The sequence below is a fragment of the Maniola jurtina genome, chromosome 16 (assembly GCF_905333055.1).
Source record: "Maniola jurtina chromosome 16, ilManJurt1.1, whole genome shotgun sequence".
Taxonomy (NCBI): domain Eukaryota; kingdom Metazoa; phylum Arthropoda; class Insecta; order Lepidoptera; family Nymphalidae; genus Maniola; species Maniola jurtina.
This window is the reverse complement of record NC_060044.1, coordinates 5,937,328-6,054,714: the sequence shown is the minus strand read 5'-3', so window position 1 is coordinate 6,054,714 and position 117,387 is coordinate 5,937,328. Positions and strand designations below refer to the sequence as shown.

The 117,387-nt window shown below is 35.9% G+C and overlaps 2 protein-coding genes, 2 long non-coding RNA genes and 4 other non-coding genes across 8 annotated transcripts; 7 read left to right on the top strand and 1 right to left on the bottom strand.

Moving 5' to 3' along the window:
• The first annotated feature begins 18,295 nt into the window (after positions 1–18,295).
• Positions 18,296–18,367, top strand: Trnam-cau. The gene has a single exon. It is a non-coding gene; the product is annotated as a tRNA-Met (tRNA).
• A 484-nt stretch (positions 18,368–18,851) lies between these two features.
• Trnam-cau lies at positions 18,852–18,923 on the top strand. The gene has a single exon. It is a non-coding gene; the product is annotated as a tRNA-Met (tRNA).
• A 189-nt stretch (positions 18,924–19,112) lies between these two features.
• Positions 19,113–19,184, top strand: Trnam-cau. Its single transcript has one exon. It is a non-coding gene; the product is annotated as a tRNA-Met (tRNA).
• A 4,384-nt stretch (positions 19,185–23,568) lies between these two features.
• Positions 23,569–23,640, top strand: Trnam-cau. The gene has a single exon. It is a non-coding gene; the product is annotated as a tRNA-Met (tRNA).
• Positions 23,641–52,105: 28,465 nt separating this feature from the next.
• LOC123873014 lies at positions 52,106–53,658 on the top strand. Its single transcript, XM_045917657.1, has one exon. The coding sequence runs from the start codon at positions 52,335–52,337 to the stop codon at positions 53,646–53,648; it is 1,314 nt and encodes a 437-aa protein (XP_045773613.1). The 5' UTR covers positions 52,106–52,334; the 3' UTR covers positions 53,649–53,658.
• Positions 53,659–57,491: 3,833 nt separating this feature from the next.
• On the top strand, positions 57,492–59,190 carry LOC123873015. The gene is made up of 2 exons (XM_045917659.1): positions 57,492–58,060; positions 58,241–59,190. Exons 1-2 carry the CDS (start codon positions 57,546–57,548, stop codon positions 59,025–59,027), a joined length of 1,302 nt encoding a protein of 433 aa, XP_045773615.1. The 5' UTR covers positions 57,492–57,545; the 3' UTR covers positions 59,028–59,190.
• A 15,375-nt stretch (positions 59,191–74,565) lies between these two features.
• LOC123873149 lies at positions 74,566–91,814 on the bottom strand. The gene is made up of 3 exons (XR_006797612.1): positions 91,804–91,814; positions 84,631–84,636; positions 74,566–74,756 (listed from the first exon to the last, which is right to left on the bottom strand). It is a non-coding gene; the product is annotated as an uncharacterized LOC123873149 (long non-coding RNA).
• On the top strand, positions 90,025–113,924 carry LOC123873150. Its single transcript, XR_006797613.1, has 3 exons — positions 90,025–90,151; positions 96,610–96,615; positions 113,913–113,924. It is a non-coding gene; the product is annotated as an uncharacterized LOC123873150 (long non-coding RNA).
• Positions 113,925–117,387: the final 3,463 nt, after the last annotated feature.

The window sequence follows — 117,387 nt, the reverse complement described above, 5'->3', positions numbered from 1 at the left end:
GTTTAGACTGTCAGTTCCGCCCCCCGTCACCGTCGGGGGTTGGTCGTCCCCCGCACCTCACCACCCCTCTTGCAGAAATCGAGACAGCACGAAATTTTCAAGATTTCTGGGTGTAATTTCTGGTTTTCGTAGTTCCAACATAATTATAACAATATAAAATATATAACGATAATTTTTTTACTGCATGATATTCATTAAATTTTCTAGGTCTGTGGTTTTTCCAAATTTCATTAAATTGCTTCGTTGTCTAGAAAAACGAGCACAAAGTTGGGCCTTTTTTTAAAGAAAAATACAAATCTTTGAACCCCTGTAATTTTAAAACTACATATTTTTAGAAAAATCTAAAACACCACAGACACAGATATTAGTTTCTAGACTATGTCTGCAAAATTTCATGGACTTTGGTTGCTTAATATTCAAATGAAATGGGAACTACGATTGTATGGAGTAAGTGACGGAGAGAGCTCTGTTAAAGATTGTGTACAACCAAATTAGTATCATCATAATCTTAAAATTTTTCAAGACTACTTAAAAACCTTCTTATTAACTGCCATGTTCTTCCCCAAACAATGGTTCTGTCTATTCACTTCGCTGCATACAAAGAAAAATATATTAAACCAGCTAACTACACTCATGGTCGTAATTTTTTCGTCGTTGCTTTTACTCGATGCTAACGCAGCTAGTAAGTAGTCTTTAAAGTTTCTGCTATAGTGAAGGAGCTGGTGGTAGATTTTTGTAAATGATTAGTTTCTGTGGCAGAAGTTGATGATAGTGAAGTTTTGAATTCAAAAACGAATTAGATCAACTTCTATTCTTAGATATAGAAAATAAAGAAGGATTTTTTACACAAAATACTTTTGAATCGTCAAACGAATCAACTACCTACCACTGGATTCGAAATGATCTTTCTACCGAAAAGGACCACTGTGTTATTTATTAAATATTTACCCGAACCTGGGACTTCTTTCACGACTAGTGTAGACATGACTTACAAAATCTCCTCTGTTTTAGTACTGCGTTCAAGAACTTCTCGAAAAATATAACCACGGAATTGAGAAGACTCGACTCGAAGACATTCGATTTGACCATGCTCCAGCCTCCAGCCTTTGGACTCCAGGTTCAAAACTCGCTCAAAGCTGTTACAATGATGAACTTGTTATATTAAGGTCAAGTATCCACTGGCAAGTTTTTTTAGCTAGCTAAACTGTTACTGTCAGTTTCTGCAAGTTTTTCCATTAAATGCATCTCCCGTAATTTCTTGCGTGAGTGTAACTTACCAGAGTTCACTTCTGCAAGAAAACTTGGCAATGGCCAGTACCACTAACCGTATACTTAGTAGGAACCCATACCGGGTTTAATAAAAACTGCCAAGCCCCTTCCAAGTTAGTCCGTTTATCATCATTTACCATCAGGTGATATTGCAATCAAGGGCTATGTAATGGAATAAAATAAAATAAATTTAAATTATTACTACCTGATGCCCGCGACTTTGTCCGTGTGGATTTACGTTTTTCAAAATCCCGCGGGAACTCTTTGATTTCCAGAATAAAAAGTAGCCTATGTAAAAGTATCCAGCGTATAATCTATCTCCATTCCAAATTTCAGCCAAATCCGTCTAGTGGTTTTTGCGTGAAAGAGTAACAAACATACACACACATACACACAAACTTTCGCCCTTATAATATTAGTGTGAAGTGTGATGCTGAAATTGCCACCAGTTCTTCAGCTACATGTTGCGAACGAACCCTCCAACTACTAATTAACTTCCTTGTTTCTTCTATCGTACTCCACTCGGACACTTTAGTTAAAGTGTAGCTCAGATACAGATATTTTTAATAGAGCATCTCCTTGTTTCCTGTTTTTCAGATTATATCTATTGTTTAAACTTGTTTTTGCCCTCGAATTCGCTTGCTTTTAAATAAAGTTGGTCAGTTAAAGTTTATGGTATTTCTTAATATAAAAAAGTAAAACAATATTAACAATATTTATTATTAAACAATTACTAATAAATTCTATAAAATATACTTAAATCTAAATAAAAACTTAATTAGACTTTATATAAAATATATTTTTATTGAATTCTATAAATAACTCAATATTTACAAACATTTTTATTTACTTACACCTACTAAGTTAAAACTAAAAATAATAATAATAAAATTAGAAACGAAAATGAATTAAATGTTTGTTAGGAATTGAAATTTAATGAACTTACCTAATAATGTTAAATTACCAAAACTTATTATTATATTTTTTTTTATTATTAATTATTATTATTATGCTTTCGAACTTCCAATTGCAAAAAACGAACAGCTAAAATAAAATAAATAGAACTTGTAAATTTTCATAAGTAATGATTTTGATAAATTTTGGTAAGATATAAATATACCTAGTGGCTTTCACTTGCTATAACGGTGATCATGGTGAGGAAACCTGTATGCCTCAGAAAGGAGTGTTAAGTCTGCCAATACGCACTTAAGACCAGCGTGGTAGACTATGGCCAAACCCAGCCTTCCCATTCCGTCGGTGATGCGATGAGATCTGTGCTCAGTAGTGAGCTGTCGCTGGGTTGATGATGATGCTAATGTTGGTGATATTATTCGATTTTTACTAAAAATATCATTTTTTTCAACCTAGGTCTACGTAACGTGTAAATACCAAACGAGTTTGGGTTTAAAGAAAACTGCCATATCCCTTCCAGGTTAACCATACTTACATCACTAACCACCACGTGAGATTGCAGTCAAAGGCTTACTTTTATCTGAATAAAAAAATCTTCAACAAAACATAGTTAGCAGTCCACTTAAACTACAATACAATTTTCTAGTAACCCTGTAGGATTAAGTATTTTAATCTCTTAAGAGGGCTCTCTCCGTCACTCGTTTCATACAATCGTAGTTCCAATTTCATTTGAATATTAAGCAACCAAAGTCCCTGAAATTTTGCAGACATATTCTAGACTCTAATATCTGTGTCTGTGGTGTTTTAGATTTTTCTAAAAATATGTAGTTTTAAAATTACAGAGGCTTAAAGATTTGTATGAAAATTTTTAAGACCGCGTAACTTTGAAACCGAATATTTTAACAGAAATCTGGAAAACCACAGACACAGATATTAGTTTCTAGAATATGTCTGCAAAATTTCATGGACTTTGGTTGTTTAATATTCAAATGAAATTGGAACTACGATTGTATGAAACGAGTGACGGAGAGAGCCCTGTTAACGTTAGTTCGCTCTCTTACTGCTAATTAGCTTGTCCTTTGGAACAAATTGCCTTTCTCAAATCCGATTGTTTTACATTTTTTATTACGGCTTGTTTGAGAGATAATTAGCCTGTTATTATGTTGGAGATGTTAAGAATTCTCTTCAAAGAAACAAAGAGAAAATTATTCAAGAATAAGTACTTTTATATGTCGTATATTAATAATTTATACTTACATAGTTGTATACGCTCATTTGAATATTATACTTACTTTACGCTTTACGTTTTATCGTAGACTGACGTATGGTAAAGCGATAAATCCTTAAAAATATTCAAATACATTTTAGCCCTTGTCTGCAATTCCACCTGGTGTTAAGTGATTACGCAGTTGAAGATGGAAGCGGGCTAACCTGGAAGTGATATGGCAGTTTTTATAAAACCCTCACCCCTATGGTTTCTACACGGCATCGTACCGGAACGCTTAATCGCTTTCCACACGGCTTTACCGGTAGGGTGGTAACTAGCCACGGCCGAAGCCTCCCACTAGACCAGACCAGAGATTTAGAAATTATGAAATTCCTAACCCCTGTCGGGAATCGAACCCGGGACCTCACACTAATAATAGCACAGCGCTTAACGCTGCGCCAGGGAGGCCTACAACGTGCATCGACCCTTTGTTCTACTAATTACCTTCTTTGTTTCTTCTATCCTACTCCACTCGGGCACGGTAATATTATGAATAATAATATTACCGTGACTCGAGATTTGTACCCGAAGGTTACCAACGGGACCCTATATCACTGCCTCCGCTGTCCGTCCGTCCGTCCGTCTGTCCTTCAGTGTATCTCATGAACCGTAATCGCTGTTGAAATGTTCACAAAATCTATTCTATTGCCGCTATAACGACAAATAATAATAATTATAAAATGGTCGCCATGAAAAAAAAGTGATGAAAAGAATCTCTTGTACCTACGATGGTAGGGAACCCTTCGTTTACGAGTCCGACTCGCACTTGAGCAATTTTATTCAGATTAGGTAGATTCAATATTCATCAATATTGCAATATTGATTGCACTATAAATCCGAGGGTATTATGTTTGTTGGTTTGTCGTCTAATTACACCGCAACTAAGCAAGGGATTGACGTGATTTTTTTTAGGATACAGTTACAATATAAGCTAAGCACAAAGATAGACCTAACGTATTTAAAAACTCTAAGTCACAGATGAAGTCACGGGCATCAGCAAGCATTTAATAAATCTTTGAATGACATAATATATTCTGGAATATTAGTTTAATCAGTATAGCGTATCACAATATGGCCGTTTCACGTCACCAAGGCATGTCACCCGCGCGTGATCAATTTGTGATCGGCAGTGACCCCCATGATGAGAATATAATAATGGTCCATATAGGTATGTACCTACGTAGTGCCGCTTCCAGTATAGATTTTCAATCTTTGGTTTCCACAATATTTTATTTAAACAAGATAAAGTTCAAAACTAAAACCCGACTTAAATGCTGAAAGATTATAATAAAATTGTTAGCTGTCGCTTGGTAGATTTTAATGTTTTAGTTAGTACATTCACATTCATGAACTCAGAATTTTCTTCTCTTTCCACTCGATACACCAAAAAAAATTTTTTTGGAGACCCCCACTTTTTGATGTAACACTAGCTGATGCCCGCTACTTCGTTCGCGTAGATGTAGGTTTTTAAAAATTCCGTGGGAACTCTTTAATTTTCCGGGATAAAAAGTAGCCTATGTGCTAATCCAGATGAAGAAAATAGGTACGTGTCGGCTTTTGGTGAGCAAATAATATGGCGTTCTCATCCTTGCGCTAGAGACAGAATAAAGATAATAGAAAATGACAAATACAGTCAAAAAATCTCATGACAAGGATTCTCAACAGCATCCCTGTCTGGAATCGTCATCATAATAATGCATACTTTCGTTTATTTCTTCAGTCTCGGCGTTTTTATTTTACTCGTTCTTTCAACTATGCAGGCACAGACGTCTGAAATGACAGAAGCTGCAAAAAGCTAATCATAATGTGTAGGTTTTTCATATACTGTAGTATGACTGCGTTTTAATTAGTATGCTACGTATAGAACGTATTTAGGCTGAAGTACCCACAAAAGTCACTTTTTTTGTGATGATTGTCTGCGTTTCCTTTGTAAGTTTTGGTATTGTATTTTGAGCCAACTTTCGACAAAGCATAGAGCCTTCTCATGGCTTAAAGCTTAAACAGATTTTGAAGTCATTGCCCTATGTGATTTTTTGGTTAAATTGATAATTGTAGTGCACTAACCTTTCCGTGTGTGGGCACTTTAGTTATTTTATTTTTTATTTAACTAAAAAGAAAAAGCTACTTGCTTGTAAAATTCTCCTTTATCATCGTCATTATCGTCAACCGATAGACGTCCACCGCTGGACAAGGATCTCTTGTAGGGACTTTTACGGCTACGGTCTTACATCTATACGCTACCGCGCCGCCGCGCCAGCACCCAGCGGCTTGATATCGTCTGACCACCATGGGTGGGGAGGGGGATCTTTCTGCGCTTTCCGGTGCATGGTTGCCATTCAAGCACCTTGGAATCCCAACATATATCAATTTTTCGATCTTACGTACCCTGCCCATTGCCATTTCAGCTTCGCAAGTCGCAACTCACTGAGCTATGTCGCTTACTCCGGTCTTATGGCGGATGGATCTCCTCATTGCTGATTTGATCACGTAGACAAATTCCTATAAAAATATAAGTTAAGTAATTTAATTAACATTTTGTTTTATATCCAAAGGTACGACTAAACAAGTGTAAATTAAAAATTTATAACACCCCCGACAAGTGAAGGTTACAGTAACTAGAAAAGAGCTGATAACTTTCAAACGGCTGAACCGATTTTCTTGGATTATAGCTAAGAACACTCTCGATCAAGCCACCTTTCAAACAAAAAAAAACTAAATTAAAATCGGTTCATTAGTTTAGGCGCTACGGTGCCACAGACAGATACACAGATACACAGACACACAGTTACACAGATACATAGATACACACGTCAAACTTATAACACCCCTCTTTTTGGGTCGGGAGTTAAAAAACATAACTAACTACTGTTAATAAAATACTGAACAAAATAGGGGCAAAACAATTAATATAATATTTTTACGGCACAATAATAATAATTTACCCAAGTATTATCTATTTTATTTTACTCTGTACATTAAACGTACAGCTGAAAAGATGGAACCGTAACACTAAGGGAAGGACACAGCCATCTCCTTATTTAACATTTTTTATACCATTATTGTTTTACTGGGATGACTTTTGCATTTTTTATGCGCATAGTTAAAACAAAACAGGTTGTCTTTGGTTTTTAGTCGTTCGCCTTGAGAAAAGGTCTGCTTGTATTATGCCTTTTTGCAAAACGTATACAATAGTTAAAGCTTAGTTTTGCGAACGTCCCGTTAACCAACGGGAGCTTTTCTATTTGCAATTTTTTACAGTGCTTTTTTGCAATTTGTTTCGCTTCTTAAGTGAAACTTTGTTCTATTGTTAACAATGTTTGTATTTATTGGCAAATAAAACAGAGTTAACTAAACTATTAACATTGCCAAGCTTGTAAAGTTTCCAAATTGTTTTGTTGTTTTTGCATTTAGAGATAACAGAAACTAATGCATTTTACATGGTTTTTTAAAGCACCATTGTCGTGGTAATATTCGTAGATAAGTTGTGCCGTTTAAAAGGATGACTATAAAAATGGCAATTTGCATTTTAAAATTCTGCAATTACAAATGCAAATAGATAACTTCAACTGAATGTGTTACAAAAGCAGATGTGTCTATCATATTATTATATCGGATATTATATTATTTTGTACTTGAGGATGCCCGCGACTTCGTTCGCGTGGATTTAGGTTTTAAAGATCCCGTGGGAACTGTTTGATTTTCCGGTATAAAAAGTTGCCTATGTCAATTACAGGGACGCAAGTTACTTCGGTACCTTTCATACAAATCGGTTAAGCGTATGGGTCTTTAGGAATCCCGTGGGAACTCTTTGATTTTCCGGGATAAAAAATAGCCCATGTCTGTCCCCGGAATATAAGCTGACCCTGTACCAAATTTCGCCAAAATCGGTTATATTGTTGGGCCGTGAAAAGGTAGCGTGAAAGGGACAGGCAGACAGACAGACACACTTTCGCATTTATAATTTTAGTATGGATGATAGGATAATATTGTTATTCTGTGCCAGTGAAATAATTTAGGTGCTATTGTTAAATAGTACATAGAAAAATCATGAAGTTATAATATTAAAACTGTCTATATTAAGAATCAACAAGAAACAAAAACTAATTACATACCTATTCATTAAAAATTCCTTTTTCATTTACAACATGCTTTGAAATAAAACTATGTACCTAGTACCTAACATTACCTACATAGACACAATACAGGTCAGTATTCACAACCGTAAAAATGAACTTCTCATGTTCCGAACTTTACGGAGTTTCACCGCCAACTTACCATTGTTTGAAGATATAAGAGTTTCTGGTACAAAGGCGATGAGCGCGCGTCGTTACTTCGATTAGAACTTTGCTAGTCTGGTCTGGATAAGTTTGACCAGCTTCGCCAAGAAGTTCTCTATCATCCTATTTTCAAACCTATGCCGAAGAAATAGAGTGGAATATTGCTTGCTATGTGTTGATGTATGTTTTTGTATCTAAACTTTAGTGGTACTAAAATGGCTTCAGTGTATTTAAAAAGTTTGTGAGATTTTTTACATGATACTGATAATTTAGTTTTAATGAAGAGGATAGTGTTGTATCCTTTTGTGCTTTCCTTATCGTTTTCTCATTTTATGGTAAATAGGTACTTATGGGTACCTGAGAAACAGATGTTAGGCCCTTCAGGCCTTTTTCTAATATACCCTAAAAATAATTAAGATAATTAAAATTAAATATAGGCATAAGCATGACCTATTTCAATACATATTTAGAATATTTTATAAGCTAGATCAGATATTCACAAATATAGGTAATAAATAACTGAAAAACGCACTACGCGAAAATAACTGAAAACTGAAATTACACAGGCACGCACACACATACACATACACACAAATAAATATTTACATTTAACGTGTTTAATTTTTTATGTCATGCTTTATGCATGTCTCAAAATATTTGAAATACCTAATAATAGAAAACTTTGAAGAAATTGCGGCCCAACTTTGTTAGCAAAGTTTGGTTAAGTTGTATTGACGATTAGGTAAAGGCTTATATAATACCAACACCGAACCCTGATCTCTAGGAAACAGTTTAAACTTCACTGGCCTTCCATAGTATAACTTGCCAGAGTATCCTTGGCTAACTTAAATGAGTTTCCTTTTATTACTCAAGACTGAACCTTAAAGGATCTTTGTGTTTATGATTCCGTTATAAGTTTAAAGAGATTGCAAGGAGCGTTGTTTTAATTTTTTTATTTGGATCCAAAGCGGTTCGCGTTCTTTGTAAAATTTTAACAAGTAGGTAGCTAAGTAGCTAACTTTCCTCTCGCAATAAAAATAAGTAAACCAAACTTTTTAAAGTTTAAGGTAAGTAATTACTTTTCTTACAATAGCGTACCTACCTAATACTTTACTTTATAGACTTTGCCTTAATTATCTAGAAATAGTTTATGTATGAAATAACATACCTACTTTTATATGCAAAATAGAATATTAGGGGCCGATTTTATAATCATAATATTGATGTCATGATCAGAGGTTACTATTGATGTATGTACCTAGTTATTTACTAATAGTAATAGCGCGTTTTGGATACGGCATGCCCGATGTTAGTAGGTAAATTATGTGACTTACATTTTCAATTTTTGAGTACTAAAAAATGAACTTTGTACTGATGGTATTTTAGTGTTTAATATTATCAGTTTAACCACAAAAAGGTACATTTTGTTGCGGTTATAATTAAACATCCATGTCTTTGATAAGTTTCCTAAGTTCTGGGACATATTCTATTCTAAAAGGAACTTGTTACTTCGCGAAAAAGAAAATAATGAACATTGGGTTTTTTGTTTCTGAATAAGTACATTGTTTGACTCATAAAACACATTACTTTGTAAGAAACTTAAGTTCTATACGTACTGTTACCTATCTTTACCTAAAGTGAAAGAAATAACTTTTGATGTGTTTTTTGAGAGATATTTTGAGAAAAGTTTTTCCATTAGGTAAATGATTAGGTAAGTACTTTGGTTACAAAATAAGTAAATATTATCTATAAAAAAATCAATGGTCTTAAAATGGCATGGCAAGGCTCTTAATATTGTGCGTACAGTCTTATAGTCATGTTAATCGTACGGAACCCTCTCCACGTGAGTTCTACTTGAACTTGCCCGGTTTTTTTCACTATATCTGCAATTTAGTATAAGCTTACATTAATGTAGTTCTAGTAGGCAAACGTATATTAATTTTACACTAATGGTGTATGTATTCCCATCACTTATATGAAATGATGTCCTAGGATTGCGTTGTCATATTTCCACAAAGCGCTCGTAATGCCTCACCCTCCAGTCGGACATAATGCGGAAATGCAATTTCCATAAATTTCACACACCGTGAGCATAGTCCCCAACCGAAAAGATGGGACGTGACCACGTGATTGTGACAAAGATTGTCATCTTTTGTGGGTACCCTTACTTCCTCCCGTTGCCAATCGCAAAGTCAGGTGTCACTTTTTACCCGACTACGGCAAAGCCGAAAGGAAGGGTTATGATTTTAGCAGTCTATGTATGTATGTATGGACCAAAACTGTTATTTCTTTAAATAATTTATCAATTAGATGAAGTACCCTGGCTTTGTTCAGGTAATTTTTTTAAAAATGCTTTCCTAGTGTGTGTTTCTTGTTATTTTGTTGAGTAGATTTAGATTTTTTGAAGATCCAGTTGGAAGTCAAATCTTAGTGGTGGATTATGTTACGTCTCTAGCTTTACTTTGAGTTGTGCGTTTATATAAGTTAGTCATCTTCTTTTCTTAAAGTATTAAATAGATTTTTTGGACCAGAAAAGCGGTACCAGCATTGATCAATTATTTTAGACCTGCCCTTACCAAATTTAACTTATCTATTAAAAGTATGCTCCTGATAATCAGCTCGGAGATTTTGTATAAGAAAGGCATTCCGAACGAGTGGTGGTCGATGCATTTGACGGTTCTTAGTACTTGTAAAAGTTTATCACACTAATATTATAAAGGCGAAAGTTTGTGTGTGTGTGTGTATGTTTGTTACTCCTTTACGCAAAAACTACTAGATGGATTTGGCTGAAATTTGAAATGGAGATAGATAATATCCTGGGTTAGCACATAGGCTAATTTTTATCCCGGAAAATCAAAGAGTTCCCACGGGATTTTGAAAACCTAAATCCATGCGGGCGAAGTCGCGGGCATCGGCTAGTTTGAATATAAATCTTTCTTTTTCTATTTCTATACCTAGATAATAATTACTGGACAGATAACACCAAACGAGTCACTGAAATTTCAACCAAATGATATTGAAGACAATAGAAGTCATTGATACAAACAGCACACTACCGTTCAAGAGATCTATGTCCGAACTCAAACGGTTGAAACGAAGATGATGAGTTACTTATTTACTTCCCTCTTAAATTCAGTTCGTAGGCATCCAGCTGATTGGCCATTTTGCTCCTTTCAACATAGGTTTACCAAAGAGCAATGAATTCGGCCTTAAACTGGGTCAGGCATTCTGTAGTTCCTTCCCAAACGCGGTTATTGGTCTTGTAACCACCGAAGCAAACCAATAACGACGACGGCAAGATAACATTTTCAATAAAATTAGGCACAAAATAGGTTTTGTGGAGAAATCGGTTGGAGGTGTTTGCATAATCATTTAACATGTTAGGTCTATGTTCGATGTTCGTTTGCTAAAAAGCGGCTAGCCCCAAAAGTGTTTTAATTATATTCATTTTAATTTTAAAATAAATTGTTTGCCAAAATGGAAATTGTGAAAACCTGATATTTCTAAAATATATGTTACGTAAACCGTTGTTGTCAAAGAGTATGCTATGTAGGACCAAAACTTAGGAGTATGAGTTTTTCTAAATTCTCACGTTTTTGGCGAAAACTGAAAAAAATATTTTTTGAGTTAAGTACTAGTTTTTTATTGTGACCAAACAATTTCATGTGCGCCGCACATAGTGCGTCGTTCACACGTTTCTGTGAGAGACCACTTGCTTATATTTGGGGCAGCTGAGGAAAATCAGGCCGTTTACCTATCGTATAATTTACAGGGCTACATTTGTTTCCATGAAGAAAATTTCTACCATCACTCCGCGAACACACACATTATTTTCATGGAAGCAACAAGGACGTGCGGTCGTAACAAACCAAATAAATTATAAAAAGAGATCTCGGGTGGGAGACAAGGCTTTCCTTGGGACAAGTCGTAAATTTAACGGTCGAAGAAATTCTTATTTCCCCGGCTTCCCGCGATCGTGTTAGCAAACTATCCCTGTTTATGACTAACAGTATCATTTTGGTGTTAACACAGTATTACTTTTTCTGCGAGTAAGCAGAGTTATTTTTTTTTACAGAGACCATGATTTAAACAAAATTTTTCATGTCAGACATAATTAACTTATTTTTCAGTTGTGACAAACTGAATTGGTGTGACTAATTCTATTGTACAGGTGCACCTGTAGTCATCTGGTGACAGAAAGATTGGCAAATTTTTTGGGTAAAGAATCAGTCTGGCTGTCCATCGTGGAAAATCAACAAATATTCTTGACATCCACGCGGGCATGATTTGTACAATAATTCGATAAGGTTGGTTTTTAAATTCTATTCAGTTTAAAAATTCAATTTAAAAAGCAGTCTGAGCAACTTTACATTATGAGTAATGAGCTAATATGAAGCAAAACTAATTAATAGAGCTAACGATGGCTATCAGGCATTTCCGATGGTAATCAAGACATAACAAAAATGTAAATGAGAGTCACGCCATGTTTTAGTGTTCACATTTTTTTAATTAAAATAAACTTATTATTTATTTAGCTTGCCATTTCAATCGATGATTAAACTAACCGTCGGAAATGTAACACTTAACTAGAATTTCATGATATTTATCATCATCCGATAGACATACATATACATGACTGGGCATAGGCCTCTTGTAGCAACTTCCACACGCCACGGCCTGAAACCAGCGGTTCTTTGCGACCAGTTTGATGTCGTCGCGTCGTCGTCGGTTCGAGTAGACGGAGAGGGTCCGTCTACTCGAACTCTCTTCGTTCGAGTAGAAGGGCAGTGGTAATGCTGCGATTTCTGGTGTAAGGACCTTGGAACCACATTGATGTAATCATCTTGGAACCACAACGTCTACCATAATAAATTAGAATCTGCAATTATCTAATATTAATAGGCAGGTACACCTATTGATATTACTCTAATATCGTTTAATATCTACTTTACTACCCATCATTTCACATTTTTAAATGCGAAAGTGTGTTTAATTGTTGGTTTTTCATTCAATCATACCGCAACGAAACAGGTGACAAGGCTTTTTAGCCCCCGACCCAAAAAGAGGGATGTTATAAGTTTGACGTGTGTATCCGTGAATCTGTGTATCTGTCTGTGGCATCGTAGCTCCTAAACTAATGAACCGATTTTAATTTTTTTTTTGCTTTAAAGGTGGCTTGATCGAGAGTGTTCTTAGCTATAATCCAAGAAAATCGGTTCAGCCGTTTGAAAGTTATCAGCTCTTTTCTAGTTATTACACATGTCGGGGCTGTTATAAATTTTTAATTTAAACTTGTTATTAGGAGAAGTTAAAGAGTTTCCACGGGACTTTTAAATATCTAAATTCACACGGACGAGTCGCGGGCATCAGTTGGTTTGAATATAAAGTAAAATATGCAAATGAACTCCAAATTGCGTGGAAACATAATACAACAGCCGTCAGCCGTCAAGTAGCGCAATTTTGTCCTGTTTATTTTCACAAGCGAGCTTACATGAAAGAAGCTTAGCACTTTGAAAATACTGCTCAGCGGGCCTTACTCGAGACCGGTTAAAGCTTAATCTCTTGTGTAACACCCTTAATTAACGTACTATTTCCCATTCGCCTCAGAAATTGCTCTATTGTATGAAATTTGTAACGTACTAAAATTCCTGGACCGCAACAGAGTTCTGGGGAATTATGAGTTTAATTTAATTAAGACATAACAGCACCTTTAATACCAATTAGTCACACAATCCGTGGTTTGGGCGTAGAGGGTAATTTGATATCGTAATGGGTTTACGTCGGATTTGTATGCCTCCTACTCCGGGCCGGCCAATCGCGTTCGAAAGCATTTCAACGTTGATGGCTTCACTGACTCATCATATTATACTAGTCACTTGTTGTGATTCTTACTTTACGACTATGCGATATCTATGTCATGTCCTTCAGCGCTACGATTAATTGGATAGTGTTTTCACAATATCTGCCAAGTATATAATATTATAATAAAGTTATGTGAGAGAGACGTAACTATTTAGAATTTTTGTATATACAATTTTTATGACTGGGTCTGAATCTTGTCTGAATTTTAGTACCGACTATACCATATCTTTCATCTGGCAATGCTTTTTGGCATTATTATTTAAGGCCAGTAAGTTTTACTCAGGTAAGTAGCTTACATGATTAACTTACGAAAAACTAATGTAAACACTCTTGTAAGTGTCATTTAAAAGTGGTTAATTAACTAAGTAAACTCCTTACGTAAGTAAAACTTAAGTACCTATAGGCCGCGGCCTTAGTATTACTTATTTATAATTTGTTATACTAGTAGTATAACAAATTATATAGTAGTATATATATATGTAATATATAGTAGTAGTTTGAGCTGTGCATTGATTAGATCAGTCAGCCAGTCAGTCAGCTTTTTCTGTTACATATATACATATGTCATATATCGGTATATAATAATACAATATTATTATCTCTATCGCGACTTTGGTAACGCATTGTATGGACAGTGCTTTAATCGAAAAAAAGGCACGAGAAAGCTTGTCGCACTAATTGGGCATTTGAAGCTCTTAGCCGGCAGAGTTTCCAGTTTTGCAAACACGTTGATTGCTGCTCATCAGCTTGACCTTGATTACAAAGTAATAAAAATGGACAAAAAAAGATAAATCTGTTGCATACAAAAAACGAAACGTTGTAAAGCTGATTTATTGTGAGATGAAACAAAAGAAGGGCCTACTGTCCGTCACGGCAGGCGTGCTAATAAGCTCCTTACGTCAGTTAACGCAGGACCCAGGACCAGTATTATTTTTCTAAAAGATAGCATTGCGGGAGTTTTCAATATAATTGCCCCGCTTCCTTCAAGACGCTGACAGCTCAAAGGGCACTTTGTGACGTGCTCATTGTCGGAACGCCCACGGTTTACCTTATTCAAAGATTTCGAAGTTTTTTTATTTAAATATTTGCGAGCCGGCAATAAGCAGCCTCTGTTTTGAGTATGAAATTTTAGCTCGAAGATTATATCGGGAATTATATTATCGTTCTTTTCAGAGGATATTTCATATTATTATTTTCCTAAAATATATCTATAACCCAAAATTTAAAAAAACCCCGACACAAAAACCTCTATAAGAAAACTAGAAAAGAGCTGATAACTTTCAAACGGCTGAACCGATTTTCTTCGATTATAGCTAAGAACACTCTCGATCAAGCCACCTTTCAAAAAAAAAAAAAAAAACTAAATTAAAATCTGTTCATTCGTTTAGGAGCTACGATGCCACAGACAGATACACAGATACACACGCCAAACTTATAACACCCCTCTTTTTGGGTCGGGAGTTAAAAAAAAGGTGAAACGTATTTTAATATGTGAAAATATTTTTCATTGAATAGAGAAGTATGTTTGCGTCACACCGGTAGAGCAGAGGCGCGGCAACTTTTTTGCATAGAACAATCCAAACTAAGCTTTATTGACTTTGGTATAGTTGCGCGAAAGTTCAGGCGAACACCGTACTTCCTGCAGGTTTTGCTCTCAGTAAACACGGTATGTCAACGTACCTACACGAAATTGAGTTTAATTTGTTATCAAAGATGCTCGACTCCACTCCATGCTGTCTGTGTGCATCGGCCCTAAGGTGTATCTTTATGAACCGAAAATTTAGGATAATCAGTATTAACCACAACCCACTTGCAGTAGGCGTCTTTAGGTCTCACGATAGAGACTTAAAGACGGTATTTGAAATGAAATAGAACTGAATTTGAATACAAAATGATGCCTTTTTGTTTGTTCTCTTTTTTATTACAGAAAAACACAGTTATAAACTAAATCTATCCAAACTTGTGTTTTACTTTGGCTAGCGTTTTATAACGTGATATTAAGGGATACCGTAATAATTCCTTTACGATACGCCGGTACGGTGTTTCAGTTCTCAAATATAAAATGCTCCAATGGCAATAAAACTAAATTGCAGCTGTAAAATATCGTAATTAATGTAACTAATACCAGTAATTGACTTCCATACAGAATACAGAATCGTAAAATGTTTCTTCTGACAATCATAATATCAATTTACCATTTAAATTAATTAGTCGGTTTTGTGTGTTGGCTAATAATTTATGAGCACAAACAAAGGTTGTATTCAGTTCGGGTTCAGAGATATTATCGGTTGTCTATATGCTCAAATTTCTAAAGAAATCGTTTGACAGAGCTAACAAAAAAAACCAAAAGTGAGACCATTCTTGGGTGTAACTTGATATTGCTCATTCGGTTGTTTTCCGGCTGTTTGGGTATAAGATTACAAGCAATTTATTTCAATATGGCAATTGAATTTACGAACAGCACTCAAACAGTTTTAAGGAGCGTATTTTATGGTTTTATGCATTTTGTTTTGTTTGCAGTCTCCTTCAACGGGAGTCAAATGATATTTCATATTTTTGAAACGTCCAAATATATGTTGTGTATTTTTATCTTGAGAATTTTAATTAAATATCTTACTTACTTTTTTAACCGACTTCAAAAAAAGGAGGTGGTTCTCACTTCGTCGGAATCTTTTTTTTTAACTTGAGAAATGTTCACCTAGGTTCTATTTTTTATATTACCTTACACACTGAAAATCTCTTTTCATAGTTAAGGCGGTTTCAGTGGTATAAAAATATTGTACTTACTTATATAATTTATCTGTCTAGACTTTGCTCTTAATATTAAAGACATAATGTAAGTACCTACGTGGAGTCCTTAAAAAGGGTACACCTGTTAGCTGAACAGTTTTTATAGCCGTATTAGATAATGTGTATTATTATCTACATGTCTACGAATCTTACTTTTAACATATTATCTAAACAGGTTTCATGGTCTCATTAATTTTTATTATTAAAGTACTAGATGACAAGTCCTGTGGAGACTTAATTCTTTAATTACTAATAATTACATTTTCAGGATAAAAAGTAGCTTATCTATGACACATTCACATCGACTCGTTTCTCCGTTACAATGTGATTGAAGGACAAACCAACAAAGGAACACACTTTCGCATTTATAACAGTAGTAATCAAGAGCCTTTTAACTTGTAAAAAAAATCATCAGCATCAAAGTCAAATCATTTATTCAAATTGGATACACTTTTTGATGTCAATTGATGAAATGTTATAATTAATTACATAAACTTAAAATAAACACTACCAGGGGTCTAAACGCTGCCAGATCTGAAAAGAGCCCATAACAAACTCAGGGTATTTTTTTATTATCATCAATCATCTTCATGAGTCATGACCAATCCATCGGGAGCTCACTATTGAGCATAGGTCTCCTCTTAGAATAAGAAAAGGAAAAAGTGCATAGGTTCAATTCAACTTTAAATTCAATTACATTTTTATCTAAACCATCCTTAACGTTTTTCTCCTCCGTTTCCTCGATTATCTATATCGTTACAATTATCGATGGCTTGCGGACGGCAGATTGCAATCTCCGTTGGGTTAGTTTAATCCACAGATTTATGGCCCCGACTACCACACTTTAATCCGTTCTGTAAGAAAAACTAAATTACTTCACTGAACTTTTGTAATACGATTTTGGATCCGGGTTTGCGACCTCTGGAAACCTGTTTCCGGGGATGAAACTTGTGAGATTTGGATTAGATAAGAACTGGGCAAGAAAAAACTTTATTATGGAGTTTGTTCAAAGATATTATAAGACTACAAATAGGCAAAGCTCATAGAATTTGTATTTTATAAAGTGAAGACAAAATCGTACGCTTGTGTGTGTCGTCTGACACATGCATATATTATATTGGTGCGGGCACGCGAGGTTTGCCCAGTTTTGCCAACTGCGGGCCTGTTTCAAAAAATGGCAGCTCGTTACCAGGGGTTACTTTCATTTGGTTTGATTCAATCCACACTAATATTATAAATGCGAAAGTGTGTCTATCTGTCTGTTTGTCTGCTAGCTTTTTACGGCCCAAGAGGTTAACCAATTTTGATGAAATTTGGCATAGAGTTAGTTTACATCACGGAGATTTTTATCCTGGGAAATTAAAGAGGGAACTCTTTGCATTAAAAAAAAAATCCACGCGGATGAAGTCGGGGGCATCATCTAGTACTCTTTATTGTACCAGTAAAGTGAAGTTAACTCCTAAAAAAATATCAGAAGCAGACTTTTTGCTTTTCATATGTATTAAAAGTGCAACTCTTAAAGTTTTTATGGTAAGGCTATAAAAATTAGCAAAGTGTTTTTGTTAAACTGATACTTATCATATTTTTACACACCTTAAATAATATTTTTATTGGCACGTGATAGCAGCTCAATAATTTATGCTACTGATAATATGATGCAATACTTTTGCAATACAAATGCGTCTATGTAGGCAATACTATTAGTTGTGGTTAAAGAATTTTTAGTTAGTTAGTTAGTTAGTAGTAATAACTTACTTTTCACTAACCATTGCTTTTGACAACACGCTTCTCACGCCTTCCTAAAGCTAACTGGAAGATATGGTTCTCACCATTTTTTTTGACTTGGGCTGTATAAAATGTGTATGTGAAAATAAATAGAAATTTTGTCGCCATTGGTAGTTTGAAGGGGTCTAATACAAGCAGAGTGGCGCAGTGGAAGCGTGCTGGGCCCATAACCCAGAGGTCCGTGGATCGAAACCACGCTCTGCTAATATCACAACTACTTTGCATTATTTTTACTTACTCTTTACTAAACATTCTTTTGACACGTCTCTCACGCCTTCCTAACTGGGAGCTAAGGTTATCACTTATCACCATCTTTTGTGACTTGGGCTGTATAATAATTTGAAAAGAAATAGAAATTTTGTCACTATTTGTAGTTTGAAAGGGTCTATCTAGTACAAGCAGAGTGGCGCAGTGGAAGCGTGCTGGGCCCATAACCCAGAGGTCCGTGGATCGCAACCATGCTCTGCTAGTATCATAACTATTTTGCATTATTTTTACTTACTTTTTTACATATCTATGCTTTTTACTAATCATTGCTTTTGACAACACGCCTCTCACGCCTTCCTAAAGTTAACTGGAAGATAAGGTTCTCATCATGTTTTGTGACTTTGGCTGTATGATAATTTGAAAAAAAAAAAAAAAAAAATAGAAATTTTGTTGCCATTGGTAGTTTGAAAGGGTCTAATACAAGCAGAGTGGCGCAGTGGAAGCGTGCTGGGCCCATAACCCAGAGGTCCGTGGATCGAAACCACGCTCTGCTAATATGACAACTATTTTGCATTATTTTTACTTACTTTTTATTAATCATTGCTTTTGACACGTCTCTCACGCCTTTCTAACTGGGAGCTAAGGTTATCACTTCTCACCATCTTTTGTGACTTGGGCTGTATAATAATGTGAAAAGAAATAGAAATTTTGTTGTTATTGGTAGTTTGAAAGGGTCTAGTACAAGCAGAGTGGCGCAGTGGAAGCGTGCTGGGCCCATAACCCAGAGGTCCGTGGATCGAAACCACGCTCTGCTAATACATATAATATTTTGTTCTATTTGGTATATTACATAAAGTTTATATCAGATTTTTATAATGCTTTTTTTGTTACTAAACCGAAAAATATTTATCTTTTTGAAACTAGAACTCCTACTAGGTATGTATTAAAAAAATAAACATCAAATAGGCATACATTCTCATTTCTCACCGCTTTGGGTTATAAAAGCACTAACAGGATTCATAAACTCAAGTCGGTAACAGTTTGCATTTCTACTTACTGTTAATTAACACAGCTTGCATTTATCCGGTATTAAACCTTCCCATTCTTCCTTCCTGCGTCGCTTCCTCAATTTTGAGGATCGTGGCTCCCCTTTGACGCAATCCTTGCTACGATGTTTTTCCATTGCACTCTGTTTTTTGCCGCATGGATTGCATCACAGATGGGTGTGTTGACCGCTTCTTTTATTTGGTCTGACCAACGTCTCGGGCTACGTCCGCGGGGTCTCTTTCCTTCGATCTTACCAGTGACCATGAGTTTTTCAATATTGCTGGCGTTCTTCCTTGCGATGTGACCGAAGTACTCAAGGGTCCTCCGCAGACAGATGTTAGCTAGCCTCATCTTTATCTTAAGTTTGTTAAGTATTGAGACGTTGGTTCGATGTTCAGTCCATGATATGTTGAGCATGCGTCGCCAACATCATTCTTCCCATTCTTATTGGAACACCTAATACCCGTTACTTCGTCAGCGGAGAGCTATGCAAACTTCTCGTTATGTTTTGTCTATTACCTATGCCCCGTGTAAAAATTCCACTTGAAGGACTATTTCTTTGATAGTCTGCAATTGAATTATTTTTTGCTAACTTGCCAAAATGCTTGCCCATTACGTATCATCAGCGTTTAATAAAGCGTCATATTAATTACTAGCGACCCGCCCCGGCTTCGCACGGGTGGACACTACCACGAAAAATCCTATCTATTTTCCGGGATAAAATATAGCCTATACGGATTCGGAAGAATCCCTCTAAGTAATGGTAAAAGAAATTTTGAAATCGGTCCAGTAGTTTTTGAGCCTATTCAATACAAACAATCAAATACAAAAATACAAAGGTTTCCTCTTTATAATATTAGTATAGATTACCACTACTCATATTATAATAAATGCAAAAGTGTGTTAGTTGGATTGTCCTCCAATCACGTCGCAACGGAGCAATGGATGGATGGGATTTTTTGGTTCCATGGTTAAAGACCTGGATATGGCATAGGCTACCTTTTTATCCCGGAAAATCAAAGAGTTCTTACGGGACTTTTAAAACATAAGTACACGCGGATGAAGCCGCGGGCATCAGCTAAGTAGTAAAAGACCATCACATAAAACTAAAAACCTCAGTTATAGAAAAGCTTTTGATCTATTTTGGGGGAAAAAATCATGGATTTGCTATAAAATTTTTGTTTGGTACTAAAAACTTCCTTTCATGTCTTACTAAGAAAAAAGATGGCTTGGATTCATATTTTTAGATATTTTACGAGAAACTAACTTGAAACTGTGTTTAGGCTCAAAACGATCTGTACTTTATTGCAGCCCAAGCACAATCAGTGAGAGAACATAGTATCTCACGGCTTTTTTATCGAAAAAAAACGGCCAAGTGCGAGTGGCTGTTGGGCGGGCGGACGGACAGACGGACGGACGGACAACAAAGTGATTCTATAAGGGTTCCGTTTTTCCTTTTGAGGTACGGAACCCTAAAAATAGTAGAAAATCAGCGGAAGAGATGTGTATACCGATTGCTCAAGTTGCTGATATAAAATCGAGACTCTTTATGAAAGTGATTATAAGTATTCTCTATGTATCTAAGTATTTTGTCTCAGATTTTTAAAACCGTTGTTATTTTCTAATTGGTATAATTAAAATGAAATTATATTTTAGAAACAAAAAGAAGAAGAAAGTAACATGGTATGTGTGTCCTTATTTTTTATCTTTAAGACCTGTAATATTGAAAAACGTAATAGTTGCAATGATATCTGAGAAACCACAGACATAGATATTAATTTGAAGAGCATTCTACAAAATTTAATTGAGTGTGTGTGTGTGTGAATTCTTAGTATTTACAGTTCAAATAAGAACAAAACTTCGTTGGTATGGGGCGCAGTCGAGAAACACTCCTCTTAAAAAAATTACACGTAAATCGCTCACAAGTCGCTACATGGAATATACAAACAAAATATTGGTTATTATTCATGATGTAGTGCAATTTGATTCCGACGTCGACAAGACCGCTTATGTTGCTAAATTGTGAATAAAATCGGCCATGATTTATTTGAGACGCCAAAATAATCGCACGTGTAATATTTTTGACGGGAAGTGAGTTGTGAAATGGAATCTGAGAATTATGCTTCCCTTTTTCAATGCAAAGAAGCTTTGATGCTTACGCTTTTGTGATAAATAAAATTGTGCAAACGAATTAAAATGTAAAGATTTTTGTATTATAATTGATTCCTGATTGTAAGTAACATGGATTCATCATCAACGACGCTTGACTTCCATTCTCGGATATAGGACACATATAGGTCTTCTTTAATGAGCGCCACCACACCCAGTTCTCATCCTTCCTCATCCAGCCAAAGTCCATCCCACACATCCATAATTAAGTCATCTAGTTATCGTAGAAAATCGATAAAGTTGGTCCCATTATATTCAGCAACAATATTGCCACAGAACATTGAAGACTTGATCCAAATGTTAACAGGCTAAACGATAAAATATATGAGTGCAATATAGACGCCAGTTTGCTTTGGTATAGATAAAGTTGGACTTGTTGGATAAAAATCAGTCTCAGATAAGAAATGGGCGTCTGCCTTACCTCACTCCTTTTGCTGTATAATATGTAAGATTTTCCTTGAATGTAGAAGAACTTGTGAGTCTGTATATGCTAAGCTACATAATATGTTCTCATATAGTCAGATTAAATATTTATACAGTCATACACACAGTCATAGTTTAGACAGTACAATGTTTATGAAATATATATTAATTGAGATAGAGTATCATATTACAAAGCTGAATATTAAATTCATTGTGTAAATTGGAGTTATTTATGCACTAATCAACAAATTAGATCACTCTATTTTATGAGTTAAATATTTTATGTGCATAAATATTGAAATAGCTTGTTAGATTCTGGTTTATGTTATAATTTGTAAATGTTGACCATAATTGGGGCTATGAAAACAGTTATTTATAGATAAATAATTTCGTTTCTAATTCGAACCGGTACCATATTATGGAACGCCCTTCCGGTATCGGTTTTCACCTCCACTTTCATTACCTTCAAGGCAAGCGAGCTCCATCTTACCCCTAGAAGCCTACCTGGGATGCTGAGGCACCCCAAAGCGTTACGTTTTCTTATTATTTCCGTTAGTACTTATTACACAGGATTGTGCGCTCACGTATTTTACTTTACTGTTACGCTCTTTTGATTAGTCCATCACACGGCTATAGAAGTTAATTCTTAGTGTTTAGATATTGTGTGCTCGCCGGTGGTGAGGGTGCTCAGGCACATGCACCTTGACATTATATTTCATAACTAGCTGACGCCCGCAACTTCGTCTGCGTGGATTCAGGTTTTTCAAAATTCCGTGGGAAACCTTTGAATTTTCGGGATGAAAAGTAGCCTATGTGCTAATCCAAGATATTATCTATCTACATTCCGAATTTCAGCCAAATCCGTCCAGTGGTTTTTGCGTGAAGGAGTAACAAACACACACACACACACACACACAAACTTTCGCCTTTGTAATATTTGGTTTCCACTGAAAATGCCGTCTTTTTAGGCCATCTCCTATCAATCGGCCATTCTGCTGGCTCACTTGACAAAAAGAAAATGCTTGAAAAAAAAGTAAAAGATAAGTTTAAACACACCCACTGAAGAAGAATTTAGAAGGAGACAAAGAAAGCTAATTGATCCTTTCACAAAAATAATTTCGGCATTGTTATTTGAATAACAAAAGGGTTGTTTGAAATAGAATATCAGTGGCAAATATAATTATGTACGAGGTAGCTTTTGTTTAAGGTCTATAGTAACTTTGTTATTATTTTGTACATCTGTCAATTTCATGGTCCAATGAGTCCTCAGAAATTGCGGCTGTTATCTACCGCAGATTGAATATTAAAAATATAATAAAACTTTCTTTAACAAGCTAGAGTTTTTCTAATGATAAAAAAATCGCAAAATCGACCACAGTTTTTTTTCCACATATTTTTTTTTACAGTTACGTTTGAAAATATAGATTTTCCGGGGCGCTTGAGGGGCACATTTTGTCAACAGATTGTTTTTTTGCACTGTAGTTTTGTTTCTCATAAAACTCTATTTTCTCATAAAAAATAAGTTTGATCTGGTAGGTAATTTGGCGAAAGTCTAGCACAAGCAGAGTGGCGCAGTGGAAGCGTGCTGGGCCCATAACCCAGAGGTCCGTGGATCGAAACCACGCTCTGCTAATATGACTTAATATTTTACTGTGATATTTTACTGCGCACTATTTAGTAATTTTGATACGGTTGTCAATAGTTGATAGTTTAAAGGTGTCTCCTAAAAGCAGAGTGGCGCAGTGGAAGCGTGCTGGGCCAATAACTTAGAGGTCCGTGGATCGGAACCAAGCTCTGTTATCACGTAGCAGGTACCTACCTCTTAAGTATTAACTAACTTTTTGCAATTTACCTACTGTAACAACACAATTTCTTGATTCAAAATATCGATTTAGGTTTCGAATCATTTTAGCCTTCTACTACCCGTATCACAAATACGAAAGCGAGTTTTTTGTTTGTTTGTCTTTCAATCAATCCATAAAAAAATCACGTTCGCGTTCATCCGTTCATTTTTTGCATCGATATAATATTAAAGTAGTTCAGACAAGGACTTACGTATGTAAGTAACCATACTTGTTACTTTTAATCCCTGAAAATTTTTAATAACGCGATTTTTAGTAAATGAAATTCGCGCGGACGAAGTCGCTCGCATTAGCTAGTAGCGTGGCCTTATATATTTTATTCATTGATTTTATTATTTTCAAAGCGGCGTTTTTGAAGATCAGAATTTAAACTACCTGGGATACCCGATAGCACCCATAGTCGGCATGTTTATCATTTCAAAGCAATAATGTTTACGACTCCCGTCTACATAGATACAATACGATTACACAACCAATTTCAACGAAGTAATAGAATCTAGTCTAAGCATATTTGCTCGACTTTGGCTTTTATTGTGTTTAAACCGATTCCTGCAATTCATTTTTTCCCGTCCCGCCCGTAAAGAGCGGCCACATTGCGCCAGGAAACCGTCATTATTGAAATGTCTGAGCTTGAGACCACCCGCGACACACAGATAAGTAGTTGAGAAAGCATTTTTTGCGGTAATCCGAATGCATACACACGAACACAAGAGATAAGCAGCTTTTAGATTGCTAATGCATGACTCATGCATTTTTATCAAGCTTCTTATGACCAAGATAGGTATATTTTTGATCACATTTTATTTTGTACTAGCTTGAAACAACAAGTTGTCGCGTGATTTTTTTTCCCTACATCAATATTATAACACTAAAAAAATTGGCAATCAGACTACCGGATTATCACCCGAAACAATATTTCAAGAATAAAATGTAGGCAAATTCCGATTGGAAATAATATTGTAATATGACAAAAATTTGGAAAAACTTACAACTAGACTTAGCAATCGCCTGTCGGTGACACGATTTTGAAGTTTTTACGTGCCAAGAAGTTTTAATTTTCAAAAGCGAATAAAGGCTTTGTAGTCGCAAGGTCCGTATGTTCGGTGGTTCGTTGGTGGGCGCAGACGAGACTATTCCAAATATTCTACAAATTGCAAGATTGTTCCAGCGACGCGACGCGACATCACGACGTCGGTTACGTCGATAGATCGATTCCCGGGAAAGTGGTTTACTCCGTAATTGCCTAAAAAGCCTTTTACAATCTTTGACGGAAATGTACCAAATAATGTTATGTATTGGGATCATACTAATATTACAAATGCGAAAGTATATCTGTCTGTCTGTCTGCTACGTTTTCACGGCTCAACTGCTGAACCGATTTTAATGAAATTTGGTACGGACTTGGGATACAACCCGGGGAAGGACATAGGCTACTTTTTATCCCGGAAAATCAAAGAGTTCCTATGGGATTTTAAAAAATCGAAATTAACGCGTAATCCTCTAGTAAATGATAAATAAATAGTCATTTATTTAAGGCAATTTGGACCTATTCGAAACATAAACCTAAATAAATAGAAATGTACAATTGTTTCAAAACAATGAAATGAGAATAATAAAATAATAAACTTAAATAAAATTACAATTAAAATTTCAATGAAATTGAAATGATTTTAAGATGATTATTATGTTTTTGGTAATTTGTTTTGCAGCTTGTCAAACTGTAAAGGCCGATTCACACCAAGCACGTACACGTGACCACGCGCGTAGTGACGCCCGTGAATCCATAGACATGACAGCACGCATTACGTCTACGCGAACGTTCACGTCACGCAAGCGGTATGTCATATCTCATACAGTTCCATACATAACAACGTCATGATACGCGCTACGTCTACGCTTACGTGCTGCATACGCGTTTGGTGTGTCCCAGCTTTAAGCTAAGAATATTAATTACTTGATTATACCCGGGACATCGTGTGGGTGGATTTATCCTCAAACTCTTTGATTTTTCCGGGATAAAAAGTAGCTTAAGTAGCCTAGTAGTAGTGATGAAATAATGTGTAAAAAATTAAATTTTATGCCTAGGAAGTTAGATATCCTTCTTAGGTATGTTTTTAAAATATTTTTTGAAAATCTCGCTAGAAAATGAATAAAATGATTAAATTAATATTTACAGCACCATATTATAATAACAGTTTGCTAAGGGTCGATTTATACTAGCAGCGAATCGAAGCGAATATCTAAAATTTAGCATAGCATATTGACCTCTATCTCCAAATACAAAGCACCAATTTAAACGAGAAATAAAATGAAATAAAATCTGGACAAAAAGTTTGTGTTTTACGTGGTACAGATAGAAAGCAATATTAGGCTATGTGAATTCGATGCTAGTATAAATCAACCCTAACTACGTAAAATATCGTAATATCGACGCGAGAATACGTAAGTAAATAATATTATGAAAAGCAAACCTATTTTATGGCCGAATATTTAACCACACCGGATTCGTAACAAATTAAGTTTTAGTTTATGAAAAATCCACTCTGATTTTATCACAAAAGTTTACTTTTTAATAAAAGCGTAATAGTAAAATTACTGAATAACTAGCGTTAGAACATCGTTAGGGCTCAAAATTAAAAATATGGAGCATGAAACATTCTACTTTAGTAATTATCTTTCTCTCTCTGTGTGCCATAGGTTCTTTTCACTTCGGGTCGTGACCCTTTCTAATAAACTGACTGACTGATATTATAACAATGTGATTTAAAGTTGAACCCGAGGTCTAGATTTTAAATTCCGTGGCAATACTGGAGTTAGAGTAGATTCCTTAGATTGTAGGTATATGGTGTGTTTCCCTTGGTGCATATTGCGTAAAGTGAGTTACAATTTAATATTATGAAGATTCTTAATTCAATGCTTTACTTAATTCTCGACTTGTAACGAAAATTTACTGCCCCCTGCTTTCATCCATCATAACTCGGCGAGAGTGAAAAATTAGTTCAGAAACTCATGAACTAATACAACAACTATAAGTCAAGCCCTACGGAACGATAAATCTTGGTACATGTACAAGTTTATCTAATACAATATCTGTAATATACATTTGGCAGCAACTTGATTAGATCTTATAAATAAAAGGCTGAAATAAACACAAAGTGTGATGGAAACTGTACGGCAGGGCGTCACACTAAACGCGCGCGCTCTTGTACATCATACATAACATCATAGTACAAAATTATGAAACACACTGTAGTAAGCGACGAATACAACACACATACATACATTTAACAGTATAAAACGCCTTTATACAGTTTATACAACTACATTAAAAGTGATGTAATATTACAAATCTAAGTCAGCTGTTATCTCAGCATGAAATAGACTGCCGTTTTGTAGTATACTGCATGTTGTATAATTTTAGTGATCAATATTAACAGACGGACTGAATTAACTCCAAAAATTTTTTTTCCTTTCACTGTTTATTTCACTGGAATCAGTTAAAAGGTGCGTTATGTGTAGTTAGCACAAGTTTCTGCTAGACATTGCTTGGGACTGCTTGAGAAATTTCACTACCAAACCATGCCCCAACTCACTGAATGAGCATCAGTCATGGGTGCAGTCCGCACTATGCACGTGTCCCTATATAGGTATTCTTGCTCCGGTATAAAACAGCCCTAGGAGGCGTCTTAGACATGTTGCCACGCTGTCGTCACGGATTGTGTGTGTCTCATGCTTAAAAGGTTCCCGATGCAAATTTTCAATTCCGCTCACGGAATAAATCAAATAACTCCGCTGGATTTGCCGTCGTTGGCAAATGTGTCTTCATTCATGATGGCGGCCCAGCGCACGGGGAAACTATGGAGAGTCTTCTCACTCATTTCCAATTACCATATGCTTAATGTCTTCATGCTAAGATTTAATGTTTAATATCAAGAGAAACTGCATGGAGTTGGTACTAGTTCACTTATTGCATTTATGATATTAGTGTAGATAATAATATTATTTAGGTATATGAAAAATGAAAAACAAAGCTGCAAAAAGCAAATGTAAAAATTAAGTATTAATTAAAAAAAATATCGGTAGCTTTTTTTTATAGTTACCTAATTAGTAGGTAATCTAGAGACTCATTCACACTAGATTTTTATCAAACAGTTTTATTCTTGTTCTTATCGGACGAAGTCGCGGGTATCATCAAGTTTAATACCATATGAGAAGTTAATATTTCAACGACAAAGCCACTTCATTACATTTTATTCATGACAGACGTGGACAGGTTCGAGTAAAAATAGTCGTCAGTGCAATCGGTACGTAGTGACGGACAATGCATTCATTATTGAGATACACCCGCGTCTGTGCGCCTAGATACCGGCCTGCGAGCGGCTTTCTGTTAACGATTATTCTCCACTCGCCAGGATGAATCCAAACGATTACTTTTTTCCCCGTTCGACCAAAATCCATACCCATACTTAATATTATAAATGCGAAAGTGTTTCTGTCTGTCTGTCTGCTACCTTTTCAGGGCCCAACAGTTAAACCGATTCTGACGTAGCTTATATCCCGGGGAAGGACATAAGCTACTTTTTATCCCGGAAAATCAAAAAGTTCCCACGGGATTCCTAAAAAACCATCCGCTGAACCGATTTGTATGTTTGGTACTGAGCTAGCTTGCGTCCCTGTAATTGACCATAGGCATTTTATCCCGGAAAATCAAACAGTTCCCACGGGATCTTCAAAACCTAAATCCACGCGGACGAAGTCGCGGGCATCCTCTAGTTTTCCATTAAGGGAACTCTCAACTCTGGTCTGATTGGAACCAAACGCTAATCATTAAATAAAAACAAAGAACTGCTACGTAGGTATTATAAGCTTTATCATCATCATAATCGCAACCCATCGCCAGTCCAGTACTGAGCTCGGGACTCCTCTCAGAATTAAAAGATTTTAGGCCATAAATAGGCAAGTTCACGCTGGACAAGTGTGGATTGGCAGACTTGACATTGTTCTTTGATAAAATCCTGTAACCATGTTTTTTGAGCAAATAAATACTTGAATACCTACTTCACGCACCTTTTTAGACCACTCTCACTTCCTCACGAAGTTTTCCTTCAGCGTTAAAGCAAGTGATAACGCACATAGCTCCAAAAAGTTAGAGCTGAGTATATGAATACGTATATGTACATAATTAAGTTAAAAAGTAAATAAAAGAAAAGTCGTTTGCTGTTATTATAACTTTTAATCATCACGTAGTAAATCTTTAGCTTGAGTAGCAAGCAGCATAAAACGTCAGAAATGATGTGCAGCACCTTATATGGGTGCGCCATGATTTTGATTAACTGCTTATCCACACAAGGCACGTTTTGCCCAGATACAGTAGCAACGAGAATATCAGCCTCAAGACAGGATATTATCATCGGTATCCGGTGAGATCGTACAAGTGATACAATATAAAGTTCATTATGACATGAGAAAATAATTGTAACTATATACAGTACTAGAGGATGCCCGCGACTTCGTACGCGTGGATTTAGGTTTTTAAAGATCCCGTGGGAACGCTTTGATTTTCCGGGATAAAAAGTAGCCTATCTGCGTCCCCGGGATATAAGCTAACACTGTACCTTTCGTCAGAATCGAGCTGTTAGGCCGTGAAAAGGTAGCAGACAGACAGACACACTTACAATATTAGTATGGATTACTTTTAACACGACTGCCCAGAAAAAAGGAGTGTAATGAATTCTAGGTTTATGTAAGCATTTTATGTGTTTTTAATTCCACCGTAACTTTTAAATGCCTGAACAGATTTGGATGTTTGAAGTAGCATTAAATTCCTATAATTATTCCAAGTGACACTGGCCATACATTTTTTGAAAAATAATTCAATATGAATTTGACAATCAGAAAGTGTACAATAGTACCCAAATTGAAAAAATGACTATGACTTTGACTTTTAATATGGCAGGGGAGTCGTACTTTTAATTTTTTTTAATTACTCGTATTAACTGACTTGAGCAACTTTTATGTTTGTGTATTATTTTGTTTGTATGAATGTTCGTCATTCAATGTAGATATGAGATGTTGTTGATTTTGTCATAGGTAGCTTTATGATAAACCCAACATGGTTGACAAAACAAAAATAATTGTACTTAATGATAAGTGATAACGTTTTATTGCGGTTTAAATGTATATTTTATAAATTGGTGTAAAATGAACCTAGACCTACAAGGTGGACTACTATTTTATGGACCAACTCATTTCTACTCCTATCCTATGGATCCATCAGAAGTAGGATTTGAAGTTGAGATTGCGTTCTGGAATGAATGCTTTCTAATGTGAGGTCGCCATTCAAGCCTCAATAGCTCAATGGTTATAGGAACGGACTGAAATCCGAAAGGTCAGCGCTTCAATCCTCACCCGTTGCACTATTGTCGCACCCAATCCTGGCACAAGCTTTACGCTTAGTTGGAGGGGAAAGGGGAATGTTAGTCATGATTAAAATGACTAATATTCTTTAAAAAAAAACATGAACCTTTTAATATTAATAATTTTAACAAACGAGTGTGCAACAAACCATCTGGTAGCGGTTGTAAAAAACGTGACTACAGAAATATGTATATCCATAGCTTTATGCGGATTTAAGAGAACGTACGGTGGAACGTGCGATTTTATTAAAGCTGCACCAAATTTCGGAATTTCTAGACCCACTGTTTAGAAGAAAAAAGATTTGCCGTAACAAAAGTGCGCTAGTTCGTGAGGTATTGATTGATTCCTTTTTTCAGTTTTTAAACGTCGATTTTCGGCTGAAGCTTTTCAGTTTTTCAGCTTAAAAATGTGTGCAAGTTGAGACAAGAGACTTTTACTGAATTGATGAATAGTCTAGCATAAAATATTTTCACACGGAAAAAAACGGCCAAAATTAATAATCAATCCTATCTGTACCTGTGGAAAGGTTACTTAGCCACGTTGTTATTTGGAAAAAAATGATTTATCTTTTTTGAAAAGGAACAATAAGAAACTTAGCGACAGATTACAGATATGATTAAGAATTTCAGCCGTTAACGTATAAAGAATATGGATGTAGGAAGTATTCAAACAGATTTTTGTATATTTAACTAAATCTACCGTTACTTCATCATCAGCCTGTAGATGTCCACTGTTGGACAAAGGCCTTCCTTAATCAGCACCAGTTCTTCAGACTTTTCTCTTTATATCGCCGGTCCATGGCATAGGTAACTTTTCTTATTCGTACTTAAATATTTTCAGTTAGGAAATCCAAAAGTTTTAGTACCTTTAGTTTGAAGCTATACAAATCATTATGCCCAAGAAATGCATTCCAACAATTTCCTTTATCTGAAGCACCTATAGTGAATTGACATTCCATCTGCGAGCCAATGCAGAACAAAATAAAATAAGAGCTAAAGATCAGGATTTGAAGACCAAAATAGTGTTGGAGAGTATTCAAAACTCTTTGGAATCACTGTACTATTTGTTGTCTACGTCCATTCAGTAACTCAACGCCTCCCCGTAATCTATTGCCGGAGAAATTCAACAGTTATTAGAAATACATATAAATTCTCAATGTTTAAGGCGAATGACCTCTGCGTAAATAGTATTAGTAATACAAAAATTATCACAAAAGCCACTGTATTATTTATGCAAATTTTGATGTTAGCATTGAGATTAAATATTTAACTTTTGGGGTCAAAAACATTTGCACTCACTCGAGTATGAAGTAGGTACTTGAAGCACTGTGAATTCCTAAAGAGGATACGTATAAACAAACTTTCAAACATACCACTCAAATATTACCGCTATTTTATTATTTACTTTTTTATTTTTAGTAAGATTATAACATTTAATCCATACTTGTACTATACAATAAAAATATGTCTGTCTGCCTGTTTGCTAGCTTTTCACGGCCTATCCTTTGTTGAAATTTGTTACAGAGTTAGTATGCATTCTAGGGACGGACATGGGTTACTTTTTTTTCCGGAAAATCAAAGAGCTTTCACAGGATTTCTGAAAAATCCAAATCCACGTGGAAGAAGCCGTGGCCATCATCTATTTGCTACAGGGAAGCTTGCATCCCGAAGATGGATATAGGCTACTTTTATCCTGGAAAAGCAAAGAGTTCCCATGGAATTTTGAAAAAACCTAGTCGACGTGGACGAACTCGCTGATATTATCTAGTAACTTATAGTCTTCAATGAAATCCTAAAAACTATGTTGTGATAATGACGAATACATTTTGTATAAGTGTGTAATATATGTGTAATACATATATTATCTTAGTGACTATGATTATATTAATAACTAGTTGATGCCCGCGACTTCCTTTACGTGGATATAGGTTTTCAAATCCCGTGGGAACTCTTTTATTTTCCGGGATGAAAAGTAGCCTATGTGTTAATCCGGGGTATATTTTATCTCCATTTTTTTCAGCCAAATCTGTCTGTGTTTTTGCGTGAAAGAGTAACAAACATAAAAGAGTAACACATACACACACACATACAAACTTTCGCCTTTATAATTTTAGTGTGATATTTTTCTTAGTGAATTGTTGCCTTGCACCAAAAAAACGTTTTCCAAAAATGGTTAATCCAAAGCGCCTGTAGTCAATCGCCATTCCATCTGCGAGCTTTTGCAGAGCAAAACAAAACAAGAGTTAGAGATCAGCATTCGACGACCGAAATAGTGTTGGACTGTATTCAAAACTTTTTGGATTCACTACACTACTTTTTGTCTATCCATTCAGTAACTCAACGCCTCTAGGTAATGAAAATGAAAATATTACTAAAAGTACTGGGAGTAATAAGTAACACATAAATAAACACACAAATAAAGTTTTTTTCAATAATCCCGCATGAACTCTTTGATTTTGCGGGATAAAAATTGGTCTCTCTCATATTCTTCTCCGGGATGCAATCTTAATGATACCCACGACTTCATCCACGTAAAGATTTTTCGAAAAAATCCTTGGGAAATCTTTGATCATCCGGGAGACAAATCAAGGTTTGGGTAAAGACCGGGTTAGCTAAAAAACAAGATGTTTCTATTCCATTTACTAAGTAAGTTTAAAAATAATAATATGTATATCGATTACAGTAGACTACATCAAAGTTAAATTCACAAGCCTATATTGGAACGTGAACGAGATAGTTTTAAAGGTTATTTATTTGCCGTTCGTTCGCCTACTAGCGAATGTTTTTGGAAGTCGGTGTCGTAAAAATGCCATGCACGTAATTCTTGAACTAATATACGCTTTTACTGGCCATCTATTTAGCCCTTCCTTCTAATTTTTACGACGCGATTCCGTGATAAACCCAGTTAATAGGCGTCAGAATAGAGATCACTAGTTTCATAAAATTTTAACTACTTATACCTTATTAGGTATAAAAATAGTGTGACATCTTTTCAGTCCGATCATTTTTACTTTAATTGACAAAACTTTCGATCTGTATTCGGTTACAAGGTGCCCTTGTATTCCTTGACTGCAATCATACCAGGTGGTAAGTGGTGATGCAGTCTTTGATGAAAGCGGACTAAAATTGATTGACTTGAAATTTTGAATTTTTGATCTCTTACTCTACTAAACTTCTTTGCCACAATATTCCGACGGTCATTTTTATCCAGAACTACCTATTCAAAATCCTCATACTTCATTTATTCGAAAATGCGAAAGTGTGTCGGTTTTTCTGTCTGCTAGCTTTTTATGCAAGAATCTGATTTTGACGACATTTGGTACATAGATAGTTGCATCCTGGCTAAGGACATGGGCTTCTTTTCATCCCGGATAATCAAATAGTACTCATGGAATTTTTAAAAAACCTAAACGCGCACGGACTAAGTTGTGGGCACTATCTCCTTGGTATAGCTATAGCTTACATCCTGAAGACGGTTATAGAATACTTTTTAGAAAATTCGTAAACACTTCCTACAAGATTTATGAAAACCCAAATCCACGCGGATAAAGTATCATCTAGTTTTAGCATAAATGTAAATAGAATTATTGCCTTAGGCCTTATGCTTGGTTTAGTGTTAAAGACATTCTTATTTGAATCCACTTCCTCTCTCGATCGTATCGCTTGATATAGGATTCATTCTAACCTATCATTTTCTTCTCGTCCATTATAATCTAGTACAGTAAAACTAAGATTGCTAAAGGTAGACATATAAGAAATACACAGCTTCATAGCTTTTTAATAAACCCTTTCATTATCTCTGTTTGAAATTGAAATCGCGTATTCATTACTGGGTACCGCTCATCTGTAATGGAGTTCTCATTGCAATGTTCGTCATTACTCCTTACAATTAGCGTGGGTACCTCTCTGACATTAATTGCTCGAAAGAGAGCAGAGCGGGTGATAAACAAAAGGTAATATAGCCTCGCCTTAATCTGATTCGTATTATTGCGGTTGTAACGCAACATTCCCTGAGATTTATTACAAAAGAGCTGTTAAGAAAGTACTTTAGGTACGAAGACGGCATCGGAGGGTTGGATCTGTAAAATGAAGCGTTAGAATGTTTTAAACGAATAGCGCCAGAGCTGGCGGTAACATTTTACATGATTTGGTTAAAAGCTTGATAAAAACTAGATGGTTTGGCAAACAAAATTAACAAAAAAAAAAATACCAACTAACGGAAAGCGGTGGAAATCATTACCTGTCACTAGGTACCCATATTATAAATATGAAAGTGTGTTTGTTGGTTTATTGAAATTATTGATTTGTCCTTCAACCACGCCCTAACCACTAACGAAGCAAGTGATCGACGTGATCTTTTGCATAAATACCTATAGTTAAATGACATGCGTAAATTTTTCATTTCGATTGGAAAAGCAAATGGTATGATTCGACATTCCTATACCTACTTATATCTGCACAATATACATACAATACCGGGTAATCTTCGTAACCCTGGAAAGTAGCATCGCGTTTATAAACTTGACATTGTAGGAGCAAAGTTCTTTTAAATAGTATTTCTATAAGTTTAAACAAAGGTGTAACCAGAACGCTAGCAAAACCTTATAATATTATTATACCTACCTAAACACAATCCAATACAACTAACCATTTGCCTTATTTTGCAATTTTAGTGTTTTTCAAACCCGCAATGTATAGCGTGCAAAACTCGGGTCAATGTCCCACCTACGACGCGGCATTGACTCCTAGTGGCCTATTTACGTAACGTTCGTTGACCTGTAGTGTCAGTCAGATGTTTTATTTGCAATATTGAACTGTTGTAAATTCAGGATTTGTTAATTTTTTTGCGTTTTTTTTTGCACCTTATCAATTCAGCCATCACCTGTCTTCATTTTTGCTAGCGTTTGGTGAAACCTTGCATTAATTAATTATTTTTGTTGTGGTTTATTATTGTCTCTTACTCTTGCACCATGATTTATCGAGTCGGCTCGATTTAAGAGTATTCGCCATTTTGCCTTTGATGCTTACGCGAAAATGTTGCTTCGTGCAAAATGGAATTCTAGTTTCACACGCAACAAATGTAGTCATTATCTGATGAACTTTGCGAGGTACGCCGTTGGGTGGACTATCTAAACATATAGATCCACCAATACTTACAAGTTACAAGACTTACAACTGGGAGAATGTTCGCGCTATTATTAGAGCTAAATTTTATGTTTTATTTGTTGTTTTGAGTTTCAACCACCTGTTTAGGTATTATCTATACTTATAAATGCAAATGATGTAGTCAAAGATGTTTATTAAGGCCTTACTCCTTATTATTACTACGTGGCACTGTCCCGGAACGCTAAATTGCTTGATGGCACGACTTTGCTGGTAGAATGGCAACTAGCTACGGCCGAAGCCCCCCACCAGACAAAAAAATGTTTTAATCTAAATAGTAGCCTTAGCTTAAGTACCTATGGCACCTCACTGATTGCCAAAACTGTTACCCCTTTCTAAGTTAGCACGTTGTTTCATTGACTGTATCGAATTTTATTTCCAGCAGAAATTATCAGATCTCGCACAATGCCGAGCGCAACCTGTCCAAAAAAAATGCAATGTGCATAATAAAAGTTACAATAAATACTTATTCGATTTTACAAATCATGAAGTTCTTGTAAATATATCGGTCCAGTGATTGGAATCACATAGTGAGGCCCCCGGGCGTAATTACTTTGCGCCCTTTGCGTGACGTGAAGCGATTCGTGAACCAGATTGCTCTTTAAATGATTTTGTTAGCCAATATACGGACACTGATATCATTAGTTCATCTTGAATGAGTATGCATAAAACACTTGTAAACAACCTTTTACAACTTCGTTTCTTTTCAGGTAAAATGAAACTACTATTGTAAATTAAGCACGCATTTAAATAAGGTTTTTTAATTGGTATGCTTATTTATAGCAGCCATGCACGAAGCGGCGTTTTATAATTTCGCGTATGTAAAAGACAAATGCTAATGAAAATACATTAACGTATAACGCCATACTTGTTGACTTTTATGATAATATAACTACCTACATATGTACTTGTAAATATTTACATTGTTAAACGTTTCAATCAATAGCTATCTTTTTGACTCAGTAGGTATATTAGCTGGGGTTTTCTTTGCGGCATACTCTAGAGTATTTTAAAGCTCAACTTTGAGGTTACGAACGTCAACGTCGATCTCACGAATGTCGATGTCGACAGTCGAGAAAACGAAGTCCGATGTCGAGGATATGAAAGTCAACTTCGAGGTGACGATAGTGGATGTTGGAGTAACAAAGGTTGATGTTGTGATAACGACTTTCGATGTCTAGGAAATGAAAGTTGATTTCGAGGATATGAAAGACGTAATGGAAGTCGAATTTTAGGTTATGAAGATCGATGTCGAGGAAACCTTCCAAAATTCATGGAATCCATGTCCGATGTTAGTTTTAAGTTTGCTAACCGTTTTAAGTTATCGATTTAACCAAAAAAGTACGGCAAATTATATCAAATGTTTATGACGTCACATTTGTGTATTTCATGCAAGCTCGTACTAAGTGAGCGTTTTGACGTTTGATAAAAAGTCACTGATTTGACTAGTAGTTAGTCATCATCCCTATCACATTACATTAATAAATAACGAAATATGGAAAGTGTAGTTACTAGCTCTTTGCGGAAAGCTTTACGCGCGCGGGACTTGGTCATGCTAACAGAAATTACAATATTCAGGAAATTGTTCTTATGTTACTTTGTAATTTCTATGCTATATAACCGCACCACCGACATAATATAGCTATATGCGATTGTAAATCAGATAGCTAAATCATTATAGACTAACTGATACATTTATCTTTCTAGGTTTCTCATATTACGCCAAGTAATATTACAATTAACATTCTTCGTAAATCAATATTATAATTTCTGTAAAAACATGGAAGGTTTCGCAAAATATCCTAATTTCGCCTCCGGACATAAAACATAGGATCGGGAGCGTATTCTCAAAAACATATAATGAAGTTAACTTGAGCATAACATGCACTTCGAATGAAAATTGTGAGAAATTACGTAAATTATCTCAAATTATCGGGGATTCTGACTGCTTTCTGCAGTCTGCTCATCGGCGGTGGAACATTATGACTCGCCGCGGGCTTCACTCGCGTGACAGGGTATTAATAATTATAATAGGTAATTGCTGTGCCTCTGAGTTTTGCACGAAATAAATCTCTATCTTATGTTAACTTATTTTTATGGCCACCATTTTATAAAAGGTAGCTGTGGGATGTTCGTATTTTAATTCAAAAAAAAAGAGTTTTTTAAAAATAAAAGTGAATGGGTAAGCAATCTTCATAATATTTTTAAGATCACTCAGTCCCTAACTAATGACTATAACTACCTAATAACTAGTGACTAATAGTCATCATCCCCGATTGCAGTTAAGGTCTAACTTATACTTAACGGAATAATAAAAAACCAGCTGGTTTCACTATGAACTTCATAGTGAAACCAGCTGGTTTTGACCTTCATAGTATGAAGGTCAAAATGATGTTTCAAAAACCTTATAAATTATTCTGTCTAACTGATGCTATATCCACAACATGATGACCCATAAGTCATAACATAGTACAAGACTCACAATACAATTAGGACGTGAAATATCACACTGCATAATATTTTCTTAAGTGTAAGTTCTTTCTTTGATTCGACGTATCTTTAACCCCCGACCCAAAAAGAGGGGTGTTATAAGTTTGACGTGTGCATCTGTGTATTTGGCTGTGGCATCGTAGCTCCTAAACTAATGAACCGATTTTAATTTAGTTTTTTTTTTGTTTGAAAGGTGGCTTGATCGAGAGTGTTCTTAGCTATAATCCAAGAAAATCGGTTCAACCGTTTGAAAGTTATCAGCTCTTTTCTAGTTACTGTAACCTTCACTTGTCGGGGGTGTTATAAATTTTTAATTTACACTTGTTAGTAATGTTTTATGACAATACAATTTTCTACTCTTAACTTATGTGACTCTTTTTTTGGGTAACTTTAAATGATATTGAGCAATGATCTTTTAGGAAGTTATCAAATTTTGTTAATGATTTTACATGACAGGAGATAATTATAACAGTTTTTGTCATTATCTTATCTTACAGATGTCCACCGCTGAACATAGGTCGTTTATTAAACAGATTTCGATAGTCTTGTGTTGGTAGTATCCAGCGGTTGCTTGCTTGATATCTTGACTTGTGTAATTTTGACCAGGGTGTATGAAAATTGAATATGTATAAACTCGATTACTGCAATCTCCTCTATTTTAGTCATTCTAAATAGTAAAGGTAAGCGCGCACTGTAAATTTTCACGTCGCGATTTTATCCACAGAATTCTGTCATAATATATGCAAATTGTATGGAGCCGTGCTAACGGATTCATACAATTTCTACAGAAATACGAAAAAATGCGGGGTGAAATGCAGTGGGCTTACCCCATACTCTAATACATACAAAAAAATGTATAAATTAGTTTGTAAATTAATAAATAAAAAATTAAAAAAATATTACTATTATTTAAAATAGAATTAATAAATATTAAAAAAATATGTACCTATGTAGTTTTCATAAAGTGTTAATCCATTACAACAGCTGTGATCAGGTACTTCCGGCCCTTAACCCGTTACGCGTATAATCGTTTAGTTAGCGAGATTTCGTTACATTCCACGAACACCAACAATGACTGAGACAAACTCGTATGTCCACACGTCGATGTTAGATTAACCCACAAAAGGGAAACAGGAAACCGCCGCCGCCGATACGTCATACGTATCCCGTGGAGTGTAATAATGCTTACGTATATGCTTAAACAAGGAGACGTCTAATGTTTATTATAATTTGGTCAGCCGTGAGTCGGGGCTTCGGTGTTCCGTGATGCGTTCCATTGATAGATACGGCGAATTACAATCGGAATCGAGATGGTTATAAATATTTGATCTTACTTTGATATCAATTCACACTAGATATAATAGGTAAGCTGGAAGAGCTGTATTACAGTCGGAATCGAAATGATTAATCACACTACTCATCACACTATCATTATAATATTATAAAGATAAAAGTTTGTGTGATCATGTGTATGTTTGGTACTCTTTCGCGCAAAAACTACTGAACTGATTTGGCTGAAATTTAGAATGGAGATAGATTATACCCTGGATTAACACATTGGTGACTTTTTATCCCGGAAAATCAAAGAGTTCCTATGGGATTTAGAAAACCTAAATGGGCGCGGATGTAGTCTGGGCTGCAACCCAAAAAGCCCTTATAAAAATCCGCTTTTGGTGATGTGGATTGACACTCACGCAAGTGTTGAGAGTCTACAAGTATTTCATGCCAGAACACTAAAAAGATATCATGTGTTTTTATTTGTGTGGTCTGTTAGAATATTTACTTACAAGTGAAGGCCGACTGAGGGATTATGAGCATCTCGAGTTTTGAAAGGGAAAAAGTTTAATGTAAAGATCACTGACAAATTTGTAACAGAACAATGAATCGGATATTAAAGTATCTCCTTTCATGACACGGGCGAGCGGATGGGATGATAAGGTAGAGCTCACAGTGGGGGAATCTATATCTCTTTATAATTTACTCGTCGTCGTCCAAGACCGGACTATAAAGTAAGCAAGAAATGCAATCTTTTACTGTCATCTATTATTTTTATGTATAAGCGGAGCGGTGATAGCCTAGTGAAGGTCTGGGTCCGGGAGGGTCCGGGGCTCAATACAGCGCATACATCTAACTTTTCGGCATTATGTGTGTTGCATAAAAGTCACTGACGAGGAAACCTATAAGCCTGATAATTTTCTGTAGTGATCTCAAACTCAAAGCTGTGGGAAAACGGCCAATCCGTGTTGAACCAGCTTGTCGGACTATGGCTTAACAGGGCTCTCTCCGTCACTCGTTTCCACTCGTTTCATACAATTGTAGTTCCAATTTCATTTGAATATTAAGCAACCAAAGTCCCTGAAATTTTGCAGACATATTCTAGAAACTAATATATGTGTCTGTGGTGTTTTAGATTTTTCTAAAAATATGTAGTTTTAAAATTACAGGGGCTCAAAGATTTGTATGTAAATTTTAAAGACCGCGTAACTTTGAAACCGAATATTTTAACAGAAATCTGGAAAACCACAGACATAGATATTAGTTTCTAGAATATGTCTGCAAAATTTCATGGACTTTGGTTGCTTAATATTCAAATGAAATTGGAACTACGATTGTATGAAACGAGTGACGGAGAGAGCCCTCTTAAGCTCTGCTCAGTCACTTGACCTGTGCTCAGTATTGGGCTGATGATAACTTGAGAATATAATGATGATTGACGTAATGGTGAAAATATGATTTTTTTTAACAATATGTGCTTCAACCATTTGAGATTCACAAACATAAATAAAGATTTGTCATGAAATAGTTTTAATACGCGCATCTGTAAGCTAATATGCATAAAGTTATAAATATTGGCACCCAATAAATTTATCATGTAGATCTTTCACGGGCCCGAGAATATATTTCAATCGGATTACTTGATAATTGCACAATAAATTATTATCTATCGACTTACTATCGGAGAGCGGACAAAACGCTTGACGTCTAGTAGCCTTTAAGATTACACGATACTTGTACATACAGAATATAGTTTGTGCGTAAAGTGATTTTATGAAGTATTAAGATTTTAATCAAACAATAAATAATTCAAATGTCTACCGGTATGATAAGTTGATGAGTTACTAACCATTTATGATAGAACAGAACCTTTTAAGAGAAATTTCCTTAGCGCGCTGTACATCACTCTCAATACAAACGTAGTCTGATTCTCATTTAAAAATTAACCAATCAAACTAAATAAAATTTTATAGACACGATTTCTACAAATTGTTTATAATATTTTATTGAGTTTGATTGGTCAATATTGAAAAGGAAAACAAACTGCGTTTGTTTGGAGTGCGTTACTAACTTCTCTTAAAATTATTATAGAAAACCCCAAGCATAACTCGCTCGAGAACTCGCTTTTTCTTTGACAAACCATCCCAAAGACCGCGAGATATATTATGTATCGTACTGACTAAGCTCAAACTGTTGAACTAGTTTCCAATTCATTTATCATGCAAGTGCCTTACAATATCTTTATATCCGTTTAGTTAGGCGCGACTCAAGTTCTCGCACCAGATTGATGTCCTGATTTCCCTATATTGCCCACAGAAAATTTATTGGTATATTCCCCATGCAAACAAAACCCCGAGCATCAACTAGTGCACATAAAGCTACGTGAGCGGAATCGGTGTCGTTCGAACGCGCATCGCTCATCGCTGCTCTTAATGCCCTGATCTCACGCGATCCGACCGCTTGCAAACCTCTCGCTGGTGTTAAATGTATCCGTCTGCTTGTATCAGGTTACTGTACCAAAGGCGTGGGCATTGACATGTCTTACTTGTTTTGTTTTGTTCACTCGACCGTCGTAAAGGTTGACTTTTTACGCGCATCGACGTGACGTCGCCGCCCGGTTAAATTACGTTAAACTTGAGGACCTGTCAATGTCGTCTCGATACTGTGGGACAGGTACGGGGAATTTAAAAGGCTATCGATATGTTCTATTAAAGTTAAAGGAAAGGGAAGACATGTGATACGATATTATGTTACAAAAAGTTTCTCGCAATGTAACCTTGTGATGTCCCAGCGGCCAAAGACCTTTTTTCATTAAAATGGGGATCTCAAGGTCTAAGTCTAACTTATCTAATAAGCCACTTTGATACTTGTGGCAAATTGCTGGAATATACTTTCGTTAAAGCTTGGAGCTTTATTTCGATTTGTTATATTTTATCATCGATTTATTTTGAAGCTATGAGCGACTGCATGAATCAATAAAGCTTTGCAAGGATTGGGCCCCTTTGATGACAGACAAACAAAAAAAATAGATAATGTCTAATAAGTGGTGAAGTCCTCAAAGTATTTTGTATTCAGCTCTAAGTAAGGTATCGCGTGTTTGCACCTAAATTCTCAACTACGTTTATAACCATTACAAAAAACACCTAATTGCCTCATGAATATTAGTTCCAAAAGATTCAAGTGATGCCCTATTTCTTATAATGTTTTAACTTCAAGAATTCAAAAGTCCTAAAACTTTCTTACCTAAGCAGTTGTAGTTGGAAACTTATTTACATTTTTGGGTATGAATGCTGAAATTGCCGATTGGTTTAGTTCGGGAAATGATATTTTATTATAAATTACATGAGGTACCTATACTTAGTCAAGTGAATGCCTTCAACTGAATCAAATTACTTCCGCACTATTAAATCCGTGTTACCAATTTATAGACTAGCGCTTGGCTGCAAATTACAATCAGTGCTGCTTGCAAGTGATGATGCAGCCTAGCAGCGCTTGCCTTAAAGATGCCTATTCACTCTTGACTTGAAGGTACCTATGCCTACCTAAAAGTGGAAGGGAAAACTGATATTGGAATGGTGTTTCATATCTTAGCAATTTGAATTAGAAACGAGGAGGCAAATCGCTTCGTACGTGTCCGTGGAGTTCCTTGACGATGGTTTGTGGCCCAATTAATAAATTGGTAAGGTTTAATTTACTAACAAAAATAATGCATATTAAGGGGCCTATAAAAGCTAATAACGTCAGTCTGTATACATTTAGATGAGATTGATAAAAATTGCTTACTTCCCAAAGTAACACGTTGATAAATACATCCTTAAATTCCGAGTGCCCCCAAAGTTTCCAAGAGGTGTCGCTTGGATGAAAAATAATTACGGTTGTTGGGCCGTGCGTCATGCTGTGCAGACATAACCCTCGGATATTAAGATGTGAACATTTAACAGGTTGTCTCTCATTGTTAGCGGAGATACGCCGGGATGATAATCGCAACATCAGACCTGGCGACGACTTATTTAATGCCTGTCGCTTCGAATAAACCGGGTTGCGTAAGTGTTATTAATATTTGACGGTTGCGTTTGTTTTTTAAGGCTATGGATATTATAAATAGTGTTATATAAACGATTCGTTTTTGAATTAAGGATGTTTTTTAGAACTAAACCGGTTTTCATATCGATTTTTTATCATTTAGTGGCTGACTCGCCCCGGCGCCACATGGGCAACCTTCCTCAGGAAATTATGAAATCTTTCTAGTACTTAATAAAAAAGCTCATAATTAGGTATTATTGAAATCTTATACGTGATCAAACCAAGGCATCAAACAAATATTTAAATAGACAAAGGAAGATTTTGACTGCTAATATTAGCATTCCTTAAATAAGAATTTGTTAAAAATAACCTATTTAGGGGTTTAATTGCTTTTCCGTGTAATTTTAATGCAATGATTTTAAATATGTTTTCTTAGACATCATCATCATCATCATCTCAACTCATCGCCGACATATTACTACTGAATACAAGTCTCCTCTCGGAATGAGGAATGTTTAGACCACAGTTCACCACGCTGGTTGGGAAACTGGACATCCTTTAAAGACATTATGAAAAGAACTCCCAGGCCTATAATATTAATGCGCTGATTTTTTAATTTATTTCCCACCCTTATATGTTTTTAATAAAACAGATTACACAAATTTTATACAAAAGTACGTGATACTACGTTAGTAAAATACCAGAAAATCATGTATATTGTATGCTAAGGCAACACAGTAAATAAATATCTATTATCATGCATACTACAACTAAAGCGACATAAATTCTATACGAAATTAGATTTTGTTTCATCCAAAGCCTCTGAGGACTCTATATTTCTTACATATCTATGATATTTCTTCAGTGCCTTTGATTTAATAACACATATAACAGCAAAAAGGAATCTTACTTACAACAAGCTGTTCCGTTACTACCGTAAGCAAACTCGTAACATTAAACAAGCCCCGATACAAATATAGGCAACGTCATATTTCAACAAAAAAAGTTACGTATGATAAATATTCTTTATGAACATTGTTTTATGCTGTAACGAGGAAGCTCAGCCATAGAGGGAGTTGTTACGACCCGCCACCATGCGGCGCCACTAGCAAGGACGTGAGAACATTTTGATTCCTACGCAAACTTAATAAATACATTCTTACTCAACTCTATCCAGTCGACATAAGGTTGAATATACAAATTAATTAGAATCAATAAATATTTGTAGAAATGAGTTGGACTAAGCACTTCGGTTGAATACATATTCTGGTATTATGATGACAAATATGTAGCAACTCTGTTAGAACTGAAACGTGACATGATAGGAAATATAATAATATTATGTAAAAACCACAGTTACTTATGAATAAAATATGTTGAAAACGTATGCATTAGTCGTTGTAGATCCTTATCGGCGATAAAAGATGAATTTTATATTTTAATAATGATTTACCATTGACGTATCTACTTATCTACTATGTAAAAGCTGTGAGTAGACAAATAAGGTATAAGGATAATAAACCTTATTTATGTATTCAGTTCATACCTTACCTTATAAGAACAGAATTGGTAAGAAAAATGTAGCATAAATATTATTATCTTACCTTACCATATAAGAACAGAGTTGGTAAGAAAAATGTAGCTTAAATATTACTATCGTACCTCAGCTGGTACGGAAAATCACCAGGGAAGGTGAAAAACTTTGTACAATTCAGCACTTTAGCAATAGTTAAATATCATACACGCCTGTTTACTACAAGGTATATAGTTACTACTAGTATAGTTATTATGTAAGGTAAAAAGGCTGTACCATACCAACCCCATGGGTACTCGTACCTATATGTTACAACTCACATCCATTGTAGCACTGCCGCCTCCGCCTGTAACACGGATGGACGGACAGACAAAATTGTATTTAAGGGTTTCTTGCTTTTCCATCATACAATAAAATTCAGTCAAGAGCGAGTTGGAATCGCACACGAAGGATTTACAAAAAAATATTAAGTATTTTTTTTTTATGATGTTACCACAATTTCACAGTTTTTGGATTTTTCTATTCATTAATATACATATATTTTTTATAAGACATTGCTACCTGCCTTTCATGATTCTAGGTCAAAGGGAAGTAGATACCATATAGGTTTTGATTACCTAGACCGGCTTGATGGGTCTTGACAAACTAGCCAGACAGACAGACAACAAGTGATCCTATACGGGTTCCTTTTTTTCTCGTGGAAAAAGGGTTTTTCTTAATTAATGCATCTTAAACTGAGACAAGTGTAAATTAAAAATTTATAACACCCCCGACAAGTGAACTTACAGTAACTAGAAAAGAACTGATCACTTTCGAACGGCTGAACCGATTTTCTTGGATTATAACTAAGGACACTCTCGATCAAGCCACCTTTCATACAAAAAAACTAAATTAAAATCGGTTCATTAATTTAAGAGCTACGATGCCACAGACAGACACACAGATACACACGTCAAACTTATAACACCCCTCTTTTTGGGTCGGGGGTTAATAAATACGAATAAGCATTGACTTATTAAGTGACATCACATCTAAGCGGTCCTGTCCCACTCTATGTCCTGTTTATTTATTCAATAAGCGTTCGCTGTGGGAAAGACATTTAAGCCACTTTGTTTGGAAGAAACTACGGCTATTTATCAAAGTGCATCTGTATTCTGAAGATTCTAAGTGGATTTCGTAGTAACGCGTTTCCTATAATTTGTATGCTTGAGGCTGTATTAAAATGAGGTTTTTCTTAGCTCCAGGTTTATCCTCGCAGCTTTGTTTGCTTGGATAACTGCTTTTCTTTGTAGGTTGGATAAATACAAGAACGAAATTGTTTACTGAAACGATTATGTAGACGGCGGCAACTGAAAAAATTATGACAGACTAGATGATGCCCGCGACTTTGTCCGCGTGGATCCTACTTAGGAATCAGGTTTCAGAATAAAAAGTGACCTAAGTGTTAATTCAGGGTATAAAATAAAAAGAAGCCAAGGGGAAACCCTATGCCAAAATTTCAGCCGAATGAATTCAGTCATTGTGGTGTTAAAGGCAACAAACATGCAAACGTCCAAACTTTCACATTTTACAAATGATGTTAGGAAAAATAATTGTGATTTTGAATTACTACTAGTTTATGCCCTCGACTTCGCTAGCGTGGATTTTTTTTCTTAAGAAGCCCGTATGTAGGAAATCTTCAATTTTCAGAGAGAAAAAGTTGCCTATGTGCATCCGCGGAATGCAAGCTAATTTTGTACACGTTAAACTCGGGTGAACAGAAGGGCTGTGAAAAACTAGCAACTGACAAACAGAAAAACTATATGTTTGTCTGTTTGTATAGGAAGATAGTCTGCTTGATAGACAGACATACATACACACATTCTCATTTATAATATTTATTCTATTTTTATTTATTTATATTGAGCATGGAAGCATTAATTTAACGGTAGAAAATGAGGTGCGACGTCGGGGGTGTCCGTACTGCCGCACTATTGGTTCGTCAGTTAACCTTTCACTTCCTGCGCCGTGGAAAAGCACATAGGTATCCATCCATGCGTAGACACATTCTCACTTTCCTCACCATTTGCATCCGAAGTTCATAATGTTGTAAAAATGTGAAAATAACCAAGCCTTACATTTTAGACTCGCAATAGAAAATAACTGGAACCCACTATAACAGAAAATTGATATTGAATTTGAATTTTGAGCACTTTTCGCAAACAAACTCAATCTATTTGTGAAACTGTTTCACACTCTATTTCCATTTCTACGAATATTCACAAATTATGAGAAACATTATACGTTATGTGCAGTTTTGTTAATAAGATAGGGAAACTACTGTTTTTAATGTAAGTTAATAAACCGCTTGAGGAACCAGTTTGACAATAATAAAATTTTATTTGGTATTTTATACTTTCTACTTTGTATTATTTATGAAAAGTGTAGGTATTCGTCGTACAATTTTACACGGAATTTTATTTTAATGAATTAGCTAACTCGTAGTCATGTTTAATATTCAGAAACTGTGTGAAATATTTTGTGTTATGTTCAGTTTTCCTAATAAGGAACACTATTGTTGTTTATAATATGTAAGTTAGTAAATCGTTTAGTTTGGCACCTTTTTTAACTTCCTAGTATGTATTTTGGAAAAAATATTTGTCGCAATTCGTAATAATTTTATTTTTATGAATATTTAACTATCTCATGGACTTGTTTATTTTCCCGCAAAGCAAATTCAAGGAGTGCCACAAACTGTCGCTTACCAAGATAAATAGAGCACTATTGTACCCCACTACATATAAGAGGGAAGGAAGTATCACATCTAAATTTCACAGAGCGGCTTTTGCAAACAAATTCTAGCTATCCGCGGTACAATTTCACGCCCTATTTTATTCCTACGAATTTTCACAATTGAAAATCGACCGTAAAAGCGTCAGGGCCTTTGTATTTCGGGTTTTATTGCCGACTATTCTAGCATTTTGTTGATAAATTATCTTCATTCTTTATTCAATATTGTCGCGGTGCCAAACGTTGTTGTAGATGTTGAATAATGGCTGAACACTATAAACCAGTTGTCTCTACCATTCCACACGAAATCAGAAATACTGCGACGTCATTAAAAAAGTAGTCACCTTTACCTATTATTTTCGATACATTTAGGTACTTTCGTGAAATCGGATAGGACTTGATTTCTCATTCCAGTATAATTACAAGTTCATGGTCGGACGAATTACAATTGATGTCTTGTATTACCTACTAGGTATGTAAAACTAAAAATTATCGACATTAATACGAGTAGGTAGTTATTATTATAAAAATATTAGTTATACTGCTAGACGACAATACCTTAGCTAAATAAATTAGCTATGTAACTCATTATTGTATCTCAGTAGAAGTCAAATTTTTACTTTGCAGTCTTAAAACATCAGCTGGCCTAGAAATTTTATAATGAACTACAAACTTTGGCACGGCGAACGCTGACAGAGTTAGATGTCATTCGCAAATGTTGCTGTCGCTTTTTTACGGAAAAGAATAAGAAGGGAAGGCTTAAAAATTCTCAATAATCACTGTTATTGAATCTACTCACCTTGCTGGTGCCAGAATCCCCTTCCCGCCTTGTTAACTTTATACTTTTGTCTAAAATCATCATCGTGATCAACTCATCGCCAGCCCACTACTGAGCCACCTCACTCTGAGTCTCTTCTCAGAATTGCGGATTGGCAGACTTTAAGTACACATCTTTTTGGGAACATTATGAAGAAGTCTCAGGTATGTTGATGCAGCTTTCCTCATTCATGATGATTCAGGATTCAGGTTGATACAACGTTGACAGATGTGTCATCACTAACATTTAGTTCCGAGTACTTTTACATGACGTTACCAGTACCTAAATGGCGAAAATCAAGTTGCTTAAATAACAGATCGGCAATGACAGGTCCAGCGTACTTCTATTAGTAGAGGTCAGTGGTAGTACTACATAGAAGTTGTTGATCCTGCCACATCAGACAAACCGACGCGATAGTAGAATAGTTGTCGTGAGCCGTAGATTTTCTCCCCGGGATACCACTCTGCCACTAAGTGATTTTATTTATGTCCACATTCCAATGTGTATCGAATTACTCGGCCTTGCGGCCAGCTGCTTGATCGATATTCAGCGGCGTCGCTAAAAGCATAATATTTACCCAAATAATTATTAACACCCACGGAAAGAAAACATACTTTCATGGCTTCTTACAGTATACGGTCCCATAGATTTTATGGAGTCCCCGTCCAAGATATCATATTCATAGGGCTCACATAATATTATAGTCTGCTATACTGGTACTTATGTCTGTGTTTGTATATATTCGTATAGTTATACATTAAGTCAAAAAAGTGTTCTTAGATAAAGAAGATCATCATATAACATCACCCTTTTTCAGACTAATCAATTAAGTCCAAATTCGATAGCGGTTGAGGACGACGCCTTCTCTCAACTTCATCCTCATACCAGCTCAATTGTGTATTGTGAACTCAACCGTAATTTTGTATTGTGATCTACGTAAGCTATGTATGTCTATGGGTACCTTCATATCAAGAGTGAATAGGCATAGACAAGTGCGCTTCATCTTAGGCTGCATCATCACTTGCCAGCAGGTCTGATTGCAGCCAAGCGCTAGTCTATAAATAATAAAAAAAACTAGTTGTGTTTCAAATTGGTAATAAAAAAGTATGTAAAAAGTTGATAAACCTTACATCGTTCTAAAGCTACAGGCGAAGCTTACAGTATAAAGCGTGTAAAAAAGGGGATTTTTCATTTATTTATTCAATCCAATCTACATTCTTGAATGCAAATCTCAGAGCTGAGCGTGTTCGTATCCTGGGACGTCAGTTTCAGCTGCGGAATCGATTTGGAAGTTTATTCAGGCTGACAACGCACGGGCGCGTCAAGCTCGCAATCTATTCTGTATCTTCAATATGTTCCCGTACACGTAGACAAAAAGGATGGATTAAGCATATCTTTAACTTAGTTGCTAAGTTTTCGCTGTTTGTAATAATCGTTTTTTTATTTTATACTAGCTGACGCCCGCGACTTCGTCCGCGTGGATTTAGGGTTTTCAAATCCCGTGGGAACTCTTTGGTTTTCCGAGATAAAAAGTAGCCTATGTGCTAATCCAGGATATTATCTAGCTCCATTCCAAATTTCAGCCAAATCCGTCCAGTGGTTTTTGCGTGAAGGAGTAACAAACATACACACACACACACACACACACACACACACATACAAACTTTCGCCTTTATAATATTAGTGTGATGTGATTTAAACTGTCGTGAGTGATTTCCATTATAAGTAAAGGTTGTTTCGACTATATTCACGTATTTAATCGATGTAAGCCCGACTAGTCTCGAAAATTTTCAATTTGAGAATACCTCTGCCATATTTTTATACTTCTAGATTACTCAAAAAAAAAAAAACACGGATACAATAGGTACATACTTATTTATTTATTTAAACAACTTTATTGTACAAAAATGCAAAGACAATAATAAATGATACACTTATACAAATACAAAGGGCGACCTTATCACTAGAGTGATCTCTCCCAGGTAACCCGTATGTTCGAACCTACAGAACTATAAGATGACTTAATTATTAAAATATTTAGGTTCTTCACTTTAAACAATCTGCAACCTACACTACCTACTCCTCGACTCGTAAATCATTATTTTTTCAGGCAGCCAGTGTATTTGTACAGAAGACAGGGGTAAGGGAAGGGGTACATTTCATTTATTTATTCGTTATATACCCCAGTATTTTCTTCATGCAAATCTCTGGCGTAAAAACCTCGCCCTAGTGTCAGTGCCAGCTGCGGAGCCGATTTGGGTGTTTCATAGGGTGTTTATTCGAGCTGACAATTCGTGACAACGTAAAGCCCTCGTAGAGCTCTATTCTCACAAAAGAAAATCACTGATCTCTACGAATAAAAGTTTGCTGGACCTGTGATTGCCAATCTGCTGTTGCCAAGCAGCAGTGAGCGTCGTGTGTGCATCATTATCATCATCAGCCTGTGGACGTCCACTGTTGGACATAGGCCTTCTCTTAAGAGCGCCACAGCCGGTACTCAGCCTTCCTCATCCACTTCCCAGCAGCCGCTTTATATCGTCAGTCCATCGTGCTGGAGGGCGTCCCACACTACGCTTGCTTATACGCAGTCTCCACTCAAGGACTGTGTGTGTATACTCGAAACTAATTATGAGACATCGGTTATTATATCGTCAATACGAAAACCATTTGAAGTGCCAATTTTAACTCCCGATGCAATCGGTGGACGCTACGAATTGGCACAAAAAATAACAATCATTTTGTAAGCATATCTCTTCCAGCGCACTATGTGCATGCCCATTTCAGTGATTGTGACGCATGAAGATACGCTAGCACATTCTTATAGAAGTGTAAAATAAAAATAACACCCCCGACAAGTGAAAGTTACAGTAACTAGAAAAGAGCTGATAACTTTCAAACGGCCGAACCGATTTGCTTGGATTATAGCTAAGAACACTCTCGATCAAGCCACCTTTCAATAAAAAAAAAACTAAATTAAAATCGGTTCATTAGTTTAGGAGCTACGATGCCACAGACAGATACACAGATACACACATCAAACTTATAACAACCCTCTTTTTGGGTCGGGGGTTAAAAACACGCATGATACTTTATCAAATAAGTAGGTAGTTATGGCTCGGCCATCCGTTCTCGATTAGATTTGTTTAACGTAAGCATTTTTGTAACGGTGGCGACGGTGCGTCGCATATAAGATTAGTATTAAAGTAGCCTCTAAATCGGCATTACGTCTTTAATTTCTCCCTTACATATATATGTACCTGGTGAAAATCCCAGGGTAATCTAGTGGCTCCCGTAAGAAAAGCAAAAGTGGCGCAGCCTGGTGAGGATTTTCCGGAAAAAAATCCGTAGTTTACGTGGTTTAGGAAAATCCAAAACGAACCTCAAAATTTAAAATTCTTTTGCGTCGGTCAAGCCAAGGAAAAGCAATGGGAGTAGCGGTGAGGGGGTGAGTGAAACTTTTCGCCAATCCTTGTTCCAATTTCCCGTACTTTTCATATTAATAATTATTATAAGTAGTTGTTATTGTAGAGATCAAACCTTGCTCACTATAACATTGTATTGTAACGCCTGATATCACCGGATGGACTTATGCGGTCTTATCTCTATTCTAAGAATATGAATGTGCACAGAGCACTTACGTACATAGAGACTTCATTTAAATGAAATAATTTTTTTTAAAAATTGTTGAAAATATATAATTGTAAGTTAAAAGGAATTGAATACACTTAATTCATTAAGTTTTATTATTTGAAAAAAAATACATAAGTTTTAAACTTATCTTATTGTAGTACACTACACTTTTACTCTATATTTTATAACTTATACAAATTTAATTTCTAATGCTATAATTTTATTTTATTTTTACATTGTGTTTTTATTGTGTGTTCTACTGTGTTAAATGTGTGATTATACTTGTAAGTAAAAGTGTTTATACGAAAGCCAGTTGCATCCTCTGAACATTTCATTACTCTATCATCATGGAAACAGCGGCAGTCTCATCGGTACCTAAAGAAATTGTGCAATTAATCCCTTTGTTTGGTGGTGATAAAAGACAATTAAATCTTTATTTGCGAAAATGTCAATATGTGATTGATCGGTTTAAGGGGAGTGATGAACAAAATCTTTACGTTTTTAATGTTATAACGAGTCGCTTGAAAGATGATGCAGCTGCGCTTCTCTCCGAACGGGAGGACATTGTTACGTGGTCCGCATTAAAAGATTTGTTAATACAGCATTTTGGAGACCCGCGTAGCGAAGCTTGCATAAGTGTTGAGTTAGAGTCATTAAAAATTTATCCGGGTGAAAGTTTCCTCGACTTTTGTAATAGAATCCAAACTGTGCGTTCGTTATTGATGTCCAAAGTAAATGCATGCGACGACTTGGAGATGAAACGTTCCAAGGCAATTATATATAATAACACAGCTCTTAACGTGTTTCTGTATAATCTTCCCGAACATATGGTTCGAGTTATTAGACTAAAGGCACCCACTTCCTTAGAAACGGCCTTGAGTATGGTGCTCGAGGAAGTGAACTTCACGGAACAGTACAAGACGCGTAATCGTATGCATGGTAATAACCAATTTACGAGTTCGGGTTCAAGGCCAGCGATCGCCCAACCGTTTGGTTACAAACCCCAACTACCATCTCATTCCAAATTCAATTTTAATAACACTCAAATGAAGATGCCTCAAATGCAAGGTCAAGGTCAGCCACCAAAACCAGTCATGGGTTATAGACCCCAATTAGGTTTTCAGCCACAACAATTTGGGATTAGGCCCCCACATAAACTTGGGTACATGTCCCCACAACAATTTGGGTATAGGCCTCAACAACAATTTGGGTACAGGCCTCCACAACAATTCGGGTACAGGCCTCCACAACAATTCGGGTACAGGCCTCCACAACAGTTTGGGTACCGACCCCCACAACAATTTGGGTACAAACCCCCGCAGCAATTTGGGTATAAACCACCACAACCCCAACAACCAACTAACGACGTATCCATGAGGACATCACAGCCTAAAATGCAACAAGGTTTTAAGTTAAACGAATTAACTATGACTAACGAGGAAGACAACTTACCTTATGACGATTATTATGGTTATGACTATGACGATCAAGATAATGTTTATGACCCACAGTTAATGTGTTACCCGGACTATAATATAGAATGTGAATATGCGAACGAACAGACAGACGAACCAGTTTCCAACAGCAAGCCCACTGACCTTGAAGAAAATAATGAAGAAAATTTTTGCATAGCAGCCTCGAAGGAAATAGAGAAAGGATAGAGATAAATTGTGACACGAAACTAAAGTTACCCTACATATATATCCCTGAAATTAATGGTAAATTCATGATAGATACGGGAAGTACAAGATCCTTTGTGAGCCCCAGTATCGCGAACTCATATTTCTATGCATATACTTACCATGAACCATTCACTGTGACAAGTACACATGCATCCAGTTCACATAACGAAGTAATTCAGATTCCCTTAATGCCAACATTTAATTGCAACAAATCTCAAAAATTCTACGTGTACAGTGTAGACCCAAAGTACGATGGTTTGATAGGCAATGATCTCTTAACGCAGCTAGAAGCGGTAATTGATTTGAAACATAAAGAATTAAAGACTAAAACAGTGACAATTCCTATTGTATATAACGATACCGAGTACATTCTCGATTTACCAGCGCGCTCTGAATGTAAAGTATCATTACCAACGAATCAATATTCGGGTGATGCTATTCTTAATTTTACTGAATTTTGTAAGGGTGTAAGAATGCCAACCGCGTTAGTAAGATGTGTGAATGGTTATGCAAAAACAGTTATTCAAAACACACTTGATAAAAATATGACCCTTAAAATTACAGCTCCATTTGAGGTAGTAAAGTATGAAAATGTAGAGTGTGAGGTTAATTGTGTGAGTGATATAAGTGAATTGGAGGTGGACCAATTGTTATCAGAAAATTTGAACAAACTTAGACTTGATCACACCAATGAGGAAGAACGAGAAAAAATTTACAGATTATGTCATGAGTATAAGGATATATTTTACTGTGACAAAATACCGTTAACCTTTACTAACTTGATAAAACATAAAATCAGGACTAAGAATGAGGACCCAATTTATGTCAAACCATACCGACAATCCCCATTTGTTCAAAATGAAATTAATAGACAAGTCGATAAGTTACTGAATGAAAACGTAATTCAAGAATCCCATTCTCCGTGGTGTGCACCCGTACACCTCGTGCCCAAAAAGATGGATGCATCAGGAGAGGTCAAATACAGAATGGTAATAGACTATAGAAAACTTAACGACATAACCTTGGATGATAAATATCCCCTGCCTAACATAAATGATCTTTTTGATAAGTTGGGAAAGAGTACTTATTTCACTACGCTTGACTTAGCTAGTGGATACCACCAAATAGAAGTTGACGAGAAGGACAGACAAAAGACAGCTTTCTCTACACAAAATGGGCATTTCGAATTTCTGAGAATGCCATTTGGGCTTAAAACCGCCCCAGCCACATTTCAGAGAACGATGGATAACGTCTTGCGTGGATTACAAGGACTACACTGCATGGTATATTTAGATGACATTATAATTTACGGAAATAGTCTTGACGACATGATATATAACTTACGGACTGTTTTTGATAGACTCAGAGCAAGCAACATGAAAATTCAACTTGACAAATCAGAATTTTTAAGAAAAGAAGTTCTCTACCTTGGACATACAATTACAAAAGAGGGACTCAAACCTAATAACGATAAAATTCATGCCGTACTAAATTATCCACTACCTAAAACAACGACTGAGATTAAGAGTTTCTTGGGACTGGTAGGGTACTACCGACGATTTATTAAAGATTTTGCTAAAATCACCAAACCATTAACGAATTGCTTAAAGAAACGTAATCGAGTTATAATAAATCAGGAATACATCAACGCATTTAACCAATGTAAGGAACTTTTGACGCACGCCCCCCTTTTACAATACCCCGACTATGACAAACCCTTTATACTTACAACCGATGCGTCGAACGTAGCTATAGGCGCAGTACTGTCACAAGGACAACCTGGAAGTGATAAACCCATAGCTTATGCAAGCCGTACCCTAAGCGACACAGAATCGCGTTACAGCGTGATCGAAAGGGAATTGCTTGCAATCGTTTGGGCTGTAAAGCACTTTAGACCGTATTTGTATGGTCGCAAATTTTACATCTACACTGATCATCGTCCCCTAGTTTGGCTCCAATCATTGAAAGACCCCAGCAGCAAATTAACCCGCTGGAGGTTACGCTTACAAGACTTTGACTTTGAATTAATATACAAAAATGGTAAACAAAATAGCAATGCTGATGCTCTATCCAGAATAAAAATTAATGTATTAGATTCAGACAAAGAAAATCCGTCATTAATAGTAAACGTAGATGAAAAATTAAGTCACAGTGATTCATCGACAGTAACTATATCAGATTTGAGTCGAACAGCGACCGCTAGTTCTATAGAATTTAATGATAAAAATGTAAATGATTACCCGGTGCGGTCAGAATCTAGTAAAACAGATACCATCCATTCAGCTATAAATCCAGAGTCATCCGGGATACCGATTTTGAATGAGGCCATAGATACTAAACCTAATCAAATTCTAGTTTTTTCGTGGTTTAAAAACGAAATGCAGGTAAGCGATCTCTCACGTGATAAACAGAAGGTCTTAGAAGTTTTCTTACCAACAGACAACCCTGAATTAGTAAAGGAGTTTTTGATAAAGCATATAAAACCAAAAATAAAGTACTTCATCTATTTCGAAGAACAGGCACATCGTAGGCTATTTAGTAATTTAATAATACAGCTTTTTGAAGAAGGCCTGGTAAATTTTTATGAATGCACAGAACGAGTAGTATATGTTGAAGATGAAGGAGAACAGAGAGCTATAATAAATAAATACCATGAGGGAAAAACATGCCATCGTGGCATTAAGGAGACCTTAGTTAGGCTTCGTAGAAATTATTACTGGGAAAGAATGCAAGAATCAGTTACGGCAGTTATAAATAGTTGTGAAGCATGTCGGAAAATGAAATATGATAGAAAGCCCATTAAACCTATTTTACAGCTAACACAAACCCAAGATGCCCCGTTTCAGGAATTATTCATTGATCTTTTTAGCATTGAGGGAAAGACTTATTTGACTCTGATTGACGCATTCAGCAAACTAGGTCAGGCTATTGAAGTTCAAAACAAATCTACCCCTGAGGTGGTCCGTGCTTTGATGAAGTACTTCTCATTTTATGGCATACCTAAAAAAATTAGCTCTGATTCCGGTACTGAATTTAACAATGAATTGATGAAAGAATTTTTAAGCTTACACAAAATTGAACTTCACATTGGCACGCCTAACAACCCTAATTCAATGGGCTTAATAGAGCGCTTCCACTCTACTATAATTGAAATATACCGATTAGCCAAATATGAAAAGCGATTTACCGACGCGGCATCGGTGATGACCTATTCAGTTATGGCATACAATCATTCCATTCACTCTGTTACTGAACTTACTCCATTTGAAGTTGTTTTTGGACACACTGATACAAGTAGCCCATACCGCATAGAATTAGAAAAACAGTATTTTCAAAAAATGGTTAAAGATCATGCAAAACGAACTAGAGTATTATACAAATATCTAACGGATAAAATGGTAGCCATAAAGAAAAGGGTTAGGGAAAAGAAAGGTGGTGAAGCTAATATCGAGTTTTCTAAAGGAAACGTTGTTTTTGCCAAGGATGTTAATAAGCGTAAAAGTAAAGATAAACCAAGATATATCAAAGCAAAAGTCCTAGGACGTTCTACGGGAAATATTTTACCCATAAAAGTAGGAGAAAGGGTCACCAAAACCCCAATTAAAAACATCAAACGTCCTCCGCAGGTTCTGCTGTGTCCTGCTAGTAGCGATGCAGTCGCAGGCCCTTCATCTGCAAAATCTTGAAGAAAACCCAGGTATTTTCCCTGTCAAGGAAGGTCAAGCATACATGCAAACCGACCATTGGACTATAGTTAAGCTTATAAATTTGGAACAAATGTCCAACGATCTAAATAGCGTACTTACAACCTACCAACGGATGTGCAGTATCATCGATTGGAACGCATCATATTCCCAAGAACTAGCGAGTATTAAAATGCATACAGACTTTACCCGCGACATAACTATAGAAAAATATAGACAATTAGTTCCACAGAAACGTTCTAAGAGAGGTTTGATAAATCCTTTGGGTTCAATTATAAAAGTGATAACTGGTAACCTGGATCATGATGACGCAGTTAAGTACGACGAACTTACTTCTAAATTAAATCGCAACCAAATTATTATATCAAAGAAATTGACAATTGTCTCTAAAATGTTTGATAGTTTTATTAATGTAACTGAAGCAATGAATGTGAACTCTGTTCATTTTCATAACCGTTTAACAAAGGTTGAAACATTACTCCAAGATTTAGCTGCCAAACAAAACAATTGGATTTTCATAACTTATCTTACAGGATTATTTAGTGTATTTACAAGTAGTTTTCGTACTATCTTTGTTAGACTGAGTGAAATTGAAACAGCATTAGCGTTAAGTAAAATCTCTATTTTGCATCAGTCAATTGTGAACTCTACAGAATTATTGTATCATTTAAATGTAATTTCCAACTCTGAAAGCTTGGTGTACCCACCAACGGAAACCAATTTATTTAAAATTGAGGAAATCATTTGTGTAAAGTCATTTATTAAAAATAATCAGATTACATTTATAATGGAAATACCAATAACTGATAACTCAACATATAATTATTTTAAAGTATATTCATTACCCATTTTTCACGAATCCGAAAATAAAACCCTAGCTATCATTCCCAAATATCCTTACCTTTTGGCGAAAGGAATCAAATACTTACCGCTTGTAAAACCATGCCAGTCATTTTCTACCGGCAATCAGTTCCTGTGTACTGCAGACAACCGAGCGCTGTATTATGAACTCACCTGTATAGAGCAGCTTATGAAATTCGAAGATGACCTTATTTCCTGCAAGCAGCATCAGGTCCAGATCGAAAAGATTAAGGTTCAGCAAATCAACCCAAATAGCTGGCTCCTCTATAGTAGACTGAGGACGATATTGACGAAGCGATGCGGCCATGAGGTCAGCAAACAACTTGTATTTGGCACTTACCTGATCACAATCGACGAACCGTGTGAGCTAGAAATTTATGGAATTCGCCTCCACCATCGCACTATTGTAGAATCAGATAATATCAAGAGAATTCCAATTATTACACTCCCTCAGTTAAAAGCAAACGCGACTCTATCCGGTGCAAGTGTAGTTAATATGGAAGAAATTAGTTTAGATGAAGTGAAATACATGGCCTTTTCATTAAAACATAGTGCTGTTGTTGAAAGTGTTTTAAACGATCAAAAGGACAGTAAATTCAGTGTAATTTTAGGATACCTGACATCAGGTTTTGTAGTTTTAAGTATTTTTGTGTTCTTATGTTATGTCTGGCTGAAATCGCCAAAATGTTCATTATTTAAGAAAAATCATCGGAATGACTCTAAAAACGATCCCTCCGATAATTTTCCTCTTAGGGATGGAGGAGTTATGGCTCGGCCATCCGTTCTCGATTAGATTTGTTTAACGTAAGCATTTTTGTAACGGTGGCGACGGTGCGTCGCATATAAGATTAGTATTAAAGTAGCCTCTAAATCGGCATTACGTCTTTAATTTCTCCCTTACATATATATGTACCTGGTGAAAATCCCAGGGTAATCTAGTGGCTCCCGTAAGAAAAGCAAAAGTAGGTACTAGCTGATGCCCGTTACTTCGTCCGAATGTAGGCAACACTTTTGAATTTATATGCTTTCGTACTCGTGGACTTAAATGACAGCGAATGGTTCATTTTAACCTGTGATTTTAACCGATTCACTTTTGCGTGGTGCGCGTAAACACAAAATATGAACTTATTACAATTTCATAACATTTATAAGGCAATAACAATCTTCAAAAACTTGTTCAACTTTACTTCTTTCAAAATTGAAAACACACAATGAGTGCTAGGTATAAACTGATGTCATGATAACACATTCGTAGCTAAAGTGCATTTCGTATTCCAATCCAATCTCGCAAAAACCGTAATCTGCTCTCTACTTCGTTTGTAATATGCTATGTTTTTTCTTTTGTTAGGTTTTTATTAGCGTTTTGTTGATTTGATAATATGAATGACAAACCCTAAAAAATAAAGGTTTTTAAAATTGATAAGCTGATCTACTAAAAATAATCGTTATAAATTAGCGAGCAAGGTAACTGGGTCATTTGCAATAGTTTTATTTCAATAACCACACAATTATCTAATGTTTCGTGAGTCTATTTATTTTTTGCGCATCGATTACTTCTAAATACATTATTTTTATTATTTAGAAATATTGCCACAAACATATTATTTTGCATCTAAGTAAACTCATGAGGACCTCAGGATCAAAACTACTTTGCAATAAAATCAAAATTCTTACACAAAATCATCTGCGATATTTTTATTTGGTACCAAAAGCGGTAAAACCAACAAAATACATTACCCGGTGGCATTTGATAACTTCCAAAGTAATTTTAAGTTTTGAGGGTTTAAGAGCGAACAAAACTTTCTATGATGAGAATAGTTTTATAAGGGTTACATTGTTGGTGAAACATTATGAGTAACGGGGAAACAAGAATCTCGAACTCGCGTTTTTACTGGGTGCCTACTTATTTAAGTTTCACACTTTAAAAACTTTAATTAAAATTAAAACGTGTACAGAAATAATTTCCTTTTTCAATGACGAACTTTTTTTTTAACTTTTAATTAAAGTGAAAGGCAAACAAGCCCACTCCCAAAACCCCTATGGCTGGCACTGCTTTCCTAGGAAACCTTTTTTTTCTCGTGAGGAAAATCCATCACGGATACCACCGGCCACGTGGGAGCAAGGTGGTTATGTCGGACTCCTACCGACTAAAAACTTTACGAAGTTCCATCCCACCGCTGACGACGGAGCACAAGAGACCGACAATACCTCGTTAGCATGGGAGGCTTTGCTTTTTATTAAACTACGTTCTACTGATAGTATATCTCAGTTAGTGTAAATCAAGTTTTTAGTAAGTACGTCTTATTTGTATTGACAACTAGCTGACCCGACAGACTTCGTCCTGTCAAAAAGATTTGTAATGTGGCAGTTTTTGTGCCTACGTATTTTAAAAAATTCTCCTGAACAGAACCGTTGACGTTAGGAACACACCTACATTGCTTAGACAACAGTGAGTGCTTGTAATTTAATATGAACTTTATACCATAGCAATAAAGCTCAAATTGACTACGTTTTAGTTAGAAATCATTTGTATGGGAAAAAGAAAAGGGCTATTTTTAGGGTTTTTCCAGCAATAATTCTAATTTTTCTCGCCGTAAAAACCATCCTTGAACTTCAACGAACATTTTAAAAAAAGATTTGGCCAAATTGGTCCAGGCGTTGTTGAGTTATGCGCTTACCAACACATTTTGCGATTCATTTTTATATTATAGAAGATATCCACGCTGCTGCTAAGTACCTGTCATACGCACGGCTAAATTACATGCACCCGTAAAAAAACTTTTTTTATCGCGAAATAACTTTTTTGAAATAAATTTGACAGATATCCAATACAAATTATGTCAAAAGCTCGAATTCATTGCTGAGAAAATATTTGTACTTTGGCCGTGGCTAATTACCACCCTAGCGGTATATAACAGCCGCCAAGCGATTTGGGTTCCGGTGCGATGCCGCGTAGAAACCGATCAGGGGTATGAGTTTAATTAATCTGCCATAGGTACCCCTTCCAAGTTAGCCCGCTTCCATCTTAGGTTGCATCATCATTTACCACAAGGTGAAATCGCACTCAAGGGCTAACTTGTATCGGAATTTAAAAAAAAATATTATGGCATGTACCCCTCGGGATGTACCTAAGTTAACTCTGTACTAAACATCAGAATCGGTCAAACTGTTGGGTCGTGAAAAGCTAGCAGATAGACAGACAGACAGACACACTTTCGCATTTATAATAATTATTATTATAGTGTGGATTGTACAGTGTGCATGGTCTGTTAGTCATTGTTTGCATGTAACTCGTATATCCCCACAATTACAATCCTCCGCTTGTCACGGCAGCTCCGAGGATAACTGCGGGTGGCCCCATTTTCAAAATGACAGCTACTGAGAGACGGAGGCTTGATCTCCTATGAGACTACACAAAATTACACAATACTAGGCCCTGCAGTTCAACTCTTAAAAGGATTTAGATGCAGTTGAACTATCTAGTGGGAATGTACGATACTAAAATGATAAATATCACTTCTGAATATGCATAACTACTTATAATGGTAAATTGCTTGGCCGTAGCAAATTGCCTGTAGGCACGGCTAAAGCCTCCCACTAGGTCAGTTTTTATTGGAGTTTTTAGTTGGCTCTATATTGCTGCTTCACTGAGTGATACTACAATGATTATTCATAGAAAACCTTCAATGGATTAAAAAATATGTCAAATTAGCTCGGTGGCCATCATCCATCGTTGAACAGTGAGTTAGCGAATCACCACGGTTACACTAGATCAGCGTTTTTCCTAATTCAGCCTGCTGGGATTCGCTTGCAGGCCTTCAAAATAATACAGCCATAGCACTCACCAGTGTAAGTTGTGTATATTTTATTTTTGTGAGTGCCCGGCCCAAGTGTAATTTTTAGCTGTTGTCTCTCGGACTAGTTGAAATTATTAAGCACGGCCCCTTTGACAATGTCAGCCATTGACATTTATCGCGGGATGGTAATTGCTCCGCGGAATGTTAATTTTAATTGCTGTATTGATTACTTTATTTATACTGTCCGTAACTGTAACGTATTCTACTTTAGAGTTCATTTTATGCGGAATCCATTGTAATATTATAAATGTGGAAGTACCTGTCTGTTTGTCTGTTATATTATGGTCCATCAAACGATTTTGACAAAAACTGGTACAGAAGAAAAGTCCTCAAAGCTTTTAAAAACCTAATAGCTCGTTCACACAGGTTGCGTGAGCATTGCGAAGCGTAGACGTAGTGTATACCGTTGCGTACCAATGTATGGAACTGTTTGAAACATGGCACACCGCTTGCGTAAAGCGTGGACGTATGCGTGACCCGGTGTGTTAGGGGTTTACGCGCGTCACTACGCACGTGTCACGTGTACGCAATTGGTGTGAATCGGCCTTAAATCCATGAGGATGAAGTCACGAGCATCATCTAGTTTATACTGAATAGACACTGATAACTAGATCTTTGTAAAAGCGATCAATAAAATTAAACGAAAAATATATTTAAAGTACTTCTTGCGGACCAACTCAAGGCTCAATGAGTCAAGACTTCACTATCGCTTTGGAAATAATTTTCAACTAAGAAAAAAGAGAAAATGGCAAAAAACTGATATGCTTTTTAATAAACCTTATAGCTTTAAGACTAGTTTCCAGAAAACTGGTCGTTTTAGTAGGGACCGCATTTTGACAAGCACTCGGTAAGTGTACACGATTCTTAAGTTTCTTCGTTCAGTTTTACTAAACGGCTTTTTCTTTTACGTTTATTAAACTGAACTTAAAAACTATATAATTACTAGCTATGTATTTATAATAAATTATACACTCACTTCATCTCGTGGATGAAGATGATTCTATCTGTGTATTTAAGTTTTTTAAATTCCATGGGAACTCTTTGATTTTTTTAGATATAAGGGGAAAATGTAGTCTATGCCATTCACCGAGTAGAGATGCAATCTATATTTTTACAAAATTCGTCAAAATTAATTAAGCAGATAGGTCGTTAAAAGGTAGCAGACAGATCCACACACTTTTCCATTTATATAATATTACCCAGATATATGTACATAGTAGGTTTATGTGTGGTTTAATCAAACGATAGTAAAATTTACTTAAATATTTTAAAGAAGTTTCTGCAAAATTAGAGCAGTTTTCAGAGTTCGGAATAATATCCAGGAAAGAAAACTAACCAAAAAATTGGATATAATCCAATTTAAAAAACCCATTCATAGCTACTAGCGGCATACATAGACCGTGCAGAGCGAATTTTCAGTTAGGAATTCAGCTTTTTCTAAAAATATATTTCATTCGTCCCAAAGAAAACAAGGATTCAATTTAAAACTGTTAGCTAGTTCTCTGCGATATGACACGTGCGTTAATCCCCCTTTCCCCTCTATCCTCGTATAAACTTTCAGCTGAAAGCTGATTGGCTGACTGTCCCCAGTTCTTTTTACCTATATAGGATTTCATTGGAATAGCACGGCTGTTTGCTCTATTCTTGCTTAGACGGATGGAAATGCAGTCAACTGTCGTGTACATTCTCAGTTTGGGAATTGCTCGCAGCAAATGTTTAAAGTATGAATGCATGTTGCAATTTGTTTCTCGCTTTCATGTTCTTTGAAAAGGAAGTAGCTTACGCGATAATTCTGAACAAAAGTTTTATTAACGTACACGCTACATACAATACAGAACGCGCATTTGTGGATCTCGGACTGACGTACGATATGTAGGTGGCTCATCCATACTATAATATTATGCGAAAGTGTGTCTGTCTGTCTGTCTGCTACCTTTTCACGGCCCAGCAGTTTAACCGATTTTGACAAAATTTGGTACAGGGTTAGCTTATATCCCGGGGGCGGCTACTTTTTATCCCGGAAAATCAAAGAGTTCCCACGGGATTCCCAAAAACCCATCCGATTAACCGATTTGTATGAAATTTGGTACCTACCGAGGTAGCTTACGCCCTTGTAATTGACATAGGCAACTTTTTATCCCGGAAAATCAAACAGTTCCCACGGGATCTTTAAAAACCTAAATCCACGCGGACGAAGTCGCGGGCATCCTCTAGTGTAGTATAAAAATCTATTCGAAATACGTTTTTTATAAAGCTTTTAGACATTCATTGGCAACGATAACGATACACACGATTTTGGCCATGATAGGTAGTCTGAAGAAGCAGGAAATAGAAACCAGTGAAGAGTAGTTTTTGTTAATAGATTTTTTTTGGATCTTATTTATAATACTCGAATCTAGGCGTAAAAATTCGAGATTTTTCCGTTGAAATTAAATAGTGCAATGGATGTCACGCGTGCTATACCTCCCCTTAAGCTTAGAAAGCTCAAAGCTGATTGGCCAACTCTCCCCAGTCTTTTTTGTACTGGATTTCCATGCACTTGAATTGCACGACTGTTCGCTGTGTTTTTGCTTAGGCTCACGGAAAAATATAAACAACAGCAGTAAGCTTTGAAGTATGGAGTTTATACTAGTTAAATAAAAAGTTATGTATAAAAAGTTATAGTATGAAAACATTAAGTGCACACACAAGATAAATTAAACATAATAATAATAATATGAACTAGCTGATGCCCATAGCTTCGTCCATGTAGTTTCAGGTTTTTAAATCCTGCGGTACATCTTTGATTTTCCGGGATGAAAAGTATCCTGTCATTTCCCAGGTCATTAACTATAACCAAGCCTTCGTTACAAGATAAGAAATTGTTGATGCCACATTGCCCTCACTTGCTCCTCAGCTATGTTAATACATTTAAGTAGGCACTGTACTCCTGACTTTATGATATGTATTTTTTAACATTAAAGCGACAAGGCATTTCTTAGTAATGAACGTTAGTTATCGTTATAATCCTAGATTGAATCTTATTGTATCACGTTATTGATTCGTCCTTGACGATTGTGAGGGTCGAACCAGTCGGCCCACGCCAAAAGCCTTTGGCCATTTTATTCTACAAGAATAATAGGCAAGTAGCTATTCAAAAAGTACGAAATGAAACTTATTGTCTGTAATGGAACACAAATTGTAAGTAATTCATTAACTTTTTAATGAACAAGTGCAAATTAAAAATTTATAACACCCCCGACAAGTGAAGGTTACAGTAACTAGAAAAGAGCTGATAACTTTCAAACGGCTGAACCGATTTTCTTGGATTGTAGCTAAGAACACTCTCGATCAAGCCACCTATCAAACAAAAAAAACTAAATTAAAATCGGTTCATTAGTTTAGGAGTTACGATGCCACAGACAGATACACAGATACACACGTCAAACTTATAACACCCCTCTTTTTGGTCGGGGGTTAAAAATGGCGAAGCAGCTTCGAGATGTCTTCTCGCACGGCTTGAAATTTTCGAACTGCGTGTAGACAGTGATTACATAATGTAGATCCGAGACAATATAGTCGCTAACTATGGGTCTCATAAGAAAGCTCAAAGTCACTCAGTGGGCGATGGAAAGAGCAATGCTTGGAGTTTCACTACGTGTTCAATTCAGAAATGAGGCGTATGTAGGAGAACTGTCGTCTCTAAACGTTATCTGGGGCTACAATGTATTCTATTAATTAATTCTCAAGTCACGCACATTACTATAATAATAGAAATATGTAGTAGTAAAAAGAATCAATACAAGATCTACTTTTTAATCAGTACTTACGTTAGGGACGTTGAACGCATTATTTACGACGCTCACGCATTTATCGCATCAGACATTTACAATACGAAGACCAATAAAGAGAGCTCGCATCTCGGAAAAGTTCGAAAGCTTATTGCCAATTGACATCCAGACACGAATACCACACAGGGTCGTGATCGAAAGAAAGATCGGTGTTTGCAAGCCGGCGTCGGCCATAACAGGGCTCTCTCCGTCACTTACTCCATACAATCGTAGTCCTAATTTCATTTGAATATTAAGCAACCAAAGTCTATGAAATTTTGCAGACATATTCTAGAAAGTAATATCTGTGCCTGTGGTGCTTTAGATCTTTCTAAAAACTACAGGCATAGTTCCCGGAACGTTTCTACAAAATTCCATTGAGTATGATTGGTTAGTATACCAATGAGAGACGAACTACGTTTGTATGGAGCGAGTGACGGAGAGACCCCTCATAACGCTATCGGTAACTAAAGATCGGGGCGTATCGATCTCTTGATTCGCCTCACGAAATTAAGAAAATCGCTCATGGGATATTATTCCCGATTACAGATAACATCTGCTCTGGATATAAAGGATTTGCGTTGTACTTTTGTAAGCTTTTTTCCCTTTGTAACGCTAGTTTTCCGCTTTGACACAATCTCGAAAGTTTGTACGACTTCTTTTAAGATATAGCGTTTATCTTGTATTCCGTTTCTTTGTGGGACTTTTTTCTTTGGCGTAAAACAAAAGAATAAGATTAAACGATGAGATATTACTCTGAGCTTCCTATTCAGTGTTACTAGATTAGGCTCTTAGCGGCTTTTAACGGGTTGAAGTTTTCTCAGACTGTGAAAAATATGATCAGAATCAAAATAATCTGTTCAATTTGGATTTTATGACCTCTTTTCATCATTGAACTAACATTTTTTTACATTAGAGTCATATGTTTAAAAATCTCTAGGTCTGAGAAATGATGAATAGCTCTCATCATTTGATTTGCAATCAAGATATCCAGTTTGATTTAAATAAATCATTGAAAGTTCGATTGACACGTTTGTGTGGAACAACTCACTTCATAAGAAGAACAACTCACAAGAAATAAACGTTGCAAGGATATCTTGGTATTTATATACCACAGGTTATTAATATTCCTACGATTAAGTATAGCAGGTAGCGTTATCGTAGTTTTTTACTAGTTCTTGGGTGGTCACTAATTGCTCGATGTCACTCATCCAGTGACAAATCGGTGTTGAAGATTAATGAACGCGTAGGCGCATCAATTAATTTTTTGTATTGTTATTCTAAAAGCTCGTTGATAAGATTATACTATGATGAATACTTTTTATGCTTTTTGAGGCACTTAAATTTATCCATTCGAGCATGGTAAGAATGTCAGTTTTATTTATACCTACAGTACAAGCCTAAGAACAAAGTTTGGTACCAACAGTGTTATGATAGGGATGATCTCTGATTGGCTAACACTATTTGGACACTGATTAACGATCTCATCCACAAATTCAATGTCGCTCAGCGAGCTATGGAAAAAGCTTTGTTAGCAGTTTAATTGAGGGATAGATTTGACATGAGAAGATCCGCAGCAGAACCAAGGTCACCGACATAGCAACCATTAACACGCTGAAGTGGTAGGGGTGATGGCGGTTGAATCTGAAAAGATAACCGTGTATAAATAAGCGTAGTGTGAGACGCGTTTCAGCACGCGGGGCCGACGTGGACGATATAAGAAATGACCGGATGAGAAAAGCTGAGAACCGGGTGTGGTGGCACTTATTAGGGGACGCCTATGTTCAATAGTAGATTTCCATAGGCTGATGATGATGCTGCTAGCTGGGACCTAAAATTTTGCACATTACATAGTTTCCTTTATACTGTAGATAAGGAATAAGGCCGGATTTTTTAGTTAGTGAATAAAGAGGATTTATATTTTCACCCAGCGAAGCTGCTACTGTTACAATAAAAATGAAATTACAACAATCAAAAAGACATCGTTTTAACAAATTTTAATGGCTCTTACGTTTAATACAAAAAAGCATCTTCCAAAAATAATTAAAGCACAAGCTTTCAACACAAAACGGTCTCATTTTAACCGGCGCAGTACAATTGCTGTAACGTTTCCAAGTTCCAGCTTACTCCGAGGCGTCGTTATTGTTTAAGAAACCTCTCAACATTTGGTGTCGTTCGTCGTACCCCGTCAACAATTATTTTCGTCGGGGGACAGAGAGTTGTTATATTAGAGCCAATTTAGGAATATTCAATTTACAAATTGACCCAGCTGGAAATCAATACCTAGGACCTCTTACTTATAAGATTACAGCGTTCGTATTGCGCCAGACAGGTGGACATAATTAGACAAGGGTGGTTTTCGACGCGTTGATAAATAAGGTATGCTATTCTATGGTCTTCTAACTCAATGTCGGGTGACATTCTGAAACTTAAGGGTGGACTTCAACGAACAGATACTGATCATGATTTTAATTGTACGTGGCGCTAACGCAACGTTTCATCTTCAAGTGCAGTTGGGTTTCGCATTGGCTTACATGTCCCAAAAATATATTGATTTTTTCGTGAAAGAATTACCTACTTAATGAATAATATATTATAATTATGTATAACTGTTTATTTAGGTAAACGAAGTAGGGAGTTATAAAGAAATCGAAATGAGACCATTGCTCAGTCATGGGATAGTGAAGGATATTGGATAGGTATATGATAGAAAATAATATAATAATTAGGTTACTTAATTATTTATATTTTGTTTCATGAAAAGAGCGTTTAGTACGAGTAAATATTTATTGAGAGTTTTATTATTAATCATAAACATAATAAGATTTTTATTATTTAATTCCCTTCCATTTTGATATACCTACTCGTAGATAAACGCCCCAATTGAAGTAAACTTTACTAACAGCAGTTTTATTAGTTTAAAGATACGGACGATTTAACAGAGGAAGCAAATTAAAAAGGGGTGCGTCTAAGTGTAGTATAATTAGTGCTATCAATTGGAGGGTCATTCAAATTAATCAATGTCGTAAAACAGCCATTATTGTACATATGAAGAACGAATAACTGGGAGTAATTAATTACCTACCTTTGTATGTTTCCAACCGATAGCTTGTTATTGAGTTTAATTAAGGCACCTTTACAATTTTAGTGTGCCTCATTACAACTTTGCCTGCCCCTAATTAGGCTTTGAATTTCTTAATTAATAACAATATTTTTTGTGTTAATTTTTTACTATCTTTTATAAATACACTAAGCAATTTCGTTTTTATTGAAATATATTTTGTCTACAATATAATGGGGTAAAAGACTGAAAAGACAAACACTTTATAACCTTGCGCATTTACATGGGCAGTTTTACACATACCTAGGTAAATTATACGGACGAAATATTAGGACGACACGGCGTCGTTTTACGTCAAAAGCATCCCACCAAGACTCACAAGTTCATAATGTTTTCACTGTTAAAAAGTTATGAGATCTCTAGTAGAGCCAAGCCCCTAGCTGAGCTTAGATTTGTGCTGGCCATGGGACCTACCAAGTCTATAGTATATAAGCTCTTAAATGCTCTTGACTATATCACATTTATAACAATAAATAACAAATAACTCTACTTACAAGCTCTGATTCTACAAACTCTACATCTTGGTTAAAAAAGTACGGCTTGGCCGTTTACTGTAGTCTGATATACGCCTTGCTTTCAACGGGAATACACACTAAAATACATCATACAAAGACATTTTTATGTCATTACTAGATGATGCCCGCGATTTTATCCGCGTAAATTTTGTTTTTTTTTTTAATCCTGAGGGAACTTTTTGATTTTTTGGGACTAAAAGTATCATAATATGTCCGTTTTCGGAATGCAAGCTGTACCTGTCAAAATTGCTTAAACGGGGTTTGAAAAGCTGTCTACTAGCTTAGACAGAGACACTTTCACATTTATTTTATAGACATATGTATTATCTGTCTGTCGCAGAACCGACAGCCATGATCTGGAGTGGAGACCGCGTACCCGTAAGCTCAGTGGGAGATGACCTCCAGCCCGCTGTAACGATGACCTGGAGAAGATGATGGGGAGCGGGTGGATGAGGAAGGCGGAGGACCGTATTTGGTGGAGCGCTCTTGGAAAAGCCTATGTCCAGTTGTGCACACATACAGGCTGATGGAATAGAATGGAATATATATTATATTAAGTAGGGATTTTTGATTAAAAAATAAATGATTTTTAAAAAATCCGTCACATGTAAGCCCTGCAGTACTTAGGTCTAATTCAGTCCGCGTTGATTTCGTCGTTTTCTCATTATACTAAACGCCGCCGGGTGGCCGCCGCTTGACGAGAGGAAATTGTGGTGCGGATAAATAAAATTTGATTCGGTCTAAATTGTCCCACATTAATATGCTTTATGACTGTTTAATATTAGTGTAATAGAGGAGCGGGAGTTTCTACGAACATGTTATTTTCAAATATATGCCATTTCAATTCTTATTATTTCTCAATTAGGGTTGATTTCATCTCTATAAAATCAACCCTAATTGAGTTTGTTTTCCAGTAATCTTTGTTTCAAAGGTTCACTTTTCTAGAATGGAATTATTGTGATGAGTTGAGTATCACAAGCCATAACGCTAAAGTTAAATACAAAAAACATAAAACATAAAACGAAAAAACATACTTAGTTCCAATGTGTTATACGTTTAAATGTTTATTAGATCACATAATCAACTTGTGACTCCCATACAAAAGCAAAACAAAATTCGTTAATTTTTTTAAAGCAATTGATCCATTTTAGGGTTCATATTTACCATTCAAATTAAACCTTTTAATATGCACTTAAGTTATTAAAATAAAAATTTCGTTGAATATAAGAATATCTTGCAAAGCTTTTGCAGTTACTTTGCAATAGGTTAATAAATAAAAAATCTTCTTTATGATTTTCTATAAAAATAAATCTCTCAATAAATTTACTCATTTGATTCTGTATTTTGTGACAAAATGGACAGCTCTTTATACACGAACTGTTTTTACATCACAAATGGAGCTTAAAACCATAATAAGTACGACTTGACTGTCTTTGAATAAAATTGGTGTCCTTTGGGAAGGAAACGAATTTATCAAATAAGCAATCAAGTTAAATTAATTAGCTTTATTTGAACTCACGTCAAAATACAGAACCCATTTCATATTACACGATTTGCGCATACCCTCAAGATTCTTATTTCAAAGCAATTTAGTCTTAACGATTAAGCTTTCTCAATATCTAATTTTCTGGGACAATAGACTTTGCATAAAGAAATATGTAAATTCTTCTTTTGTGTCGACTCGACGGAGCGGAAGATTATAATTATTTAAATGATGCTAATGCGCACTTCCTCGCTATGATTATGATTAGTATTCACTGAACCTCTAAAATTACTAGTACTTATAATAACTATTATAGCTCTATAGGTCCCTTTTTCCCCTTATGTAGAAGGATCTGGGAATGCACCATTATGGCGTGATCATGGAAAGGAGTCACGACTCTCAGCACCGAGGAACGCACAAAGAGAGATAAAGAGAGAGAAAGAGAGAGAGACTTGTTGCCCTATGAATATTTAATGCTATCTAGCATTAATGTTGATAGTAAATCTGAGTGTTTTTTTTTTTTAAATTTTCATGCAGATGCTGAAACAATCGATCCAGTGCGAGTCGGACTCGTAATCGTACAAGAAATAACGCTTTTTAGTTTTTTTTAAATCTCATGGCGGTTTTTTGAAAATTTGAACTCACTAGATACAGCCCACTAACAGACGGACGGACGGACGGACGGATAGCGGAGGCTTAGTAATAGCGTCCCATGGCACCTTTCGGGTACAAAACCCTAAATATAAATAAAGAACTATAGATAAAGGTACTTAGGTAGATACTTCTAGCATATCGGATAGCATGCAAGCGACGAAACCGCGAGATGATTTTTAAGGAACAGTAGCGCATGACTGTGATTTTACTTCAAACTCAGCAAATATCTGGGATCTATTGTAGAAAACCAGAAAATTCACGCGAACAAAGCCGCAAGTCGTAACTAGTTAGATATCTATCTTGTCCTCCAACTAAGCGTAAAACATGTTCCAGGAGTGGGTACGACAATAGTCTAAATTGATGAGTGTCAGCCCTTTCAGATGTAGTCATCCCTTAATTCGTTGAAATGCCTAATTTGAATAGGTTATTGGAGGCATTAAGTTAGTTGTTCAGTAAAAAATATTTTATGCATCATGTCGGAAATTGAAAATGTCTTGTACCAAATTGAGTGAATTAACCGCGTTAATAACTAAAATCTAGTAGGTAACTAATTTAAATTCGTAAGTACGCGAATATGTTTCTTTTTTTATACCTCCGATTTCTACACATTAACACAACTTATAGACAAGGATGTAGGATCTTTTATCTCTGAAAAGATAGCTCTGTAGATATTCGCGGGAATAAAAAAGCTCATATGGATTAGTCATAATCAAAAGTTAGTATTATGTTACTCGATAGCACTAACTATACCGATTAATATAAATATCTATGCAAAAATGAGTTTTTTTGTTGGTTTATCATTCAATCATGCCGCAACGGAGCAACGGGTCGAAGTAATTTTAGGCATGTATACGGTATTTGCCTGTGTCAAAAATAAATTATTTCTCAGTGATTTTTAGATAGAAAGTCTTCTAAAATACGCAAAACATGGATTTTTTGTTTCCTTTGTTAGTTTTAAGTGTCATAATTATTTTAAATTATTGATTAAACTAAAAGTGCACGTCAAATCATTGTGACGTCACATGCCAGTATTTTCATAGAAGCTCGCATCAAGCGCGTGTTTTGACGTTTGATAAAAAGATACTGATTTGACTAGTCCTCAAACACCGGATTTATTTAGATGAAGATCTAAAGAGTGACATCACACTAATATTATAAAGGCGAAAGTTTGTATGTGTGTGTGTGTGTGTGTGTGTATGTTTGTTACTCCTTCACGCTAAAACTACTGGACGGATTGGGCTGAAATTTAGAATGGAGATAGATTATTCTCTGGATTAGCACGTAAGCTACTTTTTATCCCGGAAAATCAGAACGCAGTCGCGGGCAGCAGCTAGTACACTATAATTTCGATTCCTTAAAATCAAATGAGCTCTCACGAGGTTTTAAAAACTTAAAACAACGCGGACATCAGCTCGTAACTTATAAACGGATTGACAACAATTTTAAATGTAATTCCAGGTTGAAAATTACCGAAAAGAAATATATAAATCAATAGATAGCAGTTATAAATACGCCAAATTAATAACAAAAGTAGCCATTAAGAGGGCTCTCTCCGTCACTCGTTTCCACTCGTTTCATACAATCGTAGTTCCAATTTCATTTGAATATTAAGCAACCAAAATCCATGAAATTTTGCAGACATATTCTAGAAACTAATATCTGTGTCTGTGGTGTTTTAGATTTTTCTAAAAATATGTAGTTTTAAAATTACAGGGGCTCAAAGATTTGTATGAAAATTTTTAAGACCGCGTAACTTTGAAACCGAATATTTTAACAGAAATCTGGAAAACCACAGACATACATATTAGTTTCTAGAATATGTCTGTAAAATTTCATGGACTTTGGTTGCTTAATATTCAAATGAAATTGGAACTACGATTGTATGAAACGAGTGACGGAGAGAGCCCTCTTAAATATTCATTTAATCAAAATAATAAACGAAACATTTTCGGTCAATGGCGTCGAACTAACTGTTCCTGACACGTACTAATGTCCAACACACCTAGTGACCACCATTTTGTATTCTATATTACTCATTTAAAATTATTTAGGCCCGGAATAAATTAATGTTATAAGTTATAATTTATAGGCTGTCCGTTCAATTTCTTGGGCCTTACTAAAATAATTAGGGACCTACTTATCTATTTTTGACGTGACAACGTCTTATAATTCGATAGAGCCGGCTGCACGCACGAAATAACATGACTCATGCGGCGTTACCTCGCTCTGAGGTAACGCCGCATGAGCCTTATATGGAAGGCTTGAAGTGCAAGCGAGAGCGCGGAAGGAGCGACAAAGAAGCACAATCGGCCTTTGTTGTCACGTTCAACTATCGTCAGTAAACCGACTTTACAGACATCCAATTTTTTTTTTTCCTAATTTAGAATTTATTCATAGATAGATCCAGTTGGTATTCAGTCTTCTTCAATTTCATACAATCCATACCAATATAATAGGCGCAAAACTGTCTGTCTTTTTGCTACCTTTTCACGTTCCGACGGGTACGAAGACACAGCTCGTAGCCTGCTTACGCGGGACGAAAATGTTATCTGTGATATTATTATGCTGTTTTTTGTCTCAGAAAATCAAAAAGTTCCCACGGGATTTCGACAACTCAAATCCATGTGGAAAAAGTCGCAGAAGTCATCTGTTTGATACATAGGTAAATAGCTTGCATCCTGCATACAAACTTATGCTACTATTTATCCCAGAAAATCAAATAATTCCCACGGGTTTTTAAAAACCTAAATCAACGTAGACGAAGGCCCAGGAGTCATCTATTTGGTACAGAGATAGCTTGCATCTTGGATACGAAACATAGACTACTTTTATCCTGGAAAATCAAATAGTTCCGATGGTATTTTTAATTTTATAATTATAAAGAACTATTCGCATCCTCTTCTTACTAACGTAATATGAAAAGGACAGACACGGTTTGACAGTTTAAAATTTAATTTAGAGCTATGAAACCTCATAACTTTAGCTGGCAGTCGCGAGCCTATTGCTTGGAGCGTGCACTAAAATTTAAGAGTCTTTAAATGTAAAATTCATGTTCCGTCCTTTTTGAGCAATATTAAAAGGACCTCCTCCTTTCTATCTAAAGTTAATTTAGAGAAAGACTTCAGAATTGGCACCATCATGGATTGTATTATAATTTCCCTTACAAACAAACCCCGGGAATCAAACTAGTATCGGACAAAAGGTAGAGGAGTTGGTAGCTGCTTATCTTTCTCAACCGCGCACGCCGGGGGTCGTTATTCAATAAAATGTCACCCCGTGTTCCTTCCAGCTCGCACCCTCGATACCGCGAATTACTCGTATTAGAGGAATATCTTCCAGAAACATCCACGGGGCGTTATACGAATCGTATTTCTCTTACTAATACCTTAAGTAATACGAGGTGTGCGTATATTTTATTTGTCATCTATCTACGAATCTCTTGTTTTCTAAAGCACTCTTTTTTTGGACTATCTATCTAACTTTTTGGAATACGATACGTAACTAGAAAATAGGTAGGATTTTTGATTTTTATTCTTTTTTGTTGGCTCTATTATATTCATAATATTATGTATGTGCTTGTGCAGCTTGCAATTACCTACCTACTTATGAATTCTTTGTAAAAATACATAATCTTTTTTTTTGAAAGATGTATGTCCCTACTAATATTTATATTAAACACGATTTCGTATACTTATACTTTATTAAAAAATACATAGGCTTGTAGCACTACAATTAATTAATTTCACAATCGTTGTAGAGTTTTAGATATTAAGTATTCATATTCATTATGTTGCGTCAGGGTATCATCACACTTCACACTAATATTATAAAGGCGAAAGTTTGTGTGTATATGTGTTTGTGTGTGTGTGTACACACATAAACACATGCGATGTTTGTTACTCCTTCACGCAAGATCTACTGGACAGATTTGGCTGAAATTTGTTTTGGAGATAGACAATATCCTGGATTAGCACATAGGCTACTTTTTATCCCGGAAAATCAAAGAGTCCCCACGGGATTTCGAAACACCAAAATCCGCGCGGGCGAAGTCGCGGGCATCGGCTAGTGGTACTTATATCCTTCAACTGAGACAGGAAATGTAGGATACAATCCACCGATTCTTATGGATGTATTTTTTTTATTTGCGTGAAAGTGTTAATCTGTATTTTTTTGTTACTGTTTATCGGTCATCCGCAATAGGCGTAGGTGAAGCATTCAAACGCTATTAAGAAATCAATCGTAAATTACACAATGCAATGCAAATAACGACACCTAAATGGAGGTAGGTACATTCATTCCAAGTCTTTCCAACGAGATGTATTGAGTGCGATAAAGAAGTACCTGTTTACAATGTTTACTTAGCACTTTTGAACATTGGATTAGTGCGATATATTTCTACGTTTGCAATCGCGAAATGGAACATAAAGTTTTCAATCCGCATCGTGAAAGACAATCCTGTTCTGTAAATGCGATCGTTACATTAAAGGTGCCCACGCACTTAAACTGCACTGCAGCGGAACTGCGCCTCGCCTCAGCGCCCCGTACGATATTCTCTCCAGCTGCGACGCGCGTACGTCACTACCGCGCGGCGCGGCTGGAGTGAATATCGTGCGGGGCGCTGACGCGACGCGCAGTTCCGCTGCAGTGCAGTTCGAGTGCGTGAGCACCTTAAGGGTTCTCGCGCACCATGAAGTACCAAATACTTTAACGACGAAGTCTAGACGATACACTTGAAATGATAAAATTATTATGGTTATTTCGAGCAGGCGTATTCCACATGCTTTATTGTATCATTAATTTAGAGCCTCGATAGCTCAACGGTTGAGGAGCGGACTGAATTCCGGAAGGTCGGCGGTTCAAACCCCACCCGTTGCACTATTGTCGTACCCACTCCTGCCACAAGCTTTACGCTTAGTTGGAGGGGAAAGGGGAGTATTAGTCATGATTAGCATGGCTAATAATCTTTTTTTTTTAAATATTGTCGACTGTACTACCTGCGGTACTTCACGACAGTTAGAGAACTTCTAACAAAACATCAAGGTTTCGACTTCATTGGCAAGCATCTAATATTCTATTTGATGCTGGTAGTACTAATGTAGCTCTATTTTTCTATAATTTTACATCACCATAGCCTACCTAATATTTGACATATCGTGGATTCAGAGTCAAACCGAGAGTTCCCTCACTCTTGTTCATCTGTACCTGAATAAATTGTATGCTCATTCACTGACACGCACTCTTTGAAGATGTTACAATTATTATAACACTGTAAGCAAAAATGAGTTGCAAGCGGTAAAAAAAAATGTCTGGAATGATCCATCTTGTGGTAGTTCCTCATAGAGTTCCACGTAATTAGCGTCAAATGGTTATAGAATTGAACTAGTTACTACTATGCACTATGAAGCTGTCAAAATTAGTATGACACTGGACATCAAGTTGAAGTTAAAAGGAGCTGTAGCTCGTAAAAATTGTATTCATTTATCTGTCCTGTGATAGTATGATAGAGGTAGTTAGCGCCAAATAGTTGTAGAACTGAATTAGTAACTACTGACTAGTGAGTGAAAACCCTAAGATGCTTTAATTTATTCGATTCGAGTTGCCTTTGATCGAACAGAAATAGGGATATTCTTGTGCTCTTGTATTGATCCGGGTAATATCTAGTAATGAGACACATAAGCTCTCGATCGCCATCTTCGGTTATTGAGTCGGAATTTTCGATTAGTCTGTGATTGATTGAAGAGGCTTGTCTACCGAGCGACGTGCGTTTTATGATCGGTTCGGTTCTTTGATCGTATCCTTATGTAGTTGTAGCTAAATAAGAAGAAAACCATCTACTCTCAGAGATATCTATACGTTTGTTTTATTGATAGATTTTAATTTAGTTTTTTTTTTGAAAGGTGGCTTGATCGAGAGTGTTCTTAGCTCATATAATCCAAGAAAATCGGTTCAGTCGTTTGAAAGTTATCAGCTCTTTTCTAGTAAATGTAACCTTCACTTGTCGGGGGTGCTCATTTTTTGCGCAACGGATCAGCCTGGCTGTCCAACGCGGAAATGCAGCCAGTATTCTTGGCACCATTCCACGCGGGCATGATTTGTATAGTAATTAGATAAGGCTAGCTTTAAGTTTTATTGGGGTGTTATACATTTTTAATTTACACTTGTTATCAAAAATATTCTTGGTCACTTTAGAGTTTAGGTGTAGCTACCTACTAATTATCGGTAAATATTTTAATCGGTATGTCTGTCTCCTACGAACCTGTCTGAATTGAAAAATCTGTGTTACTGGGGAGTGGGGAACTATACACAAGTGAGTGAGTGAGCCTACATAGTTAGTATCTTATAGTGAACTAATTGACGCCCACGACTTCGTCCGCGTGGAGTTAGATTTTTAACCGACTTCCAAAAAAGGAGGAGGTTCTCAATTCGTCGGGATCTTTTTTTTTTTTTTTTTTATGTATGTTCCCCGATTACTCAAAGACCCCTGGACCGATTTGGAAAATTTTTTTTTGTTTGAAAGGGTATACTGTGCAGGTGGTCCCATATAAATTTGGTGAAGATCTGATGAATATCTTCGGAGATGGAGAACAGAACTCCTCAATGGATAAGAGCAAATTGCTCGCGATCACTGTAATAGCTTAGTAAACAGTAGGGTTTTAACTGGGCATAGCATATTATAGTACAGTGGGGCCACTAAAAATTGTGAAATAAAAAATTTTCAAAAGAAAAATAAAACCGACTTCAAAAACCAAAAACACTAAAAAGTAGAAAATAATTTGTGTTTAGCTACACATGTAATGTACCTAGGTATGAAGTCGGGCGAGCTTCACTCTTGGATTTCTAATTTTGTTTTAATATGCTCGCTCGACTTCATACCTAGGTACATTACATGTGTAGCTAAACACAAATTATTTTCTACTTTTTAGTGTTTTTGGTTTTTGAAGTCGGTTTTATTTTTCTTTTGAAATTTTTTTTTAAATATTCCAGAGTTCCTACTCTTTGATTTTCCGTGATAAAAAGTACCCTATGTTACTCTCTATATCTTTAACGAAACTTATGCGAAAAATCAAATTGATGCATTGCTTCGTTGGGACTTTCGCATTTAAAATTTGGATAGTAACTAGGCCTACGGGTAATCTTTGTAAAGCGTGCTAAATAAAGCAAAATATTCGAAAAAAAATCATTTTTTCTTGTTTCAATAAAATATAAGATAGAATGGATAGATTAAAATAAAGATAAATATGAAACTAAGGTCTATTTTTCTATATTTCCTTTTGCCTTTTGAAACCTAGTAATGAATGTCGTTTGATGAATTGAATTGAGATAATATTTTTTTTTTGTGTAGAATTTTTTACTTAACATGAAAGCTAGTCGCTAAAAACGGTCTTGTTAATAATTTAGTCTTTATATTTAATGAGTTTTGTTTTTAAAAACAACAAAGCTTTGTCCACATCAATAAAATTTTGTGTGTTGAACGCTGTACACGGCACGCGTTAATATTTTTCCACTTACATATTTTGTGAAGATGTTACACAACTGACATGAGTATTTTCGCTGATTACAAAAGAACGCAAATCACCGTGCTTTTTCTGCAAAAGCAGCTAACCGCAAAAACTAAGTAAGTTAGTTTATGAGTAAGGAAGTTAGTTTATAGATATTACAAAAAAATTGTATGTGTCTAAAAAGTTTGCTTGATTTGGTTCTTCAAAAAGGTTTTTAGGTTCAACATAAAAATATAATGTATCTTGGAAAAAACTTAAAACTGACTCTAACTAAACCTTGGTCTCATGTAGAATTTATTCTTTCTTCCTTACAAAAATATTTTTTTAAACCTTCCACATTGTTTAGCGATAACTCAAACACCATTTTTTGGAATTAGCCGCTTTTTGAAAAGACGCGTTTCTTATGTAGAGTGTGGATGCATCTTAAAATTAAAGAAGACATTTTATTGTATCCTGTCCTGTTATGTACCCAGGTACCTTATGTCTTGTTATATAGGTAGGTATTTAGATACCTTCTCCTTGTTTCGAGGTCTACCGTCTAAGTAATGAAATACTAACATTTACTACAAGAAGTTCGGGTCTTGTTTCAGTTTTTCTAGAAACATTAATTTAATGGAACCTTCGTAGATTTGTCTTACAAACAATGATATTTTTCTTTGTAAACATAATAAATTCATTTCGTTAGTTTACTTTTACCTGAAAGGTACAATTTTTGTCTTTTCTTTATTGTTGCTTATTTTTACGTAACATGACGCTTTTCGTGTACCTACCTATCTTTTTATTTGAAAAGTTAGGCATTTTATTCATAAGAATTTTTATACTAATATTATTAATATCAGTTAGTCAGTCAGTCGCTTTTTACAGTCAGTTATTTTTATACTAATATTATTAATATCAGTGGCATACCAATTGAGATGTTTCGCTTTATAATTTGAACTAGAACTTAGCATCTCAAATATTATTTAATTATCTTAAAGGTAAAGGGAGGTCGAGTAGCGCTTTTGATTCGCACTTCATTATCATTATTTACCAAAATATGTACCTACTCTTGGGCGGCCGCGCGAGCTTTCAGATGCAAGTTCGCCCTTGACTGCAATCTCACCCGGTTGTAAGTAGGGATGTTATGGATATATAATTTCGGATCCGGATATGGATATGGATATTGGTAAAAAATAATATCGGTGTCGGTTACGGTTATGGATATTAAATTATTTCGGATTATCCGATAGTTTCGGTTACGGATATTAATTTTTTAAGGAACTGTAAAATGTGAACTGATGAAGGTGTCGCATTCCAGCGGAGTGCACAGTTAATTCGTACGAGTGTAGTATTTAGTTAGACTCCGCCCTATCCGAAACTATCCAAAACTTTTATTACGGGTTCAGTTACGGTTACGGATATTCTTTTATTTCGGATATCCGATAGTTTCGGTTACGGATATGGATATCCATAACAACACTAGTTGTAAGTGATGAAGTAGTCTAAGATAGAAGCGGGCTAACCTGGAAGGGGTATGGCAGTTTTCATTAAACCCATACTCCTTTGGTTTCTACACGACATCGTACTGGAACGCTAAATCGCTTGGCGGCACGGCTTTGCCGGTAGGGTGGTAACTAACCACGGCCGAAGCCTCCCACCAGACACAGATTAACACCATTATGACGTTATGTGCGCTTTTGCTCAGTATTCATATTTAGGTACGGAACCCTAAAAATAGCAAGCAAACGACCAAGTGGGTCGCCTGATGTGACAAGTGATTACCGCCGCTCATGAACATTTGCAGCATCAGAGTAACCGCCAATGCGTTGCCGCCTTTCAGGAATTTGTTGGTCCGCCCCTTGAATAACCCCATGTTATAATCTCTCAGCCTTGCTCGGGTTGAATTTGACGAGATGAATTTACTTCACGTTATTCACACTGCTACTTTTATCCCGGAAAACCAAAGAATTTTCACGAAATTTCTAGAACTTGCAAGCGATCGCTAAAGCCCTAATGAAATTTGTGTTAATGCAATGGCTAGACCACCGCGATACGACTGCGTGCCGACAGACCACGTCACAACAATTTGCCGCTCACTACTCTAAAATATATAGGAATTACACTCGCTATCATGTAGCACGGTAATAACATCATTTGATGTGCGCCAATTTTCGCTTGCTACTAATTCCGAGAAAATTATATCAGCTTTATTATTAAATCTAGCCACTTCATTTAAAGTTGATTTACTACTCGCTAAAGTAGCTATAAATTTTACAAATAACTAGAGCTTGCGGTATTATTTTATTGACCAAATCTCAATCAGAAATCGCATTCTTGCTTGAGAGCGAAAATTAATAGAAAAATAAATAAATAAGCGAAACTTCGCTTAGCGAATATTTTTTTGTTGTCTATCTCCTCTTCTCCGTCGTACTACGTGGTGCTATTATAACATATTATTATTTTACTAGAGTACCTTACCACCTACGACTTAAGTTTAACAATTTATTCATTTAGATTAATTTTAATATTACATGATGCCCGTGACTTCGTCCGCGTGGATTTATTTGCTTAGGAATTCCATGGGGGCTCTTTGATAAAAAAAAGTAACCTATGCTCTTCTCCAGGATACAAGCTATCTGTATAGACGATGAAAATAGATGACTCGACTACGTGGATATAAGTTTTTAAGAATCTCATGGGAACTCTTCAAGTTTCCGAGTCAATAAGTAGCCTATTGCAAGCTATCTTTGTGCCATTTGTGATGATGGTCACGTCTTTATCTACGTGGATATAAGTTTTGTGGGATGGTATAAGTCTCGTGGGAATTCTTTGATTGTCCGGGACAAAAGTAGCCTATATCTGTCCCCGGGATGTAAGCTAACTTTGTACCAAATTTCATCACAATATATTGAACGGACGGGCCATGAAAAACTAGCAGACAGACAGCCAGACACATTTTCGCATTTATAATATAAGTATTAGTTTTTAGTAGTTAGATTTTAGCTATATTACTTATTAGATTTTAGGAATAGGCCAAGATTTGGATTTCCAAATTCAGTCATCCATCCAGTAAGCTCCGACGCAACGTTGCCAATCAATTGATTTGTGTTATCGTTACTTAGCCAACTTGGCCACACCTATTTCAATTTACAACTGACGATTCAAAACATTTTGAATAATTAAAAGTTAACGTGCAAAATGAGAGCGCCATTGTTTCAACATACATGCCATAAGCTAAAAACTTAATGACGCTGTCGCTGTGTCGGATGTTGTGGAATTTTTAAAAAACTTTTTTTTAATCCGGTATTCTTCTCCTCTACTCCCTAATGAGTAAAAAACCAAGGCTCGCGATAGGAGTTACGTAAAAAGGATTATTGTGTAAAGAATGAAACAGACACGGTGTTTTCATTGTGTTGGTGACATTCTCAACCCTTATCAACCCTTGTAGATGTTCGGGGTCTAAAGGACCCTGATAGAATTATATATAAAAAGATCTCGAGTCTTTAATTTTATTCTACGAAAGAGCCTGGGCTATAGCCAGTCGAAAGAGACCAATAAGGAGTTAAGTAAAAACGGGCTGCATACTTTCTACAAAAACATTTTTACAGGATTAGATACTAAGTAAGAGTCATTCTGAGAGGAAACCCGTGCTCAGTAGTGAAACAGTGATATGCTGGTTGATTATGATAACGATGAGCATAATTAATTAAGTAACCGTAAAATTAAGTTTCCAAAGCGTATAAATTATAATGTTAAATCCCACATCGCCTGTTGTACACACTTACTCTTTGAACTGTACGCATTAAATATTAGCTATGAGTAAATATTAACGGAGATTTGCGTAACATGGGTAGAGATTGTAAGCTTACCGTGCTTAGTGCATTTCATATAAAATATGATAGTCCCAGAGACTGTGGGTAGATTAGAGACGTGGTGAATACTTACATATTATATTACGCTGGCACGGAAAAATATAAGACCACAATTAATTATTATTCTTGTTAGTTCATTCATATTTTTAACACACGTGTCGTTACATATAGGTCTAATCTAAAAATTAATTAAGTACGGAAGAAGATATTTTGTGTACAATATTCAACAAAAAACGTAAAAGTTTCATGAAATGCTGACTGAGTAATATTACTGCCTATTTACAGAACGAATTTGCAAGTAAGTCCTTTTAACTGGCACTGCATGGTACGAATAATCTGTAAGCTTATGTGAACCACTACTGCATGGCTTCTATAATCTATACCAGTTGAAACTTTGAAGCAACGATTCACAGAACTTCGGGACTCAGATAGAACGAAATGAGGGCAAGCGAAGACTAATGAACGATAGCGGACGAGCGAGTGAGGAAACGAGTGAACGAGAAGGTCGTCTTCACTTGACCTGTCTGTACCAGCTATAATAGCTGCAGTCAAATCTAATGGTTATACTCAAGACTCTGTTGGCCCGCACCCTACGCCTTACCTTGTCTCTATTAGAACCTTATTTTTATGTATTTCACACCTGCGAAATTTACATCTGTCTCTTATACTACAACATAAAATATTAACTTTAAGCGGGATTTTCATAGAGGTAAGCATGTTAGGTACAATAGCGCTCTCGTGGGGCCTGCACTTCTAATTACAACGATGTTACCTTTTTTCTAACATTCTAACTCAAAAGGATTATATGAACAGATAGGCTTTACTGTCGTTATATCTTTTCGCCTGAATTAGTTATATTTAATTAGCTGTAATATTGGATGGTAATTTTTACATTAAATCTAGCTAATGTAAGATCAATAAAATATCCAAAAGTCAGAGGTATGTACAGTCGACGTCAAAAGTCCATATAGAATAAGTAAACAAGTTACCTTGCATGCAGTCTGTCACGCACACACTTGCACTGTAATATTATACAAGTCATTCAATTTGTAAGCCTGAGTAACACCGGCGGCTCTTTCTAAGGAGCGCTGGTGCAGTGAACTCCCACAAAATTTTACAAGTATCAAAATATTTTTTTAAGTCAATTTATTATTTCTACTTAATTGGTTATCGTAACACATTCTTTTACTTACCTACTAATATAATGTATACGAGTATAATTAGTACCTTTTTAAATACTTGGGCAAACTTGTACCGACTACTGAGTGGAGCGCCAGCAACATCGCTCCTATGAAATAAATCTCCATACAAGAAACAATACTGAACTCAAGGGGTGCGAAAGGGAAAGCTCAGCATGCTCCGACACGTGAAACAAAAGATTTTGTACGAGAAATTAGCTGAATGTGGTGCGCCGCTCCTGCAACGTTGCCAGTTCGCAGAGTTCGCAGTTTAGAAAAACAAACCTCAAGGATCATACCGAACGGTCAATAATGCGGCGTTGCCTATTTTATGTAAACATCTGTGAAAACTGAAACGCCCGGCATAGGGTCATCTCTGACCTCATAGTCACTTTGCGCGCGAAGACGGCTGTTACTTAATCACTGTACGAGTATCTAGATAGCGTTTAATTATAAGAAAAATTGTTTATTTGCGTTTTTTTTTGTTGTTGTTGTTGTTGTTATTTATTGTTAAAATGGAATAAACCAGTGTGTCTTTTATAAAAAACTGTGAAAAGACTTTAGAGGTACGCCTCGAACTAAAGGCCAAGGGGCCACCACGGCCTGCAATTCAACTAACTCAAAAATGTAGTGCAAAAACTAAAACTTACACGCGTGTTTTTAAACCTGAACAATATATTAAAACACCGTGGTTGTGCGGTTGTAAAGATACCAACAAATTATTTTGTTTCCCGTGTCTTGTGTTTGGATCTGGCGTCAGCGGTACTGGTGAGTCTGTATGGACTGAAACAGGTGTTGATGATTTAGCGCATCTATCAATTAAAGTAAAGAAACATTCACAGTCTCGATTACATATGTTAAATGAAGTGCAATTGGCATCCATCGGGCGGCAAGATATTCGTAAGGCGCTCGATTCTGCTTATCGAAAATCTATTAAAGAATTTAATGAACGCGTTGATGAAAATCGATATATTTTAAGACGATTAATAGATTGTGTAGTTTTTTGTGGTGCCTAAAGGTACCTACCTAATTAGTGTGTTGTAGTGTTGTGTTTTGGATTAATAACTGTTCCATGACACTGACCGAAAAATCACGGTTCTTCAAATATCAATTTGACATCGGGCTATGAGTTCAGTATTAGTTTGCGATTTCAGTAGGTAAAGTAATAAATCAAATTCAATCGTAAAACCGTACTACACAGAGGTCATTGGGTAAATTAATATAAGTTCATTGACATTGACAGTTAAGTAATAGTGACAAAAGAATGGCAGATACATATCAAGATGGCAGTGCGAACTTGACAGCAACATAGCATAGTGAGTATTTAGTAGTAGTAAGCAAGATTTTTTTTTTGTGAACACCCATGAACAAATCTCACGAGCCGCCTCTGCTGAGTAACATCTAAGAATTTCAATTATAAAGTAAAGAGTTGAATGGCGCAGCGCGGGGGTACCCGGACTGCAAACGTGTCGGTATCTGGTTCGAATCTCAGGTCCGAGTAAGCTTTTTTTCTGTTTTTATTTTTTGAGTGATACGTTTAGACTAATAATAGCTTAAGTGGGTAGTTTAAAAAATCGCAGTTACGAAGTTAGATAAAATATGGTCACTGAGTACCGACGGACAAAAGATTTTGACAGTCGTTACTTGCAAAGGCTACAATTTTAATTCATGTTGTTTCTTGAGTCTTGAAAACGTTTTATTTTACTTGTCTTCAAGAATAATGCAGGCTAATGTGTATTGTTGATACATAATCTCGGATACAATATATTTCAAACTTGCAATGAAACTGATTTCACCGTGAGTATTGTTTTTATTGTTAGATAACGTGTATTAGGTTAAGAAATTGTGATCAAAAACATAGCATTACATAAAGTTTTGTGAGTAAATAATACTCGAATACTCGAATAAGTGATCGAAGGAATATCCATAAAATTTAGACAAGATACTTAGTAGGTTAAAGTGTTGTTTTATTTGGTGTTATATTAATCTCACTGTTTGGTTTTTAGTGGATCACCGAAAAGCGTTGGGTGTCGCGCCACGAAGAAGAAGGTAATTTAACATCTAGACCGCGAAGTGGCCACCCACGTTATATAATGATTCACAGCGGAGATCTATGGTCGAACAATATGAAAATGGTGTCCCAAACATGGAATCTGGACGGATATCTGTCAATATGTGGGGTTGGATGAGTGCCGCTGCACCTGGTGAACTAGTGTCAATTGCAGGGCGCCCCACAGCTGCACATTATATGGAAGTGTTACGTGACAGCATGTTGCCGACTGTGTGGTGTGTGTATCCAGTTGTTGATATGCCACAACTATTATTTGTGCATGATAACTGTCCTGTCCATCGAGCACATATAGTGCGTGATTGGCTTAATGAAAACCCAGACATAACTATTATTCCCTGGCCAGCAAGATCACCAGACGGGATATGCGAAATGAGAGGACTGCAGAGGAATTAGAGGCTCACTATATGGAACTGTGGGAGAATATTAGAAGAACGGATATCTGTTTCAATATAGACTGATCCATGCGGTGGCGCTTGCTTGCTGTTATTGAAAATAGTGGAGGTTATATTAAACACTAAAACAATTTACTTACAAAGTTATATCCATTTTACTTTTTAAGTCTTTAAACATAGAACATAAAGTATTTTCTTTTCTTAACTTATATTATTTTAATAATATATCTTACTACAATTAACAGACAACAAAAGCAGCGCCGCCGAATGATTACTAGTTTTTGTAAGGTTTAGCTTCAATTTTCTTTTCTTTATGAAAACGATTACTTAAGCTATAACCTTTAAAATAGATTGAAAAAAATAGCTAATACTATCTATTTATTACTTTTTAGCAAATGTAAAAAGATAACAATGAAAAAATTACAATAAAGTCGATTATCTAGTAAAAAGTGTTTTTTTCTTATTTACTCTTTTTGTAATATCAATAAACAATAATTATATAAACAAAAAGTAATTTTATTAAAAACTAACAAAATGCAATAAGAGATTCGAACCTAGATCATTTGGAGCTAATGCATTGTGTGCCGACTATGTTACTACGACACTGAGAGTGAGTATACGCAGAGTTATGAAATAAACAATCACTTAAAGTCAGTAGATAGGTCGAGTAGGAATAGAAATATTTTAAACTTAATGGTTATTGTCTTAAGGTTGATATTGTAGACATTTTATGGAAGTATTGAACTGAAATCGTTTGAACCTTATGTAGTTTACTTAAGGTTGATAATATTATTGACAGTTAATATTTATTTGTGTGAGTGAGCATGCGAGTGATTCAAAGCATTGCTTGCTGCACGGTTTTAGCCTTTAAGCTATGTATGGACTTTCGACGTCGACCGTACATGTTAATAAATCCTTATACAAAACGTAACACAGATTTCTTTTCGTAATGTTAAAGCACTCCCAATATTATAGTTCAGCCCTGATAAGAGCTTATCATTAACATCTAAGTAAGCATTAGCCAGTTCGTTAGTCTTACCGAATTATTCATTGGGCAGGCTTTGATTCGTACAGATTTTATTTATGTGCAGGGCATTTTTCCACAAAAGCACGCGAGGTCAGCTTAAGAGGGAGGAAACGACTTTGGCCTAATCCGCTGACTTTTATTTATTCAGTGAATTAATCTCAGCGCGCCCGGGGGTGGGGACAGTGGACCTTATTTCCTGTCGCCTACGACTTTGTTTCCATTGTAATTAGACGACTACTCGACTAAACCGGATTACGTATAAACCGATTCAATTTAATCAGATCGGATCGGAGTAAATTGCAATTTGTTATTTTTTATTCACTTTCTTCATTTGTGTTGTTGTATCGTTGTAGGGCAGAAAATTACGTTCTCAAACATGCCACCCAAGTTGATACCATAACTAATGAGCGATATGAAAATAATATTTCTTGGTAAACCTATGTCAAATGAGTGAGGATCACTGATTAGCGAATGACTACCCTACATGCTGATTTGCTAGCTCATTGTTCAACGATGAATGATAGCCACCCAGCTCATTTGACATTGGATCTACATTGCTGCTTCACTAAGGGATATTAAAATGATTTTTCATAGAAAACCTTTAATGGATTAAAAATAAATATCACACACCGTTGGTCATACCAGACGTGATTTTGGATAAAATATAAATAACATCAGCTATGATATGTTTGCAATGAATTTTATTGAATAGCTAATGAATGTTCAGACACCTTCAGTTTCAAGAAAATAATATTTTCTTAAGGTAGATAGGTATCTGCACACTATAATATTTAAAATCGGATTGATTTGAGAATTCGGTCGAAGATAATGTAAACGGATTCGCAGGTACTATCGTTTCTCGAACAGACAAAAAGTCCCGTGGAAACGTCAAGTAAAATTTATAGCTGGACCATGTAAAGACTCTTTTGTTGTATGTAAATGTAGGTTTTCCACATAAATTAATCACGACCACTCCTATTCACACGAAAATGTTACGGTCTCAAAAAAAAATTACCGAAATAGCCCTGATTCCAGTACCTACAGGTATAGGATGAAGGTTTTAGTATTATAATAATACTGAAACTTTAGAAAATAGAATACTTTAGAGACAAGTGTAAATTAAAAATTGATAACACCCCCGACAAGTGAAGGTTACAGTAACTAGAAAAGAGATGATAACTTTCAAACGGCTGAACCGATTTTCTTGAATTATATCTAAGCACACTCTCTATCAAGCCACCTTTCAAACAAAAAAAAACTAAATTAAAATCGGTTCATTAGTTTAGGAGCTACGATGCCACAGACAGATACACAGATACACAGATACACACGTCAAACTTATAACACCCCTCTTTTTGGGTCGGGGGTTAAAAATAGTTACCTATCTAATTAAAGAATAATCCATACTTAGAATTAAGAAGATAATATTATTATTTTTTTGCCGAGCGAAACTGTGGGTGGTCGCTAGTAATAATGATAGGAAAATTATGTATATTAAATAGGTTAACAATATAAAGTACCAAGTAATCTATTTAAAGGTCTGAATGCCCGCCTACTATCTAATAAAGTGATGGTTCTAAGAATCGTCCAGCAAGGCGAACGCATTACCCCGTTGATATATTTATTATCACAACGGTGGAAAACAGAGGAATCGAATGCTATTCCTAAAAACAGAACTTTTATTGCAGTTCATTTATTCTCCTCCTTTGATCGTGTGTGGCCCCACTTTTATAACGTTTGCCGGAATTGATTTAATGTTTTCAGGTTGATGAAATTTTTATTTTTATTTGTTTAATAAAATTTCGTGCTATAAATTATAATGAAGCTACCTGTTTCGTGGCTTTGTTTTTATTTCAATGTTTTAACTTTATTTATTTTTTAATTTTTTCTTATTAAATATGTATTACATGCCATGATTTTAATGAAACTCAAGCGGTCTCTGTGGCCAACATTGGGTGGTTAAGGGTTAATAGTTAGGTAAGTACATATCTACTTTATAGTCATAGGGATAATAAAGTGGCAATTAATTCCGATTTTGAAGTTAAAAAGTATTATTTATTTTTACTTTAGTTAAATAGACCTTTTAATTAATAGTTTAGTAAAAAATTTGCTTACTGTCGAATAAAGGCACCATTTTTATACTCTCAATTATTGTCTACCAATCCACATGGTCAGCCTGTTGAACTAAATCCTTCTCAATTTGAAAGAAGCTAGTAAAATGTTCCATCATTTTCGGGCAACTATTGTGCAAAATGTTTTAATTGAAAAACATTGAAACAAGTGAATACAAATATGAACTCATGTCACAGCAAAACAGCCGTCCATAGTCGTGATTTCAATCAAGACGTAGCAATTACAGTAAAGTTTCAAAAGCTTTCATACAATTTTTTGCTTCTCATGTAAAATTTTGTTTCATGCAATTATACCATTTTGTACATCAGCCCCTAAATGATATTATTAGTCCTACCCATTATCTGAATGTGGCAACCGTTACCCATCTTATGGTTTCCTTGAAGCCTTATCATTCATTAGCATTACGTGTACCGGTGCCCAATGATTGTCGGGATACAAAGGTGACCGCACTAAGTGGAATTATTTGTACCCGGGACAAACACAGGAAGTAATGGTACTTTCGGTTTAGGCACTAATCACACAGAAGCCGAGGCGGGAGCAATTTGGGATAAAGATCAAGTCAAGAGTGAATAGACAACTTCGCTCCATTTTAGGCTGCACCATCACTTGCTAGCAGGTCTGATTGCAGCCAAGCGCTAGTCCATAGATTTGAAAAATGATGCGCCAGTAATGCGCATATATAATTCTGGAACAGACCGTACCATAACAACGCTGAACTTAGTATCAATACAAGTTATATGAAATCAACACGACGCGACTCTTATAATAATAATTCCGAAATTCAAAGAATGAGAACGCATCAGACTGCTAAGGACAAGTTGAAATCGCGCGCCATCGGACATACTGCGTTGACGTAGTAAGTATTTCATACGGTTTCTTGTCTATAGTATAGACAGACTAGCCGATGCCCGCAGCTTCGCCCGCGTGGATTGGTCAGATCCCCTGCAGCATCAGGATTGAGGAGTTGGAATCCTTTATGAAACAATGTCGCAAAGTTCCTCTATCGATTAAAAAAGAAATGACGGAAATCGGTTCAGAAATCTCGGAGATTTCGGTGTACATAGGTAGAAAAACACAACTCCCTTCTTGAAAGTCGGTTAAAAAAGTAGCCTATGTTACACCCTGGTCAATCCTCTACTTGTATGTGAAAATCCCGTTAAAATCGGTTCAGCCGTTCCGAAGATTAGCCTTTTCAAACAGACAGACAGACAGACAGACAAAAATTTTAAAAACGTGTGATTCAGTGTTGGTATCGTTCATATAACCATATGAGCTTAATATGAGGTAGTTATTTCGAAATTACAGACAGACACTCCAATTTTATTTATTAGTATAGATACGCGCGACCGACATTTTGTCTTATGGGTTTCTGTACAGTTTATTTTACGGTGAGAAAAACTCTCAAGTGACTCTTTCTCGGGTCTTTGTTGTGGTGTAAACCGCTACCTTTACAAATCGTTCATTATAGGCCATCCTGATGACAGTTCCCGTTTTACGTGTTTTAGGCTTTAGATTTAATACATCCTATAGAATATCCCCACCCGATTTCTGTGTGTTGCATGCTTAAACGTCGCACGCACGACATATTATATTAAGGCTCAGTACTCACGCGACGACAACCTATTATTTTGCGACATAATTTTTAATACTTTGTAATTATACAATCCCATACAATCTTCGTTCAAAGTGGAGATAAGTATTTGTAATTTATACCTTGTGAGTTCTTGTACGATTATATTTATAAAAATGACTTTGTTGATATTATCTACTAAGACTTATACTCGTAAGACGTAAGTAGGTATGTAAGTTGTATTGATTGGAGCTTAACATTATTTGGGAAGGTTACATCATAACGCACGACATTAAAGTTTGCATTGTTTGAATACCTATTTAAAAAAATTGTGTACTTATACGCATAATATTGTTTCAAATCTAATACGATTTTAGAAATAGCTTTTCATAATTTGGTCCCGTATCACGAAGATATTCTTATTTGACCTCAGAGCCAATGCAATCTGTGCGGCATGCAGATTTTATGACGAAAACACCTGCTAAGAAAGAATTTTTGAAAATCCAACCCCTAATGGATTAAATGAAGTTTGAAATTTGTTTAGTCCACGTGGAAGAAGTCGCGAGCATAAACTAGTAATATATAAATAGCGAGATAACGAATAAGCGAGTCATTACCACCGCCCACGAGCATTTGCAGCACCATAGTTCCAGTCAATGCATTGCCAGCTTTTCAAGAATTTGTTGATCCGCCCCTTGAATAACTGTTGAAATTTAGTGTAATTTAAGTTGGGAGGTCAGCATGAGTTTTCAACAAGAGCTTTTAAAATTAAATTATTTTTACAAAAAAAACATAAGCGTCGAATGAAGAAAACCTTCTCATTTTAAAAGTCGGTTAAAAATTGTATTCGAACGTGTATACCCAGCCATAACAAGAATAAGTTGGTACTGAAACCGAATAACAGGAAATGTTCAGCTTTGTTCTAATATCTTGCGGCGTATATAAAGGGAATATAAAAACAAATGACGGTCCACCATTACCGTGAGGTTTGAAGGAAGCGCCACGATATTTATCGAGCCTCAGCTACCGCTGATGGTTTTAAATTGATATTACTAAAAGGTATTATGGTGTAGTATTTCCTTTCTTTTATTAGATACTTTCGATTAATTTTATTGCTTCGACAGGTCTTTGTTTTTCATAGGTCTGTAGGGATGTTGTATAGTCTTGCGCCGCCTGAATCCAGCGGCTTCAGCAACTTGGAACCAACAATATCATTGATTTTCGAACTATGTGTGCTGCGCATTGTACAACCTTTGCAACTCGTTTAGCTATGTCGGTTATTCTGGTTCTCCTACAGATACCCTCATTTCTGATTTGATCAGGTAGAGAAACTCCAAGCATAGTTTTATCTAGCGCCCCCTAAGTAACTCAGCTTTCGTATGAGGATTGAGGGCTCATAGTTAGCGACAATGTCTCGGATCAATAAGTAGGTATATCATCACTGGCAACATGCACTTTTAGAATAACGTGCCTAATATCTACCATCAAATTTTAATGAAGACAACTATCTTGTCATACTCATAAGTGAAATACTACGCTTGTAATATACAGCTAGAAGCAGACGTAAAACTGCCAACACCTTAATTAATATTATTTGTACGGTAGTCGTAAACAGACTTGTTACTCCTAAAACCTTGTCTTGTCAAATCATTTCTAGGTAAACGTGGGCGAAGACCCGAGGGCAGGCGAATAAATCTGTCTTATAAGGGAACTGGCTACTTCATGGCTGGAAGCCTCAGTAAATAACAATAATAATCAGTGAGTTAGACCATGGAACAGCCATGTTTATAAAATATATATATGAAAAGATCAAAAGAGAAACTTACATCTGACCTGGATAGAGCGCGTTTGGAACCCTCGTAGCTTTAGTTTTAAGTTATCACCACTACATCATTGTTTGACAATCAGAAAGTGTACTATAGTAGCCAATTTAAGTAAATGACTTTGACTTTGACTATAGAGATGTGTATAAGTATTCAAGTTAAATGTTTGACTCCGATCGCTTTATATTTTGTCACAACATAATCAGCCATCGCCAGCTACTGAGTACGGGTCTCTTAAAATGCAAAGTGTTTGGCCATTGTTCACCACGTTGGATAAGTGCGAATTGGCAGTGACCTTTGATAACATTATGGAGGACTCTCAGGCTGCAGGTTTCTTCACGATGTTTTCCTTCACCGTTAAAGCAAGTGATACAACAGTGATGCAAGTTAAAAAGTGGTGCAAGTGATGCACTTAGCCCCACCAAGTTAGATGTACGGGCCCAACAGGAGGTGGACATCTTAACCACTGGGCTATCGCGGCTTTCGGACAATGCTACTCTAGCAATATAACAACTCACTGTTAATACACAGCTTTACCGACGTAATGTCTGGTTGTTTGGTTCCCCTTCTGTGGTATTTGTGATTAGATATTACTATCATGTTACCGTCAAATCATCTAACCTTTAATCAATTCTTGACGATAAAACAGAAAGAAAGAATTTTTAATTTGATCGCTAATGAGCCTTAACACCAATTACATTAATCTATCCTTATAAATAAAGAGTCATGGATGACCAAATATAAGTCTCCGATTCAGCATTATGTTAATTGATAAGAACAATTCAATTTTTCAACAGGTTTCTAGTATTATTTATGTCTAATACAAACTCTACCCAGAGAGAATCTTTAACTACATCACTAGTTAAAAATTTGCACTAAATTAAATTTGCATTTGCGTGTCAAGCCGCAAGCAAAAGTCAGTATGAAATATTTTAAAATTGCACAATTTCATATTTGCCGAAGCGGTGGGCATAATTTTTCTCGTTCGCTAGGCCCATTATAGGTGATTCACGTTTATGCATCATAATAAAAACACCATAAAATCGCCTTTATTGGCCATCATCCACGCACGAGTTGTGCACTAAATTAAATTATTCAGTGTTTATTAAATTTTAGTTGGCTTCAAAAGCATATTTTGAAACTGTTACAGACATAAATGGAATATTCATCTCGGCCAAATGACCCAGTTGTGATTGAAAGTAAATTGTCGCTCACAAAAATAATTATTACGACGCTGTGTTGTGCCAATAAGTGCATTATCCTGCTACTTATTTTATGTGTATTGTTATCTGGCAAATAAAAGTCAAGAATATTAAAACTATTCTGTTTATTACAAGTTTTGTCAATACAACTAGATGATTCGTCCTGGTATGGGTGGACTTACCTACATCTCACGTATGTACCTACTCACATCTCTCTCTCTCTCTGTTCTTTTTCTTCATTATAACACTCTTAGCAGAACTGTCGTGGTCATCACGAAGCAACGTCTTTGCGGGCAGATGTTATATACCTCACGAGCATTCGCCACATCTCCCTGCTAGCCGACAGTCTGGTACACTCATGCAAGGGACCGCCCACAGCAGACTTAATTTGGCCAGTCCATCGCATGGGCGACCTTCCTCGAACTCTGGTTCCCTCCACCTTGCCCTGCACGACAAGACGCTCGATGGAGCTACTCTCATGCCGCCGGGAGACGTGTCCATAGAATTTTAATATGCAACTCTGTACTAACACCGAAAGTCGTTGTTTCATGCCGAGTTCTTGGAGAATAGAGACGTTGCTTGGTACGAAATTTGGTCTATAAGCTAACATACACCTCCAGCACCACATCTCCAGAGCATCAATCTTCTTCTTACCCACTAGTCGTAAAGTCCATGTCTTTGCAGCGTATAAAAATATGGGAAAAACAAGTGTTTGAACTCTCTCTCTATATATGCGCCGTTTTCCTCATTGCTGAGAGTCATGACCACTTTTCATTAATCACATAATGGTAGGAGTTTTCTTAGTGTAATAATGCGATGGATTCCCAGATACCTACTGCCGTATATAACTAGACTAAGAGAACGAAATTCCGACCCTATGTTTTTACAGTTCATTCTTATTACAATAATGTGACCTACTCATCAGCTGATGATGACATTTACGGTAACGATAAGTTGATATGTCAGTCAGTCAGTTTCAATACACAAACAAACTAAGATACTCTGTTTTATGACATTTAGAGATACAGCTGATATCAATAATACCTACCCTACCAGTATGAAATTTACTGACTTGAATTTTAGACCACAGTGACTACTTAAAATGTTACTGACTCACATTTTAGACTCCCTAAGTTTGAGCTCTCCGCGACTCAAACTCGCTTCATTTAACTCTCATTGATTCCCGCGGTTCGTTACGAATGCAAAAACTTCTATTAGACATTCCTTGAAGAGCTTTGATATGCAAATCGGGGAATGGACTCCGAACTGAAACAATAGATCCCGCTCTTACATAAATCATGAAAAGAAATTTTCCATTTTTGAAGATTGAAGATATAAAATATGGCTTTATTGCAGCAAAATGTTAATTGATGTTTTTATTTTAATTATTGGAATTTTTAGGAATTCTACTGGACTGTAATTTTCGCTTTGATTAACCGTTTTGACGTGTTTTTTTTTTGGTAAATCGAAAGTTATTTATCATTCTAAACACAGAATTCAAAAGGATCCAAACGCACAGAAATAATTCTAAAAGAGATTTGCGCTGCGGAAACGGTAGTAATACCCACAGCCCGCAAAATCTGTAGGAAGCGCGAAAGCAAATAGCAATCAGCAGCATTGGATGTGCTGTAATTATTTCTGCTGATCACATCATTTGCGGAAAAAGTTAGAAGATTTAGCGATTCCAACTCACTATAACTTGTCAGACGGAACCTTCGACCTCACCTACTATTTGATTGTCAGGTACTTTATCATCATCAAAGCCTCTAGCAATAGCTATACCTATTTAAACTAATAATATTTTGCATAATTAATGTCTTAATCAATTCATAAATATTAGGAAGTCCCCATAACTCTAAGTGCCACAGAGAAAGGCCCCTAACAATATACCCACACGGCCATTTATCTTAATTCAATTTCTAATACAACCATTACTTAATGTTTAGGAAGTGCATTGCGTTTAATACTTAACAATTAAATGCGTGTGCGCACTATAGACAAAATAGTCGTGAGACAATATTATAAAATTACTGTGTTCGTGATCTCTATTTTGTTATAATGCGAATTCTCCAACCAATAAAAATTGCAACAGAGTGGATAATATTTAAAAAAAGCAACAGTCAGTTGTTTCAATCGATTTATGACCTGAAGATTACGAGATTATGATTTATTATCATGTCTCTTTTAAAGATTTCTGTACTTCACTTCTTTTGTCCATCGGTCTTATTGTAATAAATAGGTAAATTGTAATAATCTACTCGTATGATAATACTAAGTTTCGAAAGGTCGCAATTAGCATCAACTTTGACAAGAAAAGCACCCAAAAACCGATGTCTATCTACAGATGGTGTGGAGTCGAATCTATTTGACGAAAACAAAACTCGGAGGATGCGTGCCACATAAAGCACGCCTGGCTTCCCACGCGCTTCTGCTAGTAAATTATTATTAATTATTATAAGCTTCGTTTGAGAAATTATCAAGAAACACTCTGCGCTTCGGCTCTACCAGTGTATTTTGTGTGAAGGAAGAGACGAATGTCTTGTCTCAACATGTGCGCGTCCTCGAAATTCGTAGGAGTTGAGTGGTATTCCACCTGCATTATTTATCGCGTTACATTATTAACTGCATATCGGGCTAAGATGGCTATCGTGTGCACTACACGAGAGAGTTGCACGCGCTTTCGAGTAGATACGTATCGTACTCAGTATGTTTCCATTCTACTTTACACTGCGATTATTTTCGTCCGACTTTGCACGGAAGAAAAATTGTAGAAAGGCTACCAATTTCGCAGCATGGTTACGAATTATGAGTTTAAATATATCAAAGATTTATTTCTCGTAAAACGCGTAACTATGCTATGCCTGACTTGTAACTCAAGAGGGGTCTGTCGGTCACTCGCTTCATACAAACGTAGTTCCAATTTCATTTGAATATTAAGCAACCAAAGTCCATGAAATTTTGTATGGAGCAAGTGACGGAGAGAGCCCTGTTAAGTACTATGATAATGATAAGAATGCTATTGTCAAACCTAACAAAAACTTTGCAGGCTCTCAGCGAATCGGGTTACATAGTCGATCTGTACTAATTTTGTGGTGTAAAATAAAAGTATATTCATTCATTTATTCATTCATAGTCACATGCTTGTACATAGCAGTAATTTGACTATTTCTAACTGTCCATTTTATTCAGTATCGGTCTCATACACCAATAAACTTACGATTTAAGGAAATAGATATTTAAAACTTGTGCTTGAAGTCATTTTACGTGTTTATTATTAGTTTATACAAAACATAACTAACATTCATACTTGTGTATAATAATTATTATGTAAGATTTTTGTATAAATGGCGGATTTGCTCTGATTGCGATATCGAGGGTCGTTGTCTGGTATGTTATAGCCATGCATCATACTAATTTTACAAATGCGAAAGTGTGTTTACTTGTCAATCACGCCGCAGTGCGGTGACGTATTTTTTGTATGGATATATTAAAGACCTATAGGCTACGTTTTATCAAAGGAAATCAAAGAGTTCCTACGGAATTTTCAAAAACCTAAATCCACGTGTACAAAATCGTAGACATCTGTTAGTAAACAATAATGTCACCAAAATAACCAGAGCAGCTAGATAGGTACTAACTGAGAAATCTTTGAAGCGTATGCACATTAATCCGATAAAAATGACGTAGAAAATATGAGAATGAAGACGAACTGATAAAAACTTCGCACAGTCATAACTCTTGCCTCGGCAATTATATATAAAAATATTGATTTCATCTTTTCGTAAAATGTTTTACTTCATAGCCTCTTTCATAGGATATTTTCTAAGTTCAATGTACACCATTACTTGTTGTTGATCCTACATAGATAATGTTTTTGTTGTTAACAGGTTTACCTTTGACTACAATCGCAACTGATGCCAGTTCAAGATGGATTGCAATTTATAGAATTCAGAAGCTGTCTCTAAATGAAGCGCAACTAGGTATGCAGTCTTGTAGGCCTATTATGTCTTGTCCTAATTGGCTTCTACTCGGTATCATACCAAATAGATGACGACGCAGTACATACATTGTTCTGGTGTCCCTTAAGGGGGAAGGAAGAAAAGTCGTGGATGCGCTGCGAGGCGAGTTTGGGGTGGAGAGCCTCGTAAGCACAATGTTGCAAGAGACAAGGAAGGAATCCAGAAATATATGGAAGCCATGATTGAAAGAAAGGAAAAGAATGTAAGAGAAAATATGCCTGACCGAGAACATTATTGCTTGCAAAAAGGAGGGATTTTTAGCCGGTAGAAGTCCGGTATCATATCAAAAAGCTATAGCCTGAAATATACTTCGATAGATTCGAAAGAACTTGTAAAAGTCTAATTGAATAAAAATATTTTGAATTTGAATTTGAATACAATCATCATCATGATCAAGTCATCGCCGGCTCACTACAGAGCACGGTTCTACTCTAAGTATGAAAAGTGTTTGGTCATAGTCCACCACGCTGGCCATGTGCGGATTGGCAGACTTCACACGCCTTTGAGAACATAATGTAGAACTTTCGGGCATGCAGGTTTTCGCACGATGTTTTCCTTCAACATTAAAGCAAGTGGTATTAATATTCTTGATGCACGTAACTTCGAAAAGTTAGAGGTGCGTACCCGGAATCGAATCCCCGACCTCCCGAATAAGCGGCGGACGTCCTAACCACTAGACAGTCACGACTTTTAGCTAAACACACAATACGGGACAGAAATTGTACGGCAGGCCGATACACAAATTCAAGTAGGTATTAAAGCGTGTGTGACTTGTGAGGGTAAGTTCACACTGCGAAATTTTGCCGTGTGATTTTCACGCAGAATTCTGTGACACATGAAAATTAAGTGAGTGCAGCTTCATACAATTTCCACATATTATCGAATTCTGTTGGAAAAAATCACGCAATGCTCAACAGAAATTTACGGCAGAGCGACATACTAAACGCCCATCCATGTAATCATGGCTTGTAAGAGTAAATCCACACTATAAAAATTCACAGTGCAAATTTCTCCCGTAATCCGTATGTTTAAACGTAGGAATGTGCATCATATGGCTGCATCAATTTCCATTGTCAAGAGTTCTGCGGGAAAACCGTGCGGTGAAATTCCGCAGTGCGGGTTTACCCTTATACATAATATAACTATATCAATCTTCATTCGTCAATCCAATACTCCTAAAATATTTCCTACGTACTTCGCTATAATCAATTTAAAGTGAACAAATTGAATCCCAATAAAAATAATAAAAAAGGTTATTTCGCTCAAACTGTTTTAAGATATCCCGTAATATAGTCACGTAATCCTTCTTCAGTCATCTTTATTGCGATTGAATTTTCAATCGGACTGTGATTGATTGAAACGAGCCTCGAGACCGGATTGATTTTTAAGTAGATCCAAAAGAAAAACCTTTAATAAATCGAGCAAAATTCGATACAGAAAAACAAGCGGATGAAATCCGACTAGGGATTTTGCCAGAAATACGATTAAGCCTACTCTCTTTGTACTGAATCGCCATTCTTTATTTTAATTTTATTGCGTAGGTAAAATATTTGCGATTTTCTTTTGATGGAAAATGTAATACTTTGAAATATAATTTTATTAGTCGTCTTTTATTAACATTGGAGATGAAAAAGATTTTGTAGCAATATTTATACAATCTTTTTTACGCTTTGTTATTTAAAGATTTCTCTCAACTTCTAACTAATATACTTAATATGATATTTAATAAAAATAGGACTGAAATTGTTTCTAATACCTGCGTACTTTTAATAGTCTTTTTAACCTCCGACCCAAAAAGAAGGGTGTTATAAGTTTGACGTGTGTATCTGTCTGTGGCATCGTAGCTCCTAAACTAATGAACCGATTTTAATTTCGTTTTTTTTTGTTTGAAAAGTGGCTTGATCGAGAATGTTCTTAGCTATAATCCAAGAAAATCGGTTCAGTCGTTTGAAAGTTAGCAGCTCTTTTCTAGTTATTATTGTAACCTTTACTTGTCGGGGGTGTTATAAATTTTTAATTTACACTTTTAGTAATTGTTGGGTCGCGTCAATTTAATTTGTGTTTACAACAGTTCGCAGGAGCACTTAAGTCACTGACAGCTCAAATCATAAGTAAGCCAAAGTGGCAGTGAGCACGCCATACCTACAGGTCGTAATGGCGATGGCCGTTTGAGTGGAGTGGAGACCTTGTTCAAGTAAGTGTAGTGTTTGGCGCCCTCCAGCACGATGGGCCGATGATACAAAGAGAGTGGCGGTAAGTAGTTGGATGAGGAAAGCTGAGGATATGGGACACCATATCCTCAGCTTTCCTCATCCAGCTTCATCATCATCGCCATCACAGCTGGACATCATCGGCCGTCCCTATTGAACGACAGTTCATTAGGTACGGCCGATGATGTCCAGCTGTGGACGAAGACAGGCTAACGATGATAATGATGATGTCTCTACTCTACCTCTACCGCTTTTACTCTGTTTTATAGCTCGTTCACACAGGTTGCGTAAGCGTAGACGTAGCGCGTACCATTGCGTTGTAATGTATGGAACTGTATGAAACATGGCACACCACTTGCGTAAGGCGTGGACATAAACGTAACCTTGTGTGATAGGGGTTTAGGTGCGTCACTACGCACGTGTCACGTGTACGTGCTTGGTATGAATCGGCCTTTAGTTGATGTTTCCTCTAAGTAGCGTTTACTCTGCTTTGTATTTAATCTATATTTTACTTCAATAAGTAACTAGCTCACTATTACTTTCTCACGTTAAGGTTTTAGTGCAAGGATATTATCTGATCGTAAATTGATAAACGACAAAACTGTAGGTTTATTGCTTCCCGTTTCAGATCATTTAACTCGCACGTGACTGGCTCGATATAGGGTTGTCCAAATGTTTGTTATGATCTTATTTATGGTCTGTGTATTTTTTGGGGCGAAGAACACCGCGGTTTCGTTGTTTACTTAATAAAATATATCATGGGTTATGTTTATGGTTTATTGTCGAGGTTTCTTGGGCTGTAGACTAATTTGCATGATACAACATGCATATAATAATGCATGTTACATGTGATAAAGTCCCACACACACACACACAAACCCTGGCATCTATGATTTGCGATTTTGCGATTGCATCCATGCCTCACGGCATTTTTTGACTAAATACGGTCGATCGTGGTACTGAAGTTAAGCTTTTTTAAAGATTGCTCTACGAACTATTTCGCGTTTTGATGACTTTTAAGAAGTTATTATAATATATTATAAGAAGATTTTGCATACCACTCCATGGCAGATTGTAGTTAGTGTATCCATAAGCATAACATCTATTGTTCTCCTCAATCTATGCAAATAAATGAAATGAAATGACGTGTTTATTTTAAGTGTAGACAGATCCTCACTAAATCGCTACAACTAGCATTAAGAACAATATGTGCGTAGTAAAACGTATTGTCGCTAACGACTCTACTGGTAGTCAAAGAACGGGTCACTAAATACGGTCGATTTTGGCACTGAAATTAAGCCTTTAGTTTGCCTTTATCCTTTTGATTGCTCTGACGGCTGCTTTGTGTTTTGGCGACTAGTTCGTTAGCGTTGACAGATATCTACATACTTACCAAATCGCTGTGATTGAGATAAGAATATGTGCCTGAAACATATTGTCGCCAACAACTCTGCTGGTAGTTCAACTCTGGTTGCAATTTGTTTTTGCTTACAACTTGTTGTCTAGTTCATCACACTAATATTATAAAGGCGAAAGTTTTTGTGTATGTGTGTGTGTGTGTATGTCTGTTACTCCTTCACGCAAAAAATACTGGACGGATTTGGCTGAAATTTGGAATGGAGATAGATAATATCCTGGAGCACATAGGCTACTTTTTATCCTGGGATAAGAGTTTCCCTGGGATTTCGAAAAACCTAAGTCGCGGGCATCGGCTAGTAGGTACCTACCTAATAATTTTAAGAGCATCATACTCGTAATACGCGTTTTTGCTTACAGACGCCTTTCTATGGGTTGTAATTTAGTTCAGTGACTGTAGCTGTGTAACATCCAATACAGATCATATTTACTGAGTTTACAGCTGTTCAATCGTTGCTTCTAGCATGCAAAAAATTGATAAAATCGTGGGTAACTGATGCGTGTATATGCGTTAGCCCTAACATGGTAGGTATACTAATACAAGGAAACATTATAATTACTACATTGCATAAAATTCGATCAGTAGTATTCGATACATTGAAAGTAAAAATGGCCTGATTTTCAGTACTATCTAACATAAAATACAAAGCATTATCAAACGTAAAATGCATTTGAAATATTCAATTCACCTGCAAACATTGAAAGCCTATTTGTACAAAGGTCAAAAATCAAACTTTATTTTAAATGAATCGGAACGAATTTCAGTGTAAATATTAGTTTTCACTCCAGCGTTTTGCGTTGTTTGACTTCCAACCGACGTTTAGGTAAGCGGCTGATATTGTTTATTAATGAAGTAGTATAACTAGTTGAAATTATTGCCGGTTCATCGGTTATTTTGTTTAGTTTGCTGTGGTTAGTTTACAACACTGCGGGCTGTTTGTTTTGTCCACAGAATTCTAAATAATACTTAATAGAAATGCTGTGAAAAATATGGCGCGGCGCGGCGTGGCGAGCCGTACCTCCGACAGCTCTCGCATAATTCTTATATCTCTTGAATCTTTGAAAAGAACAACCACCGAGTTTCTTGCTGGTTTTTCTCAGTAGGAAAGGCTTTGTGAACCAGTAATAGATGCATTTGACGATCCGAAAGTACTTGTAAAAGATTATTTGAATAAAAAAATCTTTGTATTTCTATTTCTCCTCATAGAGAGAAAATGATATAAAGAGAGTGGCGGAGTGGAATAGAGAGAAAGATAAGAGATAAGTGCTTACGCAATAGATAGAACTGCGCTGTGCGAGGTGAATTGCACTTTATTGCGTCGTAGCAAGAGATCCTTCTGGCGTTCTATGCTTTAATACTGAGAAAACATGCTATTTTGAGTAACTCACTCTAACAGAAATAAATTCTAGTCTTTAGCATCCAAAGACACGAAAATTAAACTCAAAAGTTAGTTTTTACATAAATATAAAACGGATTTTACAATAACTCACAATGATGTTTTACAAAATATGTATGCGGTCACAATCTCATAGTCCTTTGCCGTTTCTATACCTATTCTAATTTCTGTGATTTTCCTATAGTATGAATAAATAATTTGTAGTCCCTTGTTAAATATTAAAATGTAGAGGAGTTAGTTAGACGATGCAAACGGGCGTTTGTTAGCGCTTGACGGCTTTTGAGTTGATAAATTCAGTTACCGGCAAAATTTATAGTTGTGGCATTCTACGGAGTCATGGACAGCGTTCATGAAATGTGTGAAAATGAAATAAAGTATTATGTAAATTGGATATGATAAAATTTAATGACGAAAATTCATCAACTACTTTGCCCACGACTTCGTCCAGTATATTTAGGTTCTTAAGAATCCTATAGCAACTTTTTAATTTTTCGGGATAAAAAGTAGCCTTTGCCACTTTCCACATCATTAAGTATATCCAAGCAAAAAATCAAGTCTATCCGTTGCTCCGTTGCAGCGTAATTGAACGATTAATCAGTACGCTAACACACTTTAGCATTTAAAATATTAGTTGGATACCTTGTTAAACACATTTGATACCTAAATAAAACATTTTAAAGGTTGACCAACTTTAAGTTAGCATTTTAAGTAGTTTCTTTTACGTAGATACGGTTACGATTAAATAAACTTTATTCTTAATATGAATTAAGAATTCACTTACATGAGAACATACAATATTATATGATACGATCATTATTATATGATATTTTACTAGCATTATTATCATAGGATACATTTATAGCCCGTCTTGCATTATTCTATATATTTTAACCTAAAAGTTACAAAATAAATAATTTAAACGCCAGTCTAGATTATACAAAACGAACACCTTATTGTATATACTTCTATACTGATTACGGATTCCTCGGCGACCACATCGCGCCAGGTTGCCGTTAAGTAAACACAAGGAACGTGAAAGCTTTCTTTGTATTAAAATCGCAATGAATTTAGGACTAAAAGGGACTTCTTGTCGTCTTTTCAGATTGTTCGTTTTATGTAACCGTGAGAGCAAAGTTTTCCTATACATACATAGCTTTCAGATAGTAATTAAATAAAATCTTTTATTTTATCTTTTATATTATTTATCTAAATATCTATCACATGGCTACATTACTGCCATAGTAAAATATGTTAGGTATTTGAAAACGAAATATACAAAAAAAATGAGTTACTTAAGATAAGTATAGCTATCATATTTTTATTTAAAATTGTATGTTTTTATAACGATAAGAATAAATTAAATCATCCCATCTTTTAAAATTAAAGTCAAACCAATTAAAACCAATTAAATCAAAATACTGTGCAAATCATCCTGAAGAAAAAATCCATTTGTATTAAAAATTACAATTATCTAAGTATAGAAAAAAGGTCATTGCAAAACAAAAACATTTTTAATTTAAACGGAGCCAGAAGCAATTTAGTATAACGTTTCATAAAAAAAAAAACTAAAATATGATATTACACTAGCTAAGTACATACTATTTATTGCTTTTCATAGGGGAGATGAGTATAGACATAATATCCACAAATAATAATATCCAAATATGTTTGTATTGCAAATAGGCCCAAGACATTCCATCCAATAACACACAACACTTTCATTATTTTTGCTCGTGCAAATATTGTAGTTGGAGAGTCCACCTAGCTGAAAAATTGTGAGAAATGAAGTCGATTGACAATCTAACGTTTAATTATAATATCACTAGTGAAATTGTAATATCCAGTAATTTGACAATATACCAGCGACATCTATACAAACATAACTTGGCTGTGAAAATCACACAACCTAATGCTGTTTTTGCACAAGAGATATGCAACGTTGTGAAGCGAAGTCTATGGGTGAAAGTGAAACTCACAAACACTATCGCTTCTTCATTTTAATAGCTCATCGAACTTAGCATATTTCTGGCCAGCCTAAGAAGTAACTTTACAAAAGTCCCATAAAAATTAAGATTAAAAAAAAGAAGTAACTTTTTTGTGAAAATCGTGAATTTGTGGTTATATTACAAAAAAAAAAATGTGTTCATGAACAAATAGGTATTTTCAATTTTCAAAGTAAGATAACTATACCAAGTGGGGTATCATATGAAATGGCTTCACCTGTACATTCTTAAGCAGATTTTTATTTATTTTTATGCATTTATTATTTATTTATTAATATGCTTTTTATTTAATTTTGATTTATCGTGCAAAATGTCAAAAAAATACCCGAGTACAGAACCTTCGGTGCGCGAGTCTGTTTTTGGTTAGTCCTTCAATCACGTCGCAACGGAGCAACGTATCAACATATTTTTTGCAGACTTGCAAGCTTGATAATAATTTTCATACCAGAAAATCAAAGAGGTCCCGCGGGATAAAAAAAATCTAAATCTATGCGAAATCACGGGCATCAGCTAGTATGTAATATGTAATAGAATAAAAAGAGTACGTTTCTCTTTGGCAGGGCCATAATAATATATTCAGTATAAGTTTTTGCTATGAGCTCTCTGCCTACCGCAATTCGGCCGTGATCCCCTCTATTTACATATGCGAATGTGCGGTTTTGTTTCTATTTGCGGGGAGGGTGTATACCCGTAATTACGGCGTCGGGACAAGTCCCAAGGCGAGACCACATTTCTGTAGATAAAAGTTAGATAACATCGCTGGATGTGCTAGCCAAACTAGACTTACAAAATTCCTAGAACTTCCGGGAAAGTTTCATTTTTACCCGACTGCGGCAAAGCCAATAGGAAGCTCGGGATTTACAAAAACCTAAATCAACGTGAACGAAAACGTGGGCATCAGCTAGTAAGGTTTTCTGTATGGATAAAATGCATTAGCTACGTCTATTTAAATCATTAAAGATGTACAGTAACCTCTTTCAGTATTTGAAGGTTAAACCCTGCTCGTTACAATTTTTTCAATGATTACCTTCACAAGTAGTTTGACTATATTTAGACACCATAAATAAAATAAGGGCTTCTAAAAAAGGTAATATTACCTAACAGATTCAACAGTGTAACAATGGCAGATCCAAGTTAAGATGGACCTCTCCTGAACTTTAAAGAATACAAATGTATGATAGCTATATGTCTACCTATCTTCAGATATAAATACCTGACCTAGATTATTGAAGCTTGTTTAGTGAAAAAACTTCTTATTCTCATATTCCATTTAATAAAACTGATGGCATATCTAGAGGAAAAGATAATTTAAACTCCATGTTTGCTCCCGTCTTCTCTAAATGAACTAGGCCCATGTTCATGGTAATTCCGGCTTTACCTGAACGTCGATGCGGCACTAGGGGAAATAAAATGTACTATATTATTACACATCCGGCTCACTGTTCCTTTATAAGTTTAGTCTATGTTGTTGGGAATATATGAACAATATCATTGTATATAAGGTATAAAGTTGTAGTACCTATAACTTGTATCTTCTTAGTTCTTTATTATAGTTGTATTCGTTATATCTTAGGGTCATAAATTCTTTAAACCAATTAATATGTAATGTTAGGAGTTCTCTTGGTTCCCAGATCCCTCCACTTAAATTCGACTAAGTACGACTAAGGATAAATTTATCTCTCGTTAGATTAATTATTATTATAGATATGATTGATTTATTAATAAGAGAGCAAAATTTCGATTCTTAGGTTAATTTACAATAAATCATAGTATCTGATGTTAGTGATAATAATGGGACAAACACGGACGGCTTAAGGATGTGCTCTTCAAGGCACGGAGGAAACGAAAACGCTAAAGGACCTCCAAAGTCTGTCTCCCATCCAGTCAACGCCTGGAGTCAACGTTGCTTTCATCATCATCATCATCATCATCAGCCTGTGGACTTCCACTGCTGGACATAGGTCTTCCCTAAAAAGCGCCACCACACCCGGTCCTCAGCCTTCCTCATCCAGCCACTTCCCGCGAGCCGCTTTATATCGTCCAGCACGTCCATCGTGCTGGAGGGCGTCCCACACTACAGGCAGTGGGCAGGCCATGCCTGTCGTAGAGGCGATGGCCGTTGGAGCCGGAAAGTCCTTGAGTGGTGACCGCGTAGCAACGTTGCTTTACAATCTTTTTTTAGATTAGCAATCAATTGATGTATTACGTTATAACGCGTCCTAAACTAAGCACAAAGGTATGTTGTATAGATACCGAGTCAAGGTAAGTTGTAAACCTAGACACTACTCGTAGATAGCGAGTATCTAAGGCACAAGCTATAAGCAATGGATTAAATGAATGTGGCAAGTGGCGTAGTCGAATTGCTACGATGGTTTCATTGATTAGGTAATCATGATTGGTTTCAGCTGAATATTTTATCACAGTAAGTGAATTAATATAATTTCGTCATTCTTAGTGATCCGTACCTACTTCAAAAGGAAAAAACGAACCCTTATAGGGTCACTTCACCCTTCTCACTCTGAGAGGAGACTCGTGCTCTGTAGTGAGCTGGCGATGGGTTGATCATGATGATGATAGGATCACTTCGAAGGCTATCTGTCGTGTCTGTTACGACCCGTGAGGGAATCAGAATAGGATACATTCCGTTAACCTAGAATCATGAAATTTGGCAGGTAGCAATGTCTTATACAGCACAAGTAAAAAAATCTGAAAACCATGAATTTGAGGTAACATCACAATTTTTTTTTATTAAAAAATGTTATTGTGCGATGGTACGGAACCCTTTGTTTGCGAGTCCGACTCGTATTTTACCGGTTTTTAATAATTGAGATGGAGACTACAAGCTTTCAGACACTGAAGATTTTGCCGGGAGTAAGGATGACAAAAGTTTTGAGTAAGGTTAGGTATTTTTATTTCAGGCCCTGTAACGAAAAAAATCTCGAAGCGAGTACGAGGTGTGGGGTCTTATACATAGTAGGTACATAGCTGTAATGTGACGTTTTAAAACTATGTGTGATAAGTTTCTAAGCAGAATATGGAAGTGAGAAGTGGGAAGTGGGCAGTGGGAAGTCCATGTATGTTGCAGAACCGACGGCCGATGGGGCAGACGTGTTCTGAAGTGGAGACTGTCTACTGGTCAGCGCAGAGTAAGCCTGCTAAACGATGACCTGAAGAAGGTAGCGGAAAGCTGATGGATAAGCAAGGTGGAGGACCGTGTTTGGTGACACGCTTTTGAAAAGGTCTATAATAATATTCAGCAGAGGGCGCATATGGATTGGATAATAGAGAGACTAATCTAAGTCTCGATCTACGGAATAAGACGCTAATGTATTTGCCAATGTCCTTTCACTCCTTGTCTAGAAGTAAAGCTACTCAAACAAACCCGGAATAAGGTATCCTTTTTGCTAAGAGCGATAGTTGTTTTACCAGCGTACAGCAAGGACGATTGGCAAATCAGGTACCTGTTTAACTTACTGCTTCAAGATTTATCATAAGATATTTACAGAGATACTCCACTGACATAAACCCGATACAGATTCGGTCTTGTTTTTCGTAAGTAAATAGGCAATTAGTGTCGCGACAAAAGTGAATAATTGTGTTCACAATATTTCAGAATTGATTAATTAAAATATTTCATGCTGACGTAAATAAGAAATAATAATTCAAGCTGAAGTAAATAAGAAATTCAAGGTTTATTATTCATTTTATATTTACTTAGTCTCTTTGTAACGTTTTTGACGATTTGAAAAAAGAGCATACTAATGGAATAATTAGTATATTTTTATAGAGTTCGAATTTCTGGCTTGTTTTATTTAAATTGCTAGCAACTGAACACGGCTTTGCTCTCGGGGGAATTTCGAAAAATCCGGCCTTAGATATCTACTAATCTGGTCTACATTTTAAAGGACATGTGCAACATTTAAGCTTTCTAGATTCAAATATTTGAGCTGAACTTTTATTCATTTAGAAAAATAGTTTTAGAAAAATAACTCAGCCCAGATTCCTTTCACAATATAGAACTTTGCTTAGGTATGTTATTAGTTTCATTGTCTAAAGCTTAGCTGCAGCTGCATTCTATAACAAAAGTTTCTTTGTTATAAATTAGCTCTATACTTATACATAATATACACATACGCACTAGAAACAAAAGAATAAGGGTCGAATAACACGACACAAAGCTCTCTGATTGGTCAGAAAGCGAAGAATAGCAGCGTCAACCCTTTCAAAGTCATATCAAGTTGCAGTCATGGAGCCTGGATATCAATTAACAAAAATGGCAGCCGATGCAAGACGCACGAGGTAAATTACAATTAACTTTATACATACTCTTATGACTTTAATATAAAGGTGAGTTTACAATAAAAAATGTTTTTTGTAAAGAAAATTGTATTCTTGTCTGGTATTTTTACAGACAGCTATGAAACTTTTGCGGTTTTAAGCCCCTGTTGTAAATAGCCTCGTATCGTTTTACGGAAATTGGTGGTCGGGTATTTATTTATTTATTTACATACAATGTCGTTTAATGTGAATCGACATGTGTCAGTTTATATATTTTGCGCCTCTCATTTCTTAAATACATACATGTATTTTTATTTCAGGGCACGAATTCTCTTTTCGATTTTATTCTGCTGGTCGAATACGAAAGTATAATATTATATAGTAAGTATAGGAAGTAAAGTAGGTACATACCATGTAATATTATTATACTTTTACAGTGTCAATTGCTGTGATTGGCTGAATTTAACTCAGTGGATGCGAAAACGTAACAAACCAACAGAGTTGTAAATAAAAATTAATATAGGCTGATTCACACCAATTTCGTATGCAGCACGTACACGTGACACGTGCGTAGTGACGCGCGTGAACCCGTAGATGTAACTGCACGCATTACGTCTACGTGAACGTTCACGCCACGCAAGCGGTATGCCATGTTTCATACAGTTCCATACATTACAACGCAATGGTACGCGCTACGTCTACGCTTACGCAGCCTCTGTGAACGAGCTATAAACCTTTATTAAACACATAATATTAGGCATACATATTATTATTTTACTGAGACATAATGAAAAATTACTTCTAACATCTGGATTCAAAGGAACTTAATATTAAAACCGTTTCAAAGAACACTGCCTACAGTACCTACTCTAGAATTTTCTGTTAGGTTAGCAAATACAATCATGGCGGCGCGGCGTGCGCCATAAAGGAATGAACAGGGATCTATTATAAAGGCTAGGGAGTCTCTAGTCATGTAGAACAATGTGTGATGTGAGCAAGGGAGCCCTCAGCAGTCTCAACAACCAATGAGAGAATGTCAGGCTTGTAGTGCACTTGTTTAGTGGCACTAGGTTGGATTAGTTTTTAAGTAGCTCTGAACAATGGAATCTGCGTGTGGGGAAAAAGAAGCCATGTTGCGCACAGGTTTAAAACAAAAGGGGACTTACTAGGGTCTAGTACTCTAGTGTGTATACCCATATCTTGCGCAATAGTTTACTTGGCAATATTTAATTTTATTTAAGATTCAGACTGCATCGGTTATGTAACACATAAGTACGTACCTGGAAATTTCACAAAAAGTACAGAATAATGCTATAGTTGTCATTTGATAAGATCTTCTTCCAAAATTTTCTAACTTTTCAATTTCTAGCTTCGACTGCTTAGCCTGCGACTTCATCTGAATGGATTTTTCTATGAATCCTGCGAGGACCCTTTTGTTTACCGGTAAAAATATATCGTCTTCGTAAATATAAAATTAACTACTGCAGTGTAACTGATATAGCACTAGTGCACGGAAAACTCAAACGAGTTTATAAGTATTATTTACACCAAAGCCATATTTTTTTTTTTCAATTTTTAAATTAGTAAATACATAAAAAAATATAGAAAATGTGTATTATATTTTAAGCTTTATAATTAGTAGGTACAGTATTTAAGCTTCCATTAAGATTGCTAGAGTTATAGTTGAGACCGGAAAAAAAATATACAAACATCTGATTTACTAAAGATCAAGTAAGTAACTATGACAATTATTTTTATATCCTATTTTTAAATACCAAAAGTATAAAATGTCTGTAAAATTGTATTGTTTTCACAACTGTGTTAATTTTGAAAGTCCGAACGAATAAATCGTGATAAAATTCACCAACAACAATAATATTTTATTTTATAAATCACAGCGGATAGTTTAAACTTTTTAAAGTGGACAATTTATAATATTTTCGCTTGTTCCCACTTAATCCGGGGATTACACGTAAGAGCGGATGTTGGTCCGTAAAGCCTTTCTGAAAACCGCATAGGGATTTTCGGGAATTTATTCTTTCATGAAAAACATTGCATCGTCATACACGTTTCGTATTTCTGTTTTAAATATTAACGACTGTTCGTATGTTTTCAACTTCTTTATGCGTGTACTAGCTGATACCTGTCACTTCTATCGCGTGGATTTAGATTTTAAAAATCCCGTGGGTACTCTTTGACTTAACATTTAATTTATGAATTAATTAATACATTTAATTAATAATTTATTTATCTATATGTATTTATACCTTACTCTATATAATCCATATCAACCCATATCACGAAAGTTTGAGAAAAATTATCAAAAATCAAACCAAATTCAATGCTGGTTCGTAAATTGCAGCGCATTAACCAAATTCGGTCAAATTAGTGAGCATACAACTAATAATATTTTCCAAATGCAAATTTCGCCCCAGGCCCGCAACAGTTGCTGTATGGAAGCGTTTATGATCATTATTTTTGGGAAACTATCTGCTTTTATTTGTACTGAAATATTAAACTGTTTTGGTGGATTAAAAGATTGACGACGGCGTTTTAGTAGACGTGTTTATTCTGTGCAGGCTTATGATCGACTCCTATGGACTAACATTAATTATAATAAAATCTTATAAGCTATTGCCTTACAGATATTTCTTAATCTAACCTAAATAATTTTGTATCACCTTTTGTTCAAATTCATCGCGTAAGCAACCTACATATTACAGTACTGAGATTGGCTGCATTTTTGAGCTGTAGGTACTAATTTGTAAACTAAGATAGGTACAACATCAGCTGTACCTACCAAAAAACAATAAATATCTTCGATTCATTTACACATTATTTTTGTGTGTTAACTAACCATAGCTGAAGCTATGGTTAGTTTTCATACCAAGACATGCTGCCAAGCGATTTAAGTATAGCGTTCCTGTTGTGTGGATCCCAAATGGATTTAACTAAACTATCAAACTCATTCCAAGTTAGCTTGCTTCTTTCTTAAACTGCATCGTCACCATTAGGTGAGCTGTTAGTACTTAATAGTGGCATAATTAATTTGAAAAAAAAAAACTAGTTTTTGATTTGTATTGGCAAATCGCACTGTCGCGCGTCATACGTTTTTTCAACTAGATTATAATCACGTACACTGAGCCAAGATTACTTATAAAAAGATTTTTTTTTTTCAAAAACATTCAAGTAGAGCTACCAAATAAGACTGTGACCACAGACCTTTCGAGTTTCCAGTTCAGGCTTTAACAGTAAAATTGAGCAAACTTGGCTAAGAGCCAAGTAAAAAATTAAATCCACCTGACACAGTTACGTGCACTATTCACACAATATACGGTGCAAACATGAAAACAATCTTGGTATAAACTTGCTCTATCCATTTTTATATCCTTGTTTATCTCACTGTAGCTATGAAAGTTTTGCTTTGCTTGTTTTTAATTTCAGTATATACCTACTTATAATCACGTGTATTTCATTTTTAGAATACATACTAACGTACAGTTCCTCACTCAGCATGGAGAGGGCTGTGTTAGGAGTCTCCCTAAGGTCTAAAATCAAAAGAAGCAAGACAACGAAGATAACTTATGTAACCAAAACCTAACAAGTTATAGTGGCAATGGATACTGGCTAGGCCATACTCATTGTACCTAAGTAGTAGGAACAACGGCCGTTGGAGTCATCAGAAAGAACGGAAACGGGAAACCGTGTGTAAGTGAGTGTGCTGTATAGGGCTTTATTTAGCATGTTGTTGTTGGAGCGACGTAATACTCGTAAACGTCATACAGGATGGCGAGAAGTACTTAGCTGGATGAGTAAGGCTGTGACCAGGTGTAGTGGCGGCCATTAAAGAAGATGTAATATGCCCAGCAATGGACTTTAATGTATCTTCTTAACGATTTCGATAAATTAGGTAAGAGTACAGTTATGGTAATATAGGTAGTGCTAAAAGTCCGATGCCGCTTGGCTGCCCCCGATAGATAAGTACCAGGGTTGATGCCTACCATGCGCTACAGACAAAGTTTATTTACGACCATTCTGTAGATATCACCCGACCATTTCAAGATACTCGTAAGAATGCATCACTCGTACAAAAGACAATTTAAAGTTATACCTTAGAAAATAGGTAGTATGTATGCACTTTTAGATGTTCGCATTCTCTTCGTATAAAAGTTTCTCAACATCGAAATGCACCATTTCCTCGCCACATTCGCTGACTTTTTAATCTGTTGATCAAACAGGCGAGCATCTGACGACAAATTTTATTCTCGTACACAAAGATTCTAATCGCGATGTTTGCTTTGATGAGTTCATTTTGAGATAACAAGGTTTTTAAAGCTCAATGAAATTTAGCATCTTATCACATGAGAAGATCCGTATCTTTACTCGTGCGATCTTAAATGCTAACACTAACTAGACTAGCTGAGAACCCCAGCTTCTCTCGGATGGCATTTTTGAATATCCTACCAATTAGGAGAGAACCTAATATAATCTCAAAATTCTTGAATTTATACGCCAGTCAGTTTTCCTTTTTGCGGTAATATAAGCTAGAAGATAGATAAATTGCCGCTGGCGTTTCCTTAAATATATTTTATATTCTTAATGTACTGAATTTATAAGCCGATTATTTTAGTTTAAAACTCCTTATTCTAGTAATTTACTGTAATGACTAAACTGTACTTTGACTTTGCTCAGACAAGACATACTTAAGACACAGTTTAAGGAATACTAGATATAAACCTGAGTGGCTCAATAGTTTACAAGTATTGTTAAAAAAAGTTCGTCTGTTTAAATTTCTCCTCACCGCATAAACTAACTATACCTAAAAGAGGAAAAGTCATGTCAACATGCCTAATATTCATATTATTATTATGTTTGTTTTGTACAAAATGATTAGAAATCAAAAGTTAGAAAGGGGTAGATATCACTGCAGGCAGAAACTCTGCATTTCTCTCGCTAAATCGCTAAGCCGATTTACAGACAAAAAGTTGTCAGACCTTTTGTCTCCTGAAACCTCAAACAGAGTGAACTAATCGCCTTAAAATTAATGCAATGTCAGTGTTTAGCTTATTTTGAAAATGGAACAGGCAGACAGAACTGCAGAAGGAAGAATGTTTTTTTTTTAATGTGAGTAAAATTTATAACCAACTCATCATATTATGTAAACAGTACCTATCGAAAGTGAAGGCTTAAATCTACCACACTAGGGTAGGGTAGATTAGGATAAGGTATTTGTAGAGCGCTATCTCTTCTACTCTCGCGCGTTTTGTACATTCTGTCTTACTCATCCAATTGTAGCCAGCCTAATGTAATTACTGTATAAATCATGCCCACGTGTACTGGTGCCAAAAATACTGGCTGCATTTCCTCGGTTACAGCCAGGTTGGTTCTTTACGCAAAAAATATCAAGCCCTATTCTCACCAGGAGAATAAAGTTTTTGTTAGCGCTTGAATGAAGCCTAACCTGATGATGAGCGAACCCGCTATGAAAAATTAAATGATCATAGCGCTTATCGAGTCAGTCTTTTGAATTTTGCCATCTGACTATAAGAGTAATATATTCAGATATTTTTGAAACAAAGTAAGTACTAAGGAAGTAGGTACTAAAGAATTTTGCTTCCACGAACTACCATGATCATTATTCATTTTTCATAAGCACCATAAAATTACCTACCTACTGTATTAATTTTCGGGAAATACTCTGATGAGACCAGTGTACCTCTAAGGGGCTGAATTAGCATGAGAGCACGTTTGAGGGATAATAAAGTGGTGGTAGTTGACGACTAGTGCACCTTAGGGGCTAATTTTCCTTAGCAAGTGATGATTATGAGCCGACCCGCAATATGCTAATGTTTTTAGCCTCTGGCGAACCATAGGGCGCTTCTGTGCTATATTCCTTTTTGTATTGCCTAAGATTACTTGTGTGTGTAATTTAATCAATGATTTGGAAAGTTTTAAACTTGGTTCAAAATTCTTTCAAGTTTTTCAAAGTTTTTTGAAAAAAATAAAATCTACTGTCTAACATTTTTACGGCTCAGTAACTGAAGTTGAACTGAAACTGGCGAAATTTTGAATCAACAATAAATAGCTTGCATTCTGGAAATAGTGTACATAACCTACTGTATGTACAAACAAAAAAATGTATAATCTTAGGTATGTTACTTTTTATCTCGGAAAAATATCTTAGAAACCAAAAAAATTTAAAACCACAGATCAATTTCGCAGGCATCATACCTAAGTGTGTGATCTAGGTTATTACTAATTTTTTAACTTTAACTAACTTCAATATTGTGCTTTAATTCTGTAAAGCGTGTCTATGTGCATCTGTGTATGAGTTCGTGTGTATTTCGATGAATTTAGTGGGTAGGTATATTACTTGCCTATGTATAGGTTCACAATAATAATTATTAATTTTAGGCACTATAAAATTAAACGGCTTTTATCATACAAAACAGAAACTTCGTAAGCCCCTCAAGAGAGTATTATACACAGGGTCTATTGTATGAATAGAAAATTACTCAATTAACAAAACATCAAGAGCGTAAAGGATTTATTTTGCGCGTTAAATGTAGATATCCTTTGGATCCTTCAGAGACTTACTGAGATGAGAATACTCCATTTAAACGATTAAACTGTTAATAAGCGCTCCCAACTAACAAAAGGGTGACAAATAAATTGTTTTGTGCGCTTTCAAAGCGCATAATCCGTCAACATGGATTCATCAAAGAGATTAAAGTGCTATAAATTGGACGACCATTTTAGATAGATATGAGCGTACAAATACCGAAATCAATATGATTTTTTTAGTTATTTTATAGCTTTATTATATTAAACTATGGCCTGTCCTGGCTTCACTCGAGTGAGAATTTCGAAAATCAGTGAACTGATCCACGTACCTACCTACTTCGTAATTTTTAACCGAAAGCCTGAATATAAATGTTTCATCGATATAACTTGAAAAATCATGGGCTTACTTGCATACAAACCCTACTTATTAATGAAACGTTCATCCCCCATTTCACGAAAATCCAAAATTCTTTCTTAGTGAGTGAGTGCACACGTTATAAAAGCAGGATCCTACTGTCGAAATTTCGAGGTTCTAATCTAACCCCATCGGTTTAGGTAAGTAGATCAATTCAGGACAATTCTTTTTATTTAAATATCTAGAATGTTAATGTCTCATAGTAGGTCATTACCTTAATTACTAGAAACGTACTTAATTGTTGATAATTAATCACACTTCACACTAATATTATAAAGGAGAAAGTTTGTATGTGTGTGTGTGTGTGTGTGTGTGTGTGTGTGTGTGTGTGTATGTATGTTTGTTACTCCTTCACACAAAAACTACTGGACGGAGTGGGCTGAGAATGGAGATGGATTATACCCTGGATTAGCACATAGGCTACTTTTTATCCCGGAAAATCAAAGAGTTCCCACGGGAATTTTAAAAACCTACATCCACGCGAACGAAGTCGTGGGTATCAGCTAGTAATGGAATAATGATGATGCATTTGTTAAACATGGAAAATATACCTATCATATGGAAAATCTTCTGCCATATTATGTGAATCTTTTAATGTTTTATTTAATATACTAAACAATATAATATCTCATATCTGCAGCTATCGCTTTACTTAAAAATTCCTAT

Excerpts from the sequence above, each read along its gene's own strand:
- LOC123873014 (XM_045917657.1), top strand. The coding sequence starts at position 52,335 with ATGGAAACAGCGGCAGTCTCATCGGTACCTAAAGAAATTGTGCAATTA.
- LOC123873015 (XM_045917659.1), top strand. The coding sequence starts at position 57,546 with ATGCATACAGACTTTACCCGCGACATAACTATAGAAAAATATAGACAA. Across the intron at positions 58,061-58,240 it reads TTAAATGTAATTTCCAACTC|TAAAACCCTAGCTATCATTC; the intron begins TGAAAGCTTGGT and ends CGAATCCGAAAA.